At 48.7% G+C, this 122,340-nt stretch overlaps 9 protein-coding genes across 12 annotated transcripts; 4 read left to right on the plus strand and 5 right to left on the minus strand.

The window, feature by feature from the left end:
• Positions 1-2,370: 2,370 nt before the first annotated feature.
• On the minus strand, positions 2,371-9,617 carry Slc25a10 (solute carrier family 25 member 10). Its single transcript, XM_021176516.2, has 11 exons — positions 9,379-9,617; positions 6,852-6,971; positions 6,480-6,594; positions 6,346-6,394; positions 6,066-6,107; positions 5,090-5,133; positions 4,850-4,920; positions 4,455-4,547; positions 4,094-4,171; positions 3,579-3,635; positions 2,371-3,484 (listed from the first exon to the last, which is right to left on the minus strand). The coding sequence occupies exons 1-11, from the start codon at positions 9,466-9,468 to the stop codon at positions 3,383-3,385; spliced, it is 861 nt and encodes a 286-aa protein (XP_021032175.1). The 5' UTR covers positions 9,469-9,617; the 3' UTR covers positions 2,371-3,382.
• Positions 9,618-12,762: 3,145 nt separating this feature from the next.
• Mrpl12 (mitochondrial ribosomal protein L12) lies at positions 12,763-16,744 on the minus strand. The gene is made up of 5 exons (XM_021176736.3): positions 16,562-16,744; positions 15,901-16,087; positions 15,589-15,675; positions 13,275-13,412; positions 12,763-13,199 (listed from the first exon to the last, which is right to left on the minus strand). The coding sequence occupies exons 1-5, from the start codon at positions 16,636-16,638 to the stop codon at positions 13,083-13,085; spliced, it is 606 nt and encodes a 201-aa protein (XP_021032395.3). The 5' UTR covers positions 16,639-16,744; the 3' UTR covers positions 12,763-13,082.
• Positions 16,745-17,397: 653 nt separating this feature from the next.
• Positions 17,398-33,617, minus strand: Hgs (hepatocyte growth factor-regulated tyrosine kinase substrate). Of its 3 annotated transcripts, none has more exons than XM_021176077.3 (22): positions 33,459-33,617; positions 32,122-32,206; positions 31,405-31,480; positions 30,955-31,047; positions 29,476-29,599; positions 28,449-28,501; positions 26,618-26,686; positions 25,938-26,062; positions 24,143-24,221; positions 23,963-24,061; positions 23,736-23,831; positions 22,984-23,022; positions 22,753-22,896; positions 22,603-22,662; positions 22,044-22,254; positions 21,606-21,778; positions 21,392-21,532; positions 21,133-21,307; positions 18,717-18,850; positions 18,509-18,628; positions 18,271-18,357; positions 17,398-17,983 (listed from the first exon to the last, which is right to left on the minus strand). In XM_021176077.3, the coding sequence occupies exons 1-22, from the start codon at positions 33,493-33,495 to the stop codon at positions 17,873-17,875; spliced, it is 2,331 nt and encodes a 776-aa protein (XP_021031736.1). In that variant the 5' UTR covers positions 33,496-33,617; the 3' UTR covers positions 17,398-17,872. The 3 variants fall into 3 exon arrangements, with proteins under 3 accessions (XP_021031736.1, XP_021031737.1, XP_085685486.1); XM_021176078.3 differs by having other exon boundaries at positions 22,044-22,251; positions 33,459-33,606; XM_085829360.1 differs by lacking the exon at positions 33,459-33,617 and adding an exon at positions 33,048-33,365.
• A 133-nt stretch (positions 33,618-33,750) lies between these two features.
• Positions 33,751-36,059, plus strand: Arl16 (ARF like GTPase 16). Its single transcript, XM_021177980.3, has 5 exons — positions 33,751-33,857; positions 33,980-34,038; positions 34,396-34,509; positions 35,065-35,180; positions 35,347-36,059. The coding sequence occupies exons 1-5, from the start codon at positions 33,797-33,799 to the stop codon at positions 35,516-35,518; spliced, it is 522 nt and encodes a 173-aa protein (XP_021033639.1). The 5' UTR covers positions 33,751-33,796; the 3' UTR covers positions 35,519-36,059.
• Positions 36,060-37,004: 945 nt separating this feature from the next.
• Ccdc137 (coiled-coil domain containing 137) lies at positions 37,005-43,490 on the minus strand. The gene is made up of 6 exons (XM_021176962.3): positions 43,311-43,490; positions 42,834-42,967; positions 41,315-41,537; positions 39,570-39,652; positions 39,278-39,357; positions 37,005-39,097 (listed from the first exon to the last, which is right to left on the minus strand). Exons 1-6 carry the CDS (start codon positions 43,442-43,444, stop codon positions 38,879-38,881), a joined length of 873 nt encoding a protein of 290 aa, XP_021032621.1. The 5' UTR covers positions 43,445-43,490; the 3' UTR covers positions 37,005-38,878.
• Positions 43,491-43,530: 40 nt separating this feature from the next.
• Oxld1 (oxidoreductase like domain containing 1) lies at positions 43,531-45,033 on the plus strand. 2 transcript variants are annotated; one of them, XM_021178095.3, is made up of 2 exons: positions 43,531-43,776; positions 44,474-45,033. In XM_021178095.3, the coding sequence occupies exons 1-2, from the start codon at positions 43,570-43,572 to the stop codon at positions 44,870-44,872; spliced, it is 606 nt and encodes a 201-aa protein (XP_021033754.1). In that variant the 5' UTR covers positions 43,531-43,569; the 3' UTR covers positions 44,873-45,033. The 2 variants fall into 2 exon arrangements, with proteins under 2 accessions (XP_021033754.1, XP_021033755.1); XM_021178096.3 differs by having other exon boundaries at positions 43,531-43,746.
• A 2,313-nt stretch (positions 45,034-47,346) lies between these two features.
• Positions 47,347-53,249, plus strand: Pde6g (phosphodiesterase 6G). The gene is made up of 4 exons (XM_021177918.3): positions 47,347-47,748; positions 50,783-51,004; positions 52,224-52,264; positions 52,693-53,249. Exons 2-4 carry the CDS (start codon positions 50,859-50,861, stop codon positions 52,767-52,769), a joined length of 264 nt encoding a protein of 87 aa, XP_021033577.1. The 5' UTR covers positions 47,347-47,748; positions 50,783-50,858; the 3' UTR covers positions 52,770-53,249.
• Positions 53,250-54,475: 1,226 nt separating this feature from the next.
• On the minus strand, positions 54,476-58,396 carry Tspan10 (tetraspanin 10). Its single transcript, XM_021177711.2, has 3 exons — positions 58,358-58,396; positions 56,092-56,723; positions 54,476-54,803 (listed from the first exon to the last, which is right to left on the minus strand). Exons 1-3 carry the CDS (start codon positions 58,394-58,396, stop codon positions 54,476-54,478), a joined length of 999 nt encoding a protein of 332 aa, XP_021033370.1.
• A 5,004-nt stretch (positions 58,397-63,400) lies between these two features.
• On the plus strand, positions 63,401-121,036 carry Nploc4 (NPL4 homolog, ubiquitin recognition factor). Its single transcript, XM_021176269.3, has 17 exons — positions 63,401-63,608; positions 67,991-68,071; positions 72,392-72,504; positions 79,376-79,552; positions 82,214-82,262; positions 83,043-83,137; positions 85,002-85,125; positions 88,181-88,360; positions 90,567-90,653; positions 92,641-92,712; positions 93,418-93,544; positions 97,911-98,071; positions 112,237-112,308; positions 115,632-115,727; positions 116,835-116,951; positions 118,019-118,121; positions 118,792-121,036. The coding sequence occupies exons 1-17, from the start codon at positions 63,594-63,596 to the stop codon at positions 118,947-118,949; spliced, it is 1,827 nt and encodes a 608-aa protein (XP_021031928.1). The 5' UTR covers positions 63,401-63,593; the 3' UTR covers positions 118,950-121,036.
• Positions 121,037-122,340: the final 1,304 nt, after the last annotated feature.

Below are 122,340 nucleotides of genomic sequence, written 5' to 3' on the forward strand. Positions count from 1 at the left end.
ATAACTAACTATATATAACTATGTATATATATATATATATATATATATATATATATATATATATATAGTTAGTGTGTGTGTACATGTGTTTGCCACCTGTGTGCTAGAACCTGAGGAGACCATGAGGTAAGGTAGGTATGATATATATGGAGAGAGAGAGAGAAGAGAACACAGGTAGGTACCACATCTCCTAGAACTAGAGGCACAGGCAGTTGTTAGTACTAGGGCGCACTGCTGACATGAGTACTGGGAACTGAACTTACATCTCAACCAATGAGCCGTCTCTCCAGCTCTCTGTCTGACATCTGACCTGTGGGGCTGTGATCTCGGCTAGTTGATCGGTGTGTATGGTGTGAGGTAAGCACAGAGCTTCATCCCTGAGGACGTGGGCAACTCTCACGGTGGCATTTATTGAAAAGATAATGTGTGTGTACACACGTGCCCATGTGTGCATGTTTAGAGGCTGGAGGTCAACATCAGAGTCTTCCTCTCTCCATCTCGAGACAGTGTCTCTCACCAGACCTACCTGGGTCTTGCCAATTTGACTGGATTGGCTGCTGGTCAGAGCATCTGCCCTCCCGCCACCCCCCCCCATCCACCCAGGGACCCAAACTTAGTTCTTGTTCACACAGCAAGCACAAAAAAATGATTTTTTTTTTCCTTTGTACACATGTCCCAGCACCTCTGTTGGCAGTAAAATGTCACTTTTCAACTTTTGGTGAACTATAAAGTCATCCTTTAGGAAAAAAAGGTCTAAGGTTGACAGAAAAGTGCTGACAGCTGAGGCCTTGGAACTATGCCCAGGGTCCAAGTGGAATGGGAGTGAAGGCTAGCCCACTGCTCCCCTGTCCTCTGACCTGCCCTAGTTATTCCCCCTTCCCTCAGTAGCTCTCTCTGCAGGGGGCAGGAAGCTCTTCTAGCTGCCCTCCCCTGTGGTAGGGAAGCCACAGTGCCTGCCTTAAGCTTATACCCCTTGCCCTGCAGGGCCTATTGCCAGGCCTGACCCCACCAAACCAGATTGGGTACTTTCTCGCCTCCAGGGAGACTTTGCTGGGTAGGGCTGACCGCCGGTGAGGCTGCCTGGGAGGAAAGGTGTGTAGTATCAGCTTCCCCAGTAGCCCTGGTGCCACAGATAAGACCTGTTCTGGGCTCCAAATCAAAGCTGCTCTGTGTAGAGCTTGACCAGCCAGTGGTTTCTGGTTTAGGAGCAAGTTCTTGGAAGCTGGCTGGGATCTGGAGAAAGTTTTTCTGGGGAGCCACAGGGGTGGATTCTAACCTAGAATGGCCTGCTCATTTGTGGCTCCCACTGCGCTACCCCAAACAGAATGCCTATCCAAGAGGCAGTAGTATGTGCAGATCTGGTTTTGTGGCCAACAGGTGGGACACCAGCATAATTTTCTCCGCTGACTTTAGGGTTAGACCTTGTGGCTCCACCCACCTGCTCCCTTGAGTGAGGACCTCACTCAATACCCAGGGCTGGCCTTCGACACATGCTGATCTGCAGGGATGGCAGGTACAAGCCACCACACACAGGACAAACGTGTTTTCTTGAGACGTTTGTGTGCAAGGCTAGTCCACACAATGTAGCCTTGACTAGCCTAGAACTTGACCTCTTAGTAATGGGAAGGCTGAGGCAGAGTACCACATAGGAGGCCAGGTGGGTTGCAGCCCCTTCTGTGAGGTATACAGGAGAGGCTGGGCATGTAGCTGCCACAGTGCATGGTTACCAAATGTAAAGCCTAGGGTTTGACCCAACACTAGAGACTAAAACCCACACGGTCTAGTTATTAGGTGTTCTGGATTCTGGAGTGGAAATGCAACATTAGACTTCCTTGCATTACCCAAGTAACAGATTACTCTAGTTTTGGCAAACTCGGTGTCTTCAGAAATGTCCACGGAACTGTTTATACCTATGACATGATCGTACCTGGGCTGTGGCTCCTGAAGTGAAGTGCACTGGGTTTCTTCTGACCCAAGCATCAGTTGTATTCAGAGCTGTCGTCCTGGTACCCCTAGCTGACATCCTGTTTCTGCTTACGTATTTGAATACTCTTAGGCCCAGCCTAAGCCAGTACAACTGGCATAGCCTGGGCATCTCAGTCTGTCTGCATTCACCACAGACCCCAGGGCATCCTTAGTTCTCCCATGCTTGCCGGCCAGCTGGCCAGTGAGCAGCTGCATGGGACTGGCTCTAGAGAGGCCTGCTTCTGTTGGTATTTCCATTTTCTCCTGCTCACAGACGTCTAAGAATTCTTCCCATAAGCTCTATCCTGTAAGGTGGTCCTGATTTAGTGGATACAAAGGTGACAGCATTGTCCTTAGCGGTGAAGGAGTTCAAAGAACTGCCAGCCCCCAAGTGGGCGAGGAGTGTGCAGGGAAGACAGAAAGGCCTCCCAGGCCACTTGGTTTATTAGATCCTGAAGAGAGGTGTAGGCAGTGCCCCTGGGCTGCTGCCACCTCCTGGGGGAGGGCCTGTGGGAGACACAGGGCCGAACCTCGTGTTGATACACACAACCCCATTTGAGGGAAAACAGGCTGCTTCGAAGCCTGAGGGATGGTGAGGGGTGATGCCTGCCATACAGGAAGCCAGGTCCTGGGAGGGCACAAACGATGAATCCATCATTGCCCCAGCTCTGCCAGCATGCCCACCTGGCCCTGGGGAAGCCGAGCAAGGGAGGGCACAGGCGTGTGAGGGACACAGACAGTTCCTGGTGACGGCAGTAGCCGCTGAGCAGGAGGGCTCAGCAAAACTGACCATTAGAGCAGCCAAGGCTGCATACAGGAGGTGCGCTCGGGAACCCCCGGCACTTTCTCTGGACTCCACGGTCATGGCATCTGCTGGTGATCTGCGCTGCCTGTCTGTCCCCTCTCCTGAAGGCACTACCTTCAAGAACACAGCACGGTGGTCCCTCTTGTGACAAAGTGCTTGAGTGTGTGCTCTAGTCATTTGGTAAGCAGAAGCTGCCACAGGCTGTACCCTGCCACACTACCCAAGTTCTGGGTGGAAGCTGCTCCCTGCACAGGGGGCGAGAGGGAGCAGGAAACGAACTCAGCTTCGCTGGGCTTGCCAGGCAGGGCACGGTAGCAGCCAGGGAGGTGGGGACAGTGACACCAGCCAGGCCAGACCTCTTCTGAGTGAATCATCAGATAGGAAGACGGGGTGACCCAGTGGGGAGAGCCTGGGAGTAAGTAGGGCAGAGGTGCCACTTGAGTGGGGCCAAGGCAGGGTCAGAAGGCATAGCCAGCAGCCCAAGGCAGGGAAGAGCAGGAGCCTGCTGGGGACCAGCATGGGCCCAGGCCAAGGAGGAGAGCCCGTTCCTTTCCCGCTCTTCCAAGGAGCTCAGCACAGTGACCGAGCCTGGCCCAGGTGTCCCTGGCCATGTCAGGTTGGCACTTTGATGCCAAAGTGCTTCCGAAGCTGCTCCAGGAACATGAACGTGAGCACAGTGTGGGGGACGAGACGGATGCCCGCGGGAAAGAGACCCTGGGTGGAGACACCAGAGGGAGAGACATCAGGCCCAGGGAGACCCAGCCCAGTTGCTCTCCCACTGCCCAGCACCCCCACTGCCCCAGCACACCTTGAAAAAGGCCTGGGGTCCAAGCTTTGCTGTCTCCATGGCACAGTGGAAAACACCCTGCAAGAAACAGTAAAGGATGCAGGAGGCCTCTCACTCACAGGCACAGGAGACATGGCAGCTCACAGATGAACCCTCCAGGCACAGGGGACATGGTAGGAGTCTGGACTGAAAGCAGCTCTTAGGGACAGAAGACTAAAAGCTACATCAGCCAAGTTGACAGACTCCTGAGATAGCCAGATTGGCTCTCAAGACACTGGCTAGATTCTACTACTGACTGTGTGAATGGCTTCCTCTGTAAAAACCAAGGCCAAGGCCTTGGAAAAGTACAGCCCCACCCCCCAGGCAAGTGCTACCCAGAGTTGAGCAACTGGAAAGGAACAGGGGCAATGGCCTTATTTCTGGGCTCCTATGCCCCAGTGGGAAGCAGACCCATCTCCAGGATGGGGAGGCCCCTAAGCATGGCTACAGATGGCAGGAACCCCATCCAGCCCTGGAGCCTGCAGCCCAGTCTTCACCTGGTACTCGCCCTTGGAGTTCATCAGGCGAGTCTTCAGCACATCCAGGGGCTGGCACAGAAACGTGGCACATCCACCCTGGGGAGGTAATCTGTCAGTGGTCCTCCCTCCCGGCAGTCTCAAGCCCTCACTGCACGCCTACCCACAGGCCACCTTAAAAGAGCCCTTCTCTCCATTCCTGAGTGTCCCAGGGCTGCAAGCCCTGGGTCTCCAAGAGAAGCGACACAGGAATTATCTTGGCCTGGGCTACCTCGTGAACTAGATTTCCAGATGTGGCCTAAGAAAGGCTGCATCGGGCTCACCACTCGGGCTCCTTGAATCAAGCTCTACCCCCGCCCCCACCCCCATGCGGGGCGCTTACAGCAATGAAACTGGAGACAAAGTGGGTGAAAATGTTGTCACTCAGGTACCCAGTGCTGAGGACCAGTTGCTTGGCCTGGTCATAGCAGGACAGCTGCACATAGGAAAGGGGACAGTTTTTGTCAGTGAAACTCCCCAAACCAGGGAAAGTAGACAAGATCCACATGACAGCATGTGACAGTGAGCAAGCACCTGTTGTCACCTGCGTCACCACACATGGACATTCCTTAAACTCAGACACAGGCTGCCGCTGATACCCCATGCCCACCTCCCCCAGGACAGCACGATTCTCCCCATGGTTTCCAGTGCTCGGTGCTGTGCTGTAATCCCTATAGACGATAGAGGATAGTGGCCATCCATCTTGTCCATAAGCTCCATTTTGCACAGGACCCCTACCTGGCCCACAGTGACGAGGGCCCCACGGCTGGACGCCATAGTTGCACCAGAGAAGAGCTTCCTCAGGCCTTCTGTGGGAGGAAGTGACAGGTGACATCAGCCTAGAACTCAGGCCACCCCAACATGGCGCTTGATTGCCCACCCTGCCCGTTTCCACCCCCAGCCCACCAGCTCATATATGTAAATATGCACCCAAATTTGTACTTATTTACAATTAGGTAAAATTCCTCTCCCCCTCACCTTCACGGGCTACACGGTACAGACCATCCAGGGCATGAGAGTAGCTGTTGGTGACAAAGACAGACCAGCGAGATTTGCCACATCCCTCTGTTCTGCAGGGAATGCCTTAGAACCCAGGAAAAGCCACACCCCCAGGGTGGGCCATACAACTCTTGCAACAGTACCGTATTCAGTGGGGTCCCTCAGAGTAAGAGTTCAAGGCCAGCCTGTGCTACAGAATGAGACCCTATCCCAAAATTAAACAAAGATAAGAAACTAGAAAGTGGAGAGATAGAGAGAGACAGACAGACAGACAGACAGACAGACAAACTAGAAACTGGACCAGCCGAGTTTTATGAAGGACAAACCAGGAGGATTATAGTTCAGAGGACAGCCTGAGCAAAAGGGAGATAACTCTAGTGACAGCCTGGATCCCCACAGGTAAAGGAAGACGAGAGATAGCTCAGACTGTGAGAAGAAGGGACACTAGACACTGCCAGGAAGGGCAGGGAGCTGCTGCTGCAGAAGGCACTGACCCCAAAGCCCTGTGTTATGCCTGGGGCTAGCCTGGAGTGGACAAGGAAGGCCTTCCTACCTCAGGCCTCCTGGCTGTGAGCCCTTCTCTCATGTGCCCTACCTCATGGGCCTTGAGGCATGGGTGCTCCTGCATTCATAGATACCTGACTAGGGCTATCCTCAGCTACAAAGAGGCCCAGCCCTATGTGATAATCCTGGTGTCAGCAGAGCAGGCAGGTGTGGGACTAACTGTTTAGTGAGATTCTTCCCACAGGAAAGAACACGAAGGTCTTAGGGGGCCAGGTGACAGTGCTTAGTGACCTCAGGGTGACTGTGCATGGTAAAGCCACCAGCTTCCTGTTCCATAGGACCCATGAGCAAGCTGGGGAGTTCTGGTCATGTGACAGCAGACCTGTGCAGGAGTCTCTTGTCTGGCCCCTCATCTCTATCCCCCACCTGGCCAAAGCCCACTCCTACTCACTTGCGTCGTTGGCTTGGGGGCAGCTTCATGTCGTTCTGCATCCTGAAACAGTAAGGCAGGCGGGCATGGGTGGCCCATTGGATATACATTAGCTCCCAGGCTCCAGGTCAGCTCACTGTCTGGAGTCAAGAGTGCTGGATTGCCTACCCAAGTTCAGGGAAGGGCATGGGACTTGGCTAAAGCCAGGCTTAGCTTCTGAGTGGCTTGCTGTACTGCAGAGTCTAGGAGCAATTGTGGGCAAACGCTTGCCTGCTTGACGAGATGAGAGACACATACAAACCTGACATTGACCAAATCTGCTGGGGTCCCCACGAAGCCTCCAGTTAAACCTGCAGTGATATAAACGTCAGAACCCGAAGGCTCCCCGTGTCCTGGGCCTCTGCCCGGCCCTTGCCCTGACTACCCAGTGCTCACCACTGATGCCGCCCAGCAACACCTTGTTGTAGAAGGGGAGAGGCCCCTGGGAGTCCTTGGTCATGTAGTCCCGCATGGTCTCGTAGATAGCGAACCGAGTCAGAGAGTAGGTCATCTGGGGAGGGGGCCTGGCTCAGAGGACTGGGCACTCCACCCAGTGTCCATTCCAAAGCCGCACACCCACCCCCGTGTCTCATCTGTAATAAATCTCAAGGAGGAAGAGAAAGTAGCTGAAACTCCCTAAGGCTCCTTCCTAGGACTGAGCCCCAGAACCAGCCCCTGAGAGGCTTGTTCTGAAACCCAGGAAGCTGATGTCAACACGAAAGGAAGAAAGAACTTTTCATTTGAGAGAACCAAGCTGTATGCGCGTACCTGCCTGCACAGCGACGCACTCAGGCCATTGTAGAGCGCCAGGAAGCCATCGGTTCGCACCACCTGCAGTGCCATTCCAGTCATGCGCAGCTTCACCTCCTGTTGGGTCTGTAGATGCACCTGTGCATAGGCAGGGAGGGCGTGTCACGTCCATGCAGAGCAGAGCTCTGACCTAGCCACAAGTCGGTAGAAACAAGGTTGCAATGAGCCACCGCTCAGTACCAGCTCTGATGAATTATTTCCAGGTCTGTCCCTTGTGGACTCCATGCTATCAGCATCCCTACCTAGGGGGAAACCAAGGCGAGGCAGCAGAGAGGTTCCCAAGGGCCTAAGGCTGTTGGGGTGTGCCTAGTCCAGGGCCTGGAACTGCACAGCAGTAGTAGTGATAATTACGGCCCACAAGGCCGTGCCTCGCTCTCACTCCTCCTGTCCCGTTGGCCTGGGGTCAGGCTCAGGATCTTTGGCCCTGATCAGTCTTGTATCAGCCCTGGTACTGATTCCAAAGGAGCCTGTCCCCAGCCAAATGTGGCCCCACAAGCATGCTCACACTCATGCAAAAAAAAAAAAAAAAAAGGCAACAGGGAAAGAGCTAAGATGGTGAGGACAGAGGGGACCACATGGGTGTCATCCTCCAGTTGTATGCAGACCAAGGGGGACAGAGGGTCAAGGCCCACCCAAGGAACAGTGGCTGTAAGGCTAGCAGCTCCTTGTACATGTGAGGACCAGGCAAAGTGGACACACCAAGCAAATTCAAAACATGTTTTCAAAGTTGACAAAGTAGGCACGTGATCCTAATACTCAGGTGACTGAGGCAGGGGGATTATGAGTTTGAGGTCAGCCTGAGGTGCAGTAAGAGCCTGTCTTATTAAAACAAAATCCATACAAGCTTTCAAGGGGTCTCTGTGAGCAGCCCTCACTGGCCTGGGTCCAACAGTGGTCACACATCGATGGCAGCCTTTCTTGTTCCTCTGGGTGGGGGTGGGGCTGAGAAGCAGTGAACCCGGAGGGAACATGGACAATGAACAACCACCTGGGACTTTTACGTCACAGTCTGTCAACACTCAAAAGGACTACCTGGGGGTGAGGTGAGTCTCTGGGGCCCATGGCTGGGTTAGCCATCTAGCCTGACCCCCACGATGGAGAAGGCTGCAGGGACATTCAATAAGGAAAATACTGTCAAGAAGTGCTTCCCAGAACAACCAGTACCTGCCTCTTCCTGTTATAATACCTGCCGGAGGCAATGCCCAGGGGCTGGACCTGTATATGCTACTCCTAGGAAAAGTGAGGTTTCAGTCCCCAGTGTACCCAATGGCCAGCATTCTTAGTAGTTAGAAAAACTATCTGGGAAAAACAATGCATGCCTGAAATCCCTGCACATGGAAGGTAGAGGCAGGAGTCCAAAGCCAGCCTTAAGCATAACATGTTCAAGGTAAGTCTAGGGCTACAAATAAATAACAAAGAAAGGAAATCTATTGACAGAGATCACCCTAGAAGCTTGAAGTAGTAGAAATTGCCTGAGGCTGGATTGCCAGCTCAGACCTCAGGGGCCAATCCAATGTGGGGGATGAGGGAGGTGGCAGCCAATGTGAATGCTTGGTCCACAGGCTGAAGTAGCAGCCAGAGCTCCTTGGGCAGAGTGGGTGAGTTCTTTGTTCTCTGTAGTAAGACAGAATCAGGAAAAAATTCCCCGAGAATGCCCCTGGGGAACAGGAAGACAGCTGTCTCAGTTTGTCCTATAAGCATTTATTTTTAAAGAAACACACATACACACACAAACAAAACCCAACAAAACCCCACAAAACCACATGTCCTATTTGCTTCTTGCTGTGAGACGATCTTATTGGGCAGAACCCTATGAACGCAGGGTCTCCCCCTTCCTAGCTCACTTAGGACGGTGCTGATCCCAATATAGCAACCAAACAAGCGGAAGCAGATGACCGAGGTCACATCACCACCTAGTCCATTGCCTTCATTTCCACCCCCAGTCCTCACAGTAGGTGGTGCTAAGCGCCCAGCAGTGGGAGTACTCTTGTGTGCAGAGACCAGGCTGGTCTTTGGATCTCAACACCTGTGCACACGCACAACTTTAACCAGAGTTGTCGAGTGTTTGTGGCCAAGGAATGGCTCAGAGTGGCAGAGTTTACTTAAGTATAGCACAGAGCTGAAGCTGGGCAGTCATCTGTTAGGACTGTGGTTAGGGAGGGATTAGCAGGTAAGCTGAGGAGCAGGAGGTCCCGTCTGAGGCATAGCTGTCTGTCACCTGCGGACGCCAGCTGCGGAGGGTCCCCGGGGATTTTCCACCGCTGCCGACCGGGAAGTAAGTGTAGTGGCGCCCGCAGGCCGGAGGCCAGCAGCGCAGAGCGGGGCAGCCCGGGGCTCAGGCCCGCGTGGGCGTCACCGGCGGTAATTACCGGGTGCGCAGTCAAGCGGCGGCCGCAGCAGGCGCCTTGTAGGCGCCAGGCCCCGGATGGTCCCCGGCTCCTAGGGCTCACCCGCCCGCTCGGCCTTGAAGCTCAGCCTCACTCACCTTGAGCAGGTCCAGCGGGTGCGTGCAGCAAGCGGCTCCGCAGGAAGCCAGCCCCCCAAAGTACCAGCGAGATGTGCGTGCCTCGGCCATGGCCAGAGCAGCAGCGACCTGGCCCGACCCCGGTGAGCACAACTCCGGTCCCAGCTGCTCAACGCCCGGTTCAAAGTGCTACCGAGCGCCCGCGCCCGGTACAGCCAATGCGCCCGCGCGGCCCCGGGGGCGGGGCCTATGGACTCCGCCCGCCACCGGACTCCGGCCTTGGGAGACTCCACCTCTGGTCTTAAAGAGGCCGCAACCAGGAGCAAAGAGAGGCAATCTACTGGAGCCAACTGTGAAACTGAGCTAGTCCATGACCACCCCCACTCTCCAGATCATGGCTTTGGTCTGTTCCGAAGGCGCTCTGCCATTCTGAACTCATCAGGAGGTTGGTTTCCTACCAGCACCCTCTAGCCCTAGTCTGAACTTATGCCCTGGTGCTGACTTCGTGTGTTACCCAGGCGAAGGACACGTGCTGCAGCAATGGACCTCTGTCCCCTATCCCCCTCGAGAGCCCAGCCCCCGCCCAGATGTAGAGGGGGATGGAAACCGTCTTGAGGCCAGCTTGCAAATTAAATAGAAATCAGGGACAAAAGGCTCTTAGTAAAGGGTAGCAGTGCTCCTCCCCCATGCCTACACCCAGCGAGTCCCTGCCAAGTGCAACTCAGCCCAAGCCTTGCTGTGGACACAGCCCTAGGCAGCCACCATGGAGAGGGTTCTGGGCTGTGAATTCTTCATGGTTACTGGCTCAGGCTCCTAGGAGGCAGCGCCAATCTGCCTGGTCTCAGAAGCCCATCTCTACCTACTGAAAACGGGCAAAGAAATCAACATGTGCTCACAGTCTGAGGGTGCACCTGCTAGCCAAGGTGATTTCTGAATCCCAAGGCTGCTTTAAGTCTGGCATCGTGAATGAAAAAGACACGTGTCGTGTCCTGCAGCTCTGGCTCAATAACTCTGATGCAAAAGAAAACTAAAGTACACCTGGCCAACTGCTCCTGGAACCCCTCCCTCCACTGACCCTGCTGAACATTCAATAGGAGTATCCTATCCAGCCCTGCCAACCGGTGCCCAACTTTGTAGCAGTGAGGGAGGTAGAGAGCATGATGTCGTCTAGAACTCTATGTGGCCTCCCATGCCAAGATACTTATTGTCATAGTCCCAAGGTTGCACAATGCAAGATCTGGCATCTTGCTTGGGGGTGTGACGTCTTGGCATTTCCCCCATACCCAAGAGCACCCTACACTGGAAGCCTCTAACAAGGGGGTGAGGGGCACTTCCCACACTGGATCCATCCCTTTCCTACAGCAGGTACAGGCAACATGCAACTTCAGGTCTAGGAAGGTCTCCAGGTGGCAGCATCTGATAACTTAGCTGGGCTACTGTGGAGTGGGGAACTGAACAGCTGGCTGCTCGGTTGGTGTGAGACCAGGAGCACCACTTGGTCTTGCCCATATAGACTAGCCCTACCCAGAAACCAACAAGTACTAGACATAAACTGCCAGGCACAGCAGAGGTCGTATGCATAAGGAAGCACGGTTGGTGTTCAGCAAGAAGATATTGCTTTTGTATATAAAACACTGGAGGGACCTTCAAAGTTACATTTAAGAACCATGAGCTACAGGACCAATGGTTAGGGTATAGAAGTAGGCCTGACTGTCACACAGCAAGGAAACAAAGCTATGCCCAGTTCTGTCTTGTCTCATTTGGTCCAAATCTAATAGGAAGTCTGACCATGTTAACAGAATGGAGGTGACCAGGCTACAGATGTAGACTTATGTAGTCTATCCTTCTCTGAGAGCTGGAAACCATTACTGGCCAGAAGACCTCACATCCATGAAAGACAGCTTACAAGGTAGAGCACGGACAAGCCCCAACTGGAAAACGTAGGCTAGGAGCTAAGGATTTGTTTTACCTTTAAGACAGGATTTAACATGCATGTAGCTCTCAGATTGGCCTCAAACTGCAGTATACTAGGGTCCACGTGTAATGTGTTAACAGGTCAGGAAGGCTGGGGTGGCCAGAATCACCAAGCAAGGGGCCTGAGTTTGCCAGGGAGGTAGGTACCTTATTGGCCTAGGTAAGGCCCAAAGATGTTTTTCTTGCTTTGAAGTGCTTGGGAAGGTGCTCAGAGCTTAAACACACCAGGCAAGTGTTTTACTACCAATCAGCACAACCATATTCTAGGGTCTGTAGCTTCCTGCCTTCAGATCTCTAAGAGCACAGAATTATTGGAGTGAGCTTAACAGTCAAAGAGGTCAGGGTATATCTGACCTCAAGCTCAGAAAACACAGGCCTGGTATCCATTCCCCCAGCACTGGTTAGGCTGCCTGGGCTGAGATGGTACTCAGAAGTGAACTTTTTAGGCCACAGGTCCTGTCTAAGCTGGGATTATTGAGCTAGTCACCCGCCCCAGGATCTGGCAAGTGCTACCAGGCCTCCTGGTGTCCACCTTTGTGCAGACAGCCATGATGTGCTGCTAGACAACCATTAACCAGAACAATGTGGCCATCAGCAACCCCAAGGCAGAGTCCAGTCATTCAGTCAGGGAGCTGCAGTTTCCTGGCTATGTAGGGTGGAGAAGACTGGTTTATAGCTGGGTTGGGCTGCCAATCACAAGGCAACACTGCCCTCTTCTGGTCTCTTACAGGAACTGCAAATATTCAGTACCAGTGCCAGAGGATACCTTCTGTTCACATACTACTGAGCATTTGGGCTTTGGTTAAAAACCAAATGAAGAAACTGTTGCTCTCCTAGGCTCCTCAGAGTTCTAGGAACAAAAGAACATACCCTACATGCCACCTTGGGTGGGACCCAATCCAGGCTTGGTCTGAGTCTTCCAAGACCTGCATGCACAAGCCTCTTCTTCCACCCTGCCCTATCCCGAATCCATCAGAACTCCCATCTTCTAAGTTTAAGTGCCCGTATCTCCCAAAGAGCAAAATCTTGCCTTGGGTATTAAGTGTTAACAGCTCTGCCCCGCCCCTTCACCTGAGTCTATGCTGGATCCAAGACTGTTGGGCCAGGGTTACACTTTGCTACTTTGAAAACTCCAAGTATATGTTTGGCAGTGTTGATACACAGCAGGTAGAAGCAGGCCGATTTGAGTTCAAAGGCAGCCTGGTCTACAAACAAGTTCCAGGACAGCCAGGGCTACATCTTAAAGGAACACTACCTCTCCAAGTATCTACATGGAAATTCCTCATCCAAACCTCAAGACACAACCCCTCCCTTAAACCCAGCTCCATGCTGTGCTGTGTCTGGGTGGACACATCGAGGATAGGCCCCTCCCGCAAACAATGGGACGTGATATATGGCTGCAGGCCCCAAGCAAGGTTCAGGACACACACATGCCTCCAGGTGGTTCTTTATACTCCCAGCCCTGGGCACACATACCACTCACTGAACACCCCAGCCTGAATAGTATATTTTCTCAGTAGCCACCAGAGGGTGTGTTCACTTGGTAAGCTCCCAAGGCAATCTCTTGTGAGTTCTGCAAAGGTTGTCACCGCCCCACCCCATCACAGTAGGTCCATCCTGTCCCTCTCAGGAGACTTCGGACACTCGCGTCACTAGCTGTTGCTCCCACCACAGTGGCTGGGAGTGAATCGGGGTGAGCAGGCTTTGCCCGGATCCCAGAACTCTAGTCCGTAAGTCCTCATAACCATGCCTCACTCCAGAACCACAGTGCCACCCACTGCCTCCAAGGCTGCTTTGATCTTCTCGGCCTCAGCTTTGGCGACGTTGGCTTTGATTTCCTGGGGCAGGGACTCTACCAGCTTCTTGGCCTGAAAGAGACAACAGTCAGAAGTGTGGGGCATTAAAGCTATCCCACCGAGAAGGCACTGAGGAGCGGGCCACACCTGGACGAGGTTGATGCCCTGGATGTAGTTCTTGATCTCCTTGATCAGCTTCACTTTATCCACAGGCTTCGCCTCTGTCAGGCGGACGGTGAAGTGTGTCCGCTCTTTCTGTTTGGGGACGTCTTCCTCCTCAGCCGCCTTAGGGTGTGGAAACAAAGATGAGGTGAGTGGGGAAGGATGGGGTGTGGCTGCCCCACCAGGACCTGCAGGTAAGATCCAAACATAACCTGAGCTCTACCTGCACAAAGCCACACCAGGCAGATCATTCACAGGACCTCTCCCTGGAACAAGACATACTCTGTGCCTCCTCCCTTTGCCATCCTCTACGGCGGTGCCCCTGTGCGCTTTTGGAATTTGTGAGACAGAGTCTACTCTGTGTAGCCCTGGATATCCTGGAACTTGCCCTGTAGACCAGGCTGGCCTCAACTCAGATCTGCCTGCTTCTGCCTCCAGAGTGCTGGGATTAAAGGTGTGCATCGCTACTGCCCGGCTCATTTTACATCTCTTAAAGATTGTAATTGATGGGGCTGGGTAGAAAAGTTCATGAAGTGTTTGTCTTGCAAGTTTGAGGATCTGAAGTGGATCCCTGGAGCCCATGAAAAAGAAATGAGGCAAAGCAGCTTGTGCCTGTGACCCAGCACTGACAAGGAACACAAGAGGACCCAAGGGCCCACTGGCTACCCAGCCTAGCCTTATCAACAAGTTCCAGGCCGAAGGAAAGAACATGTCTAAAAATGAGGTAAGTGGCCCTTGAACATGGAGGCTTCCTTGTGAACACACGCATGCACACACGCATGCATATATAGGTAACAAGCAATTGGAACCTACGAGGCAGGGAGAATAACAAATGCTTTGCAGGTAATAAATGGTTACAGAAACATCAGGACTACCTCAATCCTCAGCCGACAAAGCCTATAGTAACAGTAACAACAACAACAGATAACCATTTTTGAGGGGGTGGAATGGGAGGGGAGGGTTGAGACAGGGTTTCTTTACATGACAGGCCTAGGTGACCTGGGACTTACTTTATGGACCAGGCTGGGTCAAATAGATTCACCTGCCTCCTGAGTGCTGGGGTTTGAAGGCATACACTACAGGCCCAGCTATAGTGACAACTATTTCAAGCCTTATTCTTGTGGCCCCAGCTTTGAGCCCCACCATCTGGGACACAACTGGATTGGGCCTGCATCCTGATACAGTTATGACCTTTTTCAAAGGCACTCCAGCTTAGACAACAAAACCTAGCCTTGCTTTAAAAGTGAAGTCTGGGCTGGAGAAATGGCTCAGAAGCTAAGAGTACACTCTGTTATTCATAGGAGCCTGAGTTCAGTTCCCAGCACCCATGTTAGGCTGGTAACAACAGCCTTCACCTCCAGCTAGAGGGACCCCACACTCTCTTCTGACCTCTCTAGCTACCCACATACATGTGACACACACACAAACTAAGCAGCACTTATCTGACATAGGGTTTCACTGCGTTGCCCTGGAAGGCTGAGAATTCAGAGATCTGCCTGCATCTACTTCCCAAGTGCTGAGATTAAAAGTAGATGCTATCTTGCCTGGCCTCCCATTCAGATTTCTTCCCCCTGGTTTTTCAAGTCAGGGTTTCTTGGTATAGCCTTGGCTGTCCTGGAACTCACTCTGTAGACCAGGCTGGCCTCGAACTCAAGAAATCTGCCTGCCTCTGCCTCCCAAATGCTGGGATGTGTGCCACCACTGCCTGGCTTCTCCCACTCAACATTTAAATATCACTTGGAAACCCTCTGTCAGCCAGAACTCTTTGAGAAACACCTTGCTTTCTCTTCCTCAACACCTTCAAGTTTGATTCAACACTGTCACGTTGTAGAGGCCTTCCTCGAAATTCCAAGCCTCTTCCCCGCCTGTCCAAATCCAAATCGGTGGAGGCAGGCACTCTCCCACAACATCTCTGTGCCCTCCCTACTTTTAATAATACTCAAGACTGCTGTGCTGTTTGATGTACCATTTCCTCTCTTCAGATCATTTGTTTCCCACCAGTGTAGCTCAGAGGGCAGAAGGAAAACGAGGTCCTGATCCCCAGAACCCACGTGGAAGGGGAGAACCCCCGAGAGCTGACCTTTGACCACCCCCTGCTCACGCACACCCACGCACATGCATGCAATAATAAAGACCTCGAATGCCTTCGGCAGAAAATTTCCCAAAGCTGTTGCAGGGAGCCCACAGAACACAGGGATTACAGCTACAGACTCAAGCAGGAACAGGGAAATACGTAAGTTGTTGAGTCCGGCAGTTAACTGGGCACACAGAACTGGGTCTTCCTGTGGCCTAGGCTCACCTCAGAGGCCGGTGCTGCAGCAGAGACGGGACCAGGCACCATGCCACCCATTGGCATAAGGCCGACATCCTGGATCTTCAATGTTTTCTGTAGGATGAAGGAGAGGTCTCAGTGGCTGCTTATCAAACGCTAAATGGAGGTACAAATGGAGGTACAAGCCTGTTTGGCCCTACCACCTATGAAAGTACATTTGATAATTTACCAAACTCCCAAAACACCCAGAAGAGACAGGGACCTCTGACCTTTGTTTGGTAAAAATACAACTAGAAGGTAGGGACTTTAGTCCTGGCCTGTACCGATCTCTCCTAATACCTTCAGGAGTTCGTTGAGGTCTGAGATCTCCAGGAGCGTAAGGCTGGCAATGTCTTGGACCAGCTGCTGGATCTTGGGGGGATATTCTTTGGGAGCATTATCCAGAGGTGCGCCGGCGAGTGCTTCACTCCTTCGGTGGCTGCTGCTTCTCAACTGCCGCGCTGCACAGACGCTGGGCATCTGTTGCCTACCCCATGCAAACAGCCGTTAGATCAGAGAAAACGGGAGACTCGAGGGTACAAGATCCACGTGCTCAGTCTGCCACCGCTGAGACCAGGCTCCACAAGCTGGGGTTAAGGGACCCGAAAAAGCTTCCCTACATTTCCCATAGAGCCTCAGGATCCTACGACTATGTCTGCAATACTGCCAAGAACGGCAGGCTTCTGGTTGAATGAAATACATCAGCCTGGCGGGTGCACAGTGCTGCACCAAGCCTTCCAAAGCACGGGGCTCGGACTATGCTGCTGTCCACGGCGATGGGTCTCAGCGGCGGGAAGCTGGGGACGAAAGGTACCTGCACCCAAGGTCGCCCAGGCCGAGCCGCCCTCTCCACGCCCCGCAGGCTGGGCCGCGGAAGGTGGCGATGCGCCCGTCACCCCTTCCCTCTGAACCTACGTCTTGCCCGCCGCCCCGGCAATGGCGCTCTAGACCACCGCTGTACCTGGCAAGGCGGAGCGCTGCCCCCCGGAGTCCAAGCCGTGGCCCCCACAGGCAGCGGCTAGCCGCCACCGGCAGCATAGCTCCGCAAGCGGGAAGGTCACACGCGGCTCTAAGCGGAAGCGACGCTCTATCCGGGAGGAGGCGAGCTGTCCGGGCCGCTCTAGCCACCAGACCTCCAGGCCTCGGGCCGGGATTGCGCTAACCCGGGTTGGCTCCTGGTATTACGCACTAGGCGGTGCGACGCGCAGGCGCAGAGACAATCCTAGGTTGGCGCTTTCTCCACCAGTCGTGTTCCGCACGCCTTTGTCTCGCCAAGGGAATAAATAGTCGCCCCCACCCCCTTACCTACGGAACTCACTCCGTAGCCCCTTGAATTCAACTCAGTGGTACAAAGACGTTAGCAACCTCAGGAGCCCAGTACTCTAAACCTAGGAGAAGTAAGGGCCTGGAGTCCTTCCAAGTGGAGAGCTCACTAGGCGGAACCGCCTCCTTTGAATGCACACTAAGGCGGGCGCTTAGCGGGGAGAGAAAGGACAAAACTTGAATGTCCACACAGAAGTCAGGTTGAACCTTATTTTTCAGGGTGAGCTATTGAGAGCTAAAACCTTAAGCACTGGGTAATCCTGAGGGCAGTTGGGCTGCAAAAGCCCGCGTTTGCACCCTTCCTCACCCGCCTGGTGATGTATCCTGCATCAGATGAGTTTGCAGAATCCCCACCAGGAAGGAGACTGTTGCAAGTCCACGGCTTCTCAGCCAGTACCCAGCACACTCCACAACAGATGCAGACTATTAAATTGTTGGTCCAACCCAGCCTGCTGCCCGAACAATCAATCATGAGAGTTTTGAAATTCATTTTATTTTCACTGCTCTGCACTGGAGAGATGACATCCAAGGAGAAGGGGAGACAGAGATACCTAAAGCTTCTACCCTTGCTGTGCAGGAGCCACATGGTTCTTCTGGGTACCAGGGCCAGGCCTGGACACCACACAGTTAGTTCACATCAGACTCCGGGCCAGGCTAAGCATCCCCACAGCATTCACCTGTGGCACCCAACACAGCTGGGCACTCTCCAGAGAAGGTTCTACTTGTCCTGCAGAGCCCCAGTCCCGGGGAGGTCAGACGGCATCAGGACCGAAGCAGGACAGGAGCCAGACCACTGAGGACAGGGAAGAGGGCCAAGGAGGAAGGCCCACCCCTTGCTCACAGAAGGGACACTACAGGGCAGTAATAGGGGAGGAATGGCTAGTTAGACATAGAAGTGGTTTCTGGTGAACTGTAGTGTTACTCTGCATGGTGAGTGCCAGACACAAGGTCAGTCGAAGGAGATGAGCTGGGCCTCACTGCCCTGTGCTGGCGGTCCCTGTGTAGGCGCTGGCTGGGCCACAGGGGGTTGCTGCTGGGGAGGTCCGGTGCTGGGGGCCATCTGGAGAGAAAGAGCAGATAGGCTCATCACCCCCCTTCACAAACAAAACCTTTGGCTTAGAACAAGCTTCACCTTAGCACAGAGTAGATCAGGTTGTTACCAACACGGCAATGGCACGTGTGATCTCTTCTAAACCTGTCTCCTGTGCAATATGGACGAATGTGTACATACGTGCACTTAATGACATATCATGATTCTGTCTGCTGAGCAAGGCCCTTGATGCACCCAGTGCAAGGGATCAAAGGAAGCCCAGGAGTCCAAGGGCAGGCCGCTGGGAGACGGCTCACCTGCTGGTACAGGGGCTGCTGCCCTGGGATGTAGGGCTGCTGGGCCGGCAGAGACGCATCCTGCCCAGGAAGGGCGGTCATGAGATTCTGTGGGAAGTAAGATGGAGCCCGACACTGAGTTATCTGTGACCAGACACAAACAGACCCTCCTGGCTGGAAGAAAGCAGAAGCGAGAGCCAGGAGGAGAGGGCCTGCCTGGGATAGCCCTCTGTGCCCAGCAAAGACTAGGTCTCTTTACCTGCATATTGTACGGTTGGTAGCCCATGGACATTGGCTGGCTCCCTATGTAGCCTATGTTGCTGGTCTGTGGAGGCTGCGAGATGGCTGGGAGGCTCTGTGGGGCCTGAGAAGCCACGCTCTATGGAAGGAAGGTGGTGAGGTGAGGGAAAAGATGAGGAACAGGCGAGGGCTGGGTGCAGATGCTGGGGGCAACTCTGCCCACATACCTGGTAGCCTGGTGTTGGCGTGGGCTGGTAGGAGGAGTAGGCAGGGCTGGTGGTAGGCCCGGCCTGGGGCTGAGGGGCTGCCTGTGCCCCAGGGGCACCTGTTGGGTACATGTAGGCGCTGACCATGCTGGGATCTGTGACAACAAAGGTGAGCTGGCTCAGCACAGAAATGAGGAGAGTAGGAAGAGAACACCTTCTCCAGGTTTCTCCTTTTGTTGTGACTTTCAAAGCCAGGGATATGTTTCACATCCTCGTAAAAGAAAAGTAAAGCCAACATGTGTGGGAGTGGGTGGGGTGGGGTGGGGTGGGGTCCTATGGGAAGGGGAAGCAAAAAAAAAGGAACCAAATTCTTTTTGTTTTCATAGTGCTAGGGGCTGAGCCCAGGGTCTTGTCCATGCTGGGCAAGCACTCTCTACCTGAGCTATAGCCCCACCCTTCAAACTGTCTTGAAACAAGTGGCAGTCAGACTGAAGGAGTTAGGGAGAGCTGACACTGATAATTTCTGAAGCCCATACTTCGAGTATTAAAACTGAGACAACAGCAACAAAGACAAACAGTCCTGACTTACAGCAGCCCAGGCTAACACTTCAGAAAAGACTACTATGATAGAAATGGAGACATACAGTAGGGATAGAGCAGGTCATCCAAGCTGTCAGAATGAGAAACATTAGGGAGAACCTAGTTTGCTTATCACACACACACATACACACACACACACACCCCAAGGTCCTCAGTAACCTACAAACTGTAAATACACCCTAAGAACCTAAGCCTTAACTGTTAGGTCTTAAATTGGAGTCCTCCTGCCTCAACCTCTCAAGTGTTGGGATTGTAGGGTGCACACCACCATACACTGTCTGAGATTTTGCCTTCTAATGACTATCCATCCCCACAGAGAGGACGTGGGATCCCAGAGAACCAAAGAACAGACAAAGCAGGGTAGAGTACTAAACTGACCTTATCAAAAGGTGACAGGCCAGTCAAGGTGACACAAGCAATCAGCACTCATGTGGATTGCACCGATAATGTATTAAAATCAACAGGGACAGAGACGGCTCAGGAGTTATAACAGCTGAGTTCTCTTATTCAGACTCAAGTTCAGATCTCAGTTCCCATGTCAGGTGGCTCAGGCTCCTATAACTATAGTTCCAAGAGATCCAACCATCTCTTCTGGCCCCTGAAAGCACCTATACCCACACACATTACTAAAAAAAAAAAAAAAACCTGTCCGAGCATGCTATCAGACACCTTTAATTCCAGCATACAGGAGGCAGAAGCAGGTGGATCTCTATGAGTTTCTGGTTAGCCAGGGTTACATAGTGAGAGCCTGTCTCACAAAATAAACAAATCAATCTTTAAACAACAACAAAAAAAACCTCAGGGGCTAGAGAAATATCTCAGTAGTTAACAGCATTTTTTGCTCTTGTAGAGGATCCAGACTCAATCCCCAGAACCTATGTGGTGGTTCACAATCATCTTGAAACTCCAAGTTTCAAAGCAACCAAAGCCTCTTCTGGCCTCTGCGGGCAAAGCCCAGCTCACCCGTGGTGCACAGATACACATAAGCAAAATATATAAAATAAAGTTGCTGGGGGATTGTGGTGCCTGCCTTTAATCCCAGCACTCGGCAGACGCAGCTGAATCTCTGAGTTTGAGGACAGGGTGGCCTACAGAGTGAGTTCCAGGACAGCTAGAGCTACGGAGAAACCCTGTCTCAAAAAAACTAAAATCCATAGCAGTAAAAGACTGTTTTCCTCTCAACAGCTCACAGCCACAGACGACAGGGCAGAGGGAGGCTGACGACACTAACCGGCAGGAAGAAGATGCAGGAGTCTGAGCCAAGACACCTGCAGTCCCGAGGTGCTTTCTAAGTGACACTGTTGATAATGGGGACAGATGAAAAGCCCGCTGAGCCCACCTCAGCTACCCACAGTGATGTGACCACGAGATACAATGACTAAAGATGTAGCCCGTGGCATATGGAAATAGAACCACCAGACAATACAAATTGAGGGCAGTTTGCCAACTTTAGGACAATGGTTCAAGCCCACACTATAGGCACAAAGCAGAACAGGACATATTTATAAGAGAAAAGGTGGGCCAGGCGAGCTGACAGTCCTGAGGAGATTTTCTTTACTAGGGCACTGATGAGAACCTGCTGTGACGCAGTGGCTCCTGGCTCTGAACATATCCTGACTTTAGTAAAGGGATTTTACCTGCCTGGCACCCTGGAAGAGAGTGAGGAGAGAGAGAGAGTGTGTGTGTAGGGGGGTGGGGGGTGGGGGGGTAGGGGGGTGTGAACATGTGTTTCCATATGTACAGAAAGAAAAAAAAAACAACTCTAGAAAAATAGTCACTTAGAAAACTTGGAAAATTCTTTATATTCTCACTGTCTTCTGTAAACTGGCAAGATTACCTGCTGTTGTGCCAGGCATGCTGGGGTAGGGGCCAGTGGCTGGGGCTGGCTGGCTCATATACACACCATGCATCGGAGAGCCCTCTACTGAGCCTGCTGGGCTGAAGGTGGCAGGGAAGCTGGTTGGGCCTGAGGGCTGGTAGAGTACACCCCCAGCTGTGGGCATAGCCTGGAGCTAGAGACAAAAAAGAGCCAACAGTCAGAGGGGGTGTCTTTGGCCTATGATGAGGATGGGCAAAGTGGGGTGGGCAACACCTGCCTGGGCATAAGGCAAGGGAAAGGCAGGCATCTGGGCGCGCATCTGGACAGTCTGCTTCTGTTGCTCCAGGCGCATCTGCCGTTCCTTCTCCTGTTCCTGCAGGCGCTGGATAGCTAGCTGTCTCTGCACCTCCAGGTACTCCTGAAGCAAGTGAGAAGCAGTGGTCAGGCTAGCCTGGGCCTCCCCTACCCACATGCTGGGTCAGCTGCCATACCTGCTTCTTCTGTCTCATGATCTCCAGTTTCTGTGCCAGCTGGATCTGGCGTTGACGCTCAGCCTCCTCAGCTGCTCGGCGCAGCTTCTCCCTGTGTTCTTCACGCAGGGCACTCAGAGCCCCTCGGGCGTCACGTATCTGTGCCAGCTTGTCCTGAAGGCCCTCGTAGTACACTGTGTAGAGAAGAGGATAGCTCAGACCTTTCATGGGCTGAGAGCCTAGGTGATGTGGGCCTCTGTTCTCCTTGGGCAGAGCTGCTGGCCCTAGGGCTGGAGACAGAAATGAGCAGAGCAGGCCCCACAAATGGGACCACCTCTCATGAGCACGCTGTGGAGGAATTGAGAGGCTCAATGGAGTATAGGCAGAGTCGTGGGTGTCCCAGGGCCCCAGGAATCATGAGCAGGACCCCGGAGGGCAGGCACATGGGTGGGCACCTACGCCTGCGCTCATCCAGCTGGTTGAGCAGCTCGAGCAGCTGTGGGTGCATGGTGTTGATGGACTGGAAGAGTGACAGCACAGCCGAGTCGTTGGTGATGCTGCGGCCCCGCATGTGGTTGCTCTTCATGCGGTTGACGAAAGTGCTGACGGCATTCTGCAGGGCCTTGAGGAACTGCTCGTGGCTCTCCTCCGACTCCCCATTCTGGTACTGCTGGAGACACAGTGGGTAGCTGAGCACCACAGCAGGGTGAACGCTATGCCCGTTAAGCTCAAGAAGCATCCTCGCAAAGGTGATAGGCAGGTAGACAGGCACTGCCCACTGTGTCCAGAGCCTGGCATGGACACATGCTTGACACGTGACATGCCTGGTCTGCACACAAAGCACAGAGCAAGGCCCTCATCCACCTGTGACTGGGCATGACTGGCAGGCACCTCAGCAGTTGAGAGACAAGGAGGGCCTCCTCTGAGGCTGCAGAACACTGGGGTCCACAGAGCAGCTGGAGCCTGGAGCCTCCTTACTCTGACACAGTCCCCAACCAGGACAGGAGGCACAGCTCACCTCACTGAAGGGGCCGCTGCAGGGAGTTATGGGCTGAGAGTCTGTCTCTGGAAGAGGAGCCTGGAAGAGATCAGAGGATTAGAGGGTCTCTGGCCTACTTTAGGCCTTGCCCTAGGGAATGACAGTCAAGAGTGCAAAGGAGCCTCTCACCTCTGCCATGCTGTTGGGGGCTGTATGTCCTTCTCCAGGCTGGGCAGTAGGCTCTGTCAGGGGCACAGGTGCAGATGGTGTGGGGCTCTTCCGTGCTTCCTCCTGTTTCTTCTCCCAGTAGTTCCGGTTGAGGTATCTTGCAAGCTGCCAGGCAATAAAGGAGGGGATGAGGTGGCACTGGTGCGGTCGGGCCAAGGAGCAGGGAGGACAGCGCCCGACACCGCTGCTTACCTCAGGGTCGATGTCCTCAGCCAGAGGTGCTGATGAGTTCTGGGGAGACAAGCATTGAGTCTGAGGAGTCACAGGATCAAGTGATCAAGTGATCCCAAGCAATCTTTCAGACAGGGACCCAGATGGCACCAAATGACAGCAGATCTCAGTGCTAGCCAATGTTCTAGCCACCTGTCTGGCACCTGCCAGCCCTTTCCTTGACAAGCCCTTTGTGGCTAGCATCCACTTTCCTTTGGCAATAAAATCGTAAGACCCTGGGTTCTGAGACTATCATGTGCCACCAGAACCAAACTTTATTAAGGCACAAGGCAGCAGTGGCCACACTAACTTGACTCTCTAGGACGGAGCCAATACTGCATGAACACTGTGCTTAGCTCTAATGAAGCCTTTAGTGTGAGCCCTGCTCACAATCTAGGGAGGAAGGAAGAGCTTCCTCCACCAGCAGGTGCCAGGGCTGTTTCTAGCTCCAGGTCCCATCTGTGGCTGGCTACTCTAGAGAGCTAGACAGAGCCTCCAGGTGAAAACTCTAAATCTGCTTCACTTCCTGTCTACAGAGCTAGGGATGGCATGGGTACCCAGAGGACCAGGCCTGTAGAACTTAGTATATACAAGGAAGTATGGAAGAGATTCATCTCCCTGGCAGGGGGATGTCATTCTTGGCGTCCTCAATATGCCACAGTGAAGTCCTGAACCAACAGGACCCTGTGGTGATCCCTGGGAAATGAGCAGCCAGCTTGGCTGACAAGGCTCACCACAGGCGAGGAATACAGGCTGCCAGCTGGGGGCGCAGAGGAAGCCAAGGGTGTGGGCTCTGCCTTTGGATGTGCTGTATACGTTGTTTTCTGTCTCTGTGGCAGAAGAAGAAACAGAATTAGAGACATATATGGTAGAAGCTAAGGAGCTGAGCCTCCACATACCCCCGCTGCCACACCTAGCATCCTCCATCAGCAGGGGAAACTCATAGGGCCCCATGGCTTACCATCCTCTCTTTCTCCTCAGCCTCTGACTGTGATAGGGCCAGAGCCAGCTGTAGCTCCTCCTCTTCCTGCAGGGCTGTCTCATCCCGTTTTGGGGGCAGCTGAGGACAGACAGGGTAGAGTGAGAAGGGTCCCCGGGAAGGGGTGAGAAGGTGTTTTGGGGACTAGAAGGGACCTTGTACCTGAGACTGCTGTGACAGGGGGCTGGTCAGGTACTCTGGGGGCAGCTCAGTGGTAGAGGAAGCCTTCCCTTCTGCCTTCCTGCAGACAGAATGAGACACCGTAAGCAACCATGCACTGACACCATCCTTCCAGGGTTTGCTCACCATCTCCACAGACTGACAGTGAAGGTCCAAGCTCACCCTCTAGAGAATGGCAGAAGGGACCTTGGTGCCTCAGCCAGCTGCAGAACGTAAGTGGGTCACTTGGCCTAAGTGAGTCTGTCTCCTGGCTGTGCTGAGCAAGGGCCTTTCTATAGTACCTACATATTGCCCACTGAGCCTACCATGACCAGCAATGGTCCTTCCCTTCAGAAGGTGCCAGAAAGGACAGTGTCTTAGTTAGGGTTTCACTGCTGTGAACAGACACCACGACCAAGGCAACTCTTTTTTGTTTTTGTTTTTTTTCAAGACCGGGTTTCTCTGTATAACCCTGGCTGTCCTGAAACTCACTCTGTAGACCAGGCTGGCCTCAAATTCAGAAATCTGCCTGCCTCTGCCTTCCAAGTGCTGGAATTAAAGGAGTGTGCCACTACTGCCCAGGCAAGACAACTCTTTTTTTTTTTTTCAAGACAGGGTTTTTCTGTATAGCCCTGGCTGTCCTGGAACTCACTTTGTAGACCAGGCTGGCCTCAAACTCAGAAATCCGCCTGCCTCTGCCTCCTGAGTGCTGGGACTAAAGGCGCGCGCCACCATACCCGGCTTGCAAGGCAACTCTTATAAGGACAACATTTAATTGGGGCTGGATTCCGAGGTTCAGTTCATTATCATTAAGGTGGGAACATAACAGCATCCAGGCAGGCATGGTGCAGGAGGAGCTGAGAGCTCTACATCTTCATCTGAAGGCAGCTAGCATAATACTGACTTCCAGGCAGCTAGGATGAGGGTCTCAAAGCCCACACCCACAGTGACACACCCACTCCAACAAGGCTCCTCCTCCTAATAGTGCCACTTCCTGGGCCACGCACATACAAACCATCACAGGCAGTAAGGCCCAGGCAGGCGGAGATTTCTCCACAAAGTAGGACTGAGGGCTACATAGATAAAGCATAATTAAGATTTCAATTTAAACGTGCTCTTTTCTAAAGGAAAAAAAAAAAAAAACATGCTTTAACCACAGCATTGGCGGTCATGCCCAACTATTCTCCCCACCCCAGTTCCCAACAAATTTTAAAAATTTACAATAAACACTAACTCACATGGAGACAGGAACACAAACCACAGTTGAGAAATCCAAGAGAAGGGCTTGCAGACATGTTCTCATGTACACAATTAAACATGCCTCTTTGTATTACACTTGCTTTTTGAAGACAGGGTTTCTCTGTGTAGCCCTGACTGTCCTGGACTGGCTTTGTAGACCAGGCTGGCCTTGAACTCAGAGATCCACCTGCTTCTGCCTTTTAAGTGCTAGATCAAAGGTGTGCACCACTATTCTCAGCTTGTAAACTTCATTTCCAATCCAAAATAAGAATGTGTGGACCAGGTCTGAAGTCCCAGAACTGGAAAGGCTACATCAGGAGATTCAAGTCCAAGCAAGAGCCTCTCTAAACAAAACTCAAAGCCAGTGACTGGCCCAGGGCAGTCTCATTTGCTGTGCAGCCACAGCACCTTGCTCACCCTGTCCCAAAGTTTGGGGTGCTGGGGCCGCCTGCAGAGCAGCATTGGTTTGCCCCTTTGCCCTCCTGACAGAGCTTGAGGAGCCTGTGCGGCCTGCAGTTCTGCGGCACCATAGTCACTGTGCCATGGAGTGCACACTCACTTGTTCAGCTGCTCGTAGCAGGGCTCACACACTCGCACCTCCTTCTCAATGCCGAACTTGGGGATGGTGGAGTACTTGGAGGAGCACTTGCCACAGAAGATCTGCCCACACGCTCGGCAGTGATGCTGGGAGACAGAGCAGGACAGGCCCAGTGAACAAGAGCAGGCACGGGGGGTAAGGACAAGTGGAGCAGAGAGGTGGGGACTCGCAGGAAACTCAGTTCCAGCCACCACTTGTAGGAAAGGAAAGGAATTAAAAATAAACAGAAAACAGGTGCTGATTCTGGAAGTACAGTGAACCCCAGTGCCGTGGCTCAGAGCCTGCAGGCTCCACGCTCACAACTGTCAGGCGGGAAGTGAGATGGGAAGCTATAGGGGCCGCTGGCCACACAGGCTGTGCACCCTAGAAATAAGTTCTTCCCCAATCCTAGAGAAAGCCTAGAGCTTTCCATGTTCAGATCCCTGAGGAGAAGCTGGGCCCTGCCCATCAGGCAAATGTCAAATGATGGCACTGAGCACCACAGAGGCAAACACCAAGCTCCAGCCCCAGGCACCACGCAATTCTGAGCTGAATGTGGTTCCGAAACCATCAGGTTAGAGCAGACTGACAGGATCACACAAAGGAGCGCTGCTTTGTGAAGATGGCAGGGGCATGGGACCGAGTCTCTGGGGGATACTCACCTTGCGGGTCACCACCCCAAACTGTACTCTGCACCGATGGCATTCCTCAGCATCCACCCAGTCAGGGGCCTGGGGACAACAGTCATCATCACATTTCCCTCCCCAGTGCTCGCAAACAGAAAGGTCACCAGAGCAGGTCCCAATGTGACTACCTGTGCCAAGACCATCGAATTCTGTGGCCTAAGCCACGTGGCCCAGGGTTAAGTTGCTCCAAAGAGAAGAACCTCCTCCAAACAGACTTCTTGTCAAAGGCAGAATCCTGACACTTGCCAATTTTGTGGATGTGGGTTTTTGAGACAGGGTTTAGCACCTCACTGTGTAGCACTGGCTGTCCTGCAACTTACTGTGTAGACTAGGCTGGCTTTAAGATCACAGAGCTCTGCCTGCCTCTGCCTCTGCCTCTGCCTCTGCGATTCTGGGATTAAAAGTGTACACCATTACGACTAGCCTAGTTTTAAAGCTGTGTGAAGAAATTCACTCTGGGTGTGGTAGCGCAAACCTTTAATCCTAGCACTCAGGGAGGCAGAGGTAGGGGGATCTCTGTGAGCCTGGTCTATAGAGCAAGTTCCAGGACAGCCAGGGCTACACAGAGAAACCTTCTATCAAGAAAACAAATAAAGGGGCTGGTGAGATGGCTCAGTGGGTAAGAGCATCCGACTGCTCTTCCAAAGGTCAGGAGTTCAAATCCCAGCAACCACATGGTGGCTCACAACCACCCGTAACAAGATCTGACTCCCTCTTCTGGAGTGTCTGAAGACAGCTGCAATGTAGTTACATATAATAAATAATAAATAAATCTTTAAAAAAAAAAAAGAAAACAAATAAAAATCAACCAACTAGGCAAACAAAAAACTCTAAACAAATGTACTCCCTCCTTCCTTTTTGGGGGGATGGTGGGGTGGTTGGTTTTTCTTTTCGGTTTTTGGGGTTTTTTTTTGAGACCGGGTTTCTCTGTATAGCCCTGGCTGTCCTGGAACTCAGAAATCTGCCTGCCTCTGCCTCCCAAGTGCTGGGATTAAAGGCGTGCGCCACCACTGTCCAGCGGTTTTTCTTTTCAAGACAGGGTTTTCTGTGCAGCCCTGGCTGTCGAGGACCCTCATATTTAGACCAGGCTGGCCTAGAACACACAGAGATCCGCCTGCCTCTGCCTGTGGAGGGCTAAGATCAAGGCGTGCGCCACCACCTGGCTGGCTGGCTGGCTGGCTTCCTTCCTTCCAAAAAAAATCCTCTCTTCTCTTGCTCTCCTACCCTCTCCCCCTCTGTCCCTTCTCCCCTCATCCCCCTCTCCCTCTCCACATGCTCACGGCCAGCCTCTACGCCTCTCCTCTCTCTCTCTCCCTTTCTCTGCCTCTACTCCCTTGTCTACTCCCCTTCCCGTGCCCTAAATAAATTCTATTCTATACTAAAAACAAAACAAAACAAAAAGCCAGTGCCAGAGCGCCATGTACATGCCAGAGAGAGTTCTACCCCGAATCATACTTGTTGTAGTCAAATGAAGCCAGTGCTATACCCACAGGCACCATAAACACTTTTCAACTTGACCTGGGGTTAACCGCTGCTTTTCTAACTGCTGGCTCGTTTGCTTTACTGAGTACTGTGCATATGACACGCAAGAGCTTTACAGTGAGCTAAATCCTTCACGTTGCCTTTTTTTTGGGTCAGGGTCTCATCACGTATCTAGCACAGGAGTTCATGGCAATCCTCTTCCGGAATGCTGACACTAAGGCATGAGCTACCCCTACCAAACCCCAAACAAGAGCGAGCCCCAGGTCCTCCCTCCTTCCTCTCCAAAGCTCCTAAGCCAGTCAGTGCTGGCTGACCCGGGACTCACTCTTTCAGCAGCAAACATGGCATCACTTTCCTTAAATTCAGGGAAGACATGTCCTGGGAAGAGAAGGTGACAGTCACTACTGGGTGCCTCCCTGGCCACCACTTCTAACCCTTGACATCTGCCTCATCAGACAAAACTGGCAGGACTAGGAAAGGATGCCCAGAGTTCTCTGAGATCCAAGCCCAACCATGTACCACCACAACATCCTAACCCATGATCCCCTTTCTTTAAACTCCACCAGCTCTCTAGGGCTGCCATATTGCAAGAAAAGACCTTGTGCCTCCCTGGCCTGGCCTAAAACCCGCCAGTGTGTGTCTCACACACAGCGACAGCATTCCGGTCATCCTCTCTGCTGGCATGAGCCACTCTTGTAGCCTTGCAGCAGGTCCAGTGTACTCTGACCCCAGGGTCTGAACTGGAGCAAAGGTGCCAAGGCAGAGCTGGGGACACAGCTCAGTGCGTAAGCAGCTCACTGACCGCTCCTTCCAACCAACCCATTCCATTTCCAGCACACAAACGGTGGCTCACAACTGCCTGTAATTCTAGTCCCAGGAGATCCAAGGACACCACGCATGCACATGGTCCATGAACATATACTGCTGGCAAAGCATCCATACACATTAAAACAAAAATAAAAAATAAAAATAGCAAAGGTGCCAAGGCCCAGGGCTGCTACTGTGTTCAGAGCACCCTGACTTGTGAGATCTTCCCTGTCTGCTCATCCCAGGAACCATGTCACTCGGAAACCTGATTAGCTCTAGACTTTAGTGTTTACTGCCTGGAAATAGCGTACCACCTCCCTGTGGGGTAGATGTGTAGGGTGCAAGACCTGGTCAGAGCCTGGCCTCTCTCCACGGAGCTCTCCAAGGTTTAGGGAACACCGCCTCCTCACTCCCAATCACTCAGGGAAGACCAGTCCACCCTCCCTTGTCCGTATCACTGATGTTATCTAGTGTTGCTAGAAAGACAACCCTGTGGCTCCTAGAAACCGTGTTCTCAGCCTGGGGCTGGGGCTGTTCTAACTTACCTTCTACCTTCATGATCTGGTATGTGTCCTGGACCACCTTGTACTTGGGTTCGTTCCGGAAGGCATGTGCCCAGGCCTGGATCAGGTACAAGATCTTGTTCCGAACATTAACTTCCACTTGCCTCTGTGGAGTAGGAAAAAAGTGGGGAGGGCTCAGGAGACTCCAGGTGTCTGAGATCTCAGAGGGAAGGGCCATCTAGCAAGACCAATTGCCCTGAGCAGAGACAATTAGCACAAAGGTAGGGGAGAGTTCCTAGGATTGCCAGACACCACTTAATCACAGAAGCGACTCTCCTGGGTCTATGCTTGCTCAGGGTCACAATTTTTAATCCCCCCCAAAAATCAGGGAACTCCTGGAGACTACACTGCTTCATGTTCCCAATCTACAACCATGCCTCCTTCCATCTCTCCAGGGGATCCTGGGCAGTAACACAGTTCTCTAGGGTCCACAGCTAAACTCTCCAAAAGGCACGAGGAAGACAGGACCATGATCTGAGAGAGGCAGGGAGATATCCTCTTCAGATATTTCTCCACAGTGGGCTCAGGCCCTGTGAGCTACAGTCCAGCTTCATGCTTGGCACTCTCAGGGAGGCTGTGACACATTATGTTGGGATGAAGCAGCTTCAGGAAGGGATACAAGGGTCTTTACACTGGGATTTGTGTTTCCCTTTAAGGGTTCCCTCCAGGAGAGGAGCAAGCCAGCCTGGTGCCCCTTGCAGCACAGTGGGACACAGTGCGCCAAAACAACAACAGCGAGGGCTCCTAACACTTAGCTCTTTTACAGCTAAGACCTGCTAGAACAAACAGACCCTGGTCTGATTCAGCTCACAGCTCAGCGCCTGAGACATGTTCTGGGCAGCATTGAGCTGGGGCTTCCTGAGAGACCAAACCCTGATGCTGGGTCCCATGAAATGGGGAACAGCATCGCTTTGCCCAATCCAGCTGTATCACCATCCACATCACAATCCTTAGGTGGTCCTAGGGATAATCTCACATGGATCCAGAGAGCCTTTCCTTCTCTGCTGAAGGGTATTAATTCTATTCTCCCTGGGGCAGCTCCTTGCTCAATCATTTTGCCCTCTTGATTCTGTCACCTAAACTTGGACCTCTCTGCTCAGATCTCTCCCATCCCTGAATGTGCTGCTCTGAATGTCTCCCCCAAGGTCACACATATACTCCATGGCCATCTATGCTCACAGGGATGTAACCTACTACCCTTAAGAGCTCTGCTGCATGCCCTAGTTCTTGGAAGCCTTTCCCAGTCACAAAAGAAGTGTCTTTCTCATCTTGCAAAAATGACCCATGAGTCTCAAAGCGTCTCTCCCAGGGTCTACGCTAGACTCACAGTAAGTGACCATTCTTACCCTCACCCCCTCTAACACACCCACTGCTCCTCCTGCTGTAGTCTGCCCACAAACAGAAGATTTGGCACTATACCAGAATCTACCTTCTCTCGTGACTCCCAGGACACCCGCCTACCTTCAGCAGCTCCTTCAGTTCTTCCATGGTCTGTTTGTTGGCCACTTCATCATGGACTGTCTGGCCACAGTTCTTTACCACAGACTCCATCACCTGAAAACCCCAAGGAAGAGAAAGGCCTAGTTCGTGTTCAGGGAAGAGCCCCTCTTGCTGGAAGACAGGCCTCTGAACCCACCCAACTTGTTAGAAACCCCAAGCAGCAGCTCAAAGTCGGGTTCCAGGCCCTGATAACATCCAGTCCCTCAGGGGTACACGGATGACAGCTAGAAGAGCAGCATTTCTGCTCCCTCCCATTCCCATGAGAGCAGCCAGGCTCAGTGGCTTGAGCTCACGACTGTACGAAGTGCTAAAGGTCTCTACTGGTTGCTATGTGGAGACCCGACACCGGAAGGGTAAGGATTCTTGAGTCTGAGGAGAGAGAGAAACAACGGCAACAGCGCTCTAAGTTACCTCCAGAGCATACAAAGCCACGTGTGGGTTCTTATCATTAACCTTCTTCTTGATGGAGTTGACAGCATATTTTGCTCTGGAAGAGGGGGAAAAAAAGGAGCGGGGAGGGGGGATTAGTAACAGCAGAAAGAGAAAAGGATGGGAAAGCCCTCCTCCATATTTCTTTAAGTACTGAGACAGGAGTTTTCGTACCCCAGGCTAGACTCAAGCCTTGGACTTCCTATCCTTCTGTCTTCACTTCCCAAACACTGGGATCACAGGCAATGCTGTCACACCTGGCTTATAGTGTGTTGAGCATGACACTCAAGGTTTAATACATGCCAGGCAAATACTCTACCAACTGTCGTATAAGCCAACCATGAGTTTAGCCCATCAGACCTCCGCAAGGAAATATCAGTGAGTCTAAGTATCTCCAAATTGTGCAGTTTTAATTGTCCCAAGATATCAAAACAATCTGGATTAAAAAAAAAAAAACAACAGCCGGGCGTGGTGGCGCACGCCTTTAATCCCAGCACTTGGGAGGCAGAGGCAGGCGGATTTCTGAGTTCGAGGCCAGCCTGGTCTACAGAGTGAGTTCCAGGACAGCCAGGACTACACAGAGAAACCCTGTCTCGAAAAACCAAAAAAAAAAAAAAAAAAAAAAAAAAAAAAAAAAAAAAACAAAACAACTCAGGTTGCCAATTTAATCTTAGAAGAGGGGTGGTTCTCTTCACTTACTGTGTGTCCCCCTGACGGATCAGGTCGCAGATCTGTAGAATGGACTCCCAGTCTGTCTCCAACAGAAGCTGGCTGGTGGCTTTGTCTAAAGGGGAAGAGATGCCCATTCAAAGGGTCCATTGAGCTATGTTTCCGAGCTGGCCCCTCAAAAGTCAAGAACATCCCTCATTTTATACAGCCAAAACCAAACTGAAAATCCTCTTGAAGTACACTGACAACCATGGAAATGGCATCCTCCCGTGCAAGAAGCAAATAATGTAGAAATGATGCTTATTCCCTATCAGCTGTCAGCTCAAGCTCCGACTTCCCTCAGCTCCCACAGACCCTCTGGAGATAGGTACTACTTGCATCTGCTTTAACGATAAAGGAGGTAGAGAATGCCCTTTGTCACAGCTTGCTGGGAACTTTAAAATGACATACCCTGCTGCTTCTCAACAGAGTCCCATCATTTAGAAGTTTTGTCCTTTACCTCTTAGCTGGGTAATGTAATGGGTCCCTTAGCAAGCTCTAGAGATCTCGAGGGATGATTTTTCCATGTCAAGTGGTACCCCCAGCCAACACCTCTTCACACTCTGATCACCCCTCTCTTACAAAAGTGAGCTATCCCAAGATACACCACCCTTGTTACTCATTCAACAAGTTAGTGGATTCATACCTGACATGCTGAACCTCCCAGGATATGAGACTAAGGTAAGTTTCATCATCTAAGATTCCCCTTTGAAAACCTTAGCTCAGAAAGAAGCAAGTGAGCAGCCTAGGATGGGGCCTGCTCCTGGACACAATGCATTTATTGAGGGAATGGTGCATGCATGTCAAACTCATTTTTCCCTCCTAAAATTTACACTGTCCAGAAACCTCAGATAGTGATATCAACAAGCACCTTCAACAATGAGAAAAACATGTCTTCCCAAACCCCCAGGCACTACCAGAGCGCAAGATGCTGAGGTCCTAGGAAGCATTCCTCAAGGGGCTCGAAAGGTTTAAGGATGGCAGTATCGGATCCACCATACGAAAAGGTATTGGGGTCTGAGACCCGCATGAAGCTAAGATCTGAGTCATGACTTCATGACTCAGGAATTTGGCCCAATCGGTTCAGGACCGTCGGACCCGGAGGAAGAGAGGTCCGTCGCGGACCCCCAAAGAGCATTCGTCACTGGAACCCCAGGACTCAGTGTACAGCCCGAGCGGCCACACCCGAGGCCCGGGAACCGTGCAGTGTTCCCCGGAGGCCGACGGCCGGTCTAGGTGGCCGGCCCGCTCTCCTGAGACCTACGGAGGCAGCATCTGGCCGGTGCGCGCGAGGGAGTTGACTTGGAGCTGACGGGCGGACGCGTTACCTAGGAGACGCTCGAAGGTGCCACTGCCTCGCCCCATGGCGACCCCACTCCTGACCGACGCTGCAGTCGCTCCCTCTTTCGGAGCTGACGCGCCCCCCAACTTCCGCTTCCGCCTTTCTTTTTCTGCCCGCGCACGCGCAACGCCTCCGCGCCGCCCCGAGTCCTGCTCCAAGGCGAGCCTTGCGCTTACACACTGACTCTGAGCGTCCATTGGACCGCTCAGTCCATTGGGACTAACCAATGAGCAGCCTGGACGATCGGTCTATCCAATGAAAGCTAAGCGGAGGCGGGCCTCACGGCGCGGTAGCGGAGGTACGAGCGCGTTAACCAGGGAAGGGATGTGTCTCCTGCTGGGGGCTGCTGGGGTCGGGAAGACCCTGCTGGTGAAACGTCTTCAGAATATCCTTCCGCGCCGAGTGGGCAGGCAGGGGGTCCCAGGAAGGGTGGGGAGGGAGCACACCGGGGTTGCTCATCACGGGAACTCCTCCCTCTGCCACGCCATGGCCCTTGACCGCCAGGACAGCTGAGCTCCGGAGATGGCAAAGGCGACCTGGGAGAGCCCCCACCGACGCGGCCCACGGTAGGTGTCGGCCTCTCTTAGGTCATGACCTTTGAGGCTTGCAAAGGTCCTCAGACCTCTTCTAATGGAAGCCGCGGTGCTTGTGATCAGTGGAAACTCCCATCCCATCACTGGACTTCTGAGGGCGGTGGGCACCTTTCTCTCCCATCCCTAGAAATTCATTCCGTTGTCACTCTCAATGGTTGACATTGGCCTGGAGTCCCCAGAGTGCTGCATTTCTTGGTGGCGAGAGCAGAGGGCTTGAGCAGTTGTCACTGGCTGTGGATGCTTAGCTCCTTCATCGCGGAGCTGCCATGCAGAAGCTCACCACAGCACACCGCTTGCGCTGGTCTCAGAGCATTGTGGTTCTTCCCATAGGTGGGCACCAACCTTACAGACATTGTGGCCCACAGGAAGATCACCATCCGAGAGCTCGGGGGATGCATGGGCCCCATCTGGTCCAGTTACTATGGAAACTGCCATTCGCTCTTGGTGAGTTAATACTTCAAGCTTCTTTGGAGGTCAGTTTTGTCTGACTCCCTGAACCATCAAGGATTAGCCCTGCTTTTCATGGGATCGGGTTTGGGGGTCTTCGATGACTGTGCATTGGTCTGATTTCCTGAGCAGGGCTCAGACTCTAGGAGGCTTGTTGAAGGCACCGCATGTTCTATACCTTGATACCTGAATACGCCCAACACTTTACATCCCTCTTGTTGGTCCTATCTGTAGAAGGAAGGGGCATCAAATTCTGGGATGAAGAGCTGATGGCCACAGTAGACTTAATTTTACTTAAAGACACCAGTGACAGTCATGCTCGTACAACTCCCCCTTGGCAATTTCCAAAACCTGTTGTTTAAAAGCCAATCTGGGGCTGGATGTGTAGCTCAGGGGAGTGCTTGCCCTAGCTACAACTTGAAGCCCTAGGTTCAAACTCCTGCATCATAAATTTAAGTCCATTTAAAAAGTTGTCTGTGTGCTCTTGTGAAATGACCAGGCAGGGCACTGGTCAGGACTATCTTCTGTAGCATGTTTTCCCTTTCTCCCTAGTTCATGATGGATGCCTCTAACCCCACCCAGCTCTCTGCATCCTGCATGCAGCTCCTGGGTCTCCTTTCTGCAGAAGAACTTGCAAAAGCCTCGGTCCTCATACTCTTCAATAAAATGTATGGGTCTCAGGGCTGGCTGGGCAGGATGAAGGGCAAGGTATCCCAAGGGGTTGCTCTACTTGAGTACAGCCAAAACCATGGGGTCTGCAGCGGGGAGGCACAGCTGTGGGTAGGACAACTTTGTGGCGAGCACCACTTTGACGAAGTGCTTCTTCAACTACAGTGACCTACCCTGTTACATGACCATGGAGGAAATGAAGTCATTGATGAGGCTTCCGGACATCATTGCTTGTGCCAAGCAGAACATCACCACAGTAGAAATAAGTGCCAGGAATGGCACTGGACTGGCAACAGTATTGCTCTGGCTCCAGAATCAACACAGGCACAGCAGTTGACAGCAAGATGGAGAAGTATGGCTGACCCCACCCAGTGCCTAGGAGGCAAATGCATGAGAGCCTGAGGTGTTTGATAGGAGCAGGCCACCCAGTGTATCTGCAAGTGATGGGGGTCTGCGCTGTGACCAGTGAACAAGCACACACTTACAAACACCACTGTCATATCACTTCTAAACAATGGTCCCAAGACAGAACAAACTGCAGGTGTCTTCATGTCTCCCACCAAGAAACTGGACCCACTGAGGGCTTTGGACTGCACGGAGCTCAGGTCATTTTTATAGTACAGACTCTGCCCTTCTGAGTTCCTATATCCTGACCATGTTGCCCAGAAAAAAATATAGTTAATGAAGTTAAGAATTGGGAAGTGGGGCTGGAGAGATGGTTCAGTGGTTAAGAGCACCGACTGCTCTTCCGAAGGTCCAGAGTTCAAATCCCAGCAACCACATGGTGGCTCACAACCACCCGAAATGAGATCTGACGCCCTCTTCTGGTGTGTCTGAGGACAGCTACAGTGTACTTACATAAAATAAATAAATAAATTAAAAAAAAAAATTGGGAAATGGGCCGGGCATGGTGGCACACACCTTTAATCCCAGTACTCAGGAGGCAGAGGCAGGTGGATTTCAGAGTTCGAGGCCAGCCTGGTCTACAAAGTGAGTTCCAGGACAGCCAGGGCTATACAGAGAAACCCTGTCTCGAAAAACCCAAAAAAGAATTGGGAAGTGTGTGTGGGGTGTGTGTGTGTGTGAGATGGCTCAGAGCATTGGCTGCACTTCAGAAGATCCTGAGTTCAAATCCCAGCAACCGCATGGTGGCCCACAGCCCTCTGTAATGAGATCTGACTCACTCTTCTGGAGTGTCTAAAGACAGCTACAGTAGTGAGCAGAGGTCAAGTTCAATTCCCAGCAACCACATGATGGCTCACAATCATCTATACAGCCACAGTAATTATAATAATTTAATATAATTAAAAAAAAAAAAAAAGAATTGTCTTGGCCTGGAGAGATGGCGCAGCATTTGAGAGCTGTCCGCTCTTCCTGAGGTACTGAATTGTACTCCCAGCAACCACATGGTGGCCATACTGAGATCTGATGTGCTCTTCTGGCCTGCAGGTGTACATGCAGATACAGCACTCACATACAGAAAATTAATTTTAAAAAAAGAAAAAATAGAGTTGTGTCTCAAATGGGAAAAAGTAGCCAGGATGTGGTGGCACGTGCCTATAGCTTAAGCTACTCGAGAGACAAAGGCATAAGGATCATCTTAAGCTCAAGAGCTGAGCTTTTCATAAAGATGGGGGCGGGGGTGAGCGGGACAGGTGTGGTAGAGCATTTCTCTAACCCCAGCACTTAGAAGTCAGGCAGGAGGATCTTGAGATCTGACTGACACAGTGAGAAACTGTCTCAAAAAACAAAAAGCCAAAACTCTGGGGGTGGGGGAGTATGTCTGTGACCTCACCAGAAACAAGAATGTTCTCATTGATGGATTTTTTTCAATAAGCTTTTATTTCTCGTATGTACAGGGATATATGAGGTCCCACAAGTGGACAAGAGAAGGCACACAGGAGGTGGTAACATTCTACTGGGATAGCTTGTCAGGTGCATCAGCGTGATAATCTTCTAGGCTCAGATCTGCTGAGAAAAACCTGCAGCAGAGCAGTACATCAGGGTGCCTGCTTTTCAACCAGGACAAAGTGGAGAGGGCTGGGGAAGCCCTTATGTCTCCTGCCCCTTACACCATGAAGACCTTTACACACATGAAGACATATATGTACCTATGTGTCTACATGAATCACCAATTATTCAGTAATGATGTAATGGTGAACAGGCTCCAGCTTACCTGCCAATATTTAGTGTTCTGAGGGTCAGGACTCCAAGATGGCAACAGGGACCAGACCTGACCCTGGAGTGGGCAGGGAACAAGAGCTGCCACATCTTCCATACCAGAAGTGAGGAATGGGGAAGCCAAACAGGTGGCTCCACACATCATTCTGGCCAAGGTCAATCTGAGATGGCTTAAGCACAGCAGGAAAACATCCATTTAGCTGGGATATTTTGTGAAAAAGCAGCACTCAGAAGACAATCCCTGAATGCATGGGTGTGGGCGTCTTTAATAAATATTACAGAAAGTGGGAGGAGTCAAGCACATAAAGGCATGGACACATATAGGCACGGGCACATATAGGCATGGGCTCTGAGGGATAATTACCCAGAGTCCTTTGATGTAGCTCACAGTTGAGCTTTGGATATGTGGCCACATTGCTTCTAAAGAACTCAGAAGCCTGCATACTCTGATAATGGTGGCTCCTGGGCCCTGGCCCTAGTCCTGATGCGCAATGGAAAATCAAGTGGCCGATGCATCCTGCTCTATTCTGGCCCTTGCTACTGTTGGGTGTGTGCCTGCACACTCACTCATCTTGTCACATTGACACGCATTGACTAGGGCTGTGGATAAGCATGTTGGAGAGCAACGGCCCAGACTTCAAAGAGCAAAACTTTAATAAACTTCACTCTGGAAAATGCACATTTGGAAGAGGGACCAAAGGCTCCAGGACCAGCTTTGCTAGACGGAGGCTCCTAGGTCTGCTAGAGGACTGTGGGCTTCCGCAGCAGTGTCCAAGCTTCGCTCTTTTGATGTCTAAGTAAGGTTTTTGAGACACTCTCAACATGTTCAGGCAGGCCACACATTTGCTTCAAGTCAAGACTGGCTTTGAACACCCAATTCTTTCGCCTCTACCCTCTTGGTATAAAAATTCTGCTCTGTCCACCATTGAAACCTGGTTTTCATGTGTATACCTCAAGGTACTCAGTCAGTACTGAAACCCCCCCTCTCTATCCAAATCAAGCGTGGGCTGGGAGTTCTGGTCATTTGTACAGAACCCTGCAGGCAAATAAAAAAAAGTGCTGACTGCCAGCCCCCACTTGCCCTTCCACAGCCCACTAACCTGCTTTGCTGTCTGTCCCTGCCTTCCAATGGTTGCAGTAAGCCCGTGGGAGCTTCCTAAAACATTGGTGTAGTCTGACCTACACCAGCAGCTTCAGTAATTAGCTGGATTAAGGGATTGAGTCCATTCTACAGTGGTCCTGGCTTGTCTCAGCCGAGACTTGTTTTAGAATGAACTTAGGCTCAAGGAAAATACCAGCCCTTCCAGCTGTGTCTCAGGCAAGTGCCTGTATGAGATGGGATACCGTGTGGTGGTCACTCATAAGGACAACCTTCAGAGGAAGGAAAAACACTCTTCCAAACCTGAAAGCTTACTCTCAGGACCCTATGCAAGGAGAACATCCGCTGCCTCTCCCTTACCCAGGTCTAGCAGCTCCCAAACTAGTTTCCAGGGGATCAGACCCCTGGGTCTCTGCATCACAGATAAGCGTGGCCCTGCCTCTGGGAAGAGCTGCCTGGTGGCTGTGCAGGTGTCATTTCCTGTCGATGCAGCTTCTTCAGGGCTCTGTAAGCCTGCACAGCCCGTTCCCGCTCTTCCCCCAGGATCCGCTGGCGGGCCAGTGAGGTGGCTGGAGCCGGGGACCCACCACCAGGACCCAACAGCATCTTCTTCAGCATTAGTGATTTCTTGCCAGGCTGAGGAAGAGAGAGAAGGCTGTAGCACAGGCTCAGCTGGAAAGGAAGGGGGCAAAGGGTTCTGGCTGCTCCAGCAGCTAAGGGCCCCTTAAGAAGGTCCTGGGCCAGGACACTTTTGCTCCCCAGCAAGGGAAGACCCTGCAGACCACACCCTCTCTGCATTCCCTGGTCACCACATACAGCATCTCTGCTTGCGCTCCTCCTGGGCTGAACTGTCAGCTCTGGGGGCTGCAACACAACTTCTCCAAACTTCACAGTATCTGGAGAGAAAGTGAACAGAAGCCCATGTTGTTTCTGACTCGCCCACCCACCCTCCCTTTCTTAAAGGCTTCAGAACTCACTCAACTCATCCACTGGCCTACTAGTGGTGGTGAGCCTGGGAATCCACAGGGCCCACCCAGAGGTATAGTGGGAAGCCCAGGCCCAGCCCTGTGGGGACCACAGCTTCCACGCCTGCTACGGGAAGAGTTACCTTTCAGTAGCTCCTGCTCCAATCTGTCTACGGCTCTTGCTTCCCTTTTCCTCTGGGCCTTTTCCAGTCGTCGCTTCTGGAACCTGGGGAGGAGCACATGTTTTCCAGATTCCTGAGCTCTTGGTCCATTTTATGGACAGCAGAGGTCAGCCTGTCCTAGAGGGTTCCAAACTGCGGGGCTGGGATGCAAACCCACACTCTGCACCCAACGGGCTCTCCAAGGGTCCCCAGTCAGCATTCCTCAGCCCCAGGGAACAAAAAGCCTAGATATTTTGGGAGGTTCAGCAAGGATGCAGCTAAGTGGTGTGTATCGAGCATGGGCACGCTGCTGAAAGGTAACCATGGGCTGTTTACCTGGAATAACACACCCCAGCCCAAGTGAGGGTCAGTCAGGTGTGAGGCACCATGAGTGGCACATCACACCTCTTTGTACACACACACACATATACATATATACACATGTATAATGCATGCACACACACACACACACACATTTTTTTCTTTTGGACAAAACTACCTCTCTATCTGCACCCAAGCCAGGGGTGGCCTGAGCAGGAGGAGGTGACTGAGCAGATGGGAAGCCAAGTTCATGGTGGGGACACCACCCCCATGGACAAGAGCACACCCAAGGATCATGAAAGTGACACCATCTCCTCTTTACAGTCAAGAACACCAGGCCAAGAAGGCACAGACCCTGAACAAACAACATAAACTCAAATCCCTTTCAGATCAAGAGGAACAGTGGTGACAACCCCACTGCAGTGCGGGTGGCAGGCTGCGAGTCAGCCCCACACGGGTCATTCCACAGGGTTATTCCCTGGAGGGTACGATGCCACGACACCCAGCAAGCTCTCCTGTAGCACACAGCCACGCCTATCTTTCTCCACTCTCCTGCAGCAGTGCCCCTTCCTGTCCTGTTCTTAGAATCTCCAGTGCTGGGGGCTGGTGAGATGGCTCAGTGGGTAAGAGCACCCGACTGCTCTTCCGAAGGTCCAGAGTTCAAATCCCAGCAACCACATGGTGGCTCACAACCATCCGCAACGAGATCTGGCGCCCTCTTCTGGAATGTCTGAAGACAGCTACAGTGTACTTACATATAATAAATAAATCTAAAAAAAAAAAAAAAAAAAAAAAAGAATCTCCAGTGCTGTCTCCAGAGGAGCCAAGTAAACAGAACAGAAGCACGGTCTGTGGAGTACTGACTGGGCTCCAGCTTCCCATGTTAAGAGGCTGTTCTGGGGCTGGTGAGATGGCTCAGTGGGTAAGAGCACCCGACTGCTCTTCCGAAGGTCCAGAGTTCAAATCCCAGCAACCGCATGGTGGCTCACAACCACCCGTAATGAGATCTGATGCCCTCTTCTGGTGTGTTTGAGGACAGCTACAGTGTACTTACATTAAATAAATTAAAAAAAAAAATTCTCTGTAAAAAAAAAAAAAAAAAGAAGCTGTTCTGGCCAGGTGTGGTGGTGCATGCCTTTAATCCCAGCACGCGGGAGGCAGAGGCAGGTGGATCTCTGAGTTCAAGGCCAGCATGGTCTACAAAGTGACAGGACAGCCAGAGCTACAGAGAAACCCTGTCTCGAAAAACCAAAAAAAAAAGGAGCCGTTCTGAACATGGCTTCAGCTCATGATTCTCGGGAGTCATCAGGTGGGACGGACCTGCTGACTCCTGAAGCGCTATCACCAGAGGACACAGTCACCAGAACCCAAAGCCTCGAACCTCGGGGGGCCTCCGCTCAACTCACGCTTTCTTCCGCTCGGACTTCTCCTTCTTGGGAGCTGCCTGCACCTCTGGCTGCCGAGAGGCCTGGTTCTTGCTAAGAAACAGCACGTGCTGGGCCTCCTGCTCCATGCGCTGGACGTAGGCCACATCAGACTCCCCCTTCCTTTGCTTGAACTTGGGGACAGCAATGTCTGGCTCCTCCCCCTTCGCTTCCTTTTCCAATGTCTTCTTGAAAGCCACCTGGGCTGAGGAGAAAGGACACCCAGAGTAGGTGTAGAGGAAGCTCGGGAAGAAGGGTTGGTGACAGGTAAGCAGCCTGGGACCATTTCCCTCCTACAGCCACAAGAGGGGAGGACCAGGCTTAATGACAGAGAGAAAGCTAAAATATTCAGTTCAGAGGAGCCCCAAATGTGATGTCAAGACCTACTGGCTCCTGTCAAAGATGTCCACTGCCACACAGGCAAACAAAGAAACCAAAGCAGTGCCGATCATGGCAGCACATACCCATAATCTCAGCAATCAGGAGGTGGAGATGAATTGCTTTTGAGGCCAACAGGGCTACCTAGAAACAACCTATCAGAAAAACTCAAAACACACCAATGTGGCTGGAGAGACCATTTATTCCAAGGGCTGGAGAGATGACTCCACAGTTGAGAGCACTGACTGCTCCTCCAAAGGACCAGAGTTCAAATCCCAGCAACCACATGGCAGTTCAAGGTCTGACACTCTCACACAGACATGCATGCAGGCAAACCACAACAGACGTAAAAAATGGAAATAAACTTTAAAAAATGTATTCCTTAAGGACCTGAGTTTGGCTCCCCAGCAACCACACTGGGCAAGAAGGCCTTTAACTCCATGTTTAGGATAACTCCATCCATGGGATCCAGCCCCCCCCCCCTAGCCTCCAATAGCAATTGCACATGCACCCCTCTACACCAGTCACACATGCATATACATAAGTGAAAAAACTTCAGCTGGGCAGAGGTGGCGCACGCCTTTAATCCCAGCACTCGAGAGGCAGGAGGATTTCTGAGTTCAAGGCCAGCCTGGTCTACAGAGTGAGTTCCAGGATAGCCAGGGCTATACAGAGAAACCCTGTCTCAAAAAAAACAAAACAAACAAACAAACCCTGTCTCGAAAAACCAAAAAAGGGGGCTGGAGAGATGACTCAGAGGTTAAGAGCATCGACTGCTCTTCCAGAGGTCCTGAGTTCAAGTCCGAGCAACCACATGGGAACTACATGGGCTCACAACCATCTATAATGGGATCTGATGGTCTCTTCTGATATGTCTGGAGAGAGCAATGGTGTATTCATATGCATAAAATAATCTTAAAAAAAGAGAGAGAATTTCAAAAGTCCATGTACTTTTATATAAATTATAAAAGCACTGCTGTAAAATCAGCCATGTGCTGTCTTTCCCATACCCTACACTCCCAGTACCGAGTCTTGGTGTAGTCCCTGTGCCTCAAACGCCTTTAAGAATTTGGGTGACTGAACAGGTGCAGATATAATGGCACACAGCGAGGGCTGTACATACCCTCCTTTTTTCTCTTCTTGTTACTTAGCGTCTTTTTCATCTCCTGTCGGCTCCTCATAATCTCTCGGAGCCGAAAAGGGATTTCTTGCTCATCCTGGTTCTTAGGCTTGCAATTCACTTTCTTCTTTTCTTTGCTGGAAAGGAAACCCAGGCGGAGTGTAACCCTTCCCATGTACAACACAGCCGGACACATAGTAGGAATTAACCCCGTAAAGAAACGGTTCCGGGGCCACGAACACACGGTTCTCCCCTTACCCTCGACCCAGGCTGCCTTCAAGTGCATTTTCTCAGCACGCTGAGGCAAAAGGAGCTCTAGGGCCCAGGGAGGCTGGCAGCTCTGACCTCATGCCCGGAACGTGGCTCATGAGAAACTGGAGACACTCACCTCCGTTCATTCAACACATGGCTGAACGCGGGCCTGGGCTGAGGGACGCAGGAAAGTTCCCAACTGGGTCCTCTCCCGGGGATGGCACCCACCTGCGCTGTCCCGGCCGTGAGGCCGAGCGCTGCTGTCCCCGAGCCTGCTGCTGCCGCCGCGCCTGCGGCTGTCCCGAGCCTCCAAGACTCGCCGACCGCGCGGTAGCCGGCGCTACACTCACAGGCCTCGCCATGACTACCCCAGGCGCGTCCTGCACGAAGCTATTTCCGCCCTCTTACAAGCTCCCGGCCTGCGAGCATCACTTCCGCTTCCTGCGCTGCGTCCCCAAGCTCCTTGGCTCCGACAGCCGCACCAGCTATGGGGTCGCCGCTGCAGAACCTGTCCCGGGGAGGCCGGGTGCGAGCTGCGCTCTGGTGCTGGACACAAGCCCGCGGCCTGAGCGGCCGCCAGTGCCCCAGCCGGGTTGCGCGAAGCCTTTCGTGCAGCCGGGGTTTCCCCGGCCGGGGAGGCAGGCCAGCGCTTGGAAGAACCATGGTCAGCGTGCTCACTGAGAGCTTTCTTCAGGTCTGGGCCCCAGACGAGTTAGTGGGCAAGTAAACTGCAAGAGTAACAGTGACCAGGGTCATGGGTGAATAGCAGGGAAGGGAACCCGAGGGTCTTTGAGACGTGAGAGACGGAAAATGGTGTGACCCAGTGTCCTTAAGCGTCTCTTGTGAAGTGATAGAAAGGACGACACCGGGCCGAGGATGTAGTCAACATGATCAGAGAAGAGCTTAGCTACAACTGGCTGATAAGGGTCAACCGGCCCAATGGCCTTCCCCATATCCTGTCCAGGATGTGTCGTCAGTCTGGCTGTCCAATCTGGAGTTGTTCCTCGTGCAAACTTTGAGAGCGAATGCCCAGTGCTAGGCACTGAGCCGAGCAAGCCCTTAACAAGTTCCTTTTCAGCTGGGCAGTGGTGGCACACGCCTTTAACCCCAGCACTCGCAGTGGTGGCACACGCCTTTAACCCCAGCACTCGGGAGGCAGAGACAGGCGGATTTCTGAGTTTGAGGCCAGCCTGGTCTACAGAGTGAGTTCCAGGACAGCCAGGGCTACACAGAGAAACCCTGTCTCGAAAAAACAAAAACAAAAAAACCAACAACAACAACAACAAAAAAAAACCAAGTTCCTTTTCATACCAACCAGTATGTCCACTTCCCAGATAGGGAACCAGTATACAGAAGTCAGGAGAGTCATACAGATTATCCCATGTTCACAGGGAATGCAACATTTCTCCAGCTGGGACTGCTGCCAGAGTCTTCACAGACACCGTGCTCCAGTGCAAGTCACTGATAGCTGCAGAAACTTGGGGATGGACCACAGGGAAGAAGGTTTCCAAGTAGGTACAGAGGATGACAGGGAGCCAAAGGCTTCCCTGCCCAGGGGGAACCCCACAGGGCCCCCATGCTCACTGCCGCCTGAGCTTGAGCCTCCCACCAACTGCTGCATGAGTGGCTGCCCTAACTGTGTATGGGTAGATTATGCCGAAGCTCTGCTGAGGCTCTACCAGGATGGCGGGGAGAAGGCCCTGGCCATTCTAGAGGAGCACGTGACAGATGAGAACCTCAAGGCCTTCCTCAGGATGGAGATCCGGCTCCGCATGCGGAGCGGAGCCTGAGCCATTTTACCCGGGACTCCTTATCATGGACAGACACTACCCTTAAGGGACGACAGGATCACTTATGTCCCTGAGTCTGGAAGACTCCACAAGTCTGCAAGGATTAGGAATTCTTGTGTAACAACTTCACCTCAGAATAAATGAATCCTCTATGATAACCATGCAGGGGCTTTTGTGTTGTCCCTCTGCCTGCGTTATCTTGTCAAAGAAAGCATGCCTAGGCTGGCTGTGTGTCCCTGCTCAACAGCTACAGCTTTCCCTACGGGTGAAGCTGAACTGAACCCATGCCCGTGAACGCCCTGTGACAGCAGCACCCCCAAACCCCAGTGTACCTGGCTGTCCTGCTGAGAGTGAACTCTGGTTCCAATCTGTGGTAAATGGGAACCAGCACATGAAAGGGAGCCAGCCGCTCCCTGTCTCCTGCGGGTCCTGGAGGGAGACGTTCCTTCTACCGTGTAGTGGTGAGGGCCACCCCTTAGAGTTCTGAGTACTGCTAGAATGACCAAGGCAGCTGGGACATCAAACTCTAGGACAGGCACTAGCAAGGACTGAGCATAAGTGCATTGATGCCCACCTATCCCATTTAAAGGGAGAGCTAGGATTATAAAGTGACTTCCTCCTGAAACTGAGATGATAATTAGGGCTTTTTCCATGTTTGGTGGTTTTGATTGTTTGGTTTGGTTTTGGTTTGCTTTTTTGGGGTTTTTTTGAGACAGGGTTTCTCTGTGTAGCCCTGGCTGTCCTGGAACTCACTCTGTAGACCAAGCTGGCCTCGAACTCAGAAATCCACCTGCCTCTGCCTCCCAAGTGCTAGGATTAAAGGCAAGCGCCTTCACTGCCCGGCCCATGTTTGGTTTTCTTACACAGATCTGTGAAACCAAGTAGAAGTTGGGGCACTTGGCTAGTGGATGACAGAACACAGTTCAGGCTGGTATCTTGGGCAGATGTTGCATGCCACCCAAAGTCCTCAGCCAGGGCTGGGCCCTGATGGACGATAGTGGTGACCACGCCTGTTAGGTCGCTGGAACATCAAACTCTTAGGATCAGCAAGACTCTTGGGAAGACTTAACTATAGATTGAAGCATTTCCTCCAAAAAGAGATTCGAAAGCCTCAGGAAGTAACAAAAACTTAAGACTCAGGAATCTCCTCAAACTTGCAAGATACACAGAGCCTTCCCTAAGACAAGACAATCAGTAAACCGTTGCTGGAAAATAGAGACTAACCTAGCTGAATAGCCTGCAAGCTGTGTAGAAAATTCCAGACATAAAACATTTGTGACCCATCACCTTCCCCGCCCCACCTCCCCAGAGTTTCTGTGTACAGCCCTGACGGTCCTGGAACTTGCTTTGTAGACCAATCTGACCTTGAACTCAGAAATCAGCCTGCGTCTGCCTTTACTAGGATTAAGGCACACCACCACCACCTGACTTGAATTGTCATTTCCCCACCCACACCCTCAAGACAGAGTTTCTCTGTGTAGCCCTGTCTGTCCTGGGACTTGCTTTGTAGGCCGTGCTGGCCTCTAACTCACAGAGCTCCACCTGCTTCCCAAGTGCTAGGATGTAAAGGTGTGCACCACCTCACCCAGCTGAATCACCACTCTTGATGGGGTTGGCTTTCTGGTAATACAGCTGCCTTTGATCATCCACACTCCTATAACTCAACCCAATACGCTCATCAATTTGCCAAGCAGTACGTGGGTGGAACCATTTCTGTCATTAGTGCCTTAGAGTAGGTAGACAGTTGTTCACCTCTCCAGGAAATGTCAACACCAGTGGATCCTACAAAAGCCAGCATTTCCAACATTTGATTATTGTGGCAAAGGTCTGTAAGGTATGAGATGCCTCCAACAAAAAGGCACAGCTAGCCCTTTGCAGTGGGCCTCCACCGATTTAATCCCCAGGTACTTACACCACACATCTGTATGAAGTGCCCCATGGTGGGCAAGACACTAGCAGTGCAACATGCCTCCTATACCAGTTCAGTGTAGACGACAAAGGTTAAGACAAGAATGATGCGAGCCGGGCGTGGTGGCGCACGCCTTTAATCCCAGCACTCGGGAGGCAGAGGCAGGCGGATTTCTGAGTTTGAGGCCTGCCTGGTCTACAGAGTGAGTTCCAGGACAGCCAGGGCTGCACAGAGAAAGCCTGTCTCGAAAAACCAAAAAAAGAAAAAGAAAAACAAAAATCTAATTGTTTTTCTTTTCTGCCTGGCCAAAAACCCAACTCTATCCAAGCTCCATACAAATGAGTTTGAAGAAAAGAAGCTGATCTGAAATAGGTGTTCTAGCCTAGCTTGTCTAGTGACCCTAAGACACTAGAGAAGAGCCCCAGAGGCCCCAGAGGAGGAAGCTAGAGGAACAGGCACAGGAAATGGGACTACACAGAATATCAAATGCACGGGCCTTGGGGTTGAAATGCAAGAGGCAGGGCTGAAAGGCAAGGAAAAAAAATGGATAGAGGCTGCTACGCAGAACATCATGATCTGCTGACATTTCCTCAGTGAGTGGGACAAAGCAAGGCATAACCCCAGCCCAGGACTGTCCGGAAGATGGCCCAGTTGTTTCTAAAGGCTGTGTACATGGAAGGCACAGCCCTACAACCAGTGGAAGTCATATTTCCCCTCCTTTCCTGGGCTACCTACTGGACTTGGGTGTCCTTTCTTCAGATCCTTAACTGTATGACCCGTTCTGCCCACCCCCAGGATCCCAGGCAATGGTGGCTCCCTCAAGGCCCAGCAATCTGATTAGTGTATTGTCATAAAAGAGAGTCGTAATCCGCTCATCAGGAGAAGGATAAATTCCTAGGCCAGTGTTCTGCTGACCCAGGTCCAGACAACCGGCACCCGTGGCTTCCTGAGATCTGTCCAGTGCTTGGTGAGTATGGCCCATGCTGTGGTCCTTTCTGACAGCTAGGCATTAGCCTGGTCCTGGTTCCTAGGCTGGTGCTAGCTTCAGACACAGAGGCTGAATCTAGGAATGACAGAGGGGAGCCACTAGACTGGGGTGGGGGTGGCGGTTATTGCCTACAACAGACTTAATGCGTCCCTGTTGCTTAGTCTCTCAGCTCCGATGTTCCAGCAAACCACTGACTGCTCATTCGCCCTGGGTTGGGAGAAGCTAACAGGTTTTAACCACCTCCGCTGAGCTCTTGAGTCTTTAGGAGCCTGTCCTGTTCCCCTGTCCTTTAGCAAGGACATCCTCCCAATCACCTGCTCTGATTTCCCACAATGCCAAATGGTAGTGCCGCTGTTACCAAGGCCAGCAACCTGACCATACACCCGAATGGCACCAGCTTAGGTTAGTCCTGGCTAGGCAGCTCAGACATGGTTTCCATGGAGACAGTACTGATCACTGGAGCTCTGTAGGGGAACAGCTGCCCATGGGGGTTTATAGCCTTCGGAGAAGTATTTTTACCACTGGGAAGGAAGTAAAGATGGGTGCCCAGGGAACTAAGCAGCCTGGTCTCTTATCCTGAGTCCTGGTTCCTAGGCTGGTGCTGGTTTCAGGCACAGAGGCTGAATCTAGGAATGACAGAGGGGAGCCACTAGGCTGCTAGAGTGGGGTGTTACCTACAACAGATTTATGATTCTCAGCAAACCACTGACAGTGGCTTAAGACAGGACAGTGCTGCCGGGCGTGGTGGCGCACGCCTTTAATCCCAGCACTTGGGAGGCAGAGGCAGGTGGATTTCTGAGTTCGAGGCCAGCCTGGTCTACAAAGTGAGTTCCAGGACAGCCAGGGCTATACAGAGAAACCCTGTCTCGAAAAACCAAAAAAAAAAAAAAAAAAAAAAAAAAAAGACAGGACAGTGCTATACCACATAGGATTATAGGATTGAGGGCAGAAAAGATGTAGTCCCTTGGGAAACCTAAGGGTTTGGGCAACATCTCCTGTCTGGGTCACCTGTATGGCCTCAGATCCTTCAGCAGCATGTGAGGTTTATGCAGCTTTCTAGAAACCCTGGGGGATTAGAAGTCTCCTTCAGATACTAATAGGATTACAGAAAGCTGTGCTGTCCATGGCCAAGGTCACTGGGCTTAGAGCTCTTGGGGAGTGGTTCTGCAGGGAAGAAGAGGCACCATCCTTTATAGTGTCTTCTAGGCTGTGGCCAGATGTGGGGCAGCAGAGGCAAGCTCAGCCACACCAGCGCCTGAGGAGATGCTCAACCCAGAATAAGCCCCTATCCAGCGAGGTAGTGAGCAGCCTCAGCAGGCATTGTGCCCAGGAGAACCCCAGTGTGGCCACTCTCCTCCAGGCCTGCTTCTGGCTCAGCCATCTGACATAGAGCTATGAAGATGAGAGGTCCCCAGCTCAGCTGTTCACAGACAGGCCCCTGCCCTGTGGCAGCTCTGGGCTCCATTTTGTGCAGGTTATTTGTGAGCATCAAGTCCAATCACAAGAAACAGGTAACAAGCCAGGCAGTGGTGGCGCACGCCTTTAATCCCAGCACTTGGGAGGCAGAGGCAGGCGGATTTCTAAGTTCAAGACCAGCCTGGTCTACAGAGTGCGTTCCAGGACAGCCAGGGCTACACAGAGAAACCCTGCCTCAAGAAAGATAGATAGGGGGCTGGTGAGATGGCTCAGTGGGTAAGAGCACCCGACTGCTCTCCCGAAGGTCCAGAGTTCAACTCCCAGCAACCACATGGTGGCTCACAACCATCCGTAACGAGATCTGGTGCCCTCTTCTGGAATGTCTGAAGACAGCTACAGTGTACTTACATATAATAAATAAATAAATCTTTAAAAAAAAAAAAAAGAAAGATAGATAGGGGGCTGGAGAGATGGCTCAGCGGTTAAGAGCACTGACTGTATGCCGGACGTGGTGGCACACGCCTTTGATCCCAGCACTTGGGAGGCAGAGGCAGGTGGATTTCTGAGTTTGAGGCCAGCCTGGTCTACAAAGTGAGTTCCAGGTTAGCCAGGGCTACACAGAGAAACCCTGTCTCCAAAAAACAAACAAACAAAAAACAAAACAAAAAAATAAAACAAACAAACAAAAAGAGCACTGACTGCTCTTCTGAAGGTCCTGAGTTCAAATCCCAGCAACCACATGGTGGTTCACAACCATCTATAATGAGATCTGATGCCCTCTTTTTTGGTTTTTTTTTTTGTTTTTGTTTTTTGGTTTTTCGAGACAGGGTTTCTCTGTGTAGCCCTGGCTGTCCTGGCACTCACTTTGTAGACCAGGCTGGCCTCCAACTCAGAAATCCACCTGCCTCTGCCTCCCGAGTGCTGGGATTAAAGGCATGCGCCACCACGCCCGGCTCTGATGCCCTCTTTTAAGACAGCTACAGTGTACTTACATATAATAAATAAATATTTTAAAAAAGATAGATAGATAGATAGATAGATATAGATGATAGAGAATTTGCCAATATATGACATGAAGAAATGGGGATCCAGAACAACATGAGGTAGAGGAGGAGGCCTTTCTTTCCTGGAACTAGGGAAGGCAGCCTGAGCACTTGGAAGAGAAGGCAAGTGGCTCACCTCAGGATCAGGAAGGAGTGTCCTTTGTACCTATCCTCAGAAGGCTCTCAACAGAGTGACAAGGCTGGGTCAGATTCCAGTGTGTGGGAGGGGTGGGGAGCAGACAAGGGTGTTCAGTGGCTACCTGCAAGGGGAGGTAGTAAAAAGGCCTGCTTTAAGACAGAAAGTGGGTTTGATGTGGATTTGGAGTATGGAAAGGGTGCAGGGGTTGTGTGTGGCTCCTAGCAATGGGAGGTGTCTGCTGGTACCAGGCAGAAGGACAATGCTGGGAGGCTGGATGGAACGGGAAGGTGGCTCTCTGGAGTGGAGTCGGCTGTCTCTGTGTCGGGCTGGTGATGCCTAGGTATCAGCCCTCTCTGCTCCCGAGGTTGTTGGGGCAAGCAAGGGAGCTAACAAGGATCTGCCTGGTCTACCCTAGCCTGCATGAGGACACCAGCCCAGCCTGACAGAGTCCAGAAGCTAAGGGTCACTGCAGTGTCTCTGCCAGCCTCACCATGAACCTGGAGCCACCCAAGGGTGAGATTCGGTCAGCCACCCGGGTGATAGGAGGACCAGTCACCCCCAGGAAAGGACCACCTAAGTTTAAGCAGCGGCAAACAAGGCAGTTCAAGAGCAAGCCCCCCAAGAAAGGCGTGCAAGGGTAAGCAAGCCCCCCAAGAAAGGCGTGCAAGGGTAAGCAGCAACAGAGGAGGGTTTGTCTCTCACAGAAGGAGCACTCCTCCTGGGCTGCAGCCTCTTACAGAAGGAGCACTCCTCCTGGGCTGCAGCCTCTCACAGAAGGAGCACTCCTCCTGGGCTGCAGCCTCTCACAGAAGGAGCACTCCTCCTGGGCTGTTTGGGAGGACAAGGTGAAGGCTGTGGTGAGGCTCTTTGCACTGTGTCCTCATCTTTGTGACTGGGGCCTCAGGAGTGCGAGGGGAACCAAGGACCTATCACTGACTCCAGAGCTGCAGCCAGGCAGGTCTGGGAAGCAGTGTGCTGGAACCTCCTCAGGAATGTGTGTGTACCTCCAGCTCTTTCTCCTGTGCACACACAGACACCTACAAATGAACACCCAGAAACTCTGTCTTAGCCAGCTGTCTGTTGCTATGACAACATACTTTTGCAGAAAAGATTTGTTGTGGCCACAGTTTTGGAGATTGAAAGTTCCAGGAGGGGTGCTCTCAACTGTTTGGCCTCTGGAAAAGACCCTGTAGGGATATTACAACCTGGAGGATGGCATCTTGGCAGGAGTGCTGAAAAAGAGACAGATCATATGTAGGTAGAGGAAACTAGATTGGCACTAATCCATTGTAATGTTCTTCATGACTCAATCACTTTCCTTTTTTTTTTTTAAAGAGATTTATTTAATGTATATGAGTATACTATAGCTGTCTTCACACACACCAGAAGAGGGCATCACATCTCATTACAGATGATTGTGATCCACCATGTGGTTGCTGGGAATTGAACTCATTACCTTTGGAAGAGCAGTCAGTGCTCTTAACCACTGAGCCATCTCTCCAGCCTAAACCAATCACTTTCTACTTGGCCCCTTCCTAAAGCTCCACCACCTCCCAAGACTGTTGCGCTGGGGACTGATTTCCAGCATGTGTGTCTTTTAGGGACAAACCATAGCCCGCACGTTGAGACCCATGCTCACCCAGGCCACACTGTGGGGGTGCCGGTCCATGGGCTCACCCTTCCTTCCCTGGTCCTCAGCCTGTGAATCTCAGAGACGCATGCTAGGCACCCGGTGGTGGAAGGGAGCCCTCAGCTCCTGCCCAGCAGTGGACGTAGGGGAGGAGACCTTCAGTCTGGGTTCCGGGGATGGCTAGATCTAGACCTGGACATAACATCCTTAACTACTGTCATTGCAGGTTTGGGGATGACATCCCTGGAATGGAAGGCCTGGGGACAGGTATGACAGCTTGGGATTGTTGCATCTAGACAGCCCTATTAAGTCCCCTACATCCTTCAGACATCCCACAGGTCCCAGGATCCTCTGTTTATTGCTTAACCTGCCTCCCCTCGGGTCCCTTGTTTCTCTCAACATCAAGCTTCGGGTTCCACTGAGAGGGGTTTCCCCATGGGTAGGTTCACCACGCACAGGAGAAACCTTTGCCTCTCCTTCCAGCTTTGGCACAGGGGTCCCCTGAGCTCCCCTATTTGGGCCTACAACATCCTCTCTACTGCAGGCAATACCCAGAACACAAGAGGAAGTCTACAACCGTAGCCTAGACTCTCATCCTAGACAGACATGCTTTCATTCAGGGAGTGAAAAGTGAGGCAGCAGGAAATGGGTGGGCCCGGGGTCACGGTGTTTCCTTAATCACATCTTTCCTGCAGATATCACTGTCATCTGCCCTTGGGAGGCCTTCAATCACCTAGAGCTGCACGAGCTGGCCCAGTATGGCATCATTTAGTCAGATCGCTGCTATGTGAGCCCTGGGGAAGAAACCTGCTGAAGACCCCCTCCCCCCTCTCCCCTCTGCAAACCCTGTCCAGGACCCAAGCCTGAGCCTGAGTCCCTAGCCAGGTTACCGTGGCCTCCCCCAGGACAACCACAGGCCCTGACACCAGCTACTGAGAGCCTACAGCCTCCCACAGGATACCCTGTTGACCTGAAGCAACTGGTCAGCAGAAAGAAGGGAGTGGGACCCAGCCCCACCTCCTGTCCTTCTTGTGGCTGTAATGCAGGGCTCCCCATTGTTCCCCTGAACTGCCTTCTGAGGGTGAGAAAGTTCCTCTGTCTTGTAGCCCTTCCAGATGGGTGTCTTGGGGTGGGACACTGTCCTGGGGTGAGGTGGCAAGAGAGACTAAGCTACTCCATTTGTTATAACAACCTTCCCAACATACTCTTGTCCCTTGTCTCTATTTCAAAATAAAGTCAGCATGTCCTTGCTTATGTGAGGTGCGCTGACAGAGCTGTGCTGATTCCCCTGATATTTCCCCGTTCTCTACGGAGGCTTGAGGTCCTGGGCAGATGAGCCTGGCCGTGACCCTCACCTCTGGTGGCCATAGTCCGTGAAGCAGATTCTTGAAGAAAGGTGGGCAAGGACAAAAACTAGAAATGTAGACACGGGCATCTAATGAGAAACCCCATGGTCTAGCAAGTCCATCCTAAGACTGACAACTGACAGCTGACAGCTCCTGTGCTCCCCCAGTAACCTGAGGACGCCCACACACATGGCTAAACTCACCCCAAAGCACAACACTTAAGGTAAATGTTTATTCTTTGGGCATGACCAGAAAATGACTCTCAGAAGGATCCGCTGTGCTGGGCATGGTGGTACACACTTGTAATCTGAGCACTGGAGAGCTGGAGGCAGGAGAGTGCTGAAGATAGATCATCCTGAGCTATGTAGGGAGTCCAAGGCTAGCCTTCCTTCGATACCTGAGGCTCTGTCCAAAAAAAAAAAAAAAGAATAGAAAGAAAAGAAAAAAGACCCCACTTATGAGACAGCCATAAACTGAGCATGTAAGCTCTACAGATAAAACCAGAGCTGTGTTGCCTTCTGCAAGCAGTCAGCCCTAGCTGGGAAACTAGGAATTGTCTCCATTTTGATTTTGGAAAGACAGTCCCAGTCATTGTGAGATCTGTAGTTTACTATACAAATAAGAATGCACACACCAATAAGCAAAGTCTTTCTTTTCCCTGAAAAATTTTCCACAGGGTATAGCCTGGGCATTACCCTAATTCTTACCAAAGACCAGCAAGCAAGAGGAGGCCCATGAGAAGCTAGTAGTGATGAAATGGGGACCCAAAGCTAGTCAGTGTGAGACAGATCAGGGAAGGTGGGTGAGGCTGGAACCAGAAGACCCCAGCCCTGGCTGCTCCTGCCATGTAGCGGGACACAAGGCAGGTATGTGCGACACAGACTGCCAGGGTGGCCTTTGCAAAAGACAGCCATGGGCTTAGCTGGGTCCTGAGGAGTCAGGAGTGAAATTGTGAGATTGGAGCAGCACAAAGGCTGTCTAGGCGAGTCATGGGGACTGATATCAGATGTAGCAAAGAAGCCAGGGCCAGGAGAGGAAGCCCTGTCACCTTCCCTGGATGGTGAGGAGAAGCTTGGAACTCTGCAGTGCAGTCTTCTCAGATCTGTTCGCTGGGGAGGGTAGTGCTAGCAGCTCACACGGGGCCTGGTTCTATGTCCTCTGCTGCCTTGTGGACAGCCAGGGCCCTTAGCAGGCAGGCAGCCAACAGGAGTTCAGTCCCTTGGATCATGACAACGGCCACAGCACAGTCACCTATGGCACCAGTATTCCCCCGCAGCCATTCTTGCAGCGCAGGCCAGCAGCCCTGCAGGAATACTACTTGTCCAGCCACATTCTGGTCCAGGTGCAGTGCTCCGAAACCACATTGGGTATTCACTACAGCTCCGTCTTCCTGGGGGTTGATGCAGCAGGATGCTGGAAGGCTGCAGGCTTGCACCCCGGGAGAGCTGCAGTTAAAGTACCTGCAGGGCACATAAGGTTTAGTCCTGGAGAGAAGGCTGCCTTCAAACTCTCTCTCTCTCTCTCTCTCTCTCTCACACACACACACACACACACACAGACACTCACATACAGACACACACATGTGCACACACACGCATATGAAGAAGCATGTATATACATACACAAGCACACAAATGCGCACACAGAACACCAGCTTCTCAGATCATTGTGCTTACACTATTCTATACTTGCACACCAGGGGTGAAGGTGGGGTAGAGTGTTTGTCTTAGCAGACAGAGACATGTTTAATGAGGTGATTGGAGGAGAGGAGGTGACAAGACCTTGTCCCATCCACACTGTGAGTTTATCTGAGCAGGCAATGTCAGAGAGGAAGTAGACTGAGCTTCCACAGAAGTTTCCAGAAGGGGCTGCAGTAAGAAGAGATGTTCCTGGGCAGCAGCCAAAGTCTTGGAGATATGAGGAACCCCTTGGTGGCTAAGGAGCCTCAGCTGCAGGTTTTCACAGGTCTGGACCTCACTGGCCCTGACAACCATGAACAGAACACACTCTGGCAGGTTCCCCCAGAGACCTGGGGGTGCTCTGCAGGGTGCCAGGAACACTGAAGCACAATAAGTTGCAGCTATGCTAGGAATAAATAACCAGTCTTTAGAGCCCCTCTGTCTCCATCCCTCAATATCAACTGACTTCAGAGACTTCTGAGAGGGAACATAATGTCTATCCTGGAGGTCACAAGGACAGGTGATGCTCAGACTATCTGTGTACTGGAGGAAGCAGACAAAACAGGGACCCTCAAGCAGAACATAAAACATTGTGCCGTGCCTAGATTGGAAGTTTAACCACACTCACATGAACACATAGATATAGTTGTAGATTGATGACCTGAGCCACCACTAAGGTATTTTTCTTGTCACTGAAATGCGGACAAGCTAAGTCTAGGCCCTAGAATTGGCCAAAGATGGGCTTCTTTAGGCTCAAGACTCATGACCCACACCTCATGAGTAAGCACACACATTTGCATGTCTGTCTAATATAATATGTGTGAGCCTCAGTATGAGACTTCATTTTGTGTTTTAAAAAAGAATGATATACGAAAGTAGATGAGGGTATATGTTTTACACAACTACACTTGTGTACAGGCATGTGGAAGCAGGAGTGCAGGGCATGTGGTTGTGTGTGCACACAAGAACACTCACACACACACATGTATATGCATGCATGCTCAAATGGTTGAGTGAGGCATCTAGACCACCCCCTCTCTCACCCACGTGGCGTTTGGGGGACACTCACAGGTTCTGTTGCCAGTCCTGGTAGGATACTGCCCCACAGCATTGCAGCCCCAGCTGGACTTGGTCGAGGAGGAAGTGCAGGTCTGGGTCATCCCAGTAGTGAATGATGGCTGCATGAAGTGTATACTTCAGGCTATCCTGCAGTGGCTTCCAGAAGGTTACCATGAGAACCCCTGCCAGGGCTTCCAGTGCCAGACAAAAGAGGACAGCCCCACAGTACCAGTGCAACAGGCAGCTGTTCTCACAGAAAGCACCTAGACATCCAGACAGGCTCACCACGCTGACCACCAGGCCTCCCAGCACCAGCATCAGCATAGGGTCTGTCGGCACGGGTCCACCCCAGCCAATCCCCTGAGACCTTTTAACAGTCAGGCCCCAGAGCCCTGCAGCTAGGGCCAGCAGAGACGGCAAGGAGAAGAGGAAGTTAGAGAGGAAAATCAGATACTTGACACAGTTGCTCCCTGTGGAAAGTGGGAGGGAGGAGGCCTGGCCTTCCCTCCAGGCCTGGCGCTTTGCTCCAGGACAGCACCTGCAGTCCCAGGACCCTTTCTGATTCTCCCAGGGTGCTGGACGTGGAATATTTGCGGTAGGTGGACTATTCCTGGTGAGTGGGTGCTCTCGGCCAGCGGTGTCCTGCAGAAGGAGAGGAAACTTAGAGGATGCATCGGTGAGACCTCAGTCACTCAGACTCTGTGACATCAAGCAGGGGTGAGGCCTCACCAGAGAGGGGCTGAGGCTGGGGTGGGCTTAGAGGAAGTTTATGGAAGGAAGTAAAGTTTTGAAGAATCGGTGGCTTGGGGCCTGGGGACTTGTGATCTAAAAGGGCAGTGAGGGTCCTAGTTCACTGTTTTCCAGGGTCGATGCGTGAGGCCGATCTCCATTAGGACAGTATAATGGCAGCTCCCTGAAAGGTCCCTGGTAAACAGAGGGCAGAGCAGCAGTTACAAGATGGACCCACTCGGGGCTGGAGAGATGGCTCAGTGGGTAAGAGCACCCGACTGCTCTTCCGAAGGTCCCGAGTTCAAATCCCAGCAACCACATGGTGGCTCACAACCATCCGTAACGAGATCTGGCGCCCTCTTCTGGAGTGTCTGAAGACAGCTACAGTGTACTTACATATAATAAATAAATAAATCTTTAAAAAAAAAAAAAAGAAAAGATGGACCCACTCCCTTTCTTCTATACCCTTGTGAAAGATGGATCAGCGTGGTCTTGCCCAGACTTGCTATTCATGGGTCAGGATTTCTTGCCCAGACTTGCTATTCATGGGTCAGGATTTCTATTCCTCCAACATGGCAGAATCATGGCAGGTGGGTCTACTTCCCTAGTCTTGGAATGGTCTCTGTGCTGGAATCAGTGTATAGTGCCCCACCAGCAGTGACTTTGTGCAGTCACAAGAGGGACTTTCCCACCCAAGCCATAAGTGCAGGCTGCCTGGGATAGAGAAGCTGGTCCCGTGACTACCCCTTCTACCCTTCTGCGTGAAACCAACCTTGTTTTCTTTGTATCATCTCGGACCCACCGACTGAACCTAGGTCAAGTGTGGACACTATGCTGAACCTAGTATAGAGGATGCAGGGAGAAGTTGCCTAGGTACTGCCTGCCTGGCTTCCTGGGCTGGAAGAGAGGCAGCCAATAGACCCGGGGCAGGAATCTAGAGGAGGCAAGGAGGCAGACCTGAGAGAGACCCTTTACAAGGAGATAGGGTAACCTGGTTTTTGGAATGACAGTGTGACTTAGGCATGACTACAGCCAGGTATCTAGGCAAGGGTCCCATTTCATCCCCGTACCACAGGAAGAAGCTTGTCCAGCTGTGTGGATTGCTCTTTCACCCTAAATTTGGAGCAGAATATGTGAAGGTTTTCTGTCAGCCTGAGTCTGTCAGAGTAAAAGGACAACCTGCCAGAGCCCACTGGCAGCATTAAGACTGCCTGAGGCCACAGAGTCAGTCCACAATCAGCCTCAAAGGACATTTGCCCTTACCTGTTCCTGAATCAATATTTCTTTCAGGCCTATAGGGGGCACCTTAAAGGCTAGCACCCAAGTGTACCCACGGGTCAAGAGAGCCTTCTGATTAGTGAAACCTCCACCCTTGTCTGAGAGAGTCACCCATTGGCATCTGCTTAATGACAAATCCTAGCACACAGCTAGACTGGGGGGTGGGGCCAGGAGTCAGGTAGACTGCAACCTGGTCTAGGGGCTTCCCAGAGGACCTTAGAGCCATGAAACATCTTCAACCTCAGCTAGGCCATTAAGTGTCGGCTCACCTGAGACAGCAAGGGGCTGCATTCTTCTTCCTTCATCATCCACACAATTATAGAAAACCAGGGAGAGCAGTGGCAGGTGTCTCTCTGAACAGGTTACAGTCCTAAAATAACGGTGTCCCGGTGTCCCTTGGCTTCTCTGTGAACTGTACAAGCCAGAGCTGGAGAGCTACAAGCTCCTCCTCCAGTGCGATCACAGTGGTATCATGTGAGGAGTCACATTTTAGGGCTTACAGCAGGGGCCTGCTTCTACAGTCACATCTGATCTTTCTAGCCTGTAATTCTTGGCCTTGGCTCGGGGGATATCCCTAATGTCTGCACAGTCATGATTTTGGTAAGGTGGCCCTGATGCTGGACCCATGGCCATCACTATTGAGTCCCATTTTGGTCTTGACCCGTAGGCTCAGCTGGTCTCCTATCAGCACCCCTAAAAGATCAGTTCTGTGCAAACTGGTTCACAATAGCAGCCCCAGGAGCCCCACAGGCAGCACAAAAGCCAATTATCCTTATAGTTTATGGAGAGCAAGAACAACTCAGTATTCACGTTCCAGATGTCCCTTCCCTCCAAGCTTGTTGGAAGCAGGATTTTGCTGTGATCACTGTCCAGTCTAAAGGACTTTAGCTATGCAACTCACTATGGAGACAGAAAGCATGTCCCTAGGCTGTCAACACTGGGCCCTACCACCTAACTCTGTCTCCCTGCTTCTGACTGGTGTGTGTGTGTGTGTGTGTGTGTGTGTGTGTGATGTAGATGTGTTAGTGTCATTATAGGCCCACAGGACCTTGAGACATCAGGAAGCCCTTCTGTAGACATGTTTAGGGCAAGGTTCTGCTGTACATGGCAAATGTCCCTCCTGTTTGGACCCCAGTTCCCCTGAGTTTTAACTTTTGATGGACATCTCAGGCTCAGCCTCCACTTTTAGCTTTATCTGCCATTTTTCTGACTTATAACTTTATAAGCCAGACAATCGAATGGCCTAGCACTTGTGCATCCTGGCCTTTGTCATACCCCCCATCTCCACTGCACTGTCACTGTTGCCTGGAGCCCTCCAGTGTCTTCCACCAGCAGCAGCAACAGCAGCAGCAGCAACACCCCATTTTTTTTTCTTCCCCTGACCAAGCCAGCTCAGTCAGTCAACAGGGTCTCAAGTGAGGGAGTGAGGATTGAAAGGAGAAAAACAGTTAGAGAAAAATGATAATCTGACTCCAGCCCGTGCTGAGGCTGAAGCAGCTTTATGTCGCTCCACCTGCTTGTATATCAATCTAGGTGCATCCAAAAAACATGGTCAGCTCTTAGATCAAAGACAAAGTCATCAAGTGAAGTAGTAAACAAGAAGGTCACACAAGATAATAATTACCAAGCTGGGCATGGTGGCGCATGCCTTTAGTCCCAGCACTTGGGAGGCAGAGGCAGGCAGATTTCTAAGTTTGAGGCCAGCCTGGTCTACAAAGTGAGTTCCAGGACAGCCAGGGCTACACAGAGAAACCCTGTCTCAAAAAAAAAAAAAAAAAAAAAAAAGATAGTAACTAAGTAAAGTGGTAAGCAAAGAGATCACACAAGGCAGTAATTCAGCAGAGCAGTACACAAAGCCCCATGGTCTCTGTTTCTAATATTCTTTTTTTTTTTTTTTTAAGATTTATTTATTTATTACATGTAAGTACACTGTAGCTGTCTTCAGACACTCCAGAAGAGGGCGCCAGATCTCGTTACGGATGGTTGTGAGCCACCATGTGGTTGCTGGGATTTGAACTCTGGACCTTCGGAAGAGCAGTCGGGTGCTCTTACCCACTGAGCCATCTCACCAGCCCTGTTTTTAATATTCTTACCTCAGCCTACCTCCTTGTCCAAGCCCAGTGACAGATGCCAAATTCCTAGAAGCAACACCCAGAGCTCTCAGCATCCTCCCCACCTGAAGTGTTGAGGATGAAATCTAGGACCTCACAGAGTTATAGCCCTACTGTGGTGTGTGCCTGCAATTTTTGCAAAAAGACTACATTCTTTTGTTTTTTGGGGGGTTTCAAGGCAGTGGTTCTCTGTGTAGTCCTTGCTAAACCAGGCTGGCCTCGAACTCAGTACCTCCTGTCTTTGCCTCCCAAATGCTAAGCTTAAAGACATGCACCACCACTACCTGGCTAAAGTCACTTTTTAATTCAATTCCTCTTGTAGGAAATATTCAGGCTGGGCATGTTAGCATATACCTGGACCAGGGCAGCAAAAGCACCAGGATCCTGATGGACCTGGCAGCCAGTGAAAAGGCAGCATAGGTAGGACTTCTGAAGGTTTCTTTGCAGATGACTATGTTCCACAGAGAGGAAGTCAGCTAGGAACTCAAGGAAGAACCTGGACGAAGGATGGAGACAAAGGCTATAAAGAAATACTGTTCCCCGTCCCCGGCCTATTTTCTGACTCATGCTCAGCTAGCTTTGTTACATATCTTGGGCCTACCTGCCTAGGGTATGGTGCTACCAGCAGTGGAGCAGCCTTTTCACAACTGTCTGTCAGGACAGCCTCTCACAGTAAGACCACAGGAAACAATGTGATCAAGGCTTCACCTGAAGTTCCTTCTTCCCGGGTGTGTCTAGGTTCTGTCAACCCTAACCATCTTTATTTTATTTTATTATTTTATTTTGAGACAGGGTCTCATTGTTTAGCTCTGGATGCCCTGGAACTTCCTATGTAGACCAGGCTAGCCTTGAGCTCAGAGCATCACCTATCTGTGCTTCCAAAGTGCTGGGATTAAATGTATGCGCGCTATCACACTCAGCCCAACCTTAAAGAAAAGTGTGTGTGTGTGTGTGTGTGTGTGTGCCTGTGTGTGGCTGTGTGTACCTGTGTGGGTGCCTGTGTGTACCTGTGTGTGTGTGTCTGTGTATATCTGTGTGTACCTGTGTGTGTCTGTGTGCTCTAATGTGTGTGTGAAGGTCAAAAGACAATGTTCAAGAATTTGTTTTTCCTTCCACTTTGCGAGTTTAGGGGTAACCTCAAGTCATCTGGCTTGGTATGAACTTTGATTCACTTGGCCTCCTGACCATTCCATCATATGTGTGTTTGTGTGTGTGTGTGTGTGTGTGTATGTGTTTAGTCTTCATGCCAGAAGGGGCCATTGGATCCCCTGGAACTGGAGTTACAGCAGGTTGTGAGCCACCTTGGTGATGCTGAGAGTGGAACTCAGGACCTCTGGAAGAGAAGTCAATGTTCTCAACAGTTGAGCCATCTCTCCAGCTCCTGGTCATCTTTGTGTGTGTCTGTGTGTGTGTGTGTGCTTGAGACAGGGTTTCTCTGTGTAGCCCTGGCTGTCCTGGAACTCACTTTGTAGACCAGGCTGGCCTTGAACTCAGAAATCTGCCTGCCTCTGCCTCCTGAGTGCTGGGATTAAAGGCGTGTGTGCCACCATGCCTGGCTTCTCCTGGTCATCTTATTTTAACGTCTATCTCACCCTCCACTTCTGTCCTTACTCTGGTCATAAATTCATCGTTAACATCCACTCCATGTTACACATTTGCAAGCTGATCTCCCTGTGGGGTAACTGGTCCAAGGCAGGAGCCTATGTCCTCCTCTACCACCAAATGTAAAGGCCGTGTCACACACACACACACACACACACACACACTAAGTTAGCATGCAGTAAATTTTGTTGATGGAATGAATAAGCCCAAATTAAATAACAGAGGTTACAGAGTGTGTGTTATCAGCACTGACATTGACAGTGATGGTTCGATGGACTTAAGAGGGGAGCCGGGTGTGGGGGTGTACACCTATAATCCCATCATCCAGGAAGCAGATAGGAAGATTTCAGACTTGAAACCAGCTTGGACTACATGAGACCAGGATTGAAATGGGCCTTGGATGTGCATGATTTTGTAGAGAGCTTTCCTAAGAAGCCTGGGTTTTACCCCAGTATCCACAGAATTGGGTGTGATGACACACTCCTGTAACCCCAGCAAGAGGAGGCAGAGACAGGTAGATTGAAAGTTCAAGGTCAGGGCTGGAGTGGTGCTTGGTGCTGTACCAGAGGATTTGCTTTTGGTTTCCAGTACCCACATCATCTGAAACTCTAGTTCTAAGGGATCCACTCCCTCTTCCGATGTTCTCAGGCATCAGGCACTTGTGGTGCAGCCAAACACATGCAGGCAAAAAACTCATATATATAAAATATATTAAAAACTTAAAAAAAAAAGTTTAGTTGGGTGGTGGTGGTGGTATAGAACTTTAATCCCAGCACTCGGGAGGCAGAGGTAGGTGGATCTCTGTCAGTTCAAGGCCAGCCTGGTTTACAGAGCTAGCTCCAGGACAGCCAACACTATGTCTTAACAAGTTCTTTCAATAAAACATATTGTATATAATGTGTATTATATACAATATATAATGTATACAGTAAAATATATTATATCTAAAACAACAAATAAATAAAACAGTCTAAAACATAATCGGAGTTTAGTACACTCATAAATCGAACCATCGGAGGCAGGAAAGGGGGCCTGCCTTTCAATCCCAGCACTGAGGCAGGCCCAGCACTGTGAGTTCCAAGCCAACCTGGTCTACAGCCAAGGCCATATTTAGTGAGACCCTGTCTTAAAATAAATAAACAAATAAATGAATAAATAAAACAGAAGCCAAAACAATAACAACAACAAAAAAAAAATCAAATAAAAATTCGGAGGCGTTTAGCCTCTTAAGAGATTTCCATAAAGTCTTCTACTTCAAATCATGTGCAGTTACAAAGTTCAGTACAAAGGGAGAAACTCCAGCTCATTGCTGGAAAATTGTGAAGAAGGTACAAAAGTTCCGTAACGGTTATATTTGAGCGAGATCTCGACGCTCGCCTTTTCTTGCAGCTTTTTTGCATTGCTCGAACTTTCAGTAATATGGCTCTCCTGGCACAGTCTTCTGAACCCAGGGTCCTGGGCCCAGCCTCCTAGGCTGGGCTAGACTCACGCCTGGGGAAGGGGGTGGAGGGTGAGGGGGCACCGACCAGGGACGCGCGGCACCACTTGGCGCATGCGCGCGGCCGTTGGCGGGGCCGGAACCTTGTTTCGCCTCTCTCTCCGCCTGGCGGAGTGTGTTGAGCGAAGCACCGGACATCGGTACTGGCGGAGCCGGGCGGCGAAGCTGGAGCGGCGGTGGCGGCGGCGGCGGGAGGCCGGGGCCGGGGCTGAGGCCGAGGCCGGGGCTGCGAGGCCCTTGGGGAGACAGGCGGCGGGAGCCCGGGGCCCGAGCCCGGAGACTGGAGCGGCCGCCATGGCCGAGAGCATCGTGAGTGCGGCGGCCGGGAGGGAGCGGGGCGCTGGGATGAGGCAGCAGATTTGCGGGCGTCCTGGGCGGGCCAGCGCTGGACGGTGCTCGGAGCCGGCGCCTCCTCCTCGCACGCCCCGGGTTTGAGGAGGTACCTGCCCTGGCCGAGCCCGGAAAGGCTGGCGGGAAGGAGGCCGAACGGTCCGAGCGGAGCGGCCTTCTTCTTCCCCGCTGCCGTAGGGGACGTTGGCCTCTTCCCAGGCCCCGAAGCCGGGTACGTCCTTCTCTCCTCCCCCATCCCGACAGTGCCTCGTCACGATTTCACTCCGGAAGAGTCGACCGGAGAAGAAAAGGGCATCATTAGGGGAACCCCTTTCCCACAGAGGACGCGGCCATGGGGGCCAACCAAAAACAGGCGGGACTGGCTCCTCTTTGACACAGGCGACTTGACGACCACCTGTTTAAAAGGAGTGTCATAAAGAAGGCCGATTCCACTTTAGCCTGACAGTAGAGACTGTCACCCCCAGCCCCATGAAATAAGTCAGTAAAAGGAGAGGAAAACCAGCCGTTTGTTAACCTGTGCGAGTTTCTCTCCAGAGCATATGTGGCAGGGGTTGGGAAGTGATAGGAGTAACAGACCGTTCTGACAGAATAACTAGGGCCAACATGGAGGAATATTGGGGATTTCCATGGGATCGGAATCATGGTGGTTGCCTTAGGCCTGAGACAGCTCTTCAGTGGTTTCCTGCATTCGAGAACATCACATCTCTCTGGATTTCCAGGGTAGTATAGCTCTTGAGTTTTGTTTGTGTTTTGAGACAGTCTTACTACTTTATCCCAGGCCGTCCTTGACCTTGACATCCTCCCGCCTCACTTATCTCACTGCAGACATTTCTGGCAGGCTAAGAGTTAAGGCTTTTCTCTGAGGGCAGCTTCTCTTTGCTCACAGCTTCATTTAGGGGTCTTCTTGTTCTCTCTGTATTTTCTATCCTGGATGCAGACAATGCAGAGAAACCAGAGAAAGAAAGGCTGACTTAGTTTTAAAACTTAAATTTACCATCACAGATGACTTGCCTAGAAATAGGTGAGGTATCAGTAGGTCAATCCTCTTTTTAAACTTTCTACTTATTTAAATGCTCTTTACTGAGGTTAAGCAGTGTGTTCAGGTGTTCCAAAGGCTGACTTGGGCATCAGTGGGTCTTAAATCGACTTTCTCAGGTTAATATACTCTTCAGAAGTTGATTTTAGAAGTTTTGCTTTTAAGACTTATATATTTATTTTATTATATGGGCGTTTTACCTTCCTATATGTGTACCACACCTGGTTGTTAAGGAGGGCAGAGGAGGCTTTGGATCCTCAGGAACAGGCTGTGCTGGGAATTGAACCAGTTCCCCTGGAAGAGCAAGCAGTGCTCTTTGTGCATAAGCCAGCTCACTAGCCTCATTTGGAAAGAATTATGTGTATATGTGGGTGTGAGCACATGAGGGCAGTTGTTGCTAGAAGCTAAAGGTGTTGGATCCCCTGGGGCTGAAGTTACAGGCAGGCAGTTGTGGATGCTGGGGACTGAACTCAGATGCTCTGCAGGAGCAGAGAGTGAGTGAGTGTACCTGCTGAGCCACCTCTCCAGGCCTGTTTGCTTTGAATTCAAAGGGAGGTCTTCAAAGAATTTCTGTAGGGATAATGTTAAAAACTCAACCACTCTTCCAAGAAAATTTCTTTCTTTCTTTTTTAAAGATTTATTTATTTATTTATTTATTTATTTATTTATTATATGTAAGTACACTGTAGCTGTCTTCAGACATTCCAGAAGAGGGCATCAGATCTCATTACCGATGTATGTGAGCCACCATGTGGTTGCTGGAATTTGAACTCAGGACCTTTGGAAGAACAGTCGGTGCTCTTAACTGCTGAGACATCTCTCCAGCCCCCAAGAAAATTTCTATTCTTTTAATTTTGATCTTTCTCTTTCTGTTTTTGTTTTTGTTTTTTACTTTGTGGCCCAGACTCAGCTATGTTGTCCAGGCTGTCTTCTATCTCCAGTGCTCAAATTCCTCAGCTTCCCAGATACGTGGAGCTACTGCTGCTTGTTTCCACACATTTGACATTTTTAAAAAAAATTTATTTATGTATTTTGTTTCTGTTTGCATGTACACCTGCATGTCAGAAGAGGGCATCAGATGCCAGTATAGACGGGTTGTGAACCAGCATGTGGTTGCTGGGAATTGAACTCAGGACCTCTAGAAGAGCAGCCAGTGCTCTTAACTGCTGAGCCATCTCTCCAGCCCCACTTCTAACATTAAGAGTCTGTGTTCTCCACAAGGCCAAATCTGTCTGTTCCATGTATTCTCTTTTGCAGCCTGTCAGAGGTTAATCCAAAACTTTTCTCAGTACATGGTTGTTTCTTCTTAAACCCATACTCCCATCAGGTAGAGTGACTTTACACTTTAGAATTCTTCTTTGGTAAGCAAGGCATTGTGGCATAGGCCTTTAATCCCAGGATTTCGGAACCTGAGTCAGGTTCCTAAGGGTTTGAAACTTGTCTGGTCTGCATCATGTGTACAACCAAACCAAAATCAGCCAACAAATGGATTTCTCTTGCTGCTGCTTTCTCATTGTGCCAGGGTGAGTGACAGAATGAAGGAGCATTTGTAGAGCCTTAGCAAGGTCTTCACTATCACGTGTCACAGTGTTGGAGACAGGATGCAGAGTGAAATATATGTGAGGTGTTTTTCCTAGGCATCAAATTTCATGTGAAGAGTGTTCTGAAAATCAGTGCTCACTTATCAGAGAGGAAACGAGACAGATGTGGATCAGAAGCAAATGGGTACACAGCTTTATGCCCTTTATCCAGAACAGAGTTTTTAATATCGAACATACTGGACAAAGCCACGTGAAAGTCACTAGAAATTGAGAGGCACAGTCATAGTATTTTAGAAGAACCTGCATTATTCTTAAACAATTTAACAAAAGGAGACAAAATTCAGTTGACTATAAGCCATTATGGAATTCCTCACTCGGTGTGTCAGTAGAAGTCTTTGTTTCACGTATTTTCTGTACAGTGCACCATTAGTGACTGCTGGTGAAAGCACTAAAATAGAGGTGTTTTCTGAGCTATTCTGTGTCTTCCCTGTCAGTCCTCAAGTGGCTGGGCAACAGCTGCCTGGTTTACAGGCCTTTACTAAAGCAGAGGCTGCCAGCAGTGGCTGGCAAATGAATGACATGTTCTCAGAAGGTCTGGATCAGTATACATGTCAAGTTCTCGAAAGTGGGCCTATGTCTGACATACTTAGAGGCCAGCCAACATTTTTATCTTTGCTTGCCATGGAAATCCAAGAAAACCTGTTTGAGTTTACCATGGTATTAAGGACCTTTATTTTGTTTTATTTTAAAATTAATTTATCTTTTTTGTTTTATATATGTTGTATGAATTTATGTGCCCCTTTGCATGTAGGGTGCTGAGGAGCAGAAGTGGGTAGTGCATCCCTTGGAACTAGAATTACAGACAGTTGAGAGCTTCCATGCATACGGTGGGAATTAAACTTAGTGTCTCCAGCCCTTTTAAGATTGTATGTGATGTCTTCTTGTGATCTTGAAAGGCAGTACATGCATGTGGTGCACAGACATGTATGCGGACAAACACCTACACTTGTAAAATAAAAACCTATTGCCTGGCGTGGTGGCGCACGCCTTTAATGCCAGCACTTGGGAGGCAGAGGCAGGCGGATTTCTGAGTTCGAGGCCAGCCTGGTCTACAGAGTGAGTTCCAGGACAGCCAGGACTACACAGAGAAACCCTGTCTCGAGAAAAACCAACCAACAAAAAAAATCCAAAAACCTTATCTTATGATTGTCTTATGTAGCCCAAGCTGGCTTCTTCTGATGTTCTCACGTCCTCCCCTAGAATGCTTGGGATCACATGTTCCTACCATATTTAGCCTTGAAGTTGTGCGCGCCACGTGAAATTATAACGTGCTTGAATCAGAGTAGTACTTTAGACAGTCTTTCATGTGTTGAGGCACCTCACATCTTGTTTCTCCTTCAAGGAAAAATGGAATTGGAGATTGAAAGGGGAAAGATTGGGAGTGGGGAGGTGGCTTAGGTGGAAGAGGGGTTGCTGTGTAAGCACTGGGGCCTGAGTTTGCATCCCAGTACCTGGAGAAAAGCTGGACACAGACAGAGGTGAACTTCTGTGACTCCAGCACTGCAGAAGGTGCAGAGCAGTAGAGGAAGACGCCCTACATTGACTGACGGTGTGTAGGTGTGTGTACAGTGTGTGCACCTGTGTATACAGTACACACAACGTACGACAGAAAGCTGCGGAAGCTGATTTCCACCTTTAGTTTGTGTAAGTCTTATAAAACCAATCCTTTACTGGGTACAGCAACTGTCTTTCTGGTTTCACAGATAATCCGTGTCCAGTCCCCTGATGGCGTGAAGAGGATCACAGCTACGAAGAGAGAGACGGCCGCCACCTTCCTGAAAAAGGTGCCTGTGACACTGACCCACCCCCCCCCCCCCGGCCCTGTTCTCTCCAGGGCTCCTGTCTCTGCCTTTTCCTTTTTCCTTTCTGACTTCCACCACCAAGCTGTCACTCATACCGTGTTTTCATGGTGTGATTGGACTGGATAGCTGCTGGATCATTGTTGAGGGACAGGGAGGTAGAGAAGGAAACAAGACAGACTGGCGAAGTCAGAAAGATAGCCAGAGTCTCACTATGTAAGCTGGCCTTGTGCTCTAAGTAATTCTCCTGCTTCAGCTTCCTGAGTGCTGCTGGGGTGACAAGGATGAACCCCCATGCTGAACTCTGGATCAGGTGTCTAATCACAATTAATATCTACTAGACCACGGGTAGATGTTAAAGCACTTTGCAAGAGTAATTTTTGAGAAGGAAAATTTGGAGTTAGGTGTGGTGCTAACGCCTATGTCTTGTCTTGGGAAGCTGAGATGAGAAAGGTTTAAGGCCTGTGTAGGCAATGAAAACTGCAGACCAGCTGGGTCCATGAAATAAGACCCTTTCTCATCCCCCTTCTCCCTCCCTGACAGAGCAAGCACGTTTCAAACAAACAACAATTAAAGAAAAACTTCAGTTTATCAAAGGGGAATTTTTAAAATGATCCATTCTATTTCTTTGTTTTTGTTTTGAGATAGGGTCTCTGTGTAGCCCTGGCTATCCTGGAACTCACTGTGTAAACCAAGCTGGCCTCAAACTCACAGAGATCTGCCTGCTTCTGCCTCCGCCTCCGCCTCCGCCTCCGCCTCCGCCTCCGCCTCCGCCTCCGCCTCCGCCTCCGCCTCCGCCTCCGCCTCCGCCTCCGCCTCCGCCTCCGCCTCCGCCTCCGCCTCCCCCTCCCCCTCCCCCTCCCCCTCCCAAGTGCTGGGATTAAAGGTGTGTGCCACTACACTCAGCTCATTCTTTATTAATTTTGAGATAGTGTCTCACTACTTAGTTCTGACTGACCTGGAACTTCTTTTGTAGACCAGGCTGTCCTCAAATGCTGGTCTTGAATTCAGAAAGGTCTGTCTGCCTTAGCCTTCTGATTTGATTTATTTTTATTTCTTTCTTCTTTATTATTACTATTTTTTTTTTCGAGACAGGGTTTCTCTGTATAGTCCTGGCTGTCCTGGAACTCTCTTTGTAGACCAGGCTGGCCTCGAACTTAGAAATCTGCCTGCCTCTGCCTCCTGAGTGCTGGGATTAAAGGCATGCGCCACCACTGCCTGGCTTTTTTGATTTGATTTATTTTTATCTTATGTATATGAGTATTTTGCTTGCATGTATGTCTGTATACTACATATGTGCAATGTCCATGATGACCAAAAGAGGGTGTTGGATTCTTCTGAACTGGAGTTTCAGGTGGTGTTGGTAACTGATTCCAGGTCTTCTGCAATGTTCTAAATGTTTGAAACAGCTGACCCATCTCTCCAGTCCTGCCCCTCTCCTGATTTTTTTTTTTTTTTTAAGTATATGGATGTTTTGCTTGCATGTGTTGCCAGGTCTGTAGACATTTGCCTGCATGGTTGTTTATTAAATAGAACAATGGGAGATTCTGGCAATTTTGTTATTTTTAGGTATGCGGATGAGGATATGTGTACCACATATGTATGTCTAGTGCCCGTGGAGGCCAGAATAGGTGTCAGATCCCCTTGGAACTGAGTTACAGGCGGTTGTGAGCTGCTATATAAGTTTGGAATGGAACCTGGGTCTTTTAGAAGAGCAGCCTTTGCTCTTAGCCCCTGAGCCATCTCTTAAGGCTACCCCTTCCTTCCCTGATTCTTTTTGTTGTTGTTGTTTTGTTTTTTGAGACAGGGTTTCTCTGTGTAGCCCTGGCTGTCCTGGAACTCACTCTGTAGACCAGGCTGGCCTCAAACTCAGAAATCCGCCTGCCTCTGCCTTCTGAGTGCTGGGAACAAAGGCGTGCGCCACCTCTGCCTGGCCCCTGTTTATGACTCTGTATGTAACAGGGAGTATTGGAGAGAGCTGAATCAGACCTAAGGAGAATAACTTTGTTTTGTACTTTACCTCAGTTTAGCTGCATTTTATAACTAAGCGCATAGTGTTATTCTTGACATAGCGTTTTCTTTGGCGAGGTATTTCAGATTTCAAAAGCAATCTTTTTGCTGATATTCCTGCTACATTTCTTCAAATCTTAGACACAATGGAGGTTCCAAAGAAATCTCAATATGTATACCTAGGAAGCTGTTTGTCATTAGAGTTTTATTTTGTGCTTTGGTGCTTTTTGAAAGTTATTTGGAAAGCATTTTAACTGTGTATCATTCTCACTCATTTATAAGAAGGGAAAACCTTAGTGAAATTAACGGGATAGGATCTGAGCAGCTTTCTGCTTACAGGGTCTAACCTTGCTGAGTTAGTGTCTGTGCAGGGCCTGTCTCAAAGGGTCCTCAACTGCCAGTGTCCAGAGATGGGGACACCCAGCACCCAGGCTGCTCTTTCCATGGTAACTAGAGAACTCAGCGTCCAGCTTTCCCCTATCACTCATTAATTGGCTTTTTTGGTGGGGTAGCAATGTATGCCATTGGGAGTGACAAGTTCACACAAGCCTAGGCAGATTGTCAATTTGGATGAGCACTGGGCCTATAAGATCTTGTTGTTTACAGGTGTATCCATGTTCAAGATGGCATTATATAGCCATCTTTAATTTACGTTTTATTTTTAGTTTTCACTGGACAGTGTGTTATGGATGTGGTTCTCTGCTATCACATGCAGATTTACATCTGTGGAACTAGGTGTTCTTTTTCTCTTTTCTTCTGTTAGGGATTTCTTCATTCCCTGTGCATTGCTGTGAAACACGTCTTCAGAACATTTTCACTGTGCAGGTCTGAGATCTGTTCTCCCTCAGACAACTTCCCCGCAGCCCTGGCCACTCTGTTTTCTCTCTCAACTAGCAGGTCTGAGATCTGTTCTCCCTCAGACAACTTCCCCGAAGCCCTGGCCACTCTGTTTTCTCTCTCAACTAAAGTGTTGAGTTCCACTACTTTAGATGTCTATTTTAAGTGGGACTATACTATGTGTGTGTGGTTGAAATCCCAATTTAAAACAGCCTCTTTCTACCCTTATAAACTTGCTTGGAAAGCAGGTCTTAGCCCTGTAAATGATGTTTGGACAGGTTGGCCTGTCCTATGTAGCCTTTAAAACATATATATGTAAATAAATAAGTAAATAAGTAAGTAAATTAATGTTGGCATGTGTGGTGAGATTGTTTATGTTGAAAACAGACCAGCACTTGGGAAGTGCAGGTAGGAGGATTAGGAGTTCAAGACCAGCTTTAGCTGCATTCTGAGTTTGAAGCCAGCCAGAGCTGTTTGAGACCTGTGTCACTGTCACCTCTACCTCAGCCAGAAAAGAAGACGATGACGACTCGTGGAGTCTTAGTGATTGGTTCATTTGAGACCATTCATTTCAAGGTCTCACTGTTGGGTTTTTAGAGCCTAGAACCTCTAGAGCCCCACATATAGGATGCTTAATATCTGTTGAGTTAAATGATTAATAGGTCCCATCGCACAAGGGATTTGATTATCTACCTCTCTCCCCACTTACTTGTTATTCCTTCCTTTCTCCTTTCTTTTGTTTTTCCCTTTTATTGTTTTGTGTCAGATTATCAGGGTCTCATGCATACAGTCTAGAACTTTCTGTGTGGTTGAGACTAGCCTTGAACTCTATACCCCTGCTTCCATCTTCCCAGTGCTAATACCACAGGAGTGTGCCACTGTGTGCAGCTGACAGACATTTCATTTTAAAACATTTAAAACTATTTTACACTTATTTATGTATTGGGGTGATGGTGGTGACATTCATGCCGTGGTGTACATGTGGAAGTCAGAGGACAACTTGCAAGAGTCAATTCTCTTGTCCTAATATGGGCCCAGTATCAAATTTTGGTCATTAGGCTGGGTTGGCAGCAGGCACTGGCTGCTGAGACTTGCTCGCTGCAGCCGACTTCCCCATTGGTAGCATCATTCTGCACTCCATTTCCCTCTGTGGTAGGTTTATGATTGGAATTGGGTTCTCACTAGTGTTTCAAAAGCAGCAATTAAATTACCACAATGGCCTTGACTCTGCCTACTTTCAACTTTTTATTATTTATACAGAACCTTGGCTTCCTGTGGACCACTTACTGAATTGGCATTGGTATGATTAATACAGTTTTTCTCAAGTGAAATGACAAGGGATGCATCCGTGTGCTGAACATTTCCTAACATTACCAAGTGTTCTTCCTGTGGTCTTGGCAGCCTGTGGCATGTGATGCTTGGATGTTTCATTATATTTCTGTTGTTTGGGGCTTGTAGGTTGCAAAGGAGTTTGGCTTCCAAAACAACGGCTTCTCAGTTTACATCAATAGAAACAAGACTGGAGAGATAACAGCATCGTCCAGCAAATCCCTCCATTTGCTAAAAATCAAGTAAGTAAGCAGCTGGTGGAAGGTAGGCAGTCGGAGGAACTGTGTGCAGTGCTCTACCTGAGGCTATCTGGATTCCCTCTATTCTCTGGATACCACTCTAACTATGGCCCTGCTCACTGCTCACATACAAGGGGACTGTGTTGCTTGGCCGGTGTACAGCAGTCATGCTAGGCCAGCAGTTACTGTTGAGCAGGTTTGACTATGGAATTCTGGAGTGGTTATGGTAAAGAGAAGGTTTTGGTCTTGAGTCCAGATCTGAAGTAGGGCCAACGCCTTGTCTAGAGGGGAGGACGTAGAGCACAGCTGTTTGGGAAATAGATGCCATCATGTCAGCCCTGCTTACTAAGAAGATAGGTGAGGCATGATGGTCCATTTTCACATGTGTGTGTCAGTGGGGCTTCAGCAAAGGCCTAAGGTTATGGAGTTCCTGTGACTCAGTCATGCAGCAGTTTGTGAGTGCAGGGGAGAGTGGTTGTAACAAATGATGGAGCCTGCAGAGTTGACGTTGGCTGTGTGGTTCTTTTATTGACCAGCTTGTTCACTCTTGGGCACCTGCATTCAGCAGTCTTTTTATTTTAGATGTATTTATTTGATGTGTATGAGTGTTTTACCTGCATGTATGGCTCAGTCTGCAGGCATTTGTCTGCAGGCCTGATTACTAGACAGAACTGGAGGCTCTTCTGGCAGTTTTCACTTTTAAGTTTATAGATTAGCATGTGTGGGGAACAAACTATGTAGTGATGATATACTTTGTTCAAAGACTTGCCACCTGTTTGTCTATTCCTGTAACTAGTTTGTGCCGTTCGTTATGGTTACTTGTGACCATTTCTAGCAGAGTGGCTGAAGTCATATTTTCTTTGAGCTTTGGGAGGCTTTGATGTGTATGATTTATTTTGGGTAAGATATTGCTAGGTCTGCAGATCAGGCTGGCCTTTAAGTTTTTATGGAGCTGGAACCTCGGGTTTTGAATTGTAGTAGTTACCTCTGTACCTTTGGGCTGCATCCTCAACCCGGAAAAATGGTTTTAGTCATTTCTTTTTTTTTTTTTTTTAAAGATTTATTTATTGATTATATGTAAGTACACTGTAGCTGTCTTCAGACACTCCAGAACTCCAGAAGAGGGAGTCAGATCTTGTTACGGATGGTTGTGAGCCACCATGTGGTTGCTGGGATTTGAACTCCGGACCTTCAGAAGAGCAGTCGGGTGCTCTTACCCACTGAGCCATCTCACCAGTCATTTCTTTAAACAAACAAACAAAAATGTATAGCCAGCACATGGGAGGCAGAGGCCAGCAGTTATTTGTGAGTTTGAGGCCACTCTGGTCTCCATAGTGAGATCCAGGACAGCCAGAGCTACGTAATGAGACCCTGTGTCAAAACAAAACAACAACAATAATTTATTTCATTTCATTTGTGTGTGTGTTCATGTGCACACATGTGTGCATGCTCTTGAGTGAAGAGGTCAGGACAACTTTGAGAATTTAATTCTCTCCTTTGGGCCCCAGGGATGAAATTCAGGTTGTAGGGCTTGTCAGTAGGCCACTGAGCTGTCATCTCACCAGCTCCCTGAATCAAGTCATTTCTCAGGAGTGTTACGGACATTTGAGTTTATGTTCCCATTCCTTCCCTGCCTGTGAGCCTTGAGAAGTTTCTTTCCCTCCCTGGGCCTTGTCATCCCTGTAATAGTGCCTTTTCCACATGGATGGAGGGAGCCTGTGTGCTAAGATACAGCGGACATTGAAACAGTGGCTGTGGCTTGTTGGATACAATTTTTTTTTTTTTTTTAATTTGTGTGTGTGTGTGTGTGTGTGTGTGTGTGTACCCACGTGTGTGTCATAGGTGGTTGTGGGCTGTTTGATGTAAGATGCTGCCAAGCTAAAGTCTAGTTTGTTTGGTTTTGAGTTAGGGTTTTCCTGCCTTGAGCTCACTGTTCTGCCCCCTTCCTCTCAGTGCTGGGGTCACGGGTGTGTGTAAAAACTGTTCTCATGAGTAGATAAAGACAAGAAATGGAGTCTAACTGGGTGTACTCAGAAACTTACTGTTGGAGGCAGGATGATTGCAAATTTGAGGCCATCCTGGGCTACAGAGCAAGGCCTTGCCTTAAAAGAAGAAAGAGAAAGCAGGCACCAAGAGAGCAGTTTTCAGGTGAGCCATGTGGCCCGCTCTGTTGCTGTTGCAATAACAGTAAGAGAACAGAAGGTATTTGAAACACCTCTCTCAGGGCTCTCCTAGGCATTTCTGTTGTTACTGTGAAGGCGGGGTCTTACCATGTGTTATCCTTATTGCCCTGGAGTTCTGTATCATCCAGGCTGGCCTGAAACTTGCACCCTGCCTCCTTCCTGCTGGGATTAGAAACCTGTGCTACTCTGACTGGGTCTAGATTGTATGTTGTAATGTTTTACCTAGACACTAGTAGTTTATTTCCTTACTGTCTTAGAGGGTCAAGATCCAAGGCCATCAAGGTATAAAGTATTTCTCATTGTCCTGTGGAAAGCTGCTTTCTTACTGTGCTCATATGGCTGCTGTGTCTAGAGAATATACCATAATACTGTGGAAATTGAAAGTAACTACAACTTTATTTTACTTGTGTTTTTAAGAATGGCATTTCTTTTTTTGTTGAAATTCTGTGTGAATCTTACTCTTCTGTCTTGTAGTTTCATTTTTGTTGCTCAGTAATGAAATGTGTTTCTGTTACTCTTTTTTCTTTTTTTTTGTTTTGTTTTGTTTTTCGAGACAGGGTTTCTCTGTATAGCCCTGGCTGTCCTGGAGCTCACTTTGTAGACCAGGCTGGCCTCGAACTCAGAAATCCGCCTGCCTCTGCCTCTGCCTCCCAAGTGCTAGGATTAAAGGTGTGCGCCACCACACCAGGCTCTGTTACTCTTTTTTTAGGGTGCGTGTGCGCGCATGCACTCATGCTGTGCTTCTCCTGTCTCTCCTGGGTGCTTTAAGAAGTTTGTGACTGAGTAGCAGAGTGCTTGTCTAGCATTGCTGATTCTCTGGTTTATTCTCCGCACCCCTTTATTCCAAGAACACATTGACCTAAGGCTCTGTAGTTTTTTCTGTTGAATTTGCCTGGGTGTTTTGCATGGTTAGTTAATTTGTGCTTGATGTCTGCTTGATTGGTAGATTTTATTTCAACAAATATATTTTCACTTCTTTGTGTCTTCCTGTATAGCCTTTGCTGGCCTTAACATAACACTAGTCCTCCTGCCTTAGCCTTTCAAGATATGAGGCTAGACTAGAAATTAGTAAAAAACCCTTAACATAGAACTAAAAGGAGACAGGTGAAATATTTTAGTTTGGATTTTCAGAACACCCACGTATAAGCCAGGAACAGGTGCAAACAACAACAACAACAACAGTAGTAGTAGTAACAAATACTTCAAAAAAAAAGTTAGAGCCCGGCATGGTGGCACATGCCTTTAATCTTTTAATCCCAGCACTCAGGAGGCAGAGGCAGGCAGATTTCTGGGTTCGAGGCCAGCCTGGTCTACAAAGTGAGTTCCAGGACAGCCAGGGCTATACAGAGAAACCCTGTCTCAAAAAAAAAAAAAAAAAAAGTGGTGAGGCCCTATCTTAAAATAAATAAATAAATAAATAAATAAATAAATAAATAAGGGCTTGTATGGTGGATGGCTCAGCAAGTAAAAGTGATGCCAGCAAGCCTGACGAGCTGAGCTCACACTGTGGGACATACATGAGGAAAGAGCTGACCCCCACAGACTGTCCTCTGACTGTCACCCCTGTAAAACAAGTCAATATGAACACACTACAAATAATAAATAAATAAATGTGCTACAGAAAGTTTGTAATAATCACTGGGCTTGGGCATTCAGCTCAGTGGTGGGTGCACATGTGCCTAGCATGTGTGAGACTCTGAAAAAAGTACAGATTTATGTGGGTGGTGGTGTTCTGGTATGAGTATCCTGTGTTGTGGAGTATTCTTCCACTACTGGGACAAAATAAATACCTGAGAAAACAGAGGGAGGAAAGATTATTTTGGTTTAGTTTCAGTCCACAGTGACTTGGCTCCATCGCCTCTGGAGTGGTAAAGCAGACATTGGAGGAGCATGTAGTGGGGCAGAACCATTCACCTCAGCAGATGGATGCAGGTAGAGACTAAGATGGACAGGGGACAAACACGAGACTGAGTATGGTTTCCTACCACTACCCTGTATCCCCAGGTCTCTCCTCCTCATTTTTAAACTTTTTATTTTGAGATGGTCTTTCTGTTTTGCCCAGGCTAGCTTTGGACTTGCCTTTTGTCTCCTGAGTAGCTGTTTTACAGGCCTGAACCACTAGGCCTAACCAAAGCGTGATTTGATTTCCTTTCCTAGGGGCTGTTGATGTCTAGCACTGTAAAGTGCCAGGCGGCTCCTAGCTTTTTCCTGGAAGGTTTCTGATCCATTCTCTGGAGTTTGTGTTTATGTCTTGTAATTCCAGCATTTGAGTCATAGACTTGCCTCTCTCTCTCAGCCCTTACTCTGTCAATTCTTCCTTGTGTAAATTTATTTCCCTTGTAATTTTGGTTTTTATTGGGGGAAGTGTGGCTTCAAAGAGGATCTATTTGATGCAAGCTTTAGTGGCATTTAGTTATGTGAGCACCAGGGGGTGCTGTGGAGCTGCATTCTCTTCTGGTTTGGGTCTCCAGATCCCAGAAGCAGCCCAGGTTTCACTCCATATGCCTGTGCCTGGTCTTGGAGGTGACTTTGCCCTGCAGAGTATCTGGTGGAAGTAGACTCAGTTTCTTCTTGGTTCCCATTCTGAGTTCCTGGATTCTCTTGGTTGTTCTGACATCCTTGAGTCATGTGTTTTGTTTTTTTGTTCTTTAAGACATTCTCACATTATCCAAGCTGGCCTTGCACTTGCGGTCTAGCTAAGGCTGACCTTGAATTTTTAACTGCTTGCTTTTTTTCCTTCCCAAGTGCTGGGATAACAGGTGTGCTTCATCCAGTCTGGCTAATCCTTTGGTTTATGTAGGAGTTTCAGGCGCAGCAGTCAAATGTGAGCAGGGAGTTCAAAGACTCATCTGTTGCCCAGTAACACTGCCATCTATGAGCCTCAAGTTCCTGATCCTGGCCTTGGCCGAGGGACAGCCGCGTCCTCTGCTATTATTAGTGACATCACTGCCAGCTTTGGAAGGCCTGGGTGTTTTTTACCTTTGGAGCTCAGCAGTGTTTTTACAGTGTATTTGCTAAAATCGATCCAGTGTCTGAGCCAAGTATTTTATAGTTAGAGGATGTTTAGACATATTTAATCCAGTGCTAGAAGCAGAAGTTCTGGTTACAGTCTGACAGCTTTATTGCCTCTGAATTATGGGGGATAAGGAGGTGAGGGCAGCTCTTGAGAGCTGCAGCCCTGCTCCTGGGATTCTGCATGTCTGTCAGTGCTTGTACTTGCAGACATTGTTCTTCTTCGGTTTGCTGTTCAGCACTGGACCAGTTGTTCTCTCAGCTTCTTTCTTGTGTGTCCTGTTGACAGCAGCTGAAAGTTTGCGAAATGATCTGTCACCTCCCGTCTTCAAAGGCTGGAGCTGATTTAGTGCTACGAGACACCTCTGGTCAGGCATGACCCACGATGGTTCTGTGAATAGCTTCAGAGAGGAAACGTTCTTTAGCCACAAGTCATGTCAAGTTGGAGCAGAGCAAGAATTGTGGCAGCTCTTTTGGAAAGCAGGCCTTCAGCAGTCTTGGAGCAGGAAGCTGTGTCTGGGAGTCTGCCCTGTCAGAGGGAAAGAAAGTATTGGCATGTGCTTGAGGTGTGTGCTTCACAGGGGCAGAAACCAGCAGACTTGCCCAACCCTGTAGTGTTGTGACCCTCTGTCCCTGGGGGGTAGCACACATCTGTAATCCTAACACACAGTAAGTAGAAGTAGAAGGATTTTGAGTTTGAGGCCAGCCCAGGCTGCATAGAGAGATGTGGAGTTTTTTGTTTTTTAAATAAATCAGTGTTTTAGTTAGGATTTTATTGCTGTGATAAAATGCCACTACCAAAAGCAGCTTGGGGAGGAGGAAAGGGCTGATTTGACTTACACATCTTGGGTCGCAGTCTTCGAGGGAGAGCAGCACAGGAAGTGAAGTGGAAGCCATGGAGGAATGTTCATGCTTCATGGCTTGCTTAGCCTGCTTTTTCAAACACCCCAGGACCACCTGACCAGTGGGCTGGGCCCGTCCATATCAATGCTAATTAAGAGACTGCCCACAGCTGGCCTACAGGCCAGTATACCAGGCAGGCTTTCAGTTGTGCTGTTGTAGACTTTAGTTTGCCAAGCTGGCAAGACAAAACAAACCAAAAATCACCAACAGGACAGTCAGGGTTGTTTGTGCCTGGGAACTTGTTGATTGTGGCAGTTCTTTGAGACCTGTAGATAAGCAGACTGAGATGTGAAATATGGTGTAAATCAGTGGTTGCATCATCCACATCTGGATGCTTGCAACTCATGTCACCTCATCCAGTCTAGGACTTGTGTATGAGACACATGGATGGACGGAGAGCTGGCCATGGCCTGAGAGTGTGGGTTTGACAGATTGCTATGGATGGAGAGCTCAGCAAGGCCAGAGGGCAGAGACAGAAGGAATGGGAGGGCTGTCCTCGGCCCAGCTGAGCACAGGCTGTGCTAACACATGCAGTCAGATGGCTGCGTGTGTTTCAGAGCTTTTAAAATATTGATAAGGAAGTTAACTTTTAGAGGATGTGCGCTGTTGTGTGTAATGCCAGGAAAGAAAGAATTCTGTTGTCTTAAAATCAGGATCTTCCCTATGTAGGCCACTAAATGGTAGCATTTGTCCTTTGAAGCTGTCCGGGTCCACACCAGACTTTGTGGTTTGTATTTGGGGGAGTATGGCGTTGTGACATTTTGTCCTTTGAACAGGCATGGCGATTTGTTGTTCCTGTTTCCCTCAAGCCTTGCTGGACCCTCATCTGAAATGGAAACATCGACCTCGGTAGGGTTAAAGGCCTTTGGTGCTCCCAATGTGGTTGAAGATGAGATCGATCAATACCTCAGCAAGCAGGACGGGAAGATTTACCGGAGCCGAGACCCACAGCTGTAAGTGCTCCATAGGCTTCTGCCAGTGAGGCGTTAATGGATCATTAAAGCGAATATTTAAGAGCTGGGTGTGGTGGCTTTAGTAATCTTAGCCCTTAGAGAACTGTTGCAAGTTCAAGGTCAGCCTGGTTTACATAGTGAGCTCAGGCTAGCTCATGCAAAAAAAAAAAAAAAAATGTTTTTTTAAAAACATGTTCCATGTTAGTAAGCATTTGATAAAGGTGAAAAATCTGAGTCTGGCCACCTATTATCACATTATTTTACTGCAGTTATACAACTCTTTAGTAGATGGGACTTTAAAATGGATTCCACATAAAATGTTTACGAGTATGTGAGTACTAAGAAGCTCAAAAGGTGTCTAGAGACAGGTAGGGTCTGCTTTGATGCCTCTTGAGATGAGTGTCTGCTCCCTCCAACAGAGTTAGGCGTAGAAGACATTGATGGTGGTTGATGTGTTAGCAGTGTAAGGGCTGGCTCTGATCTCTCAGGAGCAGTAGAATGACTTCTAGAAGAGTATCCTGGGTACCCTGCAGTGAATCTGATCCCAGATCTGCTCCTCGGTTAGTCACTTGTACCAGGTTGTGTCACATGATAGTGCATGTGCATTCCTTTATCTTAGGATTTTTTGCAATTCTTTTTAAAGAAACTAGTTAGGGGTTGGAGAGATAGCTCAGCCGTTGAGAGTGCTTGTTGTTCTTGCAGAGGATCCAGGTTTGAGTCTCAGTATCTGCATGGTGGTTTACAGCTGTCTGACCTCTGCCCCAGGCACGTAGTGTGAAGCCATGCATAAAGGCAAAACACCCATACACATAAAATAAAATTGAAAAGTAAAACAGAGAGACCAGTTAGAAGCATCATGATCTACACTCAGATGTGAAATTATGTACATGGAGACTGTTTGTCTCTGCAGTAGTGTGTCATTGTGTAAATGCAATAAGGTGCTGACACTGGGTTACTGGTTCTAAATGCTAAATCAGCAACTTTTATGTCAGATGGAATAGCCAGCAGTGCACTCAGCTGCAGGACTGGAGCCTCCAAGACTACTCCTGTTGGTGTTTCTTCCAAGGACTCACTATAATCTCGGCTTTCTTGGTCCTTTAGAGCCTGCTCACATATATGTGAATTCTGCTCTTCAGAAATAAGCCCATCTCCAAGTGATGGAGGGAGCACATGTTTCCTTTCTGTTTTGTTTTGTTTGAGACAGAGTTTCTGTGCAGCCTGACTACCTTATAACTTGCTCTGAAGACCAGGCTGGCCTCAAAGTCAGAGATCCACTTGCCTCTGCCTCCCCAGTGCTGGGATCAAAGGCCTGTGCTATCACTGCACAGCTTTCTTTTCTTTTCTTGTTTTTTTTTTTTTTTAAAGATTTATTTATTAGTATATGTAAGTACATTGTAGCTGTCTTCAGACACACCAGAAGAGGGCATCAGATCTCATTACGGATGGTTGTGACCACCATGTGGTTGCTGGGGTTTGAACTCGGGACCTTTGGATGAGCAGTCAGTGCTCTTAACCGCCAAGCCATCTCTCCAGCCCCCTTCTTTTCTTTCCCTTTCCCTTTCTTTTTTTTTCTAAATATTACTTTATGTGATTATACTTGCTCTCTTCAGATACACCAGAAGGGGCATCAGATCTCAATACAGTTGTGAGTCACCATGTAGTTGCTGGGAGTTGAACTCACGACTCTGAAGATTAGTTCTTAACCTCTGAACCTTTTCTCCAGCCCCCCCCCCAAGCCCCCCAGCCTTTTCTTAACATTTTCAATTAGTGCAACTTTTCTTTTAAAAAAAATATTTATTTATTTATTATATGTAAGTACACTGTAGCTGTCTTCAGACACCCCAGAAGAGGGCATCTGATCTCATTACAGATGGTTGTGGGTCACCATGTGGTTGCTGGGATTTGAACTCAGGACCTTCAGAAGAGCAGTCAGTGCTCTTAACCGCTGAACCATCTCTCCAGTCCTTACTACAACTTTTTTTTTTTTTTTTTTTTTTTTTTTTGGTTTTTCGAGACAGGGTTTCTCTGTATAGCCCTGGCTGTCCTGGAACTCACTTTGTAGACCAGGCTGGCCTCGAACTCAGAAATCCACCTGCCTCTGCCTCCGGAGTGCTGGGATTAAAGGCCACCACGCCCGGCTTACTACAACTTTTTAAACATGCTATTTTTCATGGTGGAGATTGAATACAACCTCATGTGTTGTTTATTTTTTAGCTGGTGTCCCATGAAGCAGTTAACATTGATGAAGCCATGAATTTGATTTGTTGGTTAGGGTTTTTAACTTCTCTTTTTCTTCACTTCCCTTCCCTCCCTCCCCATTCCTCCTTTCCCCTCTTCCCCTTTCTTGTCCTCTTTTGAGACAGGCTCTCCCTTTGTAGCCCTGTCAGCCAGTCTGACCTTGAGTCTTCCAGCCTCTGCCTCCTGAATGCTGGGATTACAGGTTTAGGTAATCCATCCTGTAGTTTTTTTTCTGATACACACCAGAATAAATAACTATTATAGTGGGAACATTTGTTTGTGTCCCATCAACAGTAATTCTTCATTTGTAGGGAAGCACTTTGCTGAAGTGTAATGTACATTTTAAATAAAAATATTGGGAAGTAGCAAGAGAAAGTAACCTTTGTATCTCTGTGTTTTTCTTCCACCCTGTGCATTTTCCAGATGCCGCCATGGTCCTTTGGGCAAGTGTGTGCATTGTGTCCCACTGGAGGTAAGTTTGAAGAGGAGGTTTTGGCTGAGCAGTGTGGTTGGCTGCTGCTGAAAGAGCTGTCTAAGCATTTTCTTATCCTAAACTGAGGTGTTTTGGCTTTTTAAAGATTTTCTCTATTTATTGTCTTGGGCCTTTTATTCCCAGTTGTGCAAATAGCACAAAGAATCTGAGGCTTATTTATGGGAGTGACCTTCCTTTAGGGGGGATTGTGAGTGGCTGAGACGTTGTGTTGCTGTGATGAAGGGGTATGTACAGTTCCCTTCTTAGATAATTTTTCTCTGACACATGGCTGGGCCTCTGGGTTCCTGCGTGTGATGGTTTTGATTTACTGTGTCTGAATCTTAGGTCTCTTGTTGATCTCTCTCTCTCTCTCTCTCTCTCTCCCTCTCCCTCTCCCTCTCCCTCTCCCTCTCCCTCTCCCTCTCCCTCTCTCTCTCTCTCTCTCTGTGTGTGTGTGTGTGTGTGTGAGTGAGAGAGAGAGAGAGAGAATGAGGACGGTCTCTGAGGTACAAGGGCTGTCACTAAGCTATATCCTCAGGCATTTTATGACTTTGCAAAGTCTTCTTAGAGCTTTAGTATTTAACAGGAGTTCATTTTATCTTGAAGAAATGTGACAAATACAAAAAACCCTTCATTCTAACCTTGAACTAGTAAAGACCCAGCTTAGCCTCCCTCATTGTCTCTGTGCCTTCTGGTCTGATCCCCTGCACAGTAAGGTTCAGAAACCTCATGTGTCCTGGCAGAACTGTGACCCTTCATTTTCTGTGTATGGTTTGGCAGCCATTTGATGAGGACTATCTGAACCACTTGGAGCCTCCTGTGAAGCACATGTCCTTCCATGCCTACATCCGGAAGCTGACTGGAGGGGCTGACAAGCAAGTATCCTCTGTGTCTCAGCACGCAATCTCTTCATTCATTTCTGATGATTATAGTTTATAGACACGGGGCATGGGAATGGAAAAGTGAAGCCTTGCAGTGCAGAAAACAGAGCAGTCTCAAGTGTTGCCCATTCCAGAGGCAGGGAGAACCTGTCACATGTCCTGCTATCACCACAGTGCTCGGGGAGGTAAACAAGACATACAGCTGTTGCAAAGACAGTTGCTCCACGAGGATCTCAGTGCACCCACTCCCCGGGGCTCTCCCTCTGTAGACCAACCAGGCTGGCCTCGAACTCAGAAATTCGCCTACTTATGCCTCCCAAGTGCTGGGACTCAAGGCGTGCGCCACCACGCCTGGGGTCAGCTCTACTTTTACAACTGTCATGGGGCTGAAGCCACAACACTTGTGGGTTGCATCCTGGTACCACAGGGGCTCTAGTTAACAGACTTGGTCAGGCAAGACAGTGTAAGCAGCCACCTCTCTCCCTGAATGCAATGGCAGCAGTGGCCAGAAAGGTCAGCTAAGGCAACACCTGTTGTTTGATTTTCCTAAGACAGCCCTCGCTGATAAGAGGACTGGGCTCTGAGTTCAAGTCAGCAGGTTTTTTTGTTCTGGTTTTTGTTTTGTTAAAAATGATTGCCTGATTGTAGCTTTTCTCAGATAACCTGCCAGCATTCAACATAACTTTTAAATCTATCTATCTATCTATCTATCTATCTATCTATCTATTTATTTATTTATTTTTAAAGACATGATTTCTCTATGTAGCCCTGACTGTCTGGAACTCACTTTGTAGACCAGGCTGGCCTCGAACTCAGAAATCCGCCTGCCTCTGCCTCCAGAGTGCTGGGATTAAAGGCATGCGCCACCATGCCTGGCAGCTATTTATTTATTTATTTGAGCCAGAATTTTTCTGTGCAGTCCAGGCTGTCTTAGTAGACCAGACTGGGCTCAAACTCAGAGGTCTACCTGCCTCTGCCTCCCGAGTGCTGTGATAAAGGAGTGGGCCACCACCCCTGGGCACCACCACAACACACCTCAGCTCAAGCTAGCCATTCACAGCATGTGAGTATTTTTAAATCATCAACACCAAAAACATAAAATTTTCATTTACAAAAAAAAGCCACATGGTACAACTTAAATATGTATACTTTTTTGGTCAATTATTTCTTAATAAAACTGGGGAGAGGACAAGAAAGAAAATGGAGGTTGGTGGAATGATTCTGTTGGATAAAGGTACTTGCTGCTAAGCCTGATGAGCTAAATTCAATCCCTGGCCAGAACCCACATGGTGGAAAGGGAAGAAACAACTATTGCGAGTTGACTTCTGACCTATGCATGTGAATGCACACACATATACACATGCACACTAAATAAATAAAACAACTATTATCAAGCAAGAAAGTGGAATGGACCCTTCTGTGATTGAGAAAACGGAGAGCACGTACACAGAATTCCTGTAGGCCAGTGGTCGGCCTGGTGCTGTCTCATGGATGTGGTGCCTTTGACTAGTAGATGAGTGACAGCTCTGTGTCCTAGTGAGAGTTTCCCTAGGAAGAAGCATGTTACACAAACATTTTACAGTAGAAGCTGGGCTAATAATGCCATCAGTCACTCACAGGTTTCCAACGGTGTTCTTGAAAACCTCATGGGTGTGGAAAAGAGCTGTGTGTCCCTGTATAGGACATGGTAGAAAGTGGGGAACTTTGAGCTTCTACTAGAGTGGCTTTAGTGTATTGCCTTGTGTTCTCGCCCCCTAGAAGCACTGTCCAGTGGGTTGTAAGCTGGCTCACATGCCCTCTAGTCTCCTGCCTGACTTCCCAGTAGTGTTAGGTTTAACTCAGCCTTGTTTTCCCTCAGGGGGAAGTTTGTTGCCCTGGAGAACATCAGCTGCAAGATTAAGTCAGGGTGTGAGGGACACCTCCCATGGCCAAATGGTATCTGCACCAAATGCCAGCCCAGTGCCATCACGCTGAACAGACAGGTAAGCAGCCTGTGTCCCTGAGATTTGTTTTCATGACTAACAAGTAGACACTTCCTTTGTGGCAATTCTCTAGTGTTTCTTTTTTTCCTTCTTTCTCTCTCTCTTTCTCTCTCTCTCACCTCTTTCTTTCTTTCTCACTTATATTTTTAGTTATTTTTTGTTTTGTTTTGTTTTGGTTTGGTTTTTGAGATAGGGTTTATCTGTGTAGCTTTGGCTATCCTGAACATTGTTCTGGAGGCTGGCCTGGAACTCAGAGATCTGACTGCTTCTGGCTCCCAAGTGCTGGGATTAAAGGACTGTGCACACCACACCTGGCTTTAGTTACGTATATGCATGCTGTGTGTCTGTGGGATGTGTGCCTGAATAGGGCAGGAGAGGGGGAATCAGACTCCCTGCAGTTAGATTTACAGGGAATTGGAACCTCCTGATGTGGGTGCTGAGAATAGAACTTGGACCTTCTGGAAGAACAGCAAGTGTCCTTTTAGATCTAACCGTCTGTCTTTCTGTGGCCATCATAAGACAGAGAACTTTCTAGTGCTTGCAGGTGTAGGGCTTGAGTTTAGGTTCCATTTGGTTGGCTTGTGCAGAGGATGGATTTTCTTTAAAAACAATTTTAAATATTTATTTTTATTTTACATGTGTGAATATTTCACCTGCATATGTGTATGTGTTATGAATACATGTGGCCAGAAAAAGATGTTGGAAGCCCCAGAACTGAAATTATAGGCGGTTATAGGCCAGTGAGTGCTGTGAGCTGAACCTCTGGTGCTCTCTCTAACAGAGAAACCATTGAGCCATCTCTTCAGACTCCCCCTTCTAAATGTGTTTTAATTATTTTGTTGTTGTTTATTCTGAAACACGGGGTTTTTTTAGGAGATTTTTAAATGTTCAGTGCTTGTGATACCTTTAAGAACATATTACATAGGGCTGGAGAGATGGCTCAGCAGTTAAGAGCACTGACTACTCTTTCAAAGGTCCTGAGTTCAAATCCCAGTAACCACATGGTGGCTCACAACCATTTGTAATAAGATCTGACATCCTCTTCTGGTATGTCTGAAGACAGCTACAGTGTACTTACATATAATAAATAAATAAATAAATAAATAAATAAATAAATCTTTAAAAAAAAAAAAAGAAAAGAACATATTGCATGGAAGTTGGTAACAGAGGCCCCTCTCAGGTTCAGAAGAGCCTGGCTTAAGTGTGCTGGCCTCCTGCTTGTCACTGTGGCTAATGAGAACTGTGACCTTTTCCTGGCTCTGCCAGCCATATCTAGCTTCTCCGAGCGTGATTGAGAGTCTTAGAATCTTTATTTTTATTTTTTTAAAGATTTATTTATGCCGGGCGGTGGTGGCACACACCTGTAATCCCAGCACTCGGGAGGCAGAGGCAGGTGGATTTCTTTTTTTTTTTTTTTTTTAAAGATTTATTTATTTATTACATGTAAGTACACTGTAGCTGTCTTCAGACACTCCAGAAGAGGGCGCCAGATCTCGTTGCAGATGGTTGTGAGCCTCCATGTGGTTGCTGGGATTAGAACTCTGGACCTTCAGAAGAGCAGTCGGGTGCTCTTACCCACTGAGCCATCTCACCAGCCCCGGCAGGTGGATTTCTGAGTTCGAGGCCAGCTTGGTCTACAAAGTGAGTTCCAGGACAGCCAGGGCTACACAGAGAAACCCTGTCTCGAAAAACAAAACAAAACAAAACAAAAACAAACAAAAAAAAGATTTATTTATTATTATACATAAGTACACTGTAGCTGACTTCAGATGCACCAGAAGAGGGCGTCAGATCTCATTACAGATGGTTGTGAGCCACCATGTGGGTGCTGAGATTTGAACTCAGGATCTTCGGAAGAACAGTCAGTGCTTTTACTGGCTGAGCCATCTTGCCAGCCCTTAGAATCTTTTCAAAAAATAATTTATTAATTTTTATTTTATGTGCACTGGTGTTTTGTCTGAGTTCACTTCTCTATGAGGCGTACAGATCTTAGAGTTACAGACACTTGTGAACTGCCATGCCGTTGCTCGGAATTGAACTCAGGACCTCTGGAAGAGCAGTCAGTGGTTTTTGTTTTGTTTTTTTTTTTTTAACTTTTTTTTGGTAAATTTTTTGTTTTAAGATTTATTTACTTATTTTATATATGTGAGTACACTGTAGCTGTTTTCAGATACATCAGAAGAAGGCATTGAATCCCATTATAGGTGGTTGTAAGCCACCATGTGGTTGCTAGAAATTGAACTCTGAACTTCTGGAAGAGCAATCAGTGCTCTTAACAGCTGAGCCATCTCTCCAGCCCAGCAGTCAGTGTTCTTAACTGGTGAGCCATCTATCCTGCTCCAAGTCTTTGGAATCTTAATCTCCTTTAATTACTTCATTCTTATTGGAAAGCTACTTTTCAGTTTGAAAACCTTCATTCTAAGTAAAAACAGTGAGGTTAATTCTAGTTTATTGATTGATGAAATTCTCCTTTCCCTGTCCCCCCTGATCTCTAAAGAACAGAGCAGTTTGCCTGTTTTTCCTTCTCCCTCCTCTTCCTCCCTCCCTCCCTCCCTCTCTTCTCTGTTTAGAGGCAGTCTCTAACAGTTTCCAGGTTGTCCTCAAACTCAATGCAGTCTCCTTTCTGCATCAGCCTCCTGAGTGCTGGGATTAGAGATGTATGGGTCGCCATGCCTCCCAGAGTAGGTTCTTAAGTTTGAGTTTGTTGTTTGCTTCGGGGGCTTAAACTCTGGTGCAGATGCTAGGTAAGCCAGCGATCCACCAATGGCCACATGCATGAATTACACCTCTAGGGAGTGTAGCTGAGAACTAGGGCTGGGTCCAAGCTGAAATAAAAACAGACGGGGCTAGGGATGTGGTTCAGTGCTCTTAACCATGCATGCAGGAGGAGTACAGATATACACACAAGCAAAACTCCTACACATAAAAACAACACTAAATAAATTAAAAAAAAAAAAAAACCAACTAGATAATGTTTCACTAGATTGGTTCTTGAAAAACGTTTCTGATAGGATGTTTTCATTTAAGCTTTTGTTAACCTTTGTTAACTCTATAGAAATACAGACACGTGGACAACATCATGTTTGAGAATCATACTGTTGCTGACCGCTTCCTTGACTTCTGGAGAAAGACCGGAAACCAGCATTTTGGGTACTTATACGGACGGTATACAGAGCACAAGGACATTCCCCTTGGCATCAGGGCTGAAGTGGCTGCAATTTACGAACCTCCTCAGGTGCGTGAGTGCAGAGTGCAGGGCCTGGGTATAAGAAGGTCGGAGTTGTTTGTAAGGTGCTGTAGAGCCCTTCCCCTTCCCGATGCCTCGTTCTCCCTTTGTTTTTCCCATGGCTTTTCTGTCTCTTTTAAGATTTATTTCTTTTATGTATGTGATTACACTGTAGCTGTCTTCAGACACACCAGAAGAGGGCATCAGATTCCATTACAGATAGTTGTGAGCAACCATGTGGTTGCTGGGACTTGAACTCAGGATCTCTGGAGGAGCAGTCAGTGCTTATTTATTTATTTATTTATTTATTATATGTAAGTACACTGTAGCTGTCCTCAGACACTCCAGAAGAGGGAGTCAGATTTCGTTACAGATGGTTGTGAGCCACCATGTGGTTGCTGGGATTTGAACTCCTGACCTTCGGAAGAGCAGTCGGGTGCTCTTACCCACTGAGCCATCTCACCAGCCCCGGCTTTTCTGTCTCTTACTGTACGCTCTTGGACATGCACACATGACACACGTGTATGTGATAATGATTTCCAAAATTATTGGGGCATAAGATCACAGCCCCTAGGGCTGGCCCATAACACTTTTAGTAGAACACTTGTCTGGCACTCACAAAGCTTAGGGCTCAGTCAGTCCCTTCTAGTTTATAATCTGTATGTGGTGGCATATGCCTGTAATCCCGGCATTGGAGAGTGAAGGCAGGAGGATCAAAAGTTTAAGATAGCTGGGCAGTAGCAGTGCACATCTTTAATCCCAGCACTCAGGAGGCAGAAGCAGGGATCTCTTTGAATTTGAAGCTAACCTACTCTACAGAGCGACTTCCAGGTCAGCCAGGGCTACACAGAGAAACCTGATCTCAACCGTGCCACCCCCGCCAAAATGTAAAAAAAAAACCTGAACTATAGGATCATCCTTAGCTACATAGCAAGTCAGAGGCCAGCCTAGCATACATGAGACCTTGAATGAAACAAAACAAAACAAAACAAAACAAAAAAATTTGACTTCCAAAAGGAAACATATATAGGGACAGAAACCAGACACACACACACACACTCCACTTTTTTAAATGTATTTGTGCCTCTAGGTCTGTCTGTGTGTGTGTATTCATGCCACAGTGCATGAGTGGAGGTCAGAGGAGACGCGCTGGCGTCCACTCTCTCTCCACCAGATGGGTTCCGGGGATCAGGCTCAGGTCATCAGACTTGTAGGCAATTCTCACTAGTCACTTCTTTTCACTTCAGTATTCTGGGGGTTTATGGTTTTGGTTTTTGGTTTTTGGTTTTTTGAGACAGGGTTTCTCTGTATAGCCCTGGCTGTCATGGAACTCACTCTGTAGACCAGGCTGGCCTCGAACTCAGAAATCTGCCTGCCTCTGCCTCCAGAGTGCTGGGAATAAAGGCGTGCGCCACCACGCCCGGCTTTCACATCAGTATTCTGGAGGTCACTGTGCACCTCTCACTCTGCTGGCTTCTTAGATCATGTGACCCAGGGCCCCATGTGACTCCGGGGCACTTGTCAGGGTCTGCAGACGTGACTTTACGAGTATAGTGTGTGGCTTCTGTATCAGTACATGCGTCATCCCTGCCTTTGTTACAGGGGTTCTCTGTGCCTGTCACCCTACTTTGACACTTTGGCATTTGTATGGAGATGTGTGAGATTGTAGAAGTCTTTTCTGTTGCTTTGTTGATGGTAACTAAGCCCCTGCAGAGAGACCCACTCACCCAGACCTTGGCTATGGGGTGCTTTCCATTGAAGTGTTGCATTGTAAACACAGAGCCTCAGCTCAGTTTTGAAGATCTCTGGCATGGGGTGTGGCAGTTACATTAATAGTATAATTGAAGCCCAATATGGACGCTTATTCCTTAGATCTAAGCACCTGGGAGCCCATGACAGATTGAAGTTTAAGGTCAGCTGTGCTTCATAGTGAATCTGAGTCCAGTCCAAATTAAAAACTAAGACACTGTCCAAAAAAAGGCAGGTTGTGGCAGCCAGCACCAGTAATCCTAGAACTGAGGAGATAGAGGCAGGGGATCATAGCAGTTTTGAGGCCAGCTTAGTCTACACAGTGACTTTGAGGCAGAGATCCCTTTCCTTTGGGCCCATTTGTGTTTGAGCAATGTTGAAGCTCGTGGGTCAAGGTGAAGGGTGTAGAGGCAACACTCTTCCCAGGTCTCTCTTCTAACTGTTTTCTATCTGTGGTTCCACGCAGATTGGTACACAGAACAGTCTGGAGCTTCTGGAAGACCCGAAAGCTGAGGTGGTTGACGAGATTGCTGCCAAACTTGGCCTGAGGAAGGTATGAGGCTCTGTCAGCCAGGCGGCCTTCAGGGAAACCTGGGGGCTCCATGCTGGGGAAATCCAAACAGACGGAGTGGCTAAGTCTGCTCTGGGACCAAACCCTTAGCTGACAAAATCAAGTGTGGGCTCAGCCCCTCTGGAACCACTGTTGTGTTCATTGGTGCTAGTAACTATGATGGTTTCATGACTTGGAGTGAGGTGAGAACATCTCAAGTGTAAATATGAAGCTAAGAGTTAGGCACATACTTGTCCACTCTGTCATCGCCCCTCCCCACCCACACTCTGCTGTCTGCGGCAGGATGATCAGTAGTTCAAGGCTAGCCTGATACATAGAGCAAGACTTATTTATAAAGTATGAAGACACAGCTTTTCACCTTGATAGCCATAGTTCCTAAAGACAGCTACACATTGCACTCAGAGCAGAGGAGAGCTTGCTCTTCATGGGGCTTGCTTTACTTGGTGCTAGTGTCCTTTCTGTATCAGTATGGGGTTCCCTCTGTATAATGTAGGTCTCTGACCCTGCAGTTGTCTGGGTCTCTGGACAGTTAGCAGATAGGAGAGTCCTTTCAGTCCATTGCTGTGGTTTGTTTCACACCCTTGACAAGTGTCCTAGGAATGGTAGCTTGTGGTTTTTGTTTTTAAGACATGTCCTTTTGTAGCTCACACTGGTCTAAACTTAAATCCTACTGTCTCAGCCTCCCACTGTGAGGATTGCAGACGTATGCTACCATCCCTGCCTTGTTAGGGTTCACAGGTTCATTGAATCATGAATTTGAACACATTGTGGAAGTTCAGTACTGGTAGTTGTGTAAGTTTTGTCCTTTATTTAGACAGAGAGGAATGATCTGTGTGGATCACTCCACCTTACCTCTCTGTAGGTGGGCAGGAAGACCTAAAAACATGACTGGGAAAGTCACAGCATGGCTTTACCTTGAGGCAGAAATACCTACCCTGCAGGTTCTGGAGTCAGCATCTCAATGTTGGCCATACTCTAGTGCAAATTCTTGGAGTTTGGTTTAGGAGGAAAAGTGGCCCAGTGTTTAGACCCATGTGTTGTGGATTTATGTTTTGTAGCATCATGACCATGTAAAGTCTGAAGTTATGTAAGTTACTTTCTCAGAACCCTCATTCCTTGCTTGCTCTTCCCTCAGCCTGGTTTGGACTGTGCCTATTGATTGGTCCTCTGTGCTTGCTTTCTGTGCTACCATCCTTTTTGGTTTGTGCTCACCTGAGCATTGTTAAAGCAGTAGTGACCCATAGTATACCAGACTTAGGTGTAGATGGTGGTTTCATGAGTTGAGTCTCAGTCTCTTGGAGAGAGTGGTGACCATCTTGTCAGTTTTCCCAAGGATGGAACTGGTGGTTGCTTTGCTTGTCCTCAAGCTCCAGTCTGATGTCCTCTCACTGTCTTCTGATGCTGGAGGCCAAGGTGAGCAGAGATGATAAGAGCATGCAGGCCTGTCACTGTAGGACACACAGGGGCTGCATAGCACCTGAATTGTAGGATTGGCCTTTAGGGAGCCCTGGTGGTACAGCTTTAGAGCTTGGACCATCAGCGGTGGCAAGCTGAAACCTCTGTCGTAACACTCCTTTCATCTTAGGTGCCTCTCTCCAGGGACACTGTTTCTTCCTTGTGGGAGACCTACTCCAGGAAACCATACTGCTTGCTTCTTGTCTGTCTTCTTTTTGGAGCATAAACTCCTTGCCTCATCTTGTTGGTCTCATTTACAAGCTGTTCTGACTTCTAGTGGAGTGTGGGCTTGAGTGGTCCTAGGCAGAGTCTGTTTGAGGGGCACATGTTTGTCATCGCAGCACCAGAGGGAGGTGCTGGTCTCTCCCTGGCAGCAGAATTGAGGAACTGTGCTCTCAGCTTTACTGGCTCGGGAGCTGGAAGGGTTGTCTGCAGGGCACTGCTTTTATCCTCCCTGGACAGAAGCCATCTGTTGTATGGAGATACTCAAAAGATGCTTTCCTTTTCCATTAAGGTTGGATGGATATTCACGGACCTTGTCTCAGAAGATACCCGAAAGGGTACAGTCCGATACAGTCGGAATAAGGTGAGACGGAGGAGACAGGAGTGTGGCTTGGCCTGAAACCTCACTCAGGTAGTGCTGACTTAGACCTCTCAGTCTCTGCACAGCTTGCAGATAACTCTGAAGACAGTCTTGTTAGTCAAGGCTAACCCTGCTGAATCGTCCAGCCGGTCAGATCCCACGCATCTCCACTTGAGGCCTATGGGAGTGGGAGCCAAGGCCTTCTGCTCTCCTACTTTGGTTTTTTTACACGAGTCCCTGATAGCTAGGAATTGCTGATATTTGTCTCAGTGTGATTTTTTGAGGCATTGTGGCTTGCTTGCTTATTTATTTATTTAAGACAAGCTTTTCAGCCTTGGCTGTCCTGAAACTCACTGTATAGGCCAGGTTGACCTCAGACTCACAGAGATCCACTTCTGTTTGCTTCCCAAGTTATTAGCAGTAGAAGCTCTTCTTCTTCTTCTTTTTTTAAAATAATTTTATGTATTTGTTGTGCATGTGTGCGCACACACGTGCCACAGCACACATGTGGAGGTCAGAGAACAGCTTGTAGTTGTTTCTCTTCTTCCATCTGGGGGAACCTAGGGATTGAACCCAGGTCAGCCTCAGTGGCAGGCATCTTCACTGTGAGTCATCCTGCTGGCTCAACTCTTAATAGATTCTTAGACAAAATAGAAGCTTGTTTTGACACGTGCTGTAAAATTTGATATCCCGCCTCTCTTGGCTTAGGACACCTATTTCCTGAGTTCAGAAGAATGCATCACTGCAGGAGACTTTCAAAACAAGCACCCCAACATTTGCCGGCTCTCTCCCGATGGTCATTTTGGATCCAAGTTTGTTACTGCAGTGGCCACAGGTATAAATGGGGCAGAGTGCCACAAATACTACTGCCTGTTAATGTTTGTTCTTCTTTGCAGCAGCTTCCCATCCTTACCTTGGTTACAATGAGCTTCGTTGTGTGTGTGTGTTTGTTTTTCAAGATAGGGTTTCTCTTAGAGCCCTGGAACTTGCTCTGTAGATCAGGCTGGCCTTGAACTCAGAGATCAATTTGCCTCTGTCTCCTGAGCAAGTGGGATTAAATGTGTGCACCACCAATGCCCAACTTAATTTCTGGTTCTTATAATAGTGTCCCTACCAGTTCACACACAGTCTGCATCCAGGCTTCTAGTTCAGACTTCCTTCTGGCTCTTTGAGAACCCGCACTAATTCATACTGCCTTAATGCAGGGACATAGGTCAGCTCCCTTCTGTCAGTGGGTTTCTGTTTCGAGAGACTCAGCGTTTTTTTAAGCCTTGCTAAATGCTAGTAAGCTTGCCTTTTCCTAAGAAGTTATGGCCTGTTTAGATCGACAAAGGGGTACTTCTCCCACTTCACCCCTGTTTTTTTGAGTGAACATCCTTTGAGGAGTAAGAGACACTGGTCGTGTCTTTGTTCTACCATGCTTTTGGTTAGAGGCATGTTGATTATTGCACGTACAGATTGGTGTCATATTTTTCTAAATTTTTGCTCTAGTTGAGTGTTAAAGGGAGTGAGTGTAGGTGTTGGTTAGGATTAAGGACCCCAGAGAGTCCTTCCTTGTGGGCAGGTAGGGCAATAGGCACCTATACAATGGCAGATATCAGGCCACTTGTGTGGTCAGTATACACATAAGGTTTGACGGCAGATCTGCCCTAACCTGTATCCTGATGGGTAGGGTGGTGGCCTCCTGAGGTGCTTCATGCTTTATCTTGTTGCTTCCTTCACAGTTTTGTGGCCCTGGAGACCTCAGATTATATTCATGTATGTATGCTTTCATGGTGGTTTATAAAGTAACATTGATTCTAATCTCGGATCATGATGATAGGGAAGTTTGCCTACATGAATGTGCAGGGGATAGGGCTATGGAACACTTGTTATTGTTTGTGACATTTCTTATCTGGCAGGATGCCCAACATCTTCAACATCACACAAAAGCTGGCAGTGCCCCTTATTGAAACAGCCAGAAACACCTTCACAGCTTTCCAGAGCTGTCACCTTCACTGAGAATGGCTGTTTTGGGCTCCTGTGGGCTCCCATAGTAATCCAACCTTTTAAATTACTGTTTCTATGGGGAAATTGTCCCATGGGCCAAAAGAACTGGCACAGTTTTAGAATTGTAAGTAGTTTACATCTTGGCGACTGCCACCTTCAATTATTGAGTCACATTGCTTGTTGAACATTTGGAAATCAGATCATCCATGAAACTTTTGCATCCAGAATTGGCTCTTAAAGGATCTGGACTATGAGGTAATGGCTGACCTTGGTTACAGTAGGATAGTCAGTCAGCCTGCTTTTGCTTGGGCATTAGATCCTCCTTTTTGTACTTTGTCTCCTCATCGCCCTCTCCAGATGGGGCAGTGGCTGAAGAATGGCTTTGTATAATGCTGGAGATCTTAATCCAAGCTCTTAGCTACCACGGTTAGGGCACGGGTTTTCTAACTCCAAGTGTGCTATTTCTCCTTCATGTAGGGTCTTTTGGCCAAGACCAAGTGGGAATCCTCTAAATGTTCTGGGAAATGGGCCTGCCACAGTCCCATCTCCCTTATTGGAGAGGAAGTTGTAAGCCTGCTTGTTTATAGACAGCATCCTAGGAGTTGGTGCCTCTTGTGCTGAGCTCAGGTACCTTCTGGACACCAAGGCCTTTGCCTTTGGGCTCTCCCTACCTCCTGTGATTTTTCACAGCTTCTCTGGCTCAGATATGTATAGTGGTTTGCTCAAGAGAATGCCATACTATACGTGGGGTCTTCCTCAGTGGTTACCTGCTTGGCTCTTGGGTTGTAAATGACTTTCTGGAGCCCCCAGGTTTGCAAGAGCTTGGTTCTTTATGTCACTGCTACTTTCCAGCACATGTTCCATTTTGCATGTGGCATTTCTAGCAGGCGCTTTGCACAGGAAATGAAAGTTAACTTGCCCAGACTCCTCAACGTCTTATTTAGCCTTTATGAAGTTTCCTGAAAGATAAGTAAACCATGTGGGTATGTGCATGTTTCTTCTCCACTTGGCAAAGGAATGTGTGTAGCTCAAGCTACTTTCAGAGACTACCTGTATGGACCAATATTACTCCCCCATCCCTTCTTTGTGATGTTTGGGATTGAACTCAGGGCTTCAAACTTGCTGGATATACTGAGCCATGGGGCGGTAGGGGGTAGGGATATGGTGGCAAGGTAAGGATCTCATGTCATCCAGGCTAGCCTTAAACTCCCCATCCTCTTTTTTTCCACTTTACAAGTACTGGAATTAGAAACATATATCACCAAGCCTGGTTTCTGATGCCTTTTTAAAAAACAAACAAACAAACAAACAAACAAACAAAACAATGTTGTATTTATAGGTACTACTTACCATTCTTTTCTCACAAGGTTTTCTTTTCCTAATGACCTGTCACACTTAAATGACTGATCTGAAGCCATTCCTGGTTTGTAGTGCCCAGAGGAAGCAGTAAGCAGTAAGCAGTTGTGCACCCATGCTTGCCTGCATGTCTCCAGCTTTGGTCTCTACTCTGTACTCTGAGCCACAGAGCTCAGGTATGGTGCCGTGTTCTGTGTGTTACCAGATAAGCTGCACAGCTAAATCTGAATGTGCTCATGGCTGGAACTGTGGTCTGCTGAGGACGACAGAGAACGGGCAAAGCTCTGAACAGAACAGTGGCGACTGTTTTCTCTCAGGGCTTGGTCACCAGCTGCAGCTGGCCTTCTGTGTATGAAGATGAATGGCTTAGGGGCCAACTTCTACCTTTGTCTTCTACCTTTTTTTTTTATTATATTTCTGGGGTCTGGGTCAGATATGTATTTGAAAAACAGATTGACTGAATATCTGTCCTGATTTGTAACTTGAGCAAACTGAAATAGCTGTAAGTTTTTTTTAAGTCTTTAGAGCTCTAAAAGAACAATGAGCATTGGAGTTTTCCTTGTGTAGTCCTGATTCTGGGATTACACCTACTTACGTTATGCCTGTTGCGTCCTCACCCCCTTAATTTCAGGGGTCCGGTGTAACTGGCTGGGTGACTCTGAAATAGCCATTTATATTATCTTTGTCCTTAATGTTTTCTTTTTTAAAAATCATATTATAAATTACAATATTACAAATATGTAATTTTGTTACAGTCTACCTTTGTGTTTGTGGGCACACATATGACATGTGTCCTATAGAATGCATGCAGAGGTCCAAGACAACTTGCAGGAGTCAATTCTTTTTTTCATGTGGATTCTAGGGATCCAATTCAGGCAGACAATAGGTGCCTTACTGACCTGTCTCTCCAGCTCCCTTAATGTTAGGTATTTATGGATGTGCTTGGAGAGAGGGATACTCTTTAGTGTGGAGAGCTGTGAGCACTCTTGGGGTGCCCATTACTATTGGTCTGGACAGTGTCCTGGCACTACAGTATGAGATGCTGGAGCACTGACTTGATCGGACCACATAGGTTTCTGTAATCTGGAGATGCTGCGTGGTTGATCTGCCTGTTAGCGTCAGTTTTCTCTTTTCTGTTATTTGGAGAGAGAGTAGAGAGGCACATGGGAGCACCGTGGTGCACACTTGGAAGTCAGTTCCTCGTTTTTGCGTGGGTTGTAGGTCTCAAATTCAGGCCAGTCTCCAGACTTGTGTGGCTGAGCCTTCTTTTCTTCTTCTTTTTGAGACATTGTCATGAAGTCTAAGTTGGCTTTGAACTTGCTCGGTAGTAGAGGATGAGCTTGAATTTCTGATCCTCCTGCCTCCATCTCCCAAGGGCTAAGATTATAGGCATTTACCACTATGCCTGGTTTATGCTGGAGAGTGAATCTAGGGCTCCATTATGCTAGACAAGAACTCTGCAACCCAGCCCCATATAGAGTCTATGTTGTTACCCCACACCTGTACTTGCCAACCTCCTGCCTGCAAAGGAATGTGCGGTTACTCCTGACCTTCTTCACTGAGGGGCTAGAGCTGCCAGGATGCGGAACAGTGTCTGTCCTCTCACTTTTGTGTCCAAGCTGAGTCTGAGTCTGTGTACTCTCACACACACACACGCACACACACACACAGCTCTGCAGATAAGGCTAGAGCCACCCTCCAGGTTACCCAGCATATTCTTGACTCTTTGCTTACTAGTGTTGGATGATGGGTGATGTGGAATGCTTCTGATTATGTTTTTTGTTTTGTTTTGTTTTGTTTTGTTTTTTTTTGATTATGTTTCTGGTAGCTTCTCTTAAAAGGTTTTTTTCTTGCAGGTGGTCCTGACAACCAGGTTCACTTTGAAGGGTACCAGGTATCCAATCAGTGCATGGCACTAGTCCGAGATGAGTGTCTTCTACCTTGTAAGGATGCCCCTGAGCTTGGCTATGCCAAGGAGTCCAGCAGTGAGCAGTATGTTCCTGATGTGTTTTATAAGGTAAAGCAGAACAAGAATATTACATATGTGTCGGGTGATATGAATCTCTTTGTCTCTTGTGGTTTTGCAATAGTTTGGAGTGTGACCTCATTCGTTGTATTTTAAAGTCCAGCTGTGGATCAAGGCATCTGTCACATTCTGAAGCTTGTTAGTTACTCATGGGGGTTGTGTGTGTGTGTGTGCGTGCGCTTATGGCATTGTGGGGTATAGACAGAAAAGGAACCAGACATGGTGTGTGTGTGTGTGTGTGTGTGTGTGTGTGTGTGTGTGTGTGTGTGTGTGTGTGTGCTTATGGCATTGTGGGGTATTGACAGAAAAGGAACCAGACATGGTGTGTGTGTGTGTGTGAGTGTGTGTGTGTGTGTGTGTGTGTGCGCGCTTATGGCATTGTGGGGTATAGACAGAAAACGAACCAGACATGTTGGGTTTGAACATATTATTACATCAGATCTCACTGTGCAGCCTCCTTTGTAAAGATGAGCTATTTGCACCATTGTTAAGAATTCTGCTTGCTACACCTACCCAATTTTTTGTTGTGAGGCTTCCAAGAAAAAGAACAAATAATGGTAGGAAGGAAATGTCATCAAATCAGACAGGCTTACAAGCATCCAGCAGGAACTTGAGTGAGAAGCCTGCTTGATGTGGTCACCTGGAGTTCCTGATCAGATTCCCGGGCAGAGCGATATTTCCTTACGAGGCTTCCAAGTCAAAGAACAAATAGCAACAAAGATAACATCAACCCAGGTGTTTACAACATCAGTAGAAGCCGATAGAGCTTTCTCTCCACACCTTTGATCTCTTTCCCACTGTAGGCCTTTTATATCATGGGTGAATACAGTAATCTAGAAGTAAGTGACATCCTGCCCCCAAGGTCTTACTCTGGGCCTGTTCTGTTGGCTTCTTCTCCCTGTCACAGAGTTGGAAGCAACACATCCCTAAATAGGAGAACTTTAGAAAACACTTTAAGAAAACGTGCTTGGATCTGAAATGGTGTGGAGCAACCCCATTTCCAAATCCAGCTCTCAGTGAGCTCAAATTTCACAGGACAGTCTACTGATAAAATGTGCGTTATAGCTTGACAGGATAAGGGTATTACTGCTGCTCTGTTACCTACCTGCTACCCTATCACCTGTTGGTTTGTTTTGTTTTGTTGAGTAGTTTGGCTGGCCTTTCTCTTAGGAATGGTTTTATTCTTGATTACTTTTGGTTCCTTGTGTCCAGTCTTAATGTTGCCCAGGGACTCTCTTGGACAACTCATGATGCCTTTTTGTGTTTGCTTGTTTTATAGCTCTATATATCTATTTAATTTAAAATTTTTTAGAGGAGCAGCAGAGTCTTACAAGACAGTATGTAGACTGGGCTGGCCTCAAACTTACAGAGATATTACCTCTTCTGAGTGTAGGGATTAAAGGTGTATAGCAACACACCTAGCATTATTTATATGTTTTGTGTGGGAATGTTTTGCTTTCAGGTAAGTCTGTACCACACGTGTACAGTGCCCTTGGAGGCTAGAATAGGACATCAGATTCCCTGGAAGTGGAGTTACAGATGTGTATGAACCACCTGTGTGTACTTGGCTCTGAACTCAGGTCCTCTGCAAAGAGTAGGAAGTATTCTTAGTCATTGAGAGATACTTAATTTGTTTTTATTTTTATTTATTTATTCTATAAGAATAAAGTTTATAGCTGGGCGTGGTGGCGCATGCCTTTAATTCCAGCAATCAGGAGGCAGAGGCAGGTGGATTTCTGAGTTCGAGGCCAGCCTGATCTACAGAGTGAGTTCCAGGACAGCCAGGGCTACACAGAGAAACCCTGTCTCGAAAAACCAAAAAAAAAAAAAAAAAAAAAGAAAAAAAAGAATAAAGTTTATTTGCTTTTATTTTCTGGGTATGGTGTTGCTGCCTGTATGTATGACTGCACACTCATGCTTGGTTTTCATGGAGGCAATCAGAGGGTGTTGGGTCCCTTGGGACTATGAACATGGTTAAGGAGGAGTGAACCTGGATCCTCAGGAAAACCAGCCATTACATTTAACTGAGGAGCACTCTCTCCAGTCCTTATTTATATTCTCTCTCTCTCTCTCTCTCTCTCTCTAGTCCTTATTTATATTCTCTCTCTCTCTCACACACACACACACACACATGGTTGTATCACCTTCATGTATGTATGTCTTCTACTCTGTTAAGGATGCCCCTAATCTCGACTCTGCCTAGGGACCTTCCAGAGTCAAGGAGAAAAGGCCTAAAGAGGCTTTGTAAGGTGGGCTGTCACCTTAAAGAGACTATTGTTGAGACCTACTCCTTCTAACATAACTGCAACCATATTTTATTCCGTCTCCATTTTGCCCATAAGGTGAAATTAAGTTCAGATTCTCAGATTCTACTTCCTAGAAGTAATTATCCATAGCTGACATTAAAGAATGCTACTAATAAGCCAAAAAGTTATGCTTGAATCACTTGTACCCTGTTATCTCAATGTTCTGAAATTTCCCTGTTTACACCCTTGCTACCTCTCAGGACCAATCAGCTTAAAGGTTAGCTGACCATACTTTGTCTAGTTAGCCAAAAATGCTGTACCTCTTCGCTGCTTCCTTTTGAACTTTAGAACCTCATTTTACATTTTTACTCATATAAAAAGCCTGCCTTGAGGACTGACTGGTGCCACAATTGGGTTTTTCCTTCTTGTGGTCCTGCACTTCCAGTATTATGGTGTGTGTTCCATAAACTATTTTTGCTTACCTGAGATTGGTGTACATATGGTTTGAATTGAAATTCCCAAACCACCATACTCTGTAGGCTGTCAGGTGAAAACTGAGGGACTGACTTCAGAGGCATAGAAGAAACAATGATGGACTGGCTAAGGCTTACTAAAAACAGTCAGATCTGAGACTGCTGTTCCTACTGTTATCCTGCCTCTGCTTGCCTGCCAGCAGAGACAGAAACTCTGGAGTCTCTGATGTAATAGATGAAAAGAGCGGGCTGGCACAGTGTCTCAGTGGGTAGTGTCTTGTCTACTTTCACCGCAAGCATCACGTAAACCTGGTGTGTTGTTTTTCTTTTCTTTTTTTCTTTCTCTGTCATTTTTGGGAGATTGGGTTTTTTATTTGTTTGTTTGTTTGTTTGTGGTCTCCCCCCAACCCCCACTTCCACCCCGTGACAGGGTTTCTCTGTGTAGCCCTGGCTGTTCTGGTACTCACTCTGTAGACCGGGCTAGGGGCTGGCTTTGAACTCACAGAGATCCTCCTGCCTCTGCCTCCCCAGTGTGAGATTAAAGGTGAGCACCACTACCACCCAGATAAACCTGGTATATTTTACTCCTGTAATTCCCAAACTCAGGAGGTAGAGGAAGGAAGATCAAAAGTTCAGGAGCTACACAGAAAGGTCAAGACTAGCCTGAGAACACACACACACACGCACACGCACAAATACACACAACACACACATACACACACACACGGGAGACAGAGACAGAGAGAGGAGGAGGAAGAAAACCATTGCTGCTGCTGTCACAAGGAGAGAAGGCTCAGCCATTAAAAGCATTCACTGTTCTTGCAGAGAATAGGATTAGATTCCCAGAACCCACGGAATGGTTTATAACCACCTCTACCTCATCAGTCTCATTGGGCAAAGGAGCATGATGCTATGCCTGCCTAATACCTGAGTTAAACCCAATGTTCCTGATGATGGAGGACGAACTGACTCCCACAAAGTGCCCTCACATATATATACACCCAAGTGTGTCTAACTTTGTCGCTCCAGCCTGGGTGGATGCCAGAGTCCGCTGGACACTCGCTTTCTGCTCCGGCCTCTTCTGAGAACAGAAGGGATGGGGCTTTTATCTTAGTGTCATTGCCCATTCAGCCTAGGGCTTCCTTGGGTCCACACTCCTTATGACCTTTCTGTGTAGCTCTTGAACTTTTGATCTTCCTTCCTCTCCCTCCTGAGTTTGGTGCAGGCTAGTTCTGTGCCACCTGCTTTACTACTGTCGCTTGAACTAGTCCACTGCTGCTCCCTGGCTCTTTCCTAGGAGCAGGACTGTCTTTAGCCAGGGTAACCCATGCTCAACTTTGAGGCTGCTTTCTCCTCCTTGGACTTGTGCTCTGTTGTCTTCCAGAGGCTTTTAGGATGTCTCTAGAGGACCTCTCACCGTGTTTCTTGTGAGGTCGCTCCTAACTACTACTTAATACTTTCCTACATGTTTAAAAGTGGTGTGTGTTAGTTCAGGTTTCATGGGTGTAAAGTAGCACCGTGACCCAGGCAGTTCTTACCCAGGACATTCAATTGGTCTGGGTGACAGCTTTAGAGGTTTAGTACATTATCGTCATGGCACGAAGCATGGCAGTACTGGCTCAGGGAGAGGTGGGTTGGAGGATCCCAGAGTTCTATTCTACATCTTGATCTGAAGGCAGCAAAAGCAGTCTTTGTTCCACACTGGGCAAAGCTTGAACATAAGAGCCCTTAGAACCCACCCCCACATTGACATACTTCTTCCAGCAAGGCCACACCCCCTCATAGTACCCTCCTCATGGGCCAAGCATTCAAACATGTGATCTACGCAGGGCCATTCCTATTTAAATCACACAGTACTTATGAAGAAGCCATCCTTGTTCATTTATTTATATGTATATGTGCATGTATGTGGAAGTCAGTTCTCCTTACATCATGAGACACCCAGGAATTGAACTCATGTATCAGGACTGGTTGCCAAGGTCCTTATCCTCAGAACCACCTTGCTGGCCTAAACAGCAACATTTCCTACCTTTGTCTTTAAAATGCTCTATTGAAAATAGGTTAACTTTGCATCAGTGGTGGTGTTATCTGAGATGCAGCTCTTTGTGTTGGGTGTGGTTTTATTTCTGTCATCTTGTGTGCTGGCTAGATTCCTGAACAATAGCAGTCACTGGCCACCTTCATCCTTCTCTCTGGTTGAGGGCTGTGGTTGGAGCCAGACCTTAGTGGATTGCTGGTCTCTAATTCATAGGCCTCCTGTCTTAGATGTCTGTGTGTTGACTTTTTGGACATGAGGCAACAATTTCAGTCTTTTCTATTGTTTTGTTTTAGACAGTGTCTTTCTGTGTAGCCCTGGTTGTCCTGAAACACTGTATACACCAGGCTGGCCTCAACTCACAAAAGATCCCCCTGCCTCTGCCTCCTGAGTATTGTGGTCAAAGGTGCACACCACACCCAGGCTTTGCCTTGTCTTTCTTTTTTTCTTTTTTCTTTTTTAAAGACTTACTTATTTTATGTATATGAGTACAGTGCAGCCGTCTCTAGACCCAACAGAGAAGGGCATCAGATCCCATTACAGATGGTAGTTTGCCACCATGTCGTTGCTGGGAAGAGCAGTCAGTGCTCTTAACCACTGAGCCATCTTTCCAGCCTGTACCTTTTTCTCCTTCCCTGTCACCCCTCCAAGAGTTTCTCACCCCGTCCCCTCTCCCCAGTCACTTCCTGTTTAAGCTTAAACAGCATGCTGTCAGGGTTTCATCACCATGAGTTTGCAAGTCTCTTTTATCAAATAGGAAACCTTTTTTTTTTTTTTAAAGCAAAACAAAACCAACAAGGTCTCTTGTATAATTTTTACACTTAAGGAGACACTAGTATTTCCTTAACCCTGTTACTTTCCTGTCTTTGTCTGGTCTGAGAACTTGCAGAAGAGCTTCTCTATTGGTTATAGCTCCATGGGGTTGAGGTGCCTGTTCATCTTATATTTCAGAGACGTATCAGTTGGAACAGAGAGAACTACAGAGCAAATGTTGGAGCAGTCCTGGTAGTCCTCCTGTGGACTTTGTGGCTGATTTAAAAATGCGCTGTATAAATGACACCAATAGCCGGGCGTGGTGGCACACGCCTTTAATCCTAGCACTTGGGAGGCAGAGGCAGGTGGATTTCTGAGTTCTAGGACAGCCAGGGCTATACAGAAAAACCCTGTCTCGAAAAACCAAAAAAAAAAAAAAATGATACCAATATTTACGTAAATCTGTTGTTTATTCCAGTGTCATCTGTGGTTATAAACACTGAAAATGGTGATAACAGAAGGACACTGGATAGTAACAGACCCATGTAGAGTGCTGTGCGACCTCACCTGTGCAGTCAGAATTTAGCCACACAGATAGAGGTACAGATAGAACTCCATGTAAAAGTCAAAGCAGCTACATAGAGTGTTATTCTGGTATCTTGTGTTTTATAAACATCTTGGTGTTTATATCTGTATGTGTATTTTTCTTGGACTCATGGGATGGGAGCATGGAGCCCAAGTGTGCAGTGGAAGAGGTGCTGTTGTTTGTATCCTGGGCAGCAGGGCAGCAGGAAAGAGCATTGGGCAGACTCCTGATCCTGGCCAACAAGCTGGGAGACCTAGCAGTGCATTGCCCCATGTGTGCTGTGAGGAAAACAGCAGAGACAAATGGGTTGGCTGTGTGGACAGAGACAAATGGGCTAGCTGTGTGGACAGAGACATACGGGCTAGCTGTGTGGACAGAGACATACAGGCTAGCTGTGTGGACAGAAAGTGACTCACTGAGGAGTCCAGCTGTTGCTGCTTGTTCCCAGGACAGTCAGATGTGAGGGAGGATCTAGGAGTTGTTTTCTTTCCCTCAGCTACCTGTACTCCACACAAGAACCAGTGGAAACTGGCTGAACTCACTCATTGTGATCACATTGTTTCTTTTTTTTTTTTTTTTTTTTTTTTTTTTCCGTTTTTCGAGACAAGGTTTCTCTGTATAGCCCTGGCTGTCCTGGAACTCACTTTGTAGACCAGGCTGGCCTCGAACTCAGAAATCCGCCTGCCTCTGCCTCCCGAGTGCTGGGATTAAAGGCGTGGGCCACCACGGCCCGGCCACATTGTTTCTGTAGAGAAATAGGAATTAGACAATTAAAGATAACAACTTAAAAAAAATAGATTTACTTTAATTTGTGTGTGACCAAATCAGAATATATTTCATTAGTTGAGTGCTGATTGCTACTTCAGTTATTTCTGTTGTTGCAACTGGCTACATCTTGCAACTTCATATTTGAATTGTCCTGCATGAGATTTTTCAGTTTTGACAAATGTCAGCTTGCTCTCTAAAATTTTGTTCACAAAATTGTCGGTCTTTAAAAGTGGGGAGGGGTCTACATAAAATTCTAGGACTAGCTAGAGCCATGAGTAAGATGCAGTCTCTTAAACAGGTGGAGAGCTTTAATGGATTTCAGAATTTGTGTGTTTGTGTAATGTATGTGTGTGGAAGGGTATGTGCACAGCCATATGCCCCCTGTGGTTGGGGACTTGAGGTCAACATTATGTCTGTCTCCTTGTCATTCTTCATTCTAGTCATTCTCTGAGACAGGGTCTCTCACTGATGTAGAGTTCGCCAGTGTAGTCAGAGTAGCCAGCCCTGATCCCCAGCAGTGCTCCTGCTTCTGTCTCATCAATGCTAGGATTGCAGGCTTGGGCCACCTGGCTTTTTAATAGGTACTTGGATCTGAATTCATCATGGCAAACTATCTTCTCAGCGTCCTATTATTCATTTTCTCTCTCTCTCTCTCTCTCATTTTCCATGCCAAGGTTTCTTGTGTATTTCTTTTTATAATTAGACACAATGTCAGTACATTAGTTTCTTCTGGTGCACTAGTGGCCCACATGGGCAGGGTGGACAAGTCTTTAACACTTGAGGATCTTTTCATCTGTTGTGAGAATGACACCTCTCCTTTCCTACCCCATAGTACCCGGGGCAGAAAGCCCTCTAGGTTTGTACCCTATAGAGTCTATAGCATAAAGCTTTCAGGATTTCTGGGCATAGTTTACAGCTTGGTGGATTTGAGGGAACTACTTATGCTAACACATCAGTGAAGTGTCTTTAGCAGGAGCCTGGCATTGTGTTGTTGTGATGTGGTAGTTTTGTTTCATACTTAAAAATGTCAAGCTAGGTATGGTGGTAAAAACCTTTTAATCAGCCGGGTGTGGTGGCGCACGCCTTTAATCCCAGCACTTGGGAGGCAGAGGCAGGCGGATTTCTGAGTTCGAGGTCAGCCTGGTCTACAAGGTGAGTGCCAGGACAGCCAAGGCTACACAGAGAAACCCTGTCTCGAAAAACCAAAAAAAAAAAAAAAAAAAAAAAACCTTTTAATCTCAGCACTCTGCAGGTTGAGGCACACCTTTGTGAGTTCCTTCTGGAGCCAGCTAGGGCTACAGAATAAGACACTGTGTCAAAACAACAAAAAGGTGGTCGTGGTGCGCACGTCTTTAATCCCAGCACTTGGGAGGCAGAGGCAGGCGGATTTCTGTAGGCCGGCCTGGTCTACAGAGTGAGTTCCAGGACAGCCAGGGTTATACAGAGAAACCCTGTCTCGGAAAAAAAAAAAAAAAAGTTGTTTTGTCTTTTCAGTAGCAATCTCTTTCAGGGGAACTAAGCCAGCAATTCTGAGAGCTCAGCCAAGGGATCAGCTTAGAATGCTGTAGGTTTGTACTGTGGCTTTCCCATAATTCACCATAGTTCCCACTTTTCACCCTAGCTTCAGTAAAGTGAGAGGATTCAAGTATGTGCCCTGCCTGGGTACCACCTGAGATCTGCTCTCGAATGGTTGAACTGGCCTTATACTCTTCCATCACTCTGGAGCTGTTACAACAATACCATAGACAGTGAATGCTGGCTTTTACTCTTTGGCCTCAGGCCATGACACTGACCAGCCCACTGATGTATTCTGCTGACATCCTCATGCATGCGGCTATTGCTACCCTGCCTTAATGATACAGGAATAGGCACTACCAGCCCCCACCCAGAGAATATTGGATCCACAGATAAAAAACACAGACACACATGTTGCTCAGTTTCTTTTTTTTTTTTAATTTTTAATATTTTTTATTACATATTTTCCTCAATTACATTTCCAATGCTATCCCAAAAGTCCCCCATAGCGCCCCCCACTTCCCTACCCACCCATTCCCATTCTTTTGGCCCTATATTGGGGCATATAAAGTTTGCAAGTCCAATGGGCCTCTCTTTCCATTGATGGCCGACTAGGCCATCTTTCGATACATATGCAGCTAGAGACAAGAGCTCTGGGGTTCTGGTTAGTACATCATGTTGTTCCAACAATAGGGTTGCAGATCCCTTTAGCTCCTTGGGTACTTTCTCTAGCTTCTCCATTGGGAGCCCTGTGATACATCCAATATCTGACTGTGAGCATCCACTCCTGTGTTTGCTAGGCCCCGTTGCTCAGTTTCAACCTGCTTTCTTGGCTCAACTTCTGGTGCCTCCAACCTACCGTGGCTGTTGCTTGAGAATAAGATTTAAGGTCAAGCATTGGAGAAACAGTGTCAAGTTGCTCAGGGCCATTTGTCTAGGCCCCATGGCAGGAGAGAAAAAACCAAGACTGGGCTTTTGTCAAGGATAAGAAAAGTGAGAGGGAAATGGTGACCAAAATCCCAACTGCCAAGGAGCCGGGAGGAAGGAGGGAGGGAGGGAGAGAGAGAGAGAGAGAGAAAGCGAGCTCAGATGACTAGGAAGCTTGAGGGAAGGCTGAAGAATCTAAATAGATGTGTATCACCGCCAGCAACAGGAGGCCGTAGATCGTGAAGTTACCAGGCTGGCTGGTTAGAGGAGCCAGTCGAAGCTGAGGTTGTACTCTTTGTTGTTGTTTAAAGATTTATTTATTTGTTCGTTCATTTATTTAATGTGCATCAGTGTTCTGCCTGCAGGTATGTCTGTATGAGGATATCAGAGCACCTGGAATTGGAGTTATAGACAGTGAACTGTTACGTAGCAGCTGGGAATTGAACCCAGGTCCCCTAGAAGAGTAGCCAGTACTCTTAAATCAATGAGCCTTTTCTCCAGCCCCAATATTGTGTCTTTGAAGCAGCTGTGATGCAAAGTAAAAGCAGCAGAGAGTGGCCGTATGCAAAATGGCCCTCAAAATCTCATTAGAGGGTTTTGTTTATACACTACTAGAAGTCGTATGAGAAGCGAGTGCGCACTGGTGGGACTAGAGAGCTGTGAAGAGCACTACTCACGTGAGGAGCACCACTCACAGGGGTGTCAGACACCAGAGACAGGCCAGCAAGGGAGGTCAGAGGTGGAGATGTGTGGACTTACGATCTATGCAGGATGTGCCAGGGCTGATAGAACAGCAGGCCACAGGATCCCCTGGACATAACCTTTAAGGAACATGCTCATTAGATAGCACCAGACTTTCCTGAGATAACATATGGGACATTTTTCCTAAAATAAAACCACACATCTGCTTACTAGAAAACCCGAAATATGAAATGTACAGGAAGTCTTCATACAGCTCCCATCACATGTTCCTTCCGTTCCTTTGCCCCGTGCACTCACAGCAACCGTAACCACAGCCAGCTGCCCTCCTAAACCCTCAGCAAGTAGTCATAACTTGACTCTTGCTTTCAGAGTTGGATGATGGTCCTTGTAAGGGCAGGCGGGCAATCGGAGCTGAGACTAGAAAGATGATGAGGTGAGCTAAGGCCAAGCAGAGTCACTTCTAGGGGGACGTATTTGCCTCCAGTGAGGCAGTCTTTTCAGTATGGTTGTTGGTGGACATGTCAGGCCACAGAAAGAGATGTGGAAGGTGGTTTGGGAATATTGCCATTAGAATCATTTAGAAGAGGAAGCTTAGCAGGCAAGTATCAGATTCAGGAGGTCTTAATGAGGGGGCCAGAGCAGAGGGGCGGGACACAGGACTGGTGCCAGTTACAAGCTGCACTGGATAGGTTGTGACAATACAGTTGAGGGAGAGGTCTCTGTTGTAGAAGGTCTATTCTTTGGTCCATTGTGGAGTTAGGGAGCTTAGTAGATGCTGCAGATAACACCAAACTTTCCATAATAATTCAGAGGCATTTAAGAGACCCAGTGAGGAGCAGGAACAAGCCAGCCTTTTGGCAAGCATGGGTTTTCTGGAATAGTGTACTGGGTCTATGTGGAAGGACGGGGAGGCCAGGCCAGGTGAGGTTCTCTGGAAGGAGTGATGGTGTAAGTGTGCTGACGAGTGGCTTGGGCTGTATCATTCCTTCACAGGGAGAAGAGAGAACACTGCTGACAGCCATGAGCTCCATTCTGAGGCTGGGTGCTGTGTACTCCACAGTGGAACCCACATGAGCAGTCCTCTTATGACACTGCTGACAGCCATGAGCTCCATTCTGAGGCTGGGTGCTGTGTACTCCACAGTGGAACCCACATGAGCAGTCCTCTTATGACTAGTTCCTCACGCACACTACTACTTAAATCTTGAGATGAAATTTTCAATTAAATGAGTCCTGTATTCTCCAAGACTTTCCTCACTGTTATATACACTGGCGTCACAGCAGCCTATCATTTCTCATGCTCTGGAGCAAGGACAGTGCCTGTGACGTGTAGTTGGGAGGGGCAGAGAGACCAGGACATGCAGAATCCAACCTGGCAGGTGCCTGAGAAACACCATGTGCTGCTTCTGTTGTCTCTGGCAGGCATCCTGCAGGTGTGCTGTGAGAGGAGCTCCCCGTCCCACAGCTCTTGTGCTCTGAGTGCCTCTCAGATCCATGCTGCTACTTACCTGTCCTACCAGTTGTCAATGGAGCAGCAGCAGCAGGCTAAGGGTTCATCCATCTGTCTAACACAGGGGGATACCAGCTGGTCAGGGAGTCACTCACCAAGCCAAACCTGTGTTGGCCAGGATAACAAGGACATCAGTATCTATGTTTCTATGGCACCATGGCACCAGTGCTTGCAGATGTGGACTGCAGTAGGCAGTGAGGCGTGGGGGACCATGACTTCTTACTCTCCTGTGTCTCTCTCGCTCAGGTGTGGATAGGTAAACTGCTGGCACTATGGCAGCTGTCAAACTTAGAATGAAGATGTCTTCCTTCCAGTGTGTTCTGCCTGACATTTGCTAAGGCCCATAAAAAGTAATTGCCTTTAAAATTGTGTTTAGGACTAGGGATTGGCTGGCAAGTGAAGGCGTAGGGGTGGGGTGTGCAGATACAAGTTACCCTGTTTTCCCCTAGGGAAAAAAGGGAGCTACAACACCTTTATTTTTGTGGTGAGCAGAAAAGGTACAGTTGGGTAGTTAAGTTTGAACGAGAATAGCACAAAGAAAGGGTGGGGGGTTTTAACAAGAAAATTCCCTGGAGGGGAAGATTAAAGTGAACAGGTGCTGGAAAAATGTTTCTGCATATTAGAGCTTAATTAGATTTGAAGATGAATTCCAGATGGGCTAATTATGTGTGAGTTGTTGCAGGTTATTTCTTGTAGGGGCAAGCATGTATTTTTGGAAATGGTGATTTAGTTTGATTGGGTTTGATTCCTGCCTCCTTCCCTGTCTCCATCAAGAAACTGTCTCTTCAGAAGCCCAAGACCCCCCTCAGTAGGCCCACATCTTTGGGACTACTGTCAGACATAGCAGAAGCACAGAACATGGAGACCATCCTGACCTTGTGATCACATGTGTAGGGAAAGACATGTGACCCTTTCCCAGATCAGGGGACGTCATGACAGGAAGCAGGCAGAGGCCTGGTGGGTATTGGCGAAGCGTGAGATCTCCTTGTTTGACATGGAGAAGGAACTAAGCTCACACTTGTCAAATAGGTGCTGCATGGGTTGATACAGGGTGTGTGTGTGTGTGTGTGTGTGTGTGTGCGCGTGTGTGTGTGCGTGCGCGTGCGTGCGCGTGGGAACTAATCTCACACTTGTCAAATAGGTGCTGCATGGGTTGATACAGGGTGTGTGTGTGTGTGCGCGTGCGCGTGTGTGTGTGTGTGTGCGCGTGTGTGTGTGTGTGTGTGCGCGCGTGTGTGTGTGCGCGTGTGTGTGTGCGTGTGCGTGTGTGCGTGTGTGTGTGCGTGCGTGCGCGTGCACTTGGGTCAGAAGAGGACAAGTCTTTGTTAAAATCTCTGACCTCTGTAGGAAACAGGACGAGTTTGGGGCCAGCTTAACTTGGGAACAGCTTGCAATGATTGTCTCAAAAGATAGCCTGGGTCTATGCTGTCCCTGAAAGGTGTGGATATGCTGGGAGGGGCCCTATGGCATACCTTGGGAATATATGGTTGGCAAACAGTTTAGGTCTAAGGGCTTCCATAAACAAACTTTTATATAAGGAACTATAATTAGAAATTATCGACATATGTATGTACAGCACAATGAGTGATGTTAAATGATGATTTAGATAGAAAATATAACTCCTTGTGGGATCTTTTAATAAAGAGCATCAGTTCTTAGGAATTTATTTCTAGAGCTCTGTTTGAACTCAGCATGTTTGACATAAATCACATCTAATTGTCATTTTATGATTAATGAACATATGTTGGCCATTTTTACCCATAATTAAACTTTATGTCTTGTGTATCTGACAAAGCAAAGCAAGTTTAGAATTTGACATATTGGTGTTGTGTGTGTGTGTATACACTTTTTTGTACATGTCTTTGTTTTGTTTATGTACTAAGTTTTTATAAAGTACAGTTGTCAGAGGTGTAAGAGTTTTTAAGAAAGAGGCTGAATGACTGTGGAAGAACTGCAGGCTGTTGCAGCCATCTGTGGTCAGGTTATGGTGGGGTGGGGGTGGGGATGCTTCCTGTGTTCTCCCTTGAGATGTCCTCCCAAGAACAATCAGGACAGGTTGTTCTCTAAGGTCAAGGCCATAATATAGAGTTCTAAAAAAACAATGCAGGGAAATAATTTCCAAAATATGTAGCCGGGCAGTGGTGGCACGTGCCTTTAATCCCAGTACTCGGGAGGCAGAGACAGGTGGATTTCTGAGTTCGAGGCCAGCCTGGTCTACAGAGTTGAGTTCCAGGACAGCCAAGGCTATACAGAGAAACTCTGTCTCAAGAAAAAAAATGTACATTTTGTTTGAAGACAGGTCTCTATATATTCCTGGACCTCACTAGTATAGTCCAAGCTGGCCTTGAACTCACTGAGATCTTCTTACCCGGTATACCAAGTGCTCCATTTAAAGGCATATGCCATCACACCTGCCCAAATCATAGTATTTTAAGAAAACTGGGCTTAGAGATGAACACCTGTAATTTCAGCCCTGGTAAGACAGAGATAGGTTGCCACAAGTTCAATGCCAACATGGTCCTCATAGAAAGTTCCTGGGATGCTGTTTTGAAAATAAATAAATAAATAATGTAGAAGCTGGTGTGAAAGCATACTGTGGCTTCACCTTCTCTCACAGACTGACTTGTGTTCGCTTGTTTCAGGACATAGACAAGTTTGGCAATGAGATCACCCAGCTGGCCCGTCCCCTGCCTGTGGAGTATCTCATCATAGATGTAAGTACTCCTTTGTATTCAAACTCACAGGTAGGCTGGTACCATAGTCCCCATGAAGGTCAGAACTCCTAGATGATAGATAGCCACTTGAGGAAGGAAGCCAGGGAGGCTTGAGTCATGTGCTGCCGCAAGGATTGTTTCTTGCAAGTCCCAAGTTTCCAGAAACTTTACAGTTTAAGCAACCTATGGATTCACTTTTCTCATGCTAAAGTATAAGCGAAAGACACCTACCTCCAGTTCCACCCTATGGCCTCTGGGAGGCAGTGAGTCCTGGGGCTGAGTCCCAAGCGTATCTATATATCTAGGCCTGGCTGGTAGCTGCCCACTCACTGCCCAGGAGGTACAAATGTTGCTCTGCCTGGCACAGCAGTAGTGCTCTTGGGGTCCAGTTCCTCAAGAGTCCTGAGACACAGCTGTAACTTAGTGTCTGTGAATAGGGAAGGCCAGCGTTGCTTCTGAACAAAGCTCTAGGAGGTAAGAAGAGCTGGCTCTACTGTATCTTCTCAGAATGTCACAGGAGTTTCACGGTCACAGAGACACATTCATACCGTTGGCCACAGGGCAGTGAGTACAGGATGAAGCCTGTGACTTCGTAGCAGCTGGAGTATGACTGCCTGCCGTGGTTCTGTCCAGAGGGTTGGCGGTGGCTCATTGTCTACGTCAGTGCTGTGCCAGAATATCTACTTAGGCTGCATTTGGACTTAGGATGGGTATGTGATTCAGGCAATAAAATAGCATTGCATTTGGAGCCGTGTGTTCCCCTGAGCCTAGTGCGCTGAAGCTCCATTTCAGTCGACAGTTCCTGAGAGCATCGTTATTACCTAGGCCATAAGGCATCTGTTACTCTCCTACCTGGGGTGTGATTGAGAAGAAAGCGGACTGATGGATGAGCCGGCGTGATTTAGAATGGGCTTCGTGAGCTTCCCAACCTTCACCTTAGCAGCTCCTTCCAGCAGCACTGGGCAGCCAGAGAACATTCTAACCTAGAGAACCACATTCTCTGTCTGTGAAAATGAGGTCTAGGAGAGCCTTAGATCAGGTGTCCAGAGAGTGCTGTTAGCTCTTTCTCTGGTACCAGAGATTGTGTAGATCAGGACTACGGCTGTCTGCCTCTCCCTCCCCCAAGCCCTCTTATTTTATTTTATTTTATTTATTTATTTATTATATGTAAGTACACTGTAGCTGTCCTCAGACACTCCAGAAGAAGGCATCAGATTTCGTTAGGGATGGTTGTGAGCCACCATGTGGTTGCTGGGATTTGAACTCGGGACCTTCTGAAGAGCAGTCGGTGCTCTTAACCACTGAGCTATCTCGCCAGCCCTCCAAGCCCACTTTTTAGGCAGGGTCATGCTGTATAGCCAGCCCTCACTGGCCTCTACCTCTTCAGGGCTTCAGTTAGAGATGTGAGCCACAGTGTCCAGCATATCTGCTGGGTTTTTGTTGGTGTTTTTGTTTGCTTATTTGTTGTTTGGGGGGACATTGTTGTTTTGTTTTTGAGACAGGATCTCAGCTATGTAGCCCTGGCTGTCCTCAAATTTATAGAGATCTGCCTGTTCCTGCCTCCTTAATTTTGGGATTAAAGGCATAAGTCACTTCACCCTGAATATCTGCTGCTCTTACATTGAGTTGAGAGTAGGATAGCTTTCTCACTGCAGTTTTTGCTGAGTCATCCCCAAGCCCAGGGTGGCTGTTCCTTCCCCACTATGAGAGTACAAATCCGGGGAAGTCTGAGCAAGGCTGGGCACTGGGTCAACTCAGTGATTCCCCTGGAGCCACCACAGGCTCTGCTGGTGCTGCTCCCAGGCCTCTTTCAAGGTTAAAGAGGGAATGCCTGCCCCTTAGAGGCTGAATGCAGAGCCTGCATGCATGACACCTGTCATTGCTGTCTTGAGTTTTCATTATACTGAGTAGCCCTCACACTGAGGCTCTCCTGCTTTGGCCTCGTGAGTGACTGTACTGCAGGTGTGAACCACAGTAACAATAATAATATAATATAATATAATATGTTCTGTAGTTACCCTGCTACTCCTGTTTGTGACTTCCCAGAAGAAGAGACCTGAGTACCCTAGGCTGTTGCTCACAGCGTGGTTATACTCCCTGTCTAGTGTCAAACATGGCTGGAGCTGTGCTGTCAGTGCCATACTCAGTGCCTGGTGGGAAGACACTCCAGGCATCTTTCTTACATGCCACAAGTCCGCACACTTGGCCTCGCGGCTGCAGATACTTTTTCTGTGAAGGGCCATGTATCTCTGATGCATCTGATGGTTCAGCTTGTCCTTATAGAGTGCTGACATTGGCAGAGCTGAATCCAGAAATAGCCTGCTGCCTTTGCTGATGTAGAAAACAGATCACAGCGACCAGAGCAACATTTTCATTCTTTTAGAAATCGCCCCACTGGAGCGCTACATCTATATCTGGAAGGGGTCTGACCTGATGCTACTAATGTCACGTGCAGAGAGAAGTGTGCCAGACAGAAGTGTTAGTAACTTGCACTTGGGTGCTCTTGTGGGGAAGAGGCCTTTGCCACAGGAATACAGCCTGTGTCTGTATTGATTCCTGCATGTTCACCAGTGGCCCTGAAGCTTGTATTGATTACAGGTTAGGTTTAAATGCCCTCTGCCGTTAGAGTCAAAGGAAAGATTTGCTCACTTTCCCTAGAGGCTTGACTTAGTTTCACTCACCTTGGAGGAAAACAACTGCCCTGCTTGCAAAACTGGGGGTCTTGTGGAGTGGTCTCTTGGAGATTCTAGAGGGCATGCATACTTCTCAGGTCCGTACTGGCTAACTCCACACTTGCCTCCAAGCACAGTGTGGAGAATTCGGTGCCTTTAGTCTGCCTCTTGCCTTTTGGTGTTCCATTCCTTTTTGCAGTACCCTGGTTTGACCAGATAAGCTGGTCATATACATCTGTAGTGTTGCAGTTAGGTGTCATGCAGCCGCTGAACAGCCAGGAGCTGCTCACATGTGAGCCCAGTAAGATGCACACATTTTTACTGGGTGGTAGTCACGCATACCTTTATTCCCTGCACTTGGGAGGCAGACAGGCACATCTGTGCGTTCAAGGCTAGCCTGATCTATAGAGTTGAGTTCCAGGACAGCCATGGCTACACAGAGAGACCCTGCCACAAACAAACAAACAGATACACGCACCAGTTTGTGTTGTTCTCAGGGTGTGAAAATCGTTATTTGAGGAAGACAGTCTCCTTCAGCACAGCTTATAGGCTCTGATTGGTGCCTAGCCTCTTGCACAGGCAGGAGTGTACATCCTGTTCAGGCACAGTGTAACAGTCTGCTTTGTTGTTGTTGTTGTTGTTGTTCTTTAGATCACAACCACCTTCCCCAAGGATCCAGTTTACACTTTTTCTATTTCTCAAAATCCGTTTCCTATCGAAAACCGGGATGTACTGGGTGAAACACAGGTAAGGTCATTGTCTTAGAGGCAAAATTTAAAGAAATTTCTAATTTTTATCTAGCATTGGTCTAATTTTTCCAAAGAGTGCCATTTCCACACTCCCTTGATTCTTTATCTGACAAGTCCCATTAGGCCCCATTCACTTAGATGCCCCTTTTTACTAGGCAATAGATAACTCTGCTTAAGTCCTCTGGAGCCCATGGGCCAGGCTTGTTATAAATCCATCCTCACTTGGCTTCCTGATCTTTCCAATATTATTGATCACTTTTGTTGTCTGCCAAGCTTCCTCTGGTTTGTATGTTAATGTCTCATACAGTAGCGATGCAGATGGTCTTGGTTCCTGTTGGTCTTCCCTACTCTGCTGTGTCTTGGGCTTGTAGGGTCCATCAAGCTTCTCTGGGTCCCGCGTGGCCTGGCACATGGTGCTGACAGGCTGGCTCTATTTTTAATATCTCCTACCCCAACCTTTGTGCTAGCGGCACATCTAACCAGACCTGAGTTTCCATGACTGCCCAGTACAAACAGTGTATGTACTTAATTGTTTTGGGGATTGCTTGGTACCGTATTTAAGGATATGATTGGCTGAGGAACAGCTGTAATACTTCTGGTGTGGTTCCTCACAGCCTGTCTGTCTAGAGCTGTTAGATGCTTGAGGGTGCGGGATGGTATGGTGCCAGTTACTTGGCAGACCTTTGGGATACCCACGGTGGTCCTCTCAGATGTGTCTGGTTGTTTAAAAGCTGCCCTACCAGGTGTAAGCCTTTAATTCAAGCACTCAGGAAACAGAGGCAGACATCTCTGGTTTCAAGGCCAGCCTGGTACAGACAGCCAGGGTAGGTAAGGGGTGACTCCTGTCTACCCAAGCAATGCCTTGAATGTGAACCCACTTACATACCTGGGTCAGTTGTGCCTAGGTCTCCCCTGGGCAGGAAAGTCACATTAGCCCCAGGCTCTCTGCACCTCTCCTGCAGTTCCTTGGTGGTTACTGAGACAGGATCGTGCATCTGCGTTGTTTACTATGTGTTTGTTTAATAAGAGGCAGCACTCTTTCTTGATTTAATGCTAAGGGTTTGTGATAAACTTTTTTTTTCCTTCCTTTTAACTCGTTCCTTAGGACTTCCATAGTTTGGCCACCTACTTGTCCCAGAATACCTCATCCGTGTTCTTGGATACCATTTCCGACTTCCATCTCCTGCTGTTTCTGGTCACCAATGAAGTCATGCCGCTGCAGGTATCAGCTCTGCTGCCCTTTTCTCTTTCCTCAGATCCTAAGGACAGGTGTGAAACTCGGTGTCAAGAGATAGCTACCCTATGCCCAACATGTGAGAATATACCCTGGGAACCCCAGAGCTGAGACTGTCCCTGTTGCATAGCCTCAGAGCCAATGTCTCTGCAGTTTCCTGACCTTATGACCTTCCACTCTCACCCTATGACCCAGCACTGTTAATGGCCTGAGCCCAGAAGGTTTGCCAGCTTCCAGGTCCTGCACACACCATTGTGCACTTGGCATTTTAGAGACACCATAAGGGAGAGTGGATGTGAATGGTTTGCAGATGGTAGGTGCTCTCTGAACAGAGCAGGGCAGCAGGTCCCACCAGGAAGCCTGTGTGCATGCCTTGGGCACTCACAGCTTGATCGTCAGTCCTGTTTGCATGGTCTTTTTTGCTTGAGATCCACAGAAATGCAAAGAAGATGGGAACAAGTCACCTGAACTTCATCACACTGACACCACCTCCTTCCTTAAGGGTGACTAGATAGAGCTGTCCTTCCCAAGATATTTCTTTTATTTGTTTGTTTATTATATGTAAGTACACTGTAGCTGCCTTCAGACACACAAGAAGAGGGTGTCAGATCTCATTACGGATGTTTGTGAGCCACCATGTGGTTACTGGGATTTGAACTCAGGACCTCTGGAAGAGCAGTCAGTGTTCTTACCCACTAAGCCATCTCTCCAGCCCCCAGGATATTTCTATCTAGCAGCTTGTAATTGTCCTTTTATCTTGCTGGGAGCACATACGTGTAGTATAGCACACCCAGCCAGCGTGGATGCCATGTCTGCCATGCAGTATGATGCTCTCTACATGAAGAACTCTGGTTTTTCTGGTTGTGTTCAGCCCTCTGGACTCAAGGTCAGCCCTGCCATCTGAGTACAAGGCATCTTGTATTTTGCAGTGACAGCTTCTGAGATTCTTTTTCAATTTCCTTTGAAAGATGTTAGTGATGTCAAAAGAAAAAAATAGTAAGAGTGTTTTACCCTCAATCAGAGAAGAATGCAACCCTCCTTGTGGCTTCTTGCAGGACAGTATCAGCCTGCTGCTGGAAGCCGTGAGGACCAGAAATGAGGAGCTAGCACAGACATGGAAAAAGTCTGAACAGTGGGCCACCATTGAGCAGCTATGCAGTAAGTGTTCTCTATTCCCTTCCACCAAGGGTCATAGTCAAAATGTAGGGCATGAGCTCTGTCGTTTAAACACTGGCCCTCTGGCCCAGGTGCCTCCTTGGAGTGCTTGGGCAAAGGGACAGACATGGGTGGCTGCTTTAGCTGGACTTACTAACAGTTTCCAAAAGAAGATGTAGGAATATACTGTCATTCTTCAAGGACATGGCAGCGAAAGCATGAGACACCACTGCATGCTCATCAGAGTGCTAAAATGAAAAAACCAAAACCAAACGAACCTGACAATATCAAGCACTGTGGAGAGCATGGGGCAGGTTGGACTTGAACTCTACTTGGGAGTGGGTGTGGTATTTGAACTGGGACGTAGCCGTCTCAATATTGAACCTTTACCAGGGTAAAGAAAGATACAAAGAAAGCTCCCAGAGTATGTGTGAAAGTGAATCTACACAGATGCTCACTACGGGGTGTGATGGTTCTCGCAGAAATACCTAGCAACAGGGAACAGACTTCAAGTGCAAGTAGGAAGGTGTTTGCTGACTGGAGCCAGAACACTTGATGTGCTGACAGTTTGGGTTTACACAGTAGGGGCTTTGAGCCACCCTGCCCTGCCATCTGGCTCTCAGGAGATGTCTTTTTCTGTGCAGGCATGACGTGTTCTCACTTTACCCTACAGGCACCGTTGGTGTGCAGCTCCCAGGCCTCCACGAGTTTGGTGCAGTCGGGGGCTCTGCACGTGCTGCTACCTCTGCCATGTGGGCCTGTCAGCACTGCACCTTCATGAACCAACCTGGCACAGGCCACTGCGAGATGTGCAGCCTCCCCCGGACCTAGGGCTCTGGGCCTCTGCTGCATGGGACTGGGCCAGCCCAGCCCTCTCTGAAGTCTGGAGCGCCACATGTTTCCTATAAGGCCTGAAGCCCACAGCCCTGAAACAGTGGGGCCAACTACCCTGGTATTCCAGATATACTGAAGCGTCTCAGTGCAGATCTTGAAGAGAAAGAACCCCAGCTGCTGTGCTGGGGTTGAACAGAACCTCCCAACTGGAAAGGCAGAACAGACCTGCCCAAGAGCACCCCACATGCCTCATTTGGTTAATAGCTCCCCACTGTACTGGAGGGACTGAACATGTCCAGCCAATCACCTGAAATTGGGGTGCACAGAGAGGGTGCTGGTGTCACCCAGTTATCTCTCCTTCCTCTATGATCTTTGTTTTCTGCCTTCCCACCTTCTCCCCCAGTGTTTGGATGGATGCTCCTGGCTGTCTCTGTTCCCTTGCTGTGGGGCTGTGTCCCTCCTTTGGGAGCATGTGTGGCTAGGGTGGCAGCCTTCGTCTGACATGCGGTATAGTAGGTCCCTGCCCTTTACTTGCCTGAAATCAGCAGTTATCAGTAATTCCCACCCAGGAAACTTTTATTTATTGTTTTTTAAAGATAAAACTGCACAGATGGGAGTGAGAGATTTACCTCTGCTCTTTCCTCCTTCAGTGCAGCCCCTCTTGGGTGGTTTATTGGGCAGGAGGCCGCCATCATTTCTCCTCTGAAGCAAACCTCAGTGCCTGAGACTTTCCTGCCACGCTGCAGACAGTGGCAGTTGGTAGCGTGGGTGGTTCATCAGAGCAGTAGTGGCTCTTGCCTGGCAGTCAGCCCCTTCAAGTCTGTGGACAGCCCTGGAGTTCTGTCCCCTCTCCTAGCACTGTACCTTTACCCAGTGAGTCCCTACACTGTGATCTTCTTGCACAGTGTGTGGCAGTTGAGAAAGCCTAGAAAAGGTGCCCATTTGACCACTGTGAGGCAAATAGAAACAGTCCCTGAGGGTCCTATGTGGCTGTGTTGTGACAGCCCTTACCCAGGTAAGAGACGGACGTCGTGATGCCTCGTTGCCTTAATGAGAGCTGAGTCAGCTGTCCTTCACCCTGGGAAAGGCCATGCCAGCTGTGGACTGCTGGGAGCCATGTGTGTCACTTTAGTAGAATGCACCAATGTTCCCTTCCGCATCTCTGGCCCTGTGGACAGAACACTTATTGCTAGGTTATCGTGTGGCAGGGCTGGCCAGCACTGTTGGGTCTCACCTGGCATGAGATCTGAAGCTAAAGCCCTGGGACTGTGGAGCCATTGGGCTTGGTTTGGTATTGACAGGGTCATCCTGAAGGGTTAGGAGTGGTAGAGAGCAAGGCAAGTGATCTCTCCAGCTACCTGCCAGCAGTAGAGAGAGAGAGAGAGCTGAGGGCTAGGGCTTCACCTTTCTGTTTTTTTTCTGGTCCCTGAGTCTGGCATTTCTGTGTCTGCGACTTAGCTATGTTTCTGATGCCAATCACACTAGCACCATTACATGCTGGGCAGGTGCTGGGCAGCACAGACGCTGGAGACCTGTTTGCCACTGCTTGTCCCCCATTCATCTTTGTCTACAAAGATAATTACGTTCTCATGTTCTGGCATCCACATAATTCTTGTTTTCTCTGACTTTTAGCTAAAGAAATTTTTGTGATTTCTCTGCTTATGGTTTTGAGTTACTCTTTGTTCAGTAATGCACTTTATTTTATTGTCCAAAGAGAGTCAAGCTAAAGCTACCAGCTTGGGGTGAGCCCTACAGAAGGTTCAGACCTGGGCAGCTCAGCTACCTCCTTCTACATGGAGGTGGCCCTGGTCCCACCTCTAATCCCTACTGTCATCAGGCACTACAGCCCAAAAAGAGGTGCCTGTGAGCACACCCACCCAAGTGAACCCAGTGGCTGCCATGGTCCTCTTCAGGCTCAGAGATGGGGTCTAGCCCTGGCCTTGCTCTGATCAGCCTGCTCCTGGGGCATGGGTGCTCCCGCTTCTGCTCTGCTTAGGCTCACAGGTATGCACTGGCTGGGTGTGGACGAGTATTTTTCTGACCCCAGCCCTGCAGTGGAACCTAATAAAAGCACCTGAAGCGATTGTCCTGCTCCAGTGCATTGTTCCTGTGCCCAGAACCACTGTCCACCGGTGTGGCATCGATGTGTTGCCTTGTAAGGACAGTCCTGAGTGTTAGAACCTGTTGTGCAGAAGATAAACTGACGATGCTTCCAACCCTGGAGGTGACTCCGATGCTGCAAAGAATTCATCTCATCTCCCACTTGTTTCCACTCAAGGTGTCTTCAGAGCAGCCTGGGGCTTGGGCTCAGATCTGTTTCAGAGACCACTCAGAAATGATAAAATAGGTCCAGGCTTTACCCTTGGGTTAAAGTTGGTTTTTTTTGTTTTTAACTTAATTTACAGCTGGGCATAGTGGTCTGTGCCTTTATTCCCAGTACTCTGGAGGCACAGACAGGCTACAACTATAAAGCCTAAGAAATAAATTATTTGGGGCTAGGGGGATCCAGTTCCAGACAGAGCTTTTTGGTTTGGTTTGTTTTCATAAGCGTTGCTGTTCTAGAACTAGCTTTGTAGACCAGCCTGGCCTTGAACTCAGATCCACCTGCCTCTTCCTCCTGAGTGCTGGGATTAAAGGTGTATGCCACCACACAGCTTTTATTTATTTAATCGTATGCTTTTGTACACATAAATACCTCAGTAAAAGATGTGGGAGCCCCTGGAGCTGTTGGGCGTTGTGAGCTTCCCTGTGTGGACGCTGGGAATCAGACGTGGGTCTTCTGCAAGTATAGTGTGAGCTCTTACAGGCTGAGCCGTCCTCCAGCCCCAGGATGTGGTTTTGACATCTACACTAGGATCATACTATGTTCTAAGTTCACAGCACATTTTGTACCTGGTTGTGACCCCACGCACCTTTGTAGAATTGTCCGCTATAATTTTCAGATGAGCGTTCTTTTAAGAATCAAGGTTGCCTGCGCTGGCTCCGAACTCAAGTATTCCTGCCTTCAGCCTCCCGAGTAGCTGCCACTTCAGAAGCATAGGCAGTAGTGTCTAGTTTCTGATGAGTGCTCTGAAAGAGTAGTGAGTATTTCATCTTGTACTTAGAGCCTCATTCCAGGGTAGGATTCTCAGCCTGCTCCCTCAGGGAGCCCCAAGTAGAGCTGTCATTGAAGAAAATGTGGTTTCCCTTAGACCCAGCTCATTAGGGTTTTCAGCATCCTCTGCTGCAGAATCACTTACATCCTGCCGCGTTCATGAGTGGAGCAAAGGCTCTTCTGGATGGCTGGGCTGAAGCACCTTTTTCCCTATCAAGGGACTGAATGGTGTGCTGAGCCACCCTACTCCTGAAACCCTGTGCTATATGGGTGGTGCTCTCAAGTGCTGTCACA

This window comes from Mus caroli, unplaced genomic scaffold (genome assembly GCF_978045245.1).
Source record: "Mus caroli unplaced genomic scaffold, Mus_caroli_1 scaffold_13, whole genome shotgun sequence".
NCBI lineage: Eukaryota > Metazoa > Chordata > Mammalia > Rodentia > Muridae > Mus > Mus caroli.

Excerpts from the sequence above, each read along its gene's own strand:
- Nploc4 (XM_021176269.3), top strand. Across the intron at positions 79,553-82,213 it reads CGGAGCCGAGACCCACAGCT|ATGCCGCCATGGTCCTTTGG; the intron begins GTAAGTGCTCCA and ends TGCATTTTCCAG. Across the intron at positions 82,263-83,042 it reads TGCATTGTGTCCCACTGGAG|CCATTTGATGAGGACTATCT; the intron begins GTAAGTTTGAAG and ends ATGGTTTGGCAG.
- Mrpl12 (XM_021176736.3), bottom strand. The coding sequence starts at position 16,638 with ATGCTGCCGGTGGCGGCTAGCCGCTGCCTGTGGGGGCCACGGCTTGGA. Across the intron at positions 13,413-15,588 it reads CTGCAGCACCGGCCTCTGAG|GCGGCTGAGGAGGAAGACGT; the intron begins GTGAGCCTAGGC and ends CCACACCCTAAG. Across the intron at positions 13,200-13,274 it reads AGGGCATCAACCTCGTCCAG|GCCAAGAAGCTGGTAGAGTC; the intron begins GTGTGGCCCGCT and ends TGTCTCTTTCAG.
- Tspan10 (XM_021177711.2), bottom strand. The coding sequence starts at position 58,396 with ATGATGAAGGAAGAAGAATGCAGCCCCTTGCTGTCTCAG. Across the intron at positions 56,724-58,357 it reads GCAGCCCCTTGCTGTCTCAG|GACACCGCTGGCCGAGAGCA; the intron begins GTGAGCCGACAC and ends CTCCTTCTGCAG. Across the intron at positions 54,804-56,091 it reads CAGGACTGGCAACAGAACCT|GTACTTTAACTGCAGCTCTC; the intron begins GTGAGTGTCCCC and ends TGTGCCCTGCAG.
- Ccdc137 (XM_021176962.3), bottom strand. The coding sequence starts at position 43,444 with ATGGCGAGGCCTGTGAGTGTAGCGCCGGCTACCGCGCGGTCGGCGAGT. Across the intron at positions 41,538-42,833 it reads CAAGAAGAGAAAAAAGGAGG|CCCAGGTGGCTTTCAAGAAG; the intron begins GTATGTACAGCC and ends CTTTCTCCTCAG. Across the intron at positions 39,358-39,569 it reads GGAGCAGGAGCTACTGAAAG|ATACTGTGAAGTTTGGAGAA; the intron begins GTAACTCTTCCC and ends CTTTCTCTCCAG.
- Hgs (XM_021176077.3), bottom strand. The coding sequence starts at position 33,495 with ATGGGGCGAGGCAGTGGCACCTTCGAGCGTCTCCTAG. Across the intron at positions 23,832-23,962 it reads CTGAGGAGAAAGAGAGGATG|AGACAGAAAACAACGTATAC; the intron begins GTAAGCCATGGG and ends CTTCTGCCACAG. Across the intron at positions 18,358-18,508 it reads ACCAACCGTACAATATGCAG|AATCTCATGACCGCCCTTCC; the intron begins GTAAAGAGACCT and ends TACTTCCCACAG.
- Arl16 (XM_021177980.3), top strand. The coding sequence starts at position 33,797 with ATGTGTCTCCTGCTGGGGGCTGCTGGGGTCGGGAAGACCCTGCTGGTG. Across the intron at positions 34,039-34,395 it reads CCCCACCGACGCGGCCCACG|GTGGGCACCAACCTTACAGA; the intron begins GTAGGTGTCGGC and ends TTCTTCCCATAG. Across the intron at positions 34,510-35,064 it reads GAAACTGCCATTCGCTCTTG|TTCATGATGGATGCCTCTAA; the intron begins GTGAGTTAATAC and ends CTTTCTCCCTAG.
- Oxld1 (XM_021178095.3), top strand. The coding sequence starts at position 43,570 with ATGGGGTCGCCGCTGCAGAACCTGTCCCGGGGAGGCCGGGTGCGAGCT. Across the intron at positions 43,777-44,473 it reads TCACTGAGAGCTTTCTTCAG|GGAATGCAACATTTCTCCAG; the intron begins GTCTGGGCCCCA and ends CCATGTTCACAG.
- Pde6g (XM_021177918.3), top strand. The coding sequence starts at position 50,859 with ATGAACCTGGAGCCACCCAAGGGTGAGATTCGGTCAGCCACCCGGGTG. Across the intron at positions 51,005-52,223 it reads CCCAAGAAAGGCGTGCAAGG|GTTTGGGGATGACATCCCTG; the intron begins GTAAGCAAGCCC and ends CTGTCATTGCAG. Across the intron at positions 52,265-52,692 it reads AATGGAAGGCCTGGGGACAG|ATATCACTGTCATCTGCCCT; the intron begins GTATGACAGCTT and ends TCTTTCCTGCAG.
- Slc25a10 (XM_021176516.2), bottom strand. The coding sequence starts at position 9,468 with ATGGCCGAGGCACGCACATCTCGCTGGTACTTTGGGGGGCTGGCTTCC. Across the intron at positions 6,108-6,345 it reads GCAGATTTGGTCAATGTCAG|GATGCAGAACGACATGAAGC; the intron begins GTTTGTATGTGT and ends TTACTGTTTCAG. Across the intron at positions 5,134-6,065 it reads CCCCCAAGCCAACGACGCAA|CTACTCTCATGCCCTGGATG; the intron begins GTGAGTAGGAGT and ends TGTCACCAACAG.